The 144179-nt window shown below is 44.4% G+C and overlaps 1 protein-coding gene across 3 annotated transcripts; it reads right to left on the bottom strand.

Annotated features, from left to right (window-relative positions):
- Positions 1-27806: 27806 nt before the first annotated feature.
- On the bottom strand, positions 27807-127400 carry ACVR1C (activin A receptor type 1C). 3 transcript variants are annotated; one of them, XM_044303407.1, is made up of 9 exons: positions 127191-127400; positions 81829-82059; positions 40185-40427; positions 38412-38642; positions 37907-38074; positions 37546-37702; positions 32778-32902; positions 32210-32340; positions 27807-29514 (listed from the first exon to the last, which is right to left on the bottom strand). In XM_044303407.1, exons 1-9 carry the CDS (start codon positions 127267-127269, stop codon positions 29389-29391), a joined length of 1491 nt encoding a protein of 496 aa, XP_044159342.1. In that variant the 5' UTR covers positions 127270-127400; the 3' UTR covers positions 27807-29388. The 3 variants fall into 3 exon arrangements, with proteins under 3 accessions (XP_044159342.1, XP_044159343.1, XP_044159344.1); XM_044303408.1 differs by having other exon boundaries at positions 40185-40424; XM_044303409.1 differs by lacking the exon at positions 127191-127400 and adding an exon at positions 114847-115019.
- Between the last annotated feature and the right edge of the window lie 16779 nt (positions 127401-144179).

The raw sequence follows: 144179 nt of genomic DNA, 5'->3' as shown, positions 1-144179 counted from the left end.
GGTTTCTGCTATATCAGAGCTATTTGAAATCTATCCCTAAAAGGGTATATAATATTCAAGGTGCACATTGGGTCATTCAGAATAACTTCACACACACCCGCTACTGTGTATTTCCAAGTCTAATTCTGGCACTAAACCCATACCTGTCACCCAGCGCCTAAATACTAGGCCTCAAATTTATATCCCGCTAAATCTGTCCCTAGTGCTGTAGCTGGGCGAGTTATTTAGTGTCCGTTCAAGCACATTTCTTGTTCTGGGTTGAAATACAATTCCCAATTTAGCAATTTCATAATTTAGTGGTTTCTGCTATATCAGAGCTATTTGAAATCTATCCCTAAAAGGGTATATAATATTCAAGGTGCACATAGGGTCATTCAGAATAACTTCACACACCCGCTACTGTGCATTTCCAAATCTAATTCTGTCACTAAACCCATACCTGTCACCCAGCGCCTAAATACTAGGCCTCAAATTTATATCCCGCTAAATCTCTCGTTACCGCTGTCCTGTTGTGGCTGGGAAAGTTATTTAGTGTCCGTCAAAGCACATTTTTTGTTCTGGGTTGAAATACAATTCCCAATTTAGCAATTTCATAATTTAGTCGTTTCTGCTATATCAGAGCTATTTGAAATCTATCCCTAAAAGGGTAGATCATATTGAAGGTGCACATAGGGTCATTCAGAATAACTTCACACACACGCTTCTGTGCATTTCCAAGTCTAATTCTGTCACTAAATCCATACCGGTCACCCAGCGCCTAAATACTAGGCCTCAAATTTATATCCCGCTGAATTTGAATACAATACATTGGGCCAAATAATATATTTGTTGTTGTGGTGAACCATAACAATGAGAAAAACATCTAGTAAGGGACGCGGACGTGGACATGGTCGTGGTGGTGTTAGTGGACCCTCTGGTGCTGGGAGAGGACGTGGCCGTTCTGCCACATCCACACGTCCTAGTGTACCAACTACCTCAGGTCCCAGTAGCCGCCAGAATTTACAGCGATATATGGTGGGGCCCAATGCCGTTCTAAGGATGGTAAGGCCTGAGCAGGTACAGGCATTAGTCAATTGGGTGGCCGACAGTGGATCCAGCACGTTCACATTATCTCCCACCCAGTCTTCTGCAGAAAGCGCACAGATGGCGCCTGAAAACCAACCCCATCAGTCTGTCACATCACCCCCATGCATACCAGGGAAACTGTCTCAGCCTCAAGTTATGCAGCAGTCTCTTATGCTGTTTGAAGACTCCGCTGGCAGGGTTTCCCAAGGGCATCCACCTAGCCCTTCCCCAGCGGTGAAAGACATAGAATGCACTGACGCACAACCACTTATGTTTCCTGATGATGAGGACATGGGAATACCACCTCAGCATGTCTCTGATGATGACGAAACACAGGTGCCAACTGCTGCGTCTTTCTGCAGTGTGCAGACTGAACAGGAGGTCAGGGATCAAGACTGGGTGGAAGACGATGCAGGGGACGATGAGGTCCTAGACCCCACATGGAATGAAGGTCGTGCCACTGACTTTCACAGTTCGGAGGAAGAGGCAGTGGTGAGACCGAGCCAACAGCGTAGCAAAAGAGGGAGCAGTGGGCAAAAGCAGAACACCCGCCGCCAAGAGACTCCGCCTGCTACTGACCGCCGCCATCTGGGACCGAGCACCCCAAAGGCAGCTTCAAGGAGTTCCCTGGCATGGCACTTCTTCAAACAATGTGCTGACGACAAGACCCGAGTGGTTTGCACGCTGTGCCATCAGAGCCTGAAGCGAGGCATTAACGTTCTGAACCTGAGCACAACCTGCATGACCAGGCACCTGCATGCAAAGCATGAACTGCAGTGGAGTAAACACCTTAAAACCAAGGAAGTCACTCAGGCTCCCCCTGCTACCTCTTCTGCTGCTGCCGCCTCGGCCTATTCTGCTGCTGCCGCCTCGGCCTCTTCCTCCGCCTCTGGAGGAACGTTGGCACCTGCCGCCCAGCAAACAGGGGATGTACCACCAACACCACCACCACCACCTCCGTCACCAAGCGTCTCAACCATGTCACACGCCAGCGTTCAGCTCTCCATCTCACAAACATTTGATAGAAAGCGTAAATTCCCACCTAGCCACCCTCGATCCCTGGCCCTGAATGCCAGCATTTCTAAACTACTGGCCTATGAAATGCTGTCATTTAGGCTGGTGGACACAGACAGCTTCAAACAGCTCATGTCGCTTGCTGTCCCACAGTATGTTGTTCCCAGCCGGCACTACTTCTCCAAGAGAGCCGTGCCTTCCCTGCACAACCAAGTATCCGATAAAATCAAGTGTGCACTGCGCAACGCCATCTGTGGCAAGGTCCACCTAACCACAGATACGTGGACCAGTAAGCACGGCCAGGGACGCTATATCTCCCTAACTGCACACTGGGTAAATGTAGTGGCAGCTGGGCCCCAGGCGGAGAGCTGTTTGGCGCACGTCCTTCCGCCGCCAAGGATCGCAGGGCAACATTCTTTGCCTCCTGTTGCCACCTCCTCCTTCTCGGCTTCCTCCTCCTCTTCTTCCACCTGCTCATCCAGTCAGCCACACACCTTCACCACCAACTTCAGCACAGCCCGGGGTAAACGTCAGCAGGCCATTCTGAAACTCATATGTTTGGGGGACAGGCCCCACACCGCACAGGAGTTGTGGCGGGGTATAGAACAACAGACCGACGAGTGGTTGCTGCCGGTGAGCCTCAAGCCCGGCCTGGTGGTGTGTGATAATGGGCGAAATCTCGTTGCAGCTCTGGGACTAGCCAATTTGACGCACATCCCTTGCTTGGCGCATGTGCTGAATTTGGTGGTGCAGAAGTTCATTCACAACTACCCCGACATGTCAGAGCTGCTGCATAAAGTGCGGGCCGTCTGTTCGCGCTTCCGGCGTTCACATCCTGCTGCTGCTCGCCTGTCTGCGCTACAGCGTAACTTCGGCCTTCCCGCTCACCGCCTCATATGCGACGTGCCCACCAGGTGGATCTCCACCTTGCACATGCTGGACAGACTGTGCGAGCAGCAGCAGGCCATAGTGGAGTTTCAGCTGCAGCACGCACGGGTCAGTCGCACTACAGAACAGCACCACTTCACCACCAATGACTGGGCCTCCATGCGAGACCTGTGTGCCCTGTTGCGCTGTTTCGAGTACTCCACCAACATGGCCAGTGGCGATGACACCGTTATCAGCGTTACAATACCACTTCTATGTCTCCTTGAGAAAACACTTAGGGCGATGATGGAAGAGGAGGTGGCCCAGGAGGAGGAGGAGGAGGAGGAGGAAGAGGGGTCATTTTTAGCACTTTCAGGCCAGTCTCTTCGAAGTGACTCAGAGGGAGGTTTTTGGCAACAGCAGAGGCCAGGTACAAATGTGGCCAGCCAGGGCCCACTACTGGAGGACGAGGAGGACGAGGATGAGGAGGAGGTGGAGGAGGATGAGGATGAAGCATGGTCACAGCGGGGTGGCACCCAACGCAGCTCGGGTCCATCACTGGTGCGTGGCTGGGGGGAAAGGCAGGACGATGACGATACGCCTCCCACAGAGGACAGCTTGTCCTTACCCCTGGGCAGCCTGGCACACATGAGCGACTACATGCTGCAGTGCCTGCGCAACGACAGCAGAGTTGCCCACATTTTAACCTGTGCGGACTACTGGGTTGCCACCCTGCTGGATCCACGCTACAAAGACAATGTGCCCACCTTACTTCCTGCACTGGAGCGTGATAGGAAGATGCGCGAGTACAAGCGCACGTTGGTAGACGCGCTACTGAGAGCATTCCCAAATGTCACAGGGGAACAAGTGGAAGCCCAAGGCCAAGGCAGAGGAGGAGCAAGAGGTCGCCAAGGCAGCTGTGTCACGGCCAGCTCCTCTGAGGGCAGGGTTAGCATGGCAGAGATGTGGAAAAGTTTTGTCAACACGCCACAGCTAACTGCACCACCACCTGATACGCAACGTGTTAGCAGGAGGCAACATTTCACTAACATGGTGGAACAGTACGTGTGCACACCCCTCCACGTACTGACTGATGGTTCGGCCCCATTCAACTTCTGGGTCTCTAAATTGTCCACGTGGCCAGAGCTAGCCTTTTATGCCTTGGAGGTGCTGGCCTGCCCGGCAGCCAGCGTTTTGTCTGAACGTGTATTCAGCACGGCAGGGGGCGTCATTACAGACAAACGCAGCCGCCTGTCTACAGCCAATGTGGACAAGCTGACGTTCATAAAAATGAACCAGGCATGGATCCCACAGGACCTGTCCGTCCCTTGTCCAGATTAGACATTAACTACCTCCCCATAACCATATATTATTGGACTCCAGGGCACTTCCTCATTCAATCCTATTTTTATTTTCATTTTACCATTATATTGCGAGGCTACCCAAAGTTGAATGAACCTCTCCTCTGCCTGTGTGCTAGGCCTAAATATATGCCAATGGACTGTTGCAGTGGTGGCTGACGTGAAGCCTCATTCTCTGCTATGACATGCAGACTGATTCTCTGCTGACATGAAGACAGATTCTCTGTTACGGGACCTCTCTGCTCTGCCTGTGTGCTAGGCCTAAATATATGCCAATGGACTGTTGCAGTGGTGGCTGACGTGAAGCCTCATTCTCTGCTATGACATGCAGACTGATTCTCTGCTGACATGAAGCCAGATTGTCTGTTACGGGACCTCTCTGCTCTGCCTGTGTGCTAGGCCTAAATATATGCCAATGGACTGTTGCAGTGGTGGCTGACGTGAAGCCTGATTCTCTGCTATGACATGCAGACTGATTCTCTGCTGACATGAAGCCAGATTGTCTGTTACGGGACCTCTCTGCTCTGCCTGTGTGCTAGGCCTAAATGTATGCCAATGGACTGTTGCAGTGGTGGGTGACGTGAAGCCTCATTCTCTGCTATGACATGCAGACTGATTCTCTGCTGACATGAAGACAGATTCTCTGTTACGGGACCTCCCTCCTCTGCCTGGGTGCTGGGCCTAAATATATGCCAATGGACTGTTGCAGTGGTGGCTGACATGAAGCCTGATTCTCTGCTATGACATGCAGACTAATTCTCTGCTGACATGAAGCCAGATTGTCTGTTACGGGACCTCTCTCCTCTGCCTGGGTGCTGGGCCTAAATTTATGACAATGGACTGTTGCAGTGGTGGCTGACGTGAAGCCTGATTCTCTGCTATGACATGCAGACTGATTCTCTGCTGACATGAAGCCAGATTGTCTGTTACGGGACCTCTCTGCTCTGCCTGTGTGCTAGGCCTAAATATATGCCAATGGACTGTTGCAGTGGTGGCTGACGTGAAGCCTCATTCTCTGCTATGACATGCAGACTGATTCTCTGCTGACATGAAGCCAGATTGTCTGTTACGGGACCTCTCTGCTCTGCCTGTGTGCTAGGCCTAAATATATGCCAATGGACTGTTGCAGTGGTGGGTGACGTGAAGCCTCATTCTCTGCTATGACATGCAGACTGATTCTCTGCTGACATGAAGCCAGATTCTCTGTTACGGGACCTCTCTCCTCTGCCTGTGTGTGTGCTGGGCCTAAATATATGCCAATGGACTGTTGCAGTGGTGGCTGACGTGAAGCCTGATTCTCTGCTATGACATGCAGACTGATTCTCTGCTGACATGAAGCCAGATTGTCTGTTACGGGACCTCTCTCCTCTGCCTGTGTGTGTGCTGGGCCTAAATATATGCCAATGGACTGTTGCAGTGGTGGCTGACGTGAAGCCTCATTCTCTGCTATGACATGCAGACTAATTCTCTGCTGACATGAAGACAGATTCTCTGTTACGGGACCTCTCTCCTCTGCCTGGGTGCCGGGGCCTAAATATCTGAGAATGGACTGTTCCAGTGGTGGGTGACGTGAAGCCAGATTCTCTGCTATGGAACCTCTCTCCAATTGATTTTGGTTAATTTTTATTTATTTAATTTTTATTTTAATTCATTTCCCTATCCACATTTGTTTGCAGGGGATTTACCTACATGTTGCTGCCTTTTGCAGCCCTCTAGCTCTTTCCTGGGCTGTTTTACAGCCTTTTTAGTGCCGAAAAGTTCGGGTCCCCATTGACTTCAATGGGGTTCGGGTTCGGGACGAAGTTCGGATCGGGTTCGGATCCCGAACCCGAACATTTCCGGGATGTTCGGCCGAACTTCTCGAACCCGAACATCCAGGTGTTCGCTCAACTCTAGACAGCACCAATGATCTATTACCCGATGAACAGGCATTTTGCACTGTAAAAGGGCCTTAAATCTGCTCCAATATGTCTGCAAGAGGTAAATACAATATATGCTGCTTCATTGCATACAGTGTGCTGTCTTGTAACCTCATTTGGTCACCCGTAGCTTTGATGACTCCTAAAAACAGTGTGAAGTTCTAATTTTCTATAAATAAATTTAGACTTGGTTCACACTAATGTTTTTATTTACAATGCATTTGATGTACATATTTTTTAAAGGACATGAGTTGGTGCTTAAAGGGATTGTCTCACATCAGCAAATGTCATTTATCATGTAGAGAAAGTGAATACAAGGCACTTACTAATGTATTGTGATTGTCCATATTGCCTCCTTTGCTGGCTGGATTCATTTTTCCATTGCATTATTGTCACGCCCTGCCCTGTGAGAGGCCTGAGAACATCTGACAGACTTGCTGCACGTGAGTCTATCTGACAGATTGTTCTGTTTCTCTTTGTTGTGGTTTTGGGCAGGATCCCACCTCCCCACAGGTTCTGCTCATTAGCTATTTAGTGGTGCTATTTATACCCGCCTCTCCCTATAGCCTTTGCGGTTTATATTTGCTTCTGGAGTTCTCAGCTGGTGTTTAGTGGATCTCCTGCTCCCTGTCCGTCTTAAGCTAAGTCCTATTCCTTCCCTTTTGTTGTGTGTTCTGGCTAGGCCTCAGGAAGACGCTTGTTCCTGCACCAAGCACTAGGAACTGGTTGTCTTATCTCCAGCTCCCTAGCTGAGGGTTTGTTACAGTTTCAGCTAGGCTTAGGTTCCAGCGCATGAGCCTTTCCACCTTTAGGATTTGCTCATGTTGTCAACAGTCAGGGAAAGACTCAGGGATTGTCAGGTGGTGACCTTTCCCTGTTCCCTAGCTTTGGGGCCTAGCCTGGTGTTTTGTTGCTTTTGTTGTATTTGGTTTGCTTCTCTTCCCTCACCTACCGTGACTATTATACACTGCTCGCTTCCAGGAGTTACAACCACCCTGCATTCCAGCAGCAGTGGTCGTGCTTGCCGACTATAAGAAAAAGTGCCAGTCTTAGGTGGCCAGGACCGCTGGAGTGCGCATAAGCTGACACTTTTTCCTATAGTGTGCAAGCACAGGCACTGCTGCTGGATTGTTGAGTTTTTGACATTTTTTCTGCATTTTGACTTCTCCTTCCCTAAAGGAAAAATAATGTCATTTAGAAAAAAAAGTCATAAAAACGCATGTGATATGGAAAAAATGCCAACAGTTTCTATAGCTTTTTTTAGTGGTAAAAATAAAAGCCAGTGCTAATTCATGTGTGTTGGAAACCACACAGTTTGGAAGCTGTACTATCTGAACATTTTAGGCATTCACACATTATGAAAGGGTCACTGTGTTTTCAAAAAAGTTTTGATATCTCATAGCAACACTTCAAAAGTTTTGATCTGGGGGGAGGGGTTTGGGTGCTGAGACTCCCTCCAATCGCTAGAATCACATGCTAAGCTCTCTCTCTCTCTCCTCACTGCAGGAGATGGGCCCAATAGAAAGTCTCTACGCCCAACCCGATTGGGTCCTCTGCAGTGAGGAGATAGAGTGTAATATGCAAGCACTTCTCTCTCCTTCTAGCAATCATGGGGTCTCAGCGTTCAGACCCCCCAGATCAAAACTGTGTTTACACATATCAAGAGTTTTTTTAAAACTATCACTGACATTCTGATCATCTTTGCTTTTGCATGAGTGAATCTATATATATACTGTGTATTGCAAATTCTTCTGAAAAATACATAACTGTCATCATCTTCTCTGTGAACACAGGAAATCTTTTGTTGGCGCGCCCTCAGCTTCACAGAGGTGCGAAGACATTGAGCCTATTCTTCAAGATGCCCTGCGAACAAGTTGTGGGTAAAACCGCATAGAAATATTACAATGCCATTTTCACTTTTAACAGAAAATCTGCTTTGTATAAAAAAAAAGAGTGCAAAGAAGTGCATTTCATTTGCCTTTAGTACCGCTGAACTAGATCAAATGTCCAAATTAGGCTTTACTGCCAAATAAAAAAAAAAAAAGATTTTCAGGCACAGGGAGGCTTTTGCACACAAATTCTGATGAGAAAAAAAAACGTAATCCCATATAATGGAGGTATTCTAATGGCATGGCTTGTAGGAAAGATTACGGTTCCTTATAGAGGTGCTATATGGCAGCACATAGAGTACATACCAACCTGCACAGATCCATGTACAATTGTCCAGTTCAACTGCAGGAAAATATTACCTTTGGGGTTACTCATAGCACCAATGACCTAATGCTTTTGTAACATGTCATCATTAGTGATGAGTAGGGATGAGCGAACCCGAACTGTATAGTTCGGGTTCGTACCGAATTTTGGGGTGTCCGTGACACGGACCCGAACCCGGACATTTTCGTAAAAGTCCGGGTTCGGGTTCGGTGTTCGTCGCTTTCTTGGCGCTTTTTGAAAGGCTGCAAAGCAGCCAATCAACAAGCGTCATACTACTTGCCCCAAGAGGCCGTCACAGCCATGCCTACTATTGGCATGGCTGTGATTGGCCAGAGCACCATGTGACCCAGCCTCTATTTAAGCTGGAGTCACATAGCGCCGCCTGTCACTCTGCTCTGATTAGCGTAGGGAGAGGTTGCAGCTGCGACAGTAGGGCGAGATTAGGCTGATTAACTCCTCCAAAAGACTCCATCCAGTGATCGATCTGCAGCTGTGGATGATTGAACTGCTGCTATTGAATTGCTCACTGTTTTTAGGCTGCCCAGAGTGTTTTTCAGTCACTTTTTTCTGGGGTGATCGGCGGCCATTTTGTGTCTTGTGTTGCGCCAGCACAAGCTGCCACCAAGTGCATTTAACCCTCAATGGTGTGGTTGTTTTTTGGCTAAAGCCTACATCAGGGTCAAGCTGTCACACCAAGTGCATTTAACCAGCAATAGTCTGTTTATTTTTTGGCCATATACTACATCAGGGGCAAGCTGTCACCAAGTGCATTTAACCCTCAATGGTGTGGTTGTTTTTTGGCTAAATCCTACATCAGGGTGAAGCTGTCACACCAAGTGCATTTAACCAGCAATAGTCTGTTTATTTTTTGGCCATATACTACATCAGGGGCAAGCTGTCACCAAGTGCATTTAACCCTAAATGGTGTGGTTGTTTTTTGGCTAAATCCTACATCAGGGGCAAGCTGGGCCTGTCACCAAGTGTATTTAACCCTCAGTAGTGTGGTTGGTCAAGCTGTCACACCAAGTGCATTTAACCAGCAATAGTCTGTTTATTTTTTGGCCATATACTACATCAGGGGCAAGCTGCGCCTGTCACCAAGTGCATTTAACCCTCAGTAGTGTGGTTGGTCAAGCTGTCACACCAAGTGCATTTAACCATCAATAGTGTGGTTATTTTTTGGCCATATCCCAGTCTAATTCTGTCAGTAAACGTATACCTGTCACCCAGCGCCTAAATACTAGGCCTCAAGTTTATATCCAGCTAAATCTGTCGTTACTGGTGTGGCTGGTCAAGTTATTTAGTGTCCGTCAAAGCACAGTTTTTGTTCTGGGTTGAAATACAATTCCCAATTTAGCAATTTCCTAATTTAGTGGTTTCTGCTGTATCAGAGCTATTTTAAATCTATCCCTAAAAGGGTATATAATATTCAAGGTGCACATAGGGTCATTCTGAATAACTTCACACACACGCTACTGTGCATTTCCAAGTCTAATTCTGTCAGTAAACCTATACCTGTCACCCAGCGCCTAAGTACTAGGCCTCAAATTTATATCCAGCTAAATCTGTCGTTACTGCTGTACTGTTGTGGCTGGGCAAGTTATTTAGTGTCCGTCAAAGCACATTTTTTGTTCTGGGTTGAAATACAATTCCCAATTTAGCAATTTCCTAATTTAGTGGTTTCTGCTGTATCAGGCCTACTTTAAATTTATCCCTAAAAGGGTATATCAGATTCAAGGTGCACATAGGGTCATTCTGAATAACTTCACACACACGCTACTGTGCATTTCCAAGTCTAATTCTGTCAGTAAACCTATACCTGTCACCCAGCGCCTAAATACTAGGCCTCAAATTTATATCCAGCTAAATCTGTCGTTACTGCTGTACTGTTGTGGCTGGGCAAGTTATTTAGTGTCCGTCAAAGCACATTTTTTGTTCTGAGTTGAAATACAATTCCTAATTTAGCAATTTCCTAATTTAGTGGTTTCTGCTGTATCAGGCCTACTTTAAATTTATCCCTAAAAGGGTATATCAGATTCAAGGTGCACATAGGGTCATTCTGAATAACTTCACACACACGCTACTGTGCATTTCCAAGTCTAATTCTGTCAGTAAACCTATACCTGTCACCCAGCGCCTAAATACTAGGCCTCAAATTTATATCCAGCTAAATCTGTCGTTACTGCTGTACTGTTGTGGCTGGGCAAGTTATTTAGTGTCCGTCAAAGCACATTTTTTGTTCTGGGTTGAAATACAATTCCCAATTTAGCAATTTCCTAATTTAGTGGTTTCTGCTGTATCAGGCCTACTTTAAATTTATCCCTAAAAGGGTATATCAGATTCAAGGTGCACATAGGGTCATTCTGAATAACTTCACACACACGCTACTGTGCATTTCCAAGTCTAATTCTGTCAGTAAACCTATACCTGTCACCCAGCGCCTAAATAATAGGCCTCAAATTTATATCCAGCTAAATCTGTCGTTACTGCTGTACTGCTGTGGCTGGTCAAGTTATTTAGTGTCCGTCAAAGCACATTTTTTGTTCTGGGTTGAAATACAATTCCCAATTTAGCAATTTCCTAATTTAGTGGTTTCTGCTGTATCAGAGCTATTTTAAATCTATCCCTAAAAGGGTATATAATATTCAAGGTGCACATAGGGTCATTCTGAATAACTTCACACACACGCTACTGTGCATTTCCAAGTCTAATTCTGTCAGTAAACCTATACCTGTCACCCAGCGCCTAAATACTAGGCCTCAAATTTATATCCAGCTAAATCTGTCGTTACTGGTGTGGCTGGTCAAGTTATTTAGTGTCCGTCAAAGCACATTTTTTGTTCTGGGTTGAAATACAATTCCCAATTTAGCAATTTCCTAATTTAGTGGTTTCTGCTGTATTAGAGCTATTTTAAATCTATCCCTAAAAGGGTATATCAGATTCAAGGTGCACATAGGGTCATTCTGAATAACTTCACACACACGCTACTGTGCATTTCCAAGTCTAATTCTGTCAGTAAACCTAAACCTGTCACCCAGCGCCTAAATACTAGGCCTCAAATTTATAGTCAGCTAAATCTGTGGTTACTGCTGTGCCTGTATTAGTGTAATACGGTACCTAAATAGATAGCCAGATAGTGTTAGTTGTCTTTAAAAAAAGGCCTGAATTTGAATTCAATACATTGGGTCAAATAATATTTTTGTTGTTGTGGTGAACGATAACAATGAGGAAAACATCTAGTAAAGGACGCGGACATGGTCGTGGTGGTGTTAGTGGACCCTCTGGTGCTGGGAGAGGACGTGGCCGTTCTGCCACAGCCACACGTCCTAGTGTACCAACTACCTCAGGTCCCAGTAGCCGCCATAATTTACAGCGATATTTGGTGGGGCCCAATGCCGTTCTAAGGATGGTAAGGCCTGAGCAGGTACAGGCATTAGTCAATTGGGTGGCCGACAGTGGATCCAGCACGTTCACATTATCTCCCACCCAGTCTTCTGCAGAAAGCGCACAGATGGCGCCTGAAAACCAAGCCCATCAGTCTGTCACATCACCCCCATGCATACCAGGGAAACTGTCTGAGCCTCAAGTTATGCAGCAGTCTCTTATGGGGTTGTACCACCAACACCACCACCTCCGTCACCAAGCATCTCAACCATGTCACACGGCAGCGTTCAGCTCTCCATCTCACAAACATTTGAGAGAAAGCGTAAATTCCCAACTAGCCACCCTCGATCCCTGGCCCTGAATGCCAGCATTTCTAAACTACTGGCCTATGAAATGCTGTCATTTAGGCTGGTGGACACAGACAGCTTCAAACAGCTCATGTCGCTTGCTGTCCCACAGTATGTTGTTCCCAGCCGCCACTACTTCTCCAAGAGAGCCGTGCCTTCCCTGCACAACCAAGTATCCGATAAAATCAAGTGTGCACTGCGCAACGCCATCTGTAGCAAGGTCCACCTAACCACAGATACGTGGACCAGTAAGCACAGCCAGGGACGCTATATCTCCCTAACTGCACACTGGGTAAATGTAGTGGCAGCTGGGCCCCAGGCGGAGAGCTGTTTGGCGCACGTCCTTCCGCCGCCAAGGATCGCAGGGCAACATTCTTTGCCTCCTGTTGCCACCTCCTCCTTCTCGGCTTCCTCCTCCTCTTCTTCCACCTGCTCATCCAGTCAGCCACACACCTTCACCACCAACTTCAGCACAGCCCGGGGTAAACGTCAGCAGGCCATTCTGAAACTCATATGTTTGGGGGACAGGCCCCACACCGCACAGGAGTTGTGGCGGGGTATAGAACAGCAGACCGACGAGTGGTTGCTGCCGGTGAGCCTCAAGCCCGGCCTGGTGGTGTGCGATAATGGGCGAAATCTCGTTGCAGCTCTGGGACTAGCCAGTTTGACGCACATCCCTTGCCTGACGCATGTGCTGAATTTGGTGGTGCAGAAGTTCATTCACAACTACCCCGACATGTCAGAGCTGCTGCATAAAGTGCGGGCCATCTGTTCGCGCTTCCGGCGTTCACATCCTGCCGCTGCTCGCCTGTCTGCGCTACAGCGTAACTTCGGCCTTCCCGCTCACCGCCTCATATGCGACGTGCCCACCAGGTGGAACTCCACCTTGCACATGCTGGACAGACTGTGCGAGCAGCAGCAGGCCATAGTGGAGTTTCAGCTGCAGAACGCACGGGTCAGTCGCACTGCGGAACAGCACCACTTCACCACCAATGACTGGGCCTCCATGCGAGACCTGTGTGCCCTGTTGCGCTGTATCGAGTACTCCACCAACATGGCCAGTGGCGATGACGCCGTTATCAGCATTACAATACCACTTCTATGTCTCCTTGAGAAAACACTTAGGGCGATGATGGAAGAGGAGGTGGCCCAGGAGGAGGAGGAGGAGGAGGAAGAGGGGTCATTTTTAGCACTTTCAGGCCAGTCTCTTCGAAGTGACTCAGAGGGAGGTTTTTTGCAACAGCAGAGGCCAGGTACAAATGTGGCCAGCCAGGGCCCACTACTGGAGGACGAGGAGGACGAGGATGAGGTGGAGGAGGATGAGGATGAAGCATGGTCACAGCGGGGTGGCACCCAACGCAGCTCGGGCCCATCACTGGTGCGTGGCTGGGGGGAAAGGCAGGACGATGACGATACGCCTCCCACAGAGGACAGCTTGTCCTTACCCCTGGGCAGCCTGGCACACATGAGCGACTACATGCTGCAGTGCCTGCGCAACGACAGCAGAGTTGCCCACATTTTAACGTGTGCGGACTACTGGGTTGCCACCCTGCTGGATCCACGGTACAAAGACAATGTGCCCACCTTACTTCCTGCACTGGAGCGTGATAGGAAGATGCGCGAGTACAAGCGCACGTTGGTAGACGCGCTACTGAGAGAATTCCCAAATGTCACAGGGGAACAAGTGGAAGCCCAAGGCCAAGGCAGAGGAGGAGCAAGAGGTCGCCAAGGCAGCTGTGTCACGGCCAGCTCCTCTGAGGGTAGGGTTAGCATGGCAGAGATGTGGAAAAGTTTTGTCAACACGCCACAGCTAACTGCACCACCACCTGATACGCAACGTGTTAGCAGGAGGCAACATTTCACTAACATGGTGGAACAGTACGTGTGCACACCCCTCCACGTACTGACTGATGGTTCGGCCCCATTCAACTTCTGGGTCTCTAAATTGTCCACGTGGCCAGAGCTAGCCTTTTATGCCTTGGAGGTGCTGGCCTGCCCGGCGGCCAGCGTTTTGTCTGAACGTGTATTCACCACGGCAGGGGGCGTCATTACAGACAAACGCAGCCGCCTGTCTACAGCCAATGTGGACAAGCTGACGTTCATAAAAATTAACCAGGCATGGATCCCACAGGCCCTGTCCATCCCTTGTGCAGATTAGACATTAACTACCTCCCCTTAACCATATATTATTGTACTCCAGGGCACTTCCTCATTCAATCCTATTTTTATTTTCATTTTACCATTATATTGCGAGGCTACCCAAAGTTGAATGAACCTCTCCTCTGTCTGGGTGCTGGGCCTAAATATATGCCAATGGACTGTTCCAATGTTGGCTGACGTGAAGCCTGATTCTCTGCTATGATATGAAGACTGATTCTCTGCTGACATGAAGCCAGAGTCTCTGTTACGGGACCTCTCTCCTCTGCCTGGGTGCTGGGCCTAAATATATGACAATGGACTGTTGCACTGGTGGCTGACGTGAAGCCTGATTCTTTGCTATGACATGCAGACTGATTCTCTGCTGACATGAAGACAGATTCTCTGTTACGGGACCTCTCTCCTCTGCCTGTGTGCTGGGCCTAAATATATGCCAATGGACTGTTGCAGTGGTGGCTGACGTGAAGCCTGATTCTCTGCTATGACATGCAGACTGATTCTCTGCTGACATGAAGCCAGATCCTCTGTTACGGGACCTCTCTCCTTTGCCTGGGTGCTGGGCCTAAATATATGACAATGGACTGTTGCACTGGTGGCTGACGTGAAGCCTGATTCTCTGCTATGACATGCAGACTGATTCTCTGCTGACATGAAGCCAGATCCTCTGTTACGGGACCTCTCTCCTCTGCCTGGGTGCTGGGCCTAAATATATGCCAATGGACTGTTGCAGTGGTGGCTGACGTGAAGCCTGATTCTCTGCTATGACATGCAAACTGATTCTCTGCTGACATGAAGACAGATTCTCTGTTACGGGACCTCTCTCCTCTGCCTGGGTGCCTGGGCCTAAATATATGCCAATGGACTGTTCCAATGTTGGGTGACGTGAAGCCTGATTTTCTGCTATGACATGCAGACTGATTCTCTGCTGACATGAAGACAGATTCTCTGTTACGGGACCTTTCTCCTCTGCCTGGGTGCCTGGGCCTAAATATATGCCAATGGACTGTTCCAATGTTGGGTGACGTGAAGCCTGATTCTCTGCTATGACATGCAGAATGATTCTCTGCTGACATGAAGACAGATTCTCTGTTACGGGACCTCTCTCCTCTGCCTGGGTGCTGGGCCTAAATATCTGACAATGGACTGTTGCAGTGGTGGCTGACGTGAAGCCTGATTCTCTGCTATGACATGCAGACTGATTCTCTGCTGACATGAAGACAGATTCTCTGTTACGGGACCTCTCTCCTCTGCCTGGGTGCTTGGCCTAAATATATGACAATGGACTGTTGCAGTGGTGGCTGACGTGAAGCCTGATTCTCTGCTATGACATGCAGACTGATTCTCTGCTGACATGAAGCCAGATTCTCTGTTACGGGACCTCTCTCCTCTGCCTGGGTGCTGGACCTAAATATATGCCAATGGACTGTTGCAGTGGTGGCTGACGTGAAGCCTGATTCTCTGCTATGACATGAAGACTGATTCTCTGCTGACATGAAGCCAGAGTCTCTGTTACGGGACCTCTCTCCTCTGCCTGGGTGCTGGGCCTAAATATATGCCAATGGACTGTTGCAGTGGTGGCTGACGTGAAGCCTGATTCTCTGCTATGACATGCAGACTGATTCTCTGCTGACATGAAGCCAGATTCTCTGTTACGGGACCTCTCTCCTCTGCCTGGGTGTCGGGGCCTAAATATCTGAGAATGGACTGTTCCAGTGGTGGGTGACGTGAAGCCAGATTCTCTGCTATGGGACCTCTCTCCAATTGATATTGGTTAATTTTTATTTATTTTTATTTTTATTCATTTCCCTATCCACATTTGTTTGCATGGGATTTACCTACATGTTGCTGCCTTTTGCAGCCCTCTAGCCCTTTCCTGGGCTGTTTTACAGCCTTTTTAGTGCCGGAAAGTTCGGGTCCCCATTGACTTCAATGGGGTTCGGGTTCGGGACGAAGTTCGGATCGGGTTCGGATCCCGAACCCGAACATTTCCGGGAAGTTCGGCCGAACTTCTCGAACCCGAACATCCAGGTGTCCGCTCAACTCTAGTGATGAGCAAAGTATTTAAAAATTCAATTCGGCTGCTTCACCAAATAAAAAATAAAAAACGCTGTGTGACGAATTACTCTATCACAAAGCACATTTCTTTGTAAGTAGTAGGTGCAATGACAGGGAGCGGCGATTGCACTGCTCTCCGTCAATGTACCCCTCGGATACCGCATTCATACACGATTGCGCAACCTACACAAAAGACTATTAGCCTCCATTCAGAATAATACTGCTCCTCCTATACTGCGCATTTCTCCTGGTATCATGACCCCGGCTTCCACCTAACGATTCTTTGCGGACTCCTGTTGTACCTCATTTCTCTCCTGGTATTTGACCTCGGCTTTTCCTGTCTATTCTCTGCTCATTCCTTAGTACTGTGTAGCTCTCTAGGTATTGACCCGGTCTGTTCACGTTCCGTTATTTGTCTTGTCTGTCTTCCCAGCACGTATGCTAAGTTAGGGGCTGCCGTCTAGTTGTCCCCTGTCATCAGGAATCGTGAGGCAAGTAGGCAGGGTCAGGGGTGAGGGTGGAGCGCAGTGGTCACTATCCTCCCCTCTGTGTTTGTGTGTACGTGACCGTCACAAGAAGGAAACATTTGGCGATATTTTTGAGACCCCCCAAGAAAGAGAAGCAGCCACTGTACTTATGGAACTACTAGAAGAGCAGGAAACTGGGGATACCATGAACGGATGTAGGTCTCCAAAGTCACTCCTACCTAAATCTGTTTTCCAGCCCTTAGTATGTATCCTAATATCCATGCTTTTGTACAGTTGGTGACACGGGAATTCCCAAAAATTGAAGCCATTAATAACAGAGAAACTAATTTGACACATACCCAGAGAGTGGCAATTCGGGAATTGAAAAATATGAAAGACGTCATTTTTACATCTGCGTCTCACATATAATCCTGGGGAACAATTTAAAAGGGATTTGATTGAGATTGTGCAGAAAGCCAGAGAGAATGGGATTATTACTGACAAGGAGGCCAAATGTTTGATTCCGGATCATCCAAGAGTGGCATGTTTGTACATGCTTCCGAAAATTCATAAGCATGCAACATGCCTGCTGGGACGCCCAATTGTTTCTGGCATGGGAAATCTATGTGAGCCAGCTTACAAGTTGATTGATTTCATATTAAAACCTTTAGTTGCGCAATTACCATCTTTTTTAAACTGCATAACTAACATATTGCGCCGTTTGAATGGTTTCCAACTGGAACCGGATATGTGGATAGCCACCTGTGATGTAGAATCATTATATACGAGCATTCGACACAAGGATGGGATTGAAGCGGTGAGATTCTTCCTGATGATGTCGAGGAACAAATGGGTGAGTTCATCTTGGAATTGTTAGAGTTTGTACTCACCCACAATTTTTTTTATTTAAGGATGTCTTCTACTTGCAGCTCCAGGGGACAACAATGGGGGAAGCCTGTGCGCCGTCCTTTGCTAATCTGTTCACTTCTATTTTATTCCCCCCCCCTTTTTTTTTTTACTAATTATTGGTGCACAATTATTATTTATTGATCAGGATTAGCTTTTTTACACAGTCACTTACAATCATGTTAATCATCCTCGTAATATGTATTTGGCACAATCATGAGGCAAATTTGCGGCAAATTTTGGCATAGAGAGAAAGAGAGAGAGAGAGAGGAGGGAGAGACCAGAATGTGATCAACACTTTTTTAGGCAACTGCAGAATTTTTCTTTTGGGTCTGATCAATTTGGGTTCGAATTGGATCAGACAGGTAATTCAGTCAAATCAGACCCAAATCAAATTTGCATTCATCTCTAGTTATTTTACAGCTATAAAAATTTTCATACTCGGTTTTGTAGGTAGTATGATCGTTTAGTTTGGTAGATTATTTTGGACCCAAATTGAATTTCCAGAAATTCTATCCTCAAGATTTTAAATGCATCTTATTACAGGATAAATACCTCTTTCTCCACTCAGGCTCCTTTTCTCCTCCCTCAGCTTCCTAGACTATTCACTCACTCTAAATCCTATGATAAAAATCCAGGCGATGGCTCTTCACTGACAGATCAGGTTAAATGCTTCCCATAGAAGTCTGTGGAAAGGAGAGGGGGAGGAGGGGGCAGAAATAGGAGACTAGCTGCTGTCTCCCATACAAAGCACACAGACATAAGAGGAGATCCTGCTCCTCTGTCTCTTTGTAGAAGACATCACTGAGCTGTGTAGCTATGAATCAAGCTCCCAGGTGAGGTAGATCACTTACTAGAACCAGCAGCAATGTAAAAGTAGCCTTAAAATAGTACACTAACTCTTCCATTAAAAAGCATATCTCTTATGTTTTAAATTCTGTTGCTTTTGGTTACGGTTGACCCTGTCACAGTGGCAATACCACCCACGTTGAATCATTGGACTATTAAGTGACTGATTACTGAGAAATACACCAGTAGTTCATCTGTAATGTAATATTTATGTAATATGCTCAATTGTATGTGTCACACTTAAGTTATGTGTTATATACTGTAAACTGAGGATATAAAAGCACTGTAAAGTGTTAGTAATGAAGGTGATCTTATAGTTTTCCCTGTACTCAGCTCCATAAATGGTGGAGACTAGCTGCTATGATGTTTCCCATACACAGCACACAGAGAAGAGAAGATTGTGTTCCCTTATCTCTCTGTAGCAGCATAGATGACATTATAAATGATTACAGAGCAGTGTAGCTGTGAATTCAGCACTGGGGGTGAGCTAAAACTGAAGCTAAAGCTGCCTTTGTGTGTCTCTCTGCTTCTGTCTCCCTCCAGCAGTTTCCTCTTCTTCCCCCTTTTCCCCACTCCATAAACTTCTTTGGGCTGCAGCTTGAATCCGATCTCACAGTGAGCTGCTAACCTGTTCTCACTGAAGACAGATTTTAGCAGTGAACAGAGAGTAAGTGAGGGGAGCCTGATAAGTAGAGAAAGAGGCATTTTTTCTTTAATATTTATAGATGAATCTTATATTCGCTAATACAATTAATTAATGAAAATTGTTAAAACAAAGTACATTTTTTCAATTTTTTTTATTTAAAATATATATTTTAATTTCACTGAAACACTGATAGAATTGACTATAGTTACCACTTTACAAAACAATACAAGTTCATAAAAATGATGCATGGAAAAAATACATTAAAAAGTCCATATATAACTTATAAGCCAATGTTTGACATTGTATTCTTTTTATACACAATGTGCTTGTGATCTTGATTTTGGTTATGCTGTGTACATCCTAGATAGCATTCCATTGTATAGCATATACATACAATATACAGTACATCTCAACAAACACAAATATAACTATATAGATAGTATTGTTTATAGTCAAAGGAATGTATTAAAAAATCTTAACTATTTATGTGATAATTTCTTTACCTTAAAAGGGATTCAAAGTAGTTTTTTTTTATAGTAGCAACCACTTTCCTTTCACCTCAGATGAGGTTTATTGTTTTGGAGACAATAGGACTAACCATAATAATCACTGATGAACCAGTTGTCCATATAAGTGGATGCCCAAGTACTGTATACCAGGTAGAACCACATACAGACAATGGACCCTGATGAACATAGTAAGAACCAAGGATGGGTATCTAATTTTCATGGATAGCATTGCTCATAAGGGATATATATGTTTCATATTGGTCAAGGTACATTATGAGTTGAGCTCTATACAGTCTATAGAAAGAGTTTTTCTGGTGCAATTGCAAACTGGAATTCTGAGTTAATTTAGGGGTACCTCATCATATATTAGCCAAACTGAAGAGGATCTACAAAGAACATCTCTCACTCTAGAGGGCTCAGCGTGTCATGTATAGCATGGACAGTACATTGTTTTTACTATCAACTGTGTAATGCTTTGTTTCTCTTGTGGTGGCGCTGCATGGAAATTAAACACTTGTTAAATTTCCAGATGGTAGAATTGCCCAAAGTGGACAATGCCATTGAGGACTTAAGGTGGGTTTACACCACATGAGCTAAAGCCAATTGTCGGGAAGGAAGTGCTTCTTTTTGACAGTCGGCTGCTCGATCAATGGGGGTGAAGCAGTGCATTTACATGCAGTGATCTCCTCCACCATATGAGGACAAGGGATCGCTATTGCCATCGCTCATCCTCATACAGCTGCATTGTTTCTGGGCAGAAGATCGCTGTTTAGAACGCACAAGCTGCTGCCCAGAAGCAATAATTTAAGTGCCTGTACGAACGACAGGACCCCCCGATAAACGAGCATTTCTTTCATTCATCTGGTGATCGGCTGCACATTTCGATGGGCAGATTGTTGGATAATCTCCCCGAACATCGGGCCGTGTAAATCCAACTTAGGTCAGCTATTTAGAATTTTCCAAAGTATTGTCGGCAGCCTCAACCAATAACTAATAGCAATACCATGAGTTTCTGAGAAGCTAAATCAGAAGTGACAACCAATTAAGTTATACTTCCTGTGGTCACTGTTAGAAAAATCGGTGCCAGAATTGAATAGAAAAATGTCAATATATCTGTAAGTGAATCAATCAAAATGACCCTAAGTTCTTCTCTAATTTCAGATTTTGTAATTTACAGAAAGCTGATAGTTTTGGTTGGAGATCCACCTTAAAATTAATCAATATTATTTAGCTTGTTTTTTAGGCTCACAGTTCGGTGCTTATATCTTTTTAGCAGTCAGGGCTTGATTTCTGATATAGAGTGCACTAAAACTCAGACAAAATTTTGGTACAAACTAAAGTAAATCAACACAGTGAGAGCCAGTGTGAATTTTTATACTGCCCGGTCTAAGTTTCAGATGTCTAAATATTAGCTATGATGGGTAAATCTAGTCTGTCTGCAGCCACCACTAGAGGGAGCTCAAGCGCTGACTGAATACTATCTTATTGATATAAAAGTATGCAGTAAGCTCATTGCTCCCTCTAGTGGTGACTGCACTTTTAAATCTTTAGAACCCTGTTCCAGACAAATATAGCTCCGACCAGTACAAAGAGTTATAACGATTGTGTGGCCAGGACATACACGCACATATCACAATGTACGGGTAGGTTTTCATACTTGATCCTTGACTTACATATCAATATTTAAATTCAGGAAAATCAATGGTTCAATAATTCAATGCAATGAGTTTGTATTACATGAAATTATAAAGCATAATTAATACGTTCTCTACTTGCGCCTGTGCACGGCTTGTTTGCCTGCTTTGAAGGAGATCATTTCATTTGTTTCATATTAACCCGGCATCTGAGGCATTAATTAAGCAGATTGTGATGGCAAATAACTAGCGCGCCTGACATGTTTCATTGCGCTGATATAACAATGATAATTCAATCCTTGACTATTAACGAGGGAGACACAGTAAACACAGCAAACAAACTAAATAGGAATAGTAATAAAAATGGTAAATTGGAATCAAAAGCATAAATATCCAACTGCTGCTCGTAAGCGGACTGAAGATTTCACAATATACACTGAATTTTAATCATAGCGTTTTGCGCAAGAAAAATAGAACTCACGTAAGGATCTGAAGAGTCCCGATCTACAGCGCCTTCAAGAACACAGCACTACAAAAGTAATCCTTAGCAATAAATGCAGCACTGGTAGCCATTTGTATGCACTGGCATGGAAGTGCTGGTGGCACTACCAACCTGACTTCATAGGTTAGTCTTAAACCAAAGCACATGTGCATGCTTGTTAATAACCTTGGCGCACCTTTGCCCATCCATGCAACAGACATTGAAATCTATGCTTGCTTGTATAATTTCCCCCCATTGCTTCTTTTTAGAAGTTTTCCCTATTTTGGTGCTGTACAGACAGGGCCAGAATATGATTTGTGGGGGATCCATCCTAACTGGGACCCAGTCCATACCTGATCTCCTGTTTCAGTCACATAGAGGATACTTAATGATGCATTGCCATGGCCCCACTTATGGCTGGCTCCTTCCACAACTCTCTGGGCTCAATGAACTGCCTTCAGTGAGTGTGGGCAGCAGAGGCCACCTAGGTCCCTTGCCCTAAGTGCCGTCCCTATAATCTAGTTCTGTGTATAGCGGCATCAGAGGGCAGCCCATGGAGTGCCTGGCTGTAGGGACTCCATGTGCGGCCATACAACCTCAAGCATGTATAAGACTGTGTGTGGAGACAGATACATATGGTATAAATACTTTGCACAAAAATAGTTATAGAAAGCAAAAATAATTGTAAAGTTATAAACAAGAGCGAGGCAAACCAAAAAATGCTAATCGTTCCCTTTATAGTTCTTGGGTTGCCAAAAAAAAAAAAAATATATATATATATATATATATATATTGACAAAGCAGAATAGAAAGCGATCCCTTCATCTTAACATATACCAGCATCTGGGAATCTGGTTCTAGCAAAATCTTGATGTATCTTGACATATTAGTGATGTAAACCAGAGAACACCGGAAGAGTTGGCAAATCTTCCAGTGGCCATTTGATACCGCCTAGAAATTAGCCCTGTGTGTGGCGCCAGGACGCTGCATCAGACACCACCCCAGCATACAAACAGACATTGAGGATGTGGGGCAGCGGCCCATAAAATTGGCAATGCTTATCTTAAAGGGGCATGGTTTATAAAAAGGGGAGCATCTAACCTTGAGGACTCCTGTAAAAAGTTGGCATACCTGTATACCATGTATGGAAATAGAGCATTACCAAGACAATGTCAAATCGGAACATGTGTCTTATTGTAAACTCTAAAGGCCTCCATGTACAGATATGGCATTAGGAGCAGATGTCAAAAAGTCCCCAGCATCCCTTTTATGGTGCTGAAATGTGGGACCCTTATGACCAAAGGACCAAAATGTAAGCCTTTTCAACGCCATGATATTCCCTTCATTGCTGGATAGAGGAACAGAAAAAATATTTTCAGTGGGCACCAAAAAAACAGGGAATGGCAAGTGCTACAATTTTTTCTGCTGTTAGGCAGTACTCACACGGCACCATAAAAACCACTGCATGGCACAGGAAAGAGTTCATCCTTCCCAGGTGGTAAAAAGTTATTTTACTGATGACACTGAAAAGGAAAATCAATGTTCCCTATTGTGTTGGGCCCTTAGAAAGGAAAAAAAAAGTTGTATTTTGTATTTTTCTCTTGTGCTTTTCTCTTGTTCACAGGCTGTGTGTCTGGAATTGTGGCTCCGCTCAATGTAAAAGTTATTTCTACATCTGATCTAAAAGATCGTGTAAAGAAAAAAGTCAGCTGGATAGAAATTAATTATGCAAAATTTGATTCCCTCATACTCTCATCCATGTGCCGTCCCTTGTACATAAGTCGGTTTAAAGCTCTTCAAAGTAGACACCTTCATTGCTTTTAGGAGAGTCTTCTGCTTCTGAAAACCTCCTAAACTATAGTTATCAGAAAATAGCTTAAAAAACACTGATTTAGAATGATTAATTATTATCTTTGCATTCCCAGGCTGTAAGTCCACAAATGGGTCATGCACTGCATGCTGATGAAGGAGTCTGAGGACTTCTCTACTATACCACCGAGCTAAGGAGTCCGGGGGATACATCCGCATGCAGCCCATGGACCATGTGTGGGCATACTGTGGGACAACTGAGTAGAAAGATAAAAATTCTAAGTTTGGAATCCGCGCCTTTGTGATTATTGTAGGGGGGCGGGATTCAGAGGTGAAAAATGTGGATCATATCTTGGTAGAAGAGACAATCTCTCTTAATGCATAAAGGGTTTTTTATGCTCATAATAGGGGAATCTGAGATGGAGGCCATGAATGGAGCCTCCAACACAGATGTTAACATGCCCTTAGATGGTTGTCCGATCATACCGAAAACAGTGGGTTTGGCTGCCATACATGAAACATGTATGGCCAAGTTAAGATTTAAGACAATCATGCATCTTTATTTTTTCTTGGCTAGATAGAATTGACTAATGAATTATTCATTAGAGCAGGCATGGTCAACCTGCGGCCCTCCAGCTGTTGCAAAACTACAACTCCCATAATTCCCTGACAGCCTACAGCTATCATCCTACAGAAGGTCATTGTGGGATTTGTAGTTTTACAACAGCTAGGGGGCCGCAGGTTGAGCATCCCTGCATTAGAGGATCTCCATGTTCCTGAAAGTTGGGGGACCCAGAAACAAAAAGTATATATGCTACCATGTGACCACCAGGGTTGTAACCAGAAAAAAAACTTTGCCCCATGGCAAACTTGTGAAAGGGTCCATCCCTCTTGCAAATGTTGGGACACCTCAGGGAGGGTGGGTGGTGGAAGCCACAGTTCCTGTGATCCAGCCCTAAATTTATACAATGTGTTGTTACAATAAGTTATTTTTATTAGGAACAAGGAAGTACTGATGTTCACATTGTAATGGTCCATTAAAATTTCCGAAAACACAGTGGTAGGTATAATGCACGTCCACTTCCAAAGCAGGACGTATATATGACATATATGCGATATGCAAGAGGAATCAAGCTGTACTCAAGCTACCAGAGGCACAATGTGACACAACGAATACTACAAAAAATACTGAAGACAAAATCAACATCCCTTACTGTGAACAAATGGAAAGCAAAGCCGGCCATACCCAATGTTTGGTGAGATGTCTCCTATTCTAAGGCTTCAAGCACATGCTATGTGCAAAGTTCCTATGGCTCCATGTGCCACCATATTCTGCTATGGTTATTCTTCCTATGTTTTTGTCTGCTGAATTTATACACATTCTGATGGGAAAAAAAAAAAAAATCTGCATGCCTCTGTGTGATATTGGAGCCGTGGAGGTACTGTGCAGCTCCATAGAAATGTTAGGGTGTTGTATTATGGCTCTTTCTATGAGAAATCAAATAATACTGTCTGAGGCACAATGGTCAAATGTCTTAGCCTGACCGATGCGTTGGGCCAAACAATAATCCATTTACATTCTAGATGCTTGGCTAGCCTTCCTTCAGACAGGCCCTAATATCCATGACTTTGTAAGTGTATCTTTGGCAAGCAGAGGCATATACAAATATGTCACACGATGGGGGTCACTGTGTGTATGGTGTAATATATGACACCATGAAAATGAACAGCTTGAATAGACCCACTACGATAAGGCTCTTCGCATGAACATAAATATGGTGGTCTTTTCTAATAGGAATAGTGGGTGCCCCATTTCCCTACTGTTAAGAACCCTCAAAATATTCCCACCTGGGGAATCAAGAAGTATAAAATGTCTTGCCAGCACTAGTAATCAAAATAAACATACCATTACATCCATAAGAAAAAGCTTAAACTGAATCTATACTTCCTGACACTATGATGTCCAATAATCTGTTCCTTACAGCAGTTAAAACTCTTTTTTTCTGATACAGTGCTCCAGATTTCCTGCACACGTCCAGAGATTAAATCTGACTGTCAATGGCCACCACAAGGGGGAGCTTAGGAGCTTAACGCCTACTGTTTGTATAATTTGTGTGCAGGAAGCTCCCTCTAGTGGTGGCTGCAGGATGAGCTAATTGTATCATTTAATTCAACCTCTGTGCAAGGATTTGGAGCATTGTATAAGAAAGCATTGACCACTGTAAAGATATATTAAAGGAAATCAGTCACCAGGATAATCGCTTTTTAAGTAAAGCCATAGCCTAATAGCACTTTGTACCTTATTTCTAGATGTGCCTTTGTTTCAGCATAAGATTTTTTTCTATCTTCTGAAAATCCAGTTTATTTGGTATGCAAATGAGCCAGTAAGGTGCCCAGAGGGGCGTCACTCTTGCAGGAAGGAGCCCAGGCACGCCCTCATGCTGGGAGCAGGGAAAAGGGGGGCAGAGTATTGGTTTGAATGTGATGTAGGAGGGGTGGGTGGGCACATTGTGGCAGGAGGCGGGCCTGGGCTCCTTCCTGCAAAAGTGATGCCCCTCTGGGCACCTTACTGGCTCATTTGCATACCAAATAAAGTGAATTTTCAGAAGATAAAAAACATCTGGAAATAAGGTACTAAGTTCTATTAGGCCGTGGCTTTACTTCAAAAGCGATTATCCTGGTGACTGATTTCCTTTAAGGAAAATAGTGCAGAATATTGGACCTATTTAAAGAATGCTCAAAGGTAGGTTTTGATTTAAAAAAACTGTAAATTATAACAAGTCACATCCTTCTGAAGACACATTAAAGAGGACCTCTCACCATTCCTAACATATATGTTTTAGTAAATATTTGTATATATATATTTATATGAAATAACCATTCTGAAACATTTATTTTGAGGGTTCCTATTTCCAGTTTATAAATAAATGTACAACTGGGCGTTGCCTATTGGGGACGTGTCCCTGCATACGCTGACACTGTCTAAACTGTGCTACCAGAGTTAGGCCTCATGCACACGACCATTCGGTCAGTGATTTCTATCAGTGATTGTGAGCCAAAACCAGGACTGGAGCCTCCACAGTCATCAGGTATAAGGGAAAGATCTGCACCTGTTCTGTGTTTAGATCCGCACCTGGTTTTGGCTAGAAATCACTGACCGAACACTGATGTGTGAAGGAGGCATTAGACTGTGAAGGGGCACACCCTCAACTGGTAACACCCAAGTATACCTTTATTCATACATTTTGAGCAGGAATATAGAGGAATGGCACAATGCAGAGCTGTATGAAAAGGTACTCCAGAACTGAAATAGACATGTCAGGACTGGAGCGGTGATAGGTCCTCTTCAAAGGGATTCTGTCATGACATTTTAGCCCTATAACCTAAACATATGGCCAGATCCGTACAAATAACATGAATCCGAAACTGTACTTATTAAATCTGCCTGTGGCTCTATTAGCACATAAAACAGAATTTTTTTTTTTTCTGTCATTCACCTACCTAAGGTGCCCAAGAGGACGTCTCTTCATACAGTGTGCCCGGCCGCACCATCTCCACAGGCAGATTTAAAAAGTACAGTTTTGGATTTATGTTATTTGTACGGACCTGGCCGGATGTTTAGGTTATAGGGCTAAAATGTCATGACAGAATCCCTTTAAGAATTACGTATCACAACTATTCGATATTCCAGTGCAGGACCAACAATATAGATTCATTTCTGATTGGTTGGCCATCGACAAATCCGCATTTTCTTACGTACCCATAAGCATAGTGCAATTATCAGAAAAGTAAAAGCATCAAATATTTGAAAGGTCCCGAACCTAATAAAACAATAAAATAAATGTGTGCCGTTTGCAAAAATTGCAGAAATCATGTTCAGTCTTTGGCTAGAAGCAATCTGTTTACAGACAGCCGTTTATGGTCCCTAGACGTTTCTTCTGCTAAGGCTACATGCACACGACCGTATGTGTTCTGTGGTCTACAAATAAAAACAGATGACATCCGTACGCCATCCGTTTTTTTTTTTTGTTTTGCGAATCCGTTGTAACAATGCCTAAAACGGACAAGAATAGGACATGTTCTATTTTTTTTTTGTGGGGCTACGGAACGGACATACTGATGCGGACCCATTGAAATAAATGGGTGCGCATCCTATCCGCAAAAAATAAAAACGGAACGGACACGGAAACAAACAACGTTCGTGTGCACGTAGCCTAACACCCACCATTTCTCCATGTTCCCCATCAGGCTGGAATCACACCTGCAGGTTCTGATGCGGTTTTTCAGCCCATGTCAGGAGTGGATTCAAAAGACATGGGAACTATAAAGGCAGAGCTTATACTTCTTCCACCTGTGGCTTTGGCTACATTTACAAAAAAAAATATAAAAAAATGCCACAAAAACTGTATATGTGATTCTAGCCTTAGGGAAAGACGCTTGTCTCAAGCTGGGAAGTGGTGAATGGTTGTATAAGATTAAAAAGGAAAAAAAAAGTCTTATACTTTTTTTTCTCCAGAAACAGCCCCACTGCTGTCCATAGGATGTGTCTTGCATTGGATCTCATCCCCATTAAGGGCTCATGCACACAATGTCTGCATTTTTGGGTGGGAATGGGTGTGGACCCATTCATTCAATGGGGCCGCAAAAGATGTGGACAGCGCACCGTGTGCTTTCTGCATGCGTATGTCCATTCCGCGGCCCCCCTTACAAATAGAACATGTTCTATCTATTCTTGGCCATTTTACCGACAAGGATAGGACAGTTCTACAGAGGGCAGGACGTTCTGTTCTGAAAAATGCAGAACAAACATGGCCGGTGTCTGTGATTTGCAGGCCGTGAAAAAGGCTGCCTCCATGTGCATGAGCCCTTAAATGAATAAAACTGAGCTGCACCCAAGCGCACCCCGTGGTTCTTGAAAGTAAATCAAACTCTTTTTCTCTAATCTGAGACCTCCCCTTTAAGAACTGTGGTGGTGGCCTTTCTCATGGTTAGTTTAATAGCGGTCTGCAACCAGCGCTATTATGGAATGTCTGGATTTATCCTGCATATAAATGTATATATATTGTTTGATACCTCCATTTGCAATATAACACGAAAAAAAACTAACGTGAGCAAAAGCTCTTCCCTTAGACAAAATACAGTCAAAAACAAATATTGACTCAACATCATATCTTCTTAAATATCTCCGCGTCTCACTATCTACACACCGCGCACGTCTGACCTGGACATTTAAAATCTTCACTAAAAAAAATATATGTATATTTTACCTGTTTATAAGCTTATGCTGTTGCTATTTCTCATTGTATATGTACATATATCTCAGCAAGCATGCGCTGACTTCTGTATGGCCTTTAAGTCTGGGCCGGCACCAGGTGCAGATGAGCCATGGGCCGCCAAGTCATGGTGGGACCCTTGGCTACTCTTACCCTGGGCTGGACAAAGGATAAAGCATGAGTTTGCCACAGACCTTGTGGGCATCTTCCCAGGTGCTAACGCAGGCCCTGCTTTTAATGGTTATGTTTCTCAGTTTTTAGACAACGGACCTCATCAGAAAGACCAGTAAGTCAGCTCCGAACCACTACGAACCAGTCCACGTGTCCTTGGTTCTGCAGTCTGGCACTTGTTACTTTTGAGGTAGAGCAAACACAACTACAAACGCACCCCCCCCCCCCCCCCATGACTCGTGATTGTCGGGGTCTCCATGTTACATCTTGAAATCTTCCTCCACGCACAACTGAGAGAGCGTCTTCTTGATCCTCAGCGCAGTTAGGCGAGCCTTGCCGTTGGCATACCAACACTCTCTCATGATCCTGCCCATGACTCGGAGAGCCTAGAAGAAAGTCAGAATTCGGTCAACCTGCTTGTATTTCATGACGGGAATTTGGAGGCATTATATTTGCATAGACGGATATGTTCACCGGTAGGAATTATTCTACATTATCATGTGGGGTATTGGAAAAAGTTTTAACTGGGAGTTATGTTGAGACACAATGCAGGGCTGTCAAAAAGGGCTGTCACCCTCTTGGTACAATAATACAATAAAACAGTCTGGTGGAAACATGGTTGGGGGGTGTAGTACCTGTCGCTACTAAAGGGGGCGCCATCAGCCATGATGGCTTGTGTACTGTCAGTCCTATGCTTGGTGCCTGACTCTATGGAGATGCAGTTGAGCAAGAACGGGCTACTTTCCCTATTGTATGCATTGCAGTGTTACGTGGATACTACATGGTGGCAGCTATCAGACACTGCATGGTATAGTTATATGTATTATTAGGGTAACCTATGGTGGGGGGGGGCATGTTAATATAACTTAGGATCTTTTCACAATGAAATAGTAGCTTCCACTAAATGTTTACATTGGAAAAGCTCCCAACGTATCCTTTAAACGGAGGATGTGGCATATGATAGTGGCGTCCATCACCCATTAAAAAATTATTACCGTGACATTTACCAGCTGACAGGAGCCCAACAAGGGCCTGAAGGTCCATTTACTGTAACATATTTACAGTGTGAAAAGACCCATAATGCACAGTTAATCACTAAACTTAAAGAGAATGTGTCATCAGAAAACGAGCTATTGTTTAAATCACATTTATGTATATATATATATATATATATATATTTATTTTTTTAAAGAATTTTTGATGATATTATTTTTCATTTTCCACATAACTATCTATATTTAATTTAAAAACAAAACCTTCAGATCCTGCAGTTTCCCCACTGGCCACTAAGCCTAATAATAGGTGGCACTTCTCAGTCTGTACAGATCACTTTACTGCAGTTATCTGCTTATCTGTTGTTCTAATCCTGCCTGTAATGATATCACCTCTGTGTATAGATAAGACAGGATCCACCATTCACAATAGCTGATTGTCAAATCTTATCTATTCTTCCCCTGTACAATTACCTCTGCACGGGTCACAGAGCATGCCCAGAAAACTCTCCCATAGAAGTCAATGAGGTCCTCTCCTGACCATTGTGTCTATGGCCCATGTGGCTGCCGTAAAGCTATTCTCTTAATGCTTCCTCAATGCTATTAAAAACAACTCATGCAAGATGGCCGCCCCATAATCATGTTCAGGAAATAGAATAAAAAATCGGCTATGAGAAAATAAAAACAGATTAAAAAAAAGGAGATGTGTCACTATCTGGTTTTAACTGGCAGATAAAAGTTTTGGTGACACATTTACTTTAAAGGGAACCTGTCACCTGGATTTTGGGTATAGAGCTAAGGACATGGGCGACTAGCACATCCGCAATATCCATTCCCCATAGCTCTCTGCGCTTTTATTGTGTCAAAAAAATGATTTTATATATATGTAAATGAGGCAAGAAGCCCAAGGAGCTGTTACTAACGTTTCCGGAGACCAGCCACGTCCACTGTGAAGGAGCCCAGCACCGCCCTGCATATTCCGAATCTCCTCCTTGCTCCCCGAAGTCACAAAGCTAGAGCGCCGTAATCTCACGATATGCGCAGTGTCGGCATAGTGTTCCTTCCCTGTGCTGGCATCAGCCTCAGGGAATGAACTGCGTATGCACTAGCTCTAGCTTTGTGACGTCGGGGAGCAAGGAGGACATTCGGAGGATGCGCGGCGGTGCTGGGCTCCTTCACAGTGGGTGTGGCTGGACTCATCTCTGCAGCATGGAGGAGACAGGACTCATCTCAGGTTCATTTACATATATATATATAAAGTCGTTTTTTTGACACAATAAAAGCACACAGAGCTATGGGGACTGGATATTGCGGATGTGCTAGCCGCGATCTAGCAGCCCATGTCCTCAGCTCTATACCCAAAATCCAGGTGACAGGTTCCCTTTATGGCTACCATACTTTCAGCAAATTTTTAAAAAATCATTAGTACAGGTCAACATACAAACTTTGTAATATATCTTTTGTCCCTTCATCCCCCCTCTCCTAAACTAGCATTCTCTGTTCGTCTTGAGAGACCAAGGCAACTTTTCACTCACTGAATGATCAGCTTAAATGATGTCCATAGAAAACTATTATTGTTATTCACTTGTACTATTAATTTATGCAAAGCTTGTTGAAAGTATAGTGACCATTTAAAGGTTTTGTACCATGAAAAAGTCTAAAATTTTCAAAACAGCACCTGAATGTGAATTGTTTTTTAATCATACATACTCAAAAATTTCAATAGAGCTATGTTTTTTTTTCTTTTCTTTTTTTTCTCTGTCCACCTCAGTAACATCGCTGAGGTGGTCGCACATGCTCAGTTCCATCCTTCAACTGCCACCAGCTGTATCTACTGTTATAAGTTGTGATAGTTAGAAGGGGAGAGCTGCAGCAGAAAGGACAAGCCATTTGACAAAAGTCAAAAGAACAACTGGAGCAATGAATGAGGAGATTTCTGGATCCATGTGAGGTACAGGGCTGGTTCTTGCTTTGTTAGAAACCGATTGACATGTGCTATATGATGTCTGATTTTCATGTTTAATATAAACCATGAGATGGCCCCTGTAAGGATGGCTGTCATAGTATTTTATGCCACTTTTTTATATACCTCAAAGCTTTGCCATTGGTTAGGTACGTTGGGTCGTAATTTTTGGTCACAAACAACTTTTCTCATATCTTCCAATGAAGGATCAGAAGGCACCATATCGTAGTAAGGCAACTGGTATTCATCCACAACACCTATAGCAAAACAAGAACATGGAGGGTCAATGATGTTTTATGGTGTGAGACCAATATCTATCTCCTCACCTAAGGGTCTGTAATCCCATTAGAAGCATGCAGACCACCATGTTGAGGTCCCAGACATCAGCTTAAAAAAACACTATTCAAAAATATACAACCATAGCACAACCAATATAAAAAAATACTATGTAAGAGAGGGGAGGATATTACAGTCAGTAGTTTTCTGTCTGGTATAACATGGGTACAATTCTCATTACGGCCTTATCAACAGAGGACTTGTAGACAATAACAGCATGCCGTAGTAAGGTTTTAGGGTACAAATGTTTTTGTGCCTGTCGATCTATATTAGGCATAGTTTTCATGACATCAAATAACAGGAACAACCTAATGAATATGATACAAATATAATGAATCAAATCAAGAGAGATACCAACCTCCCACAGAACATCTCCGGGCTATTTCCCAGTATACTAAGCCCAGAGAGTAGATGTCTGCGCATTTGAATGACTCAAAGTGGTGCATGTTTATTGAATCATCAAGTAATTCCGGAGCCATGTACCTTCAGATAAAAGACAAACACAATATTATGGAAGAAGAAGGAATAATTGGGTTTGGAGTAGGAAGGTGGAACATTGGATGAAAGCATTACAAGCTCTTCAGACTCATATCAGGGCAAATTTGGGCACTTTGAGGTAATTTCTTCCTGCGTAAACATATTTTTTTTTAAATATGAACTTCTGAAAAATATTATAAATAATAATACAGAGAATCTTAATATATGCGGTGACTAGGATAGACTGTGTAGCTTTTCCCAACCAGCAAGACATTTTAGACCCAACCCCGGATTCACCCACAAAACATTCCAGAGGCTACCATAAGCCCTTCCCCATTATAAAGATTGTCTACCTTCATAATGCAATTTTTTTTTTCTGCCCAGTACCCCTAACACTGCATATTTTAGCCCAATACACCCATTTTTTATGTCAGCACTTTTCTTCTCCTTTTCTCAGCATCACTGCATCCTGGCAGGAAGTTTGCATGGTTTACTCTGCATTTTCATCAGCTTCCTGTCACACTGTTCTCTCTGCAGTAGTCCTGCCCCTTACACCTCCCCTCTTCATGTTAGCTAGGTAGAGTAAATCTTGCTAGGTTTAGTTACAAAATCCAGCAGGAAGCTGATGAAAACAGGAAGATCTGCATGTAAACATCCTGCCAGGATGCAGTGATGCTGAGAACAAGGAAAGAAAAGCAAAAGTGTGGAAAAATAGGTAGATGGGGCAAAAATATCCAGTATTTGAGGTACTCTGGGAGATAAAAAAAACAATATGAAACCGGAGGATCCCTTTAAAGAACCATCTTGTGTGACAACTGATATGAAGCCTGGGATAGAGATGTGGTTCTTCCTGGACAACAAAAGATTTGACTTGGGGCTATACTGAGAAATTAGACTACAGGGGAATATAAATGGAAAAAGACTAGAACCGGTGAGGAAGATTGATATTAGGGATCGACCGTTTATCAGAGTTGTCATTGGTGATGCAGTGCGCCCTACCCAGTATTAAAAACATTGGTGGCGCAGTGTGCCCTCTCCCCACCCCCCAGTATTAAAATCATAGGTGGCGCAGTGCACCCCCCCACCCCCCAGTATTAAAATCATTGGTGGTGCAGTGTGCCCCCCTCAACCCCCCCCAGTATTAAAGTCATTGGTGGCAGTGGCCACAGGGTCCCCTCCTCTTCATTGGTGGTGCAGTGGCAGCTTCTGATCGGCGCCCAGCAGTGTAATCCTGGGGCTCTAATCGGTTACCATGGCAGCCAGGACGCTGCTGAAGCCCTGGATGCCATGGTAATCTCCCTGCTTCTGTGTCTACTATGGACAGGGCAGCAGGAAGAGTGTGAGGTCCTATTCACCCTAATAGAGCTCTATTAGGGTGAATAGGACAAAGGATTAAAAGATCCCAGGTTCTAGCCCCTAAGGGGGAAATAATTATTAAATAAAAAGTAAAAAATATATATATATTAAGTATAAATCACCCCTTTTCCCAATTGTACATATAAAATATATAAACAGGAGGGGGGCATCCAGGAGTAACTTACTATTTCAAAATGGCATCAATGTTCACAGACCTTGACTAAGACCTCGTGGCAAATTACTTTGGCGGAAACTTCAATCAAGGTTCTTCATAGGACATATTTAGTTCCTTATAGGCTACACCGCATCTACCCAGAGGTCTCTCCTTTGTGTTTCAGGGGGTGTGGAGTGGATGGCACGGTCTACCACATTTGGTGGTCATGCCCAATGGTACAGAGTTTTTGGAGTAAGATACGCGACCTGATCTCCTCTGTGCTGGACTGTGCCTTCCCTCTGAAGCCCACTTTGTGTCTCCTTGGAGACAAACTCTTACGGATGCCATACTCCAAATTTAAGCTGTCTCAGCATATGTTATTGGCAGCCAGGATCCATATTGCGTATAAATGGCGGTCTGCAGATCTTAGCTTTCAAGCAGTAGTTGATAGAATTAACAAAATTTTGCTTTATGACTAAACGCCATTCGCCAAGATACATATGAGGCCTTTGAGAAACTGTGGGAACCCTGGATGTCCTCCTCGTATTCAGTGACACCACAGCACAGTCTGACCCGTTATTGATTGCATGCCTCAAGGCATATGTCTTGATTGTACCTGTCTGCAAGACAGTGTGTATGTCGCTATATGTTTCGGCACTAAATTGGTCTATTTTGACCCCCAGGTATGATCTCCGTCTGTTCATGTTATATTATTTTATGGGGTTTTTTTTACGTTTTTTTAATTCTTTTTTCTATTTTTTGCTTTTCATATAATATGTACTTTATCATATTCTGTATGGATGTACTGGTACCTATTCATCTCATTTGATTCATGGTACATTTTATTTCAGTACCATTTCATGTATGCTATATGGTATCCGTGATGATAGTATTAATAAAATACTTTGAAACTAAAATATATAAACAATAAATAAATAAACATATCACATATTGCCACAGCCGAAAAGTCCAAACTATTAAAATATTTTTTGGGTAAATCTCCTATGTGGTGAACGTTGTAACAGAAAAAATATTTTTTTTACAAAAATTAAAATGCACAGAATATCGGTATAAGTTATCGGCCTGAAAGTTCACAGGTTATCGGTACCGGCTCTCTAAAAAATATCAATATTGGTCGATCCCTAATTAATATGCATTTGGGGGGAGAGAGTGGAAGAAAGGAAATGTTAAGTGAATCGATTGCTACAAATCAATTGATTTATCATAAAGAGTTCTTTAGCTGTGAGGGCTTGTCCCCACTGCTGAAGAAGCTCTCCCTTACTGTTGATTGAAAGGGCCAGACATCTTGGGACACACATGAGCATGGACCTCTCCACTGCGGTCTATGGGAGTAATGGAAACAACTAAGCCAGCAGCCTGAAAATGGACAGCCACGTGTACACATGGCCATCTCTCTCAGCTGGATAAGATCCCAGTGGGTAAGTGGCAAAAACACTATCTTCAAAATCCACACAGAAATAGAGAATGCACGTTTCCTGGTGGTGATCATTGCTGCTCTTGTCAGAGTATGAATCTGACCAAGTCTGCATGATGTCTGAATATCTTCTGTGCTTCACATGGGTTTCCTTTGGGTTACTCTGATTTCCTGCCGCACTAAACCAAGTAGATGCTGGATGCAACGTACATGTCTGCGGTGCAGAATTTAGACTGACGGTTCCACGGCAGCAGGAGCTGATCTCTATGTAAACTGCAGATGTGTAGGCTAGTCTTTGTAGAATGAAAATTTATATTAACTTCATTAAGGTTGTCAATATCTCTGCTTGCTGCCATTCAGTAAGAAACTTACTTCCAGTGCATAATCACTTATACGACATTGTAGCGTAATGAACCATGATCCTGTGTGTCCATCTCTTGACCATGGATAGATTTTCATACACTAAACAATGAAGGTTTCTGCCGTATTACTACAAGCGGAGATTTAAACCGTGACAGACTGAAGGGTACTTGAGTTTATACCATTTTACTCCAGAATACATTATATCAAGTGTTTTTAGAGTTGTAACAATGAGCAAGAGAGATTGCATCTTGTCTAAAACTAGTGATGTCATCACGTCCTAGAGATGACATCATGTTATGTGCTAAATGAAATCAGCTGAGGGGACAATCATTTCCTCCACTGACAGCTTCAGGCGGAGTCCGCCACTAGTATCTGTTGCGTATCATATGAGGGGCATTATGGACCTCCTCAACCCATGGTCCACCCAACATGGGGTATAGAGAAGCAAATTTATCTTTGCAAGGTAAATATGTTCACCTTAAAATTGGGGCTAGAAATAAAGATTGATGTATCAGCAGTATGCTAGTCTGGAAAAGGGTTGTATTCACCAGGTGAAACAATGTAGCGGGTCCAGCACTCGGGTCTTGGATAAAACCAGAGATTTTTCTTTAAAAAAAAGTCTAAACTGTTTCTACAATATGGATTGGCTTCTCTTAAGGATCCATGCACCGATGACTGGCAAAGGCGGGGAGCTATTTGCATTTATTTTTTTGTGCATTCACCAGGTGGGTTCCGATTTCTGGGAGCCCCACCCATCCTGAGAATAAAGGGGCCACAGCTGTGATTTAGCACCATGTTCACATCTCTTTTTGCCCCTGCACAACTGCTCCACGACCATCTACTGTGGAGGAAGACTGCACCGCTGCTATATTCACGTGAATGGGGCCAGTTGCAGTTCCCTGCACAGCTGAATGGGCAAGAGAGACGCAGAGCTTTTTGGACGCTCAAGGAGAGACCCTTATAGGTCCTGGTGTGAAAGATCCATTTTCTCCTGCATATTCATATACCTCAATCGTTTTCTTTAAAACAATCATGCAAAAAGTTTCTGAATACAGAAATCTCTAAAATCCAAATTTCATCAAATAATTAAGCAATATATAAAACGGGCTGCAATATACAGATAGGAACCAAACACTTTCTGGATCAAACTTGTAAGTGTAATAATGCAAATCTATAATTCAGATTAAAAAAACGGACATTTAAGGGACAGAGTGACACTTGGGAGGTCGGCCCTCATCCCCTGAGGTCACATAGGTCATGGCCTATACTAGAGATTTTCTACCATTTATCAGATGGGGAGACTCCTTTTATACAATAAGACAAATCACTATCCTTTCATACCTTTTGGTCCCCACTCTTGGATTTTGGGGGATGTCTATCGTGTTTGTAATTGAATCATGTTTTACCGCCAGTCCTAAGTCAGCGATGGCGCACGTCTCATTCTTTTTCACCAGAATATTTTTGGATTTGAGATCCCTGTGTGCAATAGCGGGTTTACCTGGAAATACAGAATTAAAAAATGCATTAGGATCCCAAAATTATAACTGCATCCTGGATGATGTTATACTATGAGTCTAGTTCTCTGGGAGGGGGAACTGTCAGTCCAGAAGTTTCTGATACTCAAAGGGAAAGCCAGTGTAAAAACCCTATATAATCCATGCCATGATAGACATTTTCTACAAAAAATGTAATTTGTACATACCTCGAGTCCCTACTATTTCCATATGAAGATGAGCAAGACCGCTGACTGCAGAAAATGCTAATTTCATCATTCCCCCAATAGTTACTGTGTTTCGATTCAGGTAATCATATAGTGAGCCCTGTTCATGATATTCAGACACAAGCCAGAGCTGGGTCCATGTGCCATTATCTGCAAAGAGAGCAGCAAAGGAGATTTTGGCTATTGTCTTGAAAGAAAAAGAAAGAAAGATTGAGAGAGAGATATGAGAAAGAATGAAAGATGGATAGATATGGATAGATACTGTAGATAGATAGATTAGATAGATATGAGATAGATAGATTAGATAGATAGATATGGATAGAAAGATAGATAGATAGATAGATAGATAGATATAGAGATCGATAGATAGATAGATATTAGATAGATAGATAGATATGAGATCGATAGATAGATATTAGATAGATAGATATGAGATAGATAGATAGATATTAGATAGATAGATAGATGGATAGATAGCTATTCTTACCTTTGTTGTCAGCAGCTATAAATCCAAGGATATTTTCATGTCTCAGCATCACGGTTTGATAAATTTCTGCTTCACGGAACCATGATCTTTCATCTCGTGAAGAGAAAATCTTTACAGCGACATCTTCTCCGCACCATTTTCCCCTCCAAACCTCTCCAAACCGTCCTTTGCCAACCACTTCCTGAATAATAACTGTCCTTGCGATGGTTCTCTGGACAAGCAAAGGTAAACCTATCCAGAAATGAATGTGTGATATAGTTAAAATGTACCGGACCAGAGGATGGATGCTGTACTGGACCTTAGGGTAGGTCATCATTATCACATCAGCTTGGGGTCCAAGTCCCGCCACCCCTGCCGATCAGCTGTTTCAGGGAGCCGCAGCGCTAACCGAATTTATGGTAAGCGATGAAGGCTCCTGGCAGCTTTCCATAGACAGCACCATACATCATACGGTGAGGTCACAGGCCTAGGAAGAGGCTGCGGTGCTCAAGGCCTCTTCTAACAACTGATCGGTGGGGGTCCCAAATGTAGCAACCCGCAGATCTGAAAATGATGATCTATCCTGAGGATGTCATAAATATATTTTCCTGGATCGCTCCCTTTGAAAGCGAATATGCAGGGTACCTACAGAAGCCACTAGAGGGAGCTTAGGAGCTTATGGCATACTGTTAGGCTGGGGTTGCCCATTTTGACCTCTGGATCTGATGAGGATTTTTTTCTGTTTGCTTTTCTGGTTATATTTTCAAAGACAGTAGCGCATTTTCCTGTTTACTTCCAGAGGTTCAGGTACCCTATCAGTATAATGTAGAGAGAAAGAAGTCTCTCATATGTTGGAGGTTGCTAAGGTAGGAGATTGTTTCTTATTGAGTGTAGGACCACCTTGAGTCTCCACAAGAAGATGGCACATAAGGTTATAGTTGGGTCATTATATATAGAAATGCCCACAATTTACAGATGGTGGTTTTAACTTATCTCGATTATGCTTGGAAGAGGTGATAAGACCATCAAATATGGGAACGAATGCAAGTTCTAGCATGTGATATGTCATTAAGGGAACACACTGACAAAGCAGATACAATGTGTCATGCATAGTGCAGGGTCTGAGGAGATAATCCTGGTGTCACTGTCCTTCTCAGGCCCTTGATATTGACAGATTATTAAGATAACATAATTGACATCATTACCAGAATACTAAATACAACCTAGTAGAGGCTAAAATAAAAAAGTGTAGAGTACAATAGAGTGGAGTGGAGTAGAGTACAGGAGATTAATGTGGAGAAAAGTGGAGTTAAGTAAAGTACAGCAGAGTACAGTAAAATGAAGTAGAATAAAGTAGAGCAGAGTAAAGCGAAGCAGAGTGGAGCAGAGTAGAATAGTAAAGTAGAGTAAAGTAGAACAGAGTAAAGTTAAGTAAAGTAGAGTAGGGTAAACTAAAGTAGAGAAGAGTAAAGTAGAGTAGGGTAAAGTAGAGAAGAGTAAAGTAGGATAATGTGGCGTGCAGTATAGTAAAGTAGAGTAGAGTAAAGTAGAATAACATGGAGTACAGTATAGAAGAGTAAAGTGGGAGTAAAGTGGAGTAGAGTAAAGTGGAGTACAGTACAGTAAAGTGGAGTAGAGTATAAGTAGAGTAAAGTGGATTGGATGAGAGTAGAGTAGAGTAAACAAGAGTGGCATAAAGTACAGTAAAGTAATAGAGTACAGTAAAGTGGAGTAGAGTAGAATAGAGTACAATTAATATTTAGAAAGTAGAATAAAGTAGAATATTGAAAGTACCAGATCCAGATCCTGATGTTGACATGTCGTGTATGAGATCTTTCAAGAATTTCCCATCTGTGTCTAAGTTACAATCTGTTAAGGGCTCTTCAATGCATTGCCGCCGGGTTCTCTTGTAGGCACCGTATCGCCTCTGACAGGTGTAGACTGTTAGCATAATGGCTATAGCCAGGACGCATACCGGAATGGTGACCAATATCCACAGTTCCACGTGGCTGAAATGGGATGGGCTTGTAGAGACTGCTAATTTAAAAAATACAGATGATTAATAGAAGTATACCAATGTTTAAAGAAGATGTTCTCTATAGACATCCATGGCATATAATTCCTGATGAACTGTGGGCTGCATGTTTAATTTAATGTAGTAAATGCCTGACAGCCTCCAGAAATAGCTTTAGTTTATGGCATATGTCTTTTGTGATATAACTACTGGGAAAAGTTGGTAATAAAAATGATGATATCGACCTCCCCTCCTTTCCATGGCCAGGAGCAGGCCAGATAGGAGTGGAAAGCAGCGGCACAGCCAGCTATGTAGAGGAGCTGCACAGACTCTACAGAAACAATTTAGGAAATGTTTAATGACGACTATTTAGAAAGTTGATTGATTTTGCAATTGGGAAGTAAATGAGTTATAAAAAAAAAATAGCAAAAAACACAATATAGTTTTTAATGTCACAACCAGAAGTCACTTGAAGGACTCAGGCACATGGCTCTATTACTGCTCCATACAGTACCCATAAAAAATCAGTACAATAAATTCTGTGTTACTCTTACAGATTTTGCACTGAGGCTCAGGGGAAGTCTTGCCATGCTGTGCATCCATAGGTGCCTGTGGTAGTGTGCTGTATAGAGGCTACACAGCGCAGCACATGGAGTGTCTTCATAGGAAGAAGCCACAATGGTTTTGTGAGTGCCATCTGACTTGGGCATGAGCCCTAAGCTCTTTCTACGCCAAAAAAAAATGCAATCCTTGCTACAAAATTCTATGAAAAATGCCTATGTAGTGATTTTAATACATGAAATTGTTTTATTTGTTGATACTAATTGCTTATTTTTATAAGTAATATATTTTTTATTTGTGAATACTAATTACTTTTTTTCCAGCCCAGTAACAGTTATAAACGGCAATGTTCTTATAATGATACATTGTAGCTATGGATCTCTCTTCCTGTAGTAATCATTGATACAAGGGGCACTTTTGATCTGGCAGTATATACAGTATGTCATAGACAGAGGTTCAGAAAACACATCATTGTGAATTACATAGTGTAGCATGTGAGTAACGGCATCAGACCTCAGCGACTGTACACATCATGTCATTCTCACTCATCTATACATACAGTATGTTAACATTACAAGCCATGACAATGTAGTGCAGCAGGATACACTCTCCGCATTCTTGAACAAGAGCATCCCCTGCTGGACACTGAAGGTTATTGCTCATAGATTGGCAGTCATGTAACATAACCGTCTAAGTTTCTCATCCTCTCGGGTGAAGGCTTTGGACACCTTTGCTTCACTTTTATTGACTTGTATCTTTTATGTGATAAAATATTTTTACAACCAAGTAAAATAAACAAATAAAAAAATGTCCGTTTAAAAGAGCATTCAGGACAAAGGGGATAGAAAAAGTCAGCTGTCAGGAGTTGCTTTGACAGATTTCACTCTGAAGGGCACTGAGCAGCCTGAAATGTATGGGAACACATGCAGCCTGCAGAAGACAAGCGGTTGAGGATTTGTAATTAAAACCAATGACAAAAATAATTCCCCCCACATAAGAGATGTGATGCAATAAGCAAATGGATGCAAAGGTGCCTATGGTCTTTAAAAAAATCATTTTGCTACACTAGTTCTGTATTTAAATAACCTAATCAAGGCAGGGGGAGTTATTGGAGCCTTTCTTGACACCCAGAAACCAACACATGTTCCTAGCTGTGCCCCTGATCAATATATCCAGGAGGATAACGGAAAAAGATTCAGATGTTAGTTCCTGTCCACACTGGAGTTTTTCTGTTCCGTTTTATTTACAGAAGAAAGGATTATAGCTGCAGGAAAGAACTGGCCGTGAAATAATGCCGGCCGCATTATCCCTATAATAGTGTTAGACACAACAAGGCACATTTATTATCCTATTTACTCAATTTATTAAATCACACATTTTTTGTCTTTTGTCACATAATCACATTGATCATTGATTTGCGCCAGTTATTGTTTCATCTGCACCTTCTATGTCAATCTTGACGTCATCTAGTCTAGGCAAGGCCTTGGAGGCACGCACTGCGGCTTCTTAAAAGCTGCACATTTTTTGTCTTTTGTCACATAATCACATTGATCATTGATTTGCGCCAGTTATTGTTTCATCTGCACCTTCTATGTCAATCTTGACGTCATCTAGTCTAGGCAAGGCCTTGGAGGCACACACTGCGGCTTCTTAAAAGCTGCACATTTTTGGTCAAAGTCACTCCACTCGATGACTTTTTCAATCTCTATTTTGGCCAAATTTTACAAAGCGTGTGGGACATTTTGGTAAATTTGGCAAAACAGCTATTAGACAGAATGAAAATACTCCATGTATTGGCCGATGTCCTGTCAGCTCCAGCAGCATTGCCAAGTGGCTATAAATTGCTGGACAGTTCCTACAAATAGGGGACTTTTTCATTGTCTGTAACAAAAATGTGATGTCTTTACGATTTCCATTGAAGCTGGAGAAGCTTGTACGGATTCTAATTTTGATTTAAAAAAAAAGTCTTCATATTAGTATATGAACCTAGACTGACCACTTATTTTTATTATTTATTTGGGGGTTTTTAAGTGTTTATAAAAATGTTTGCTTTTTGTGATAAGTTGCTCAAGAAATATAAAAAATGGTTGGTAACTCTTCACCCCTGTGATAAAAGCCGATAACATTTACTGTGTCCTTATAATAGCACAAGCCATGTACATTCTGATAGCACCATCACAAGGGCCAGCCATAGCCCCCGTGATGCATCTATGCTGCACTCTCCTTCACTACCATGCACTGGAAATACAGGCGGCCTAGCAGCTGTCACTTTCATGTCACTACCTCTTCTTGTGCAGGTCTCTGCCATGTTGGAGAAATAAGTCACGCAAAAGTGACCAAATCTTTTTGTATGTTGTATAGCAAAAGTGGGGAAAAGAGTCAAAGTTGTAAAAAGTGCAGCCATGAACGTATAGCATCATTCTGCCAGTAGGTGTCACTGTTCCATTATGTGGAATACGGAGAGATAAAACTACTGATATCTAAGGCTACTTTCACACTTGCGTTCAGAGCGGATCCGTCTGGGGTCTGCCCAGACGGATCCGCTCATATAATGCAGACGATGGCTCCATTCAGAACGGATCCGTCTGCATTATATTGTAAAAAAAATCCTAAGTGTGAAAGTAGCTTCAGACGGATCCGTCCAGACTTTACATTGTAAGTCAATGGGAGACGGATCCGTTTGAAAATTGAGCCATATAGTGTCAACTTCAAACAGATCCGTCCCCATTGACTTACATTGTAAGTCTGGATGGATCCGTTTGCCTCCGCACGGCCAGGCGGACATCCGAACGCTGCAAGCTGTGGTCGGGTGTCTGCCTGCTGAGCGGAGCCCAAACGCTGCCAGACTGATGCATTCTGAGCGGATCCGCATCCACTCAGAATGCATTAGGGCTGGACGGATCCGTTCGGGGCCGCTTGTGAGAGCCTTCAAACGGAACTCACAAGCGGAGCCCCGAACGCTAGTGTGAAAGTAGCCTTACACAGGGTGCAAGGAGGCCTGTGTTGGATTCTCATTGAGGACCTGTCACCTCTCTTGACTGTACAGGGACACACTTCCAAATGCTAACACCATGCTGAACCTGCCAGCAATTCAGTCATAAACTTCTAGAAGGAATAACAGAGGAATGGCACAACACTGAGTTAGATGAAACGATGCTCCAGAATTGGTATTGCATGTTGTGACAGGTCTCCTTCAGCTTGTACCCATCACCTCTCCTGACATGTCTGTTTTAGTAAATATTAGCATTCCACATGAAATGACAATCCTGGAGCGTCTATTCATATGACTCTATGTTGTGCCATTCCTCTATTATTCCTGCTAGAAGTTTATAAATATAGGTACAGCTAGGTTTTACCAGTTGGGGGGGGGGGGGGGTGTCCCTGTACAATCTGACACTGGCAGCTCTGATTGTAAAGTGTCATACTGTGCAGCAGGGGTCCCCCCCCCCCAACTAGAGACCGTTATTTATACACTTCTAGCAGGAATATAAGGAATACAATAGAAGCTCCAGAATTGTTATTACACAGGGAATGCAAGCACAGTAGTTACTCAAAGGCTTTAAGAATATTTGTCTTCTTATTTTTAACCTGCGATTCTATTCTACCGATCATGAGAATGGAGTGGTGGTCAAACCTGTGCACTAGCACTCCATTTACAGTCTATGGGACGGCTGGAGACCGCCGGGCACAGCACTGAATAGAGCTAGCAGTGCACACTGGGGAGGGGGGCAGTGCCCAATTCTCATGATCATAGGGGGTCCGACATCCACCGATCAGACAATTTGCACCTGTCCTGTGGATAAGCGACCACTTTAACTGTTTGATGATCATGCAAAAAGCCATTAGTGGAAAACTCAGTAACCTAGCAGAGCAGGAGGTGTCGGCCATAGGAACCAATGAGACTCTTGTACGGTTCATAAGATAAAAGCAAATGTGATCTTTAAACCTGTAAAGTGTACACCTGATCCCTCCATCTCTGTACTCGCCACCGCTACATACTATCCTGATCTAACATAGGACAATGTCCGCGCTGATAAGAGCCACCCTGCTGGGTACACAGGTAAAGAACGGACCCTGGGGAGCAATACTAAAGCCTAATTTCCCTTATAACGTTGCTTCGCAAGTTTACATCCATCTTAAAAGTTGATTAGCTTTATAAAAATTATTCATTTTGAGTTTTGTTTGCCATTCAAATAAATCATATGGCCAAAAGTATGTGAACCCCGGACATTACGCCTATGGGAGCTTGCTGGACATCCCTTTAAAAAACCATTGGCGTTAGTTTAGGGACTTGGGCCCCTTTCATGGCTAAAACTAGAGATGAGCAAAGTATTGTGCAAAATTCCATTCGCCGAATTTTTCAAAAATATTCGCTTTGTGATTAATTACTTCTTCACGAAGCGCATTTCTTTGTAAGTAGTCGGTGCAATGACGGGGAACTGCGATTGTGCTGCTCCCTGTCATTGTACCCCTCATCGCTGAACGTGGCATCTGACATTAATATTCAAGTGTAAAAAAAAAAATTTTTAAAAAATACTTAGAGCCAGCCACCGCCATCTTAATTGAAGATCCAGCGCAAAATCTCGTGAGGCCCGTCGTGATGACGTCATATACGTCACCGCGCACAGGATTTAGTGCGGGATCTTCAATCAAGATGACGGCAGCCGCCTCTTCACACTTAAACGGATGAGGTAAGTATGATTTATTTTAATTTTTTTCCAGCCATTTCAGGGAAATTGATTTGTTACCACGAAAACGTGAGGAAATTTGGCTTCGCGGCTAATTGAATTTTCCCTGGACACTCAGCACCAGCTATAACAGTCTCCACTCCTCTGGGAAGGTTTCCATAAGATCTTGGAGAGTGTCTTTGGGAATTTCTGTCCATTCAGCCAAAAGAGCATTTGTGAGGTCAGACACTGATGCTCGGGGGGGAAGGTCGGGGCTGCAATTAGTATTCCAATTGATCCCAATGCTGTTGGATGGGGGGTCAAGGTTCTGTGCTCAGAATCATTTGCCCCCTTGCTTTGTGCACTGGGGCAAAGTCATGCTGGACCGGGAGAGGGCCTTCCCACAAAGTTGGAAGCTTACCATTGTCCAAAATGTCTTGATATGCAGAAGCATTACCAGTGCCCTTCACTGGAAACAAGAGGCCAAAAAGAGCCCCGGGCCATTATTTAGGTCTTTTACAGTCATTAAAGGGGTTGGTCCACAAAAATATTCTACATTTTACAAACCAGCATCTGGATCTGAATACTTTTGTAATTGCAAGTGATTAGAAATGTATTATAGCTGCTGAGTTATTCAATAAAACATATCTGTATAGCGCCACCTGCTGTTTGCTCTTAGGCCTCTTTCACACGGGCGTTGCGGGAAAATGTGCGGGTGCGTTGCGGGAACACGTGCAAAATATTGTAATGCGTTTTGCACGCGCGTGAGAAAAATCGCGCATGTTTGGTACCCAAACCGGCACTTCTTCACAGAAGTTCGGGCTTGGGATCGGTGTTCTGTAGATTGTATTATTTTCCCTTATAACATGGTTATAAGGGAAAATAATAGCATTCTGGATACAGAATGCATAGTAAAATAGCGCTGGAGGGGTTAAAAAAATAAAATAAAAATTTAACTCACCTTAATCCACTTGATCGCGAAGCCGGCATCTCCTTCTGTCTTCATCTTAGCTGTGTGCAGTAACAGGACCTGTGGTGACGTCACTCCGGTCATCACATGGTCCATCACATGATCTTTTACCATGGTGATGGATCATGTGATGACCGGAGTGACGTCACCACAGGTCCTGTTCCTCCACAGAGCACAGAAGACAGACAGAAGAGATGCCGGGCAGCGCGATCAAGTGGATTAAGGTGAGTTAAATTATATATTTATTTTTTTTAACCCCTCCAGCGCTATTTTACTATGTATTCTGTATTCAGAATGCTATTATTTTCCCTTAAACCATGTTATAAGGGAAAATAATAATAATCGGGTCTCCATCCCGATCGTCTCCTAGCAACCGTGCGTGAAAATCGCACCGCATCCGCACTTGCTTGCGATTTTCACGCAACCCCATTCATTTCTGTGGGGCCTGCGTTACGTGAAAAACGCACAAAATAGAGCATGCTGCGATTTTCACGCAACGCACAAGTGACGCATGAAAATCACCGCTCATGTGAACAGCCCCATAGAAATGAATGGGTCAGGATTCAGTGCGGGTGCAATGCGTTCAACTCACGCATCGCATCCGCGCGGAATACTCGCCCATGTGAAAGGGGCCTTATTCTGATTTTTCTGTCCACCTCACTGAGATGGAAACACATGCTCAGATCGGTCCTCCAACTGCAGTAGAAAGGACACGCACCCAGCTTGAAATAAATCTAACAGAATACATGGATTTTCATGTTTTACATTGATCATAGGATAACCCCTTTAATTATAAATTTGGCCCAAGCCACCTACTGCTTTAAAATAAAAAAATGATTATACACCCACTGCTTTCTCCTCCTCCGGTCTACCCCCTACTGTTGCTATACAATGCTGCAGTTGGGATGGGCAGGTATATGGCCCCTGCTGCCAATCCTTGACTGAATTCTTGTCCAGAGTTATATTTCTCTCTTTTCTTAATGCGTGGATTGTGTGTCAGTCTTTACTGTCATTCTGGTGTTCACTTTATAAACCAGGAACATGAAGATGAACAGGGCTATAGGTCCTAGCCAAAAGCTAGCCTAAACTATCTACCTGCACCTCTTATTCAAGACACAACAGGGAAGAGGGTTGTCTCTATAAAGCCTCATTCACGCGTCCGTGTCCATGCTTAAATCCGTGAGAAAGTGGTCAGTGATGCATCCGTGACACTGCGCAGGAAGGATCCGTGTGTGGTCCGTTTTTGCTGTCTGTGTGTCATCTGTGTTTCACTGACACTGCACAGCTGAAAAATAGTTTTCAAATCATGTCTTCCTAATGATCCGTGAAACACTGATGGCATCCGTGTTGCATCCATGGTCTTCACGGACCCGCAGACTATAATGGGTGTGATGGATCTGTGAACAAAATAAAGCATACATCCGTGCTAAAAGCACAGACTCACGGACTGCGGTTAAAAAAACTGATGTGTGAATGCGCACATTAAAATGAATGCGTACATGTGCTGTCTGTGGAGACCGTGGACAGCACACGTACGTGGAACACTGACGTGTGAATGAGGCTTAAGACAAAGCTTGGTGACAGGGAGAGGGTGACAGCTCTTTAATAAAAGAGTTTTGCAGTTTTGGGGGGTTGAATGGAACTTTATGCAGCGTGTTTTACGATCAAAAGTAATCTCCAGCTGTTGCATGGAAGTCTATGGAAAATATTAAAGGCAGCACAAACAGGTGTAGTTTTTTTTTTGTTTTGTTTTTTTGGTAGTGGCGTTTTTTCAAACCTTTTGGTCAAATCTTTGGGTTCATGACGTTTTTTTTCTTAAATTACACCATGCTCTGTGTCTGGAGTAGTTTCCCTCATTTACTGGTGTTTTTATTCCATAGACATCTATTGTTTTTGTTTTTTATTCCTTTGTTCTGCTTGAAAAAGCACAAGAGCCAGTGTGTTTTATGCTTTTTGCATGGCATTTTTGGTCCCAATGTACTTCCCCTATACTGCTCTATAGAGGACATGACATTATGGGGGGTACATACTTTCTTATTTAAAAAAACAAAGCAAAACAAAAGTCAGATAAAAAGTGTTAAGAAAAAAACACCATGTGATAAAACCAATATACAGGTAAAAAAGTGTAAAAAAAATAAAAAAACAAACGCTGCACAAGTCAGACCTCAAAAATGCATAACTTAAAATGTGCGGCAGCACCCTTAGTCCTCATGCACACGGCCGTTGTGTGGCTGTTCCGTGCACTGGGGACCGCAACTTGAGGTCCCCAATGCACTGGCAACATCATTTCGGTGGCCGAGACAGATCGAGACCCATTCAACTTGAATGGCTCCGTGATCCGTAACATGTTCTATTTTTTTGTGGTGTGGAGGCATAGACAGAAACACCACGGAAGCACTTCATAGTGCTTCCATGGGGTTCCGTGCCTCCGTTCCCCATGCCGTGGTTTGCTTTTCATCCTGGAATGTGGAGCAAGACGGATCCGGCATGACCCCCAATGCAAGTCAATGGGGACTGATCCGTTTTCTCTGACACAATAGAAAACGGATCCGTCCCACATTGACTTTCAATGGAGTTCATGACAGATCCGTCTTGGATATGTTAAAGATAATACAACCGGATCCGTTCATAACTGATGCAGGTGGTTGTATTATCAGTAACGGAAGCATTTTTGCTGAACCCTGCCGGCAAAAACGCTAGTGTAAAAGTAGCCTAAGGGCTCATGCACACGGCCGTTGTTGTTTTTCGGTCCATTGTTAACTGATCCGTTGTTCCGTATCTGAGTTTTTTTTTTTCTCTGATTTAAGTCCTCTTCCGTTCCACTATTGCACAAAACATATCCGTATGGTGTCCGTATTTGATCAGTTTTTCGTATACAGAAGCAGTAACTTACTAATCACCAAACACGTGAGCAACATGGGCTGGGCATAGCATTTCTACAGTATGGATCCGCAAAATACAGATGAAATACAGATGTGTTCCGCGTGCATTCCATATTTTTTGCGGATCCATTGACTTGATTGGGGCCTCAGACCGTGATTTGCGGAAAATAATAGGACATGCACTACTTTTTTGCGGAACAGCCATGCAGACAAACGGAATGCACACGGAGTAACTTCTGGAATTTTCTACAGCCCCATTGAAGTGAATGGTTCCTCATACGGTCCGCAAAAAATACGGAATGGAAGTGGAAAGAAAATACGTTTATGTGCTTGAGCCCTTATACTGTATCCCCTCATCCTACAAGAAGTGCAGCCTCAGGGAAATATCTGGGGATCACACCCACCTGTAATAAAATGAGACATTCCTGAACTAGTACAGCTAATCTCGAAATCCTACGGCCGGTTAATTACTTTGGTGATGTGCACAGTATAAGTGCTGGGAGGCTTGTCTATCCCACCCAGATACCTCAGCTGGGTGAGGTTACTGAAATCCAGAAAGCTGCAGTGGTTTCAGCAAAGTGTAGTTTGCTGAGACAGTTCTGTCTAGATGTTGTTCTGGGCTGGATTTCATGTGGACTGGTGGATAGGTTTGGTAGTGGGATCTGCCCATCCACACCCTTCCACTACATGTATTGTCTTTAGCCGGAGGTGATCGTAGGTGATGGCTGCTGCTTTCATCAAGGAGGGACCGCGAGGCTTTGTAAAGCCTGAAGTTTGGGGGCCCAGCGATGCCTACGGAAAGAGGGTCGCACGGTCAGAATCTGGAGGACTTCTGGACCATTTTCCCCCAAGGGTGCTTGTATGATCACAGTCTGGAGGCTGCTGGACCGTATATGGCTGAGGAAGCCGGATCTAATCCCGTGTGTGAACGGCGCTCTATAGGTGAGGTAGAGACAACACGTGTATTAGGTAGAGCCCAGACGGGCAGGTGTTTATTTTCGATGTTTGTGTGTGATGGTGCTGAAGTGCCAAAATAAAGCACCTTTTGGACTTGAACCCCATTGTCAGAGATTCAGTCAAGTCCGAAGTCAGTGATTGCAACCCCCTGAGAGAGAGCGATCCCTTACACTACATTGTCTCTTTCTGCAACTTTCTATGTAGAGAGGAAATCAAATTAGGCCTTGTTCACACACAAGTTCAGGAATCTCAATTTTTTTGTATTTGGTAAAAAGTACAAGGTTTATTCCAACAATAACTTTATATTACTGGGGTTTTAGGCCTCTTTTACACGGGCGATTATTCCGCGCGGGTGCAATGCGTGAGGTGAACGCATCGGACCCGCACTAAATCCTGACCCATTCATTTCAATGGGGCTGTGTACATGAGCAATGTTTTTTACGCATCACTTGTGCGTTGTGTGGAAATCGCAGCATGTTCTATATTCTGCTTTTTTCCCGCAACGGAGGCCCCATAGAAATTAATGGGGCTGCGTAAAAATCGCATCACATCCGCAAGCAAGTTTTCACGCATGGTCGCTAAGGAGACGAGGGATGTATGACCCCATTTACTTTATTATTTTCTATTATAACATGGTTATAATGGAAAATAATAGCATTCTTTAATACAGAATGCTAAGTAGAATGTCAATTGAGGGTTAAAAATTAATAAAAACATAACTCACCTCATCCACTTGATCGCGCAGCCAGGATCCTCTTCTTTGTTCTTCTTGAAGGACCTTTCAAAAGGACCTTTGCTGATGTCATCGCGCTCACCACATGGTGAGCACGGTGACATCAGCGCAGATCCTGCTAAATGAAGATAGAAGGTCCTTCTATCTTCATTCAGCAGGACCTACGCTGACGTAGCTGCAGGAAGACAACATTTTACCATTCAACACTGGGGAATTTATTAAGTGGATGATCTTGGAAATCGTTAAAAATAACAATTGCATATACAGATATTATAATAACCTCTAATGGAATGAGTTTGTAACATTTTAATTTGCATTTAATAAATCTGGTCTACAGCTGCCAACCTAGCTAACCATGCACACTTTTCGAAAATGACAAGATCAACATAAATCACAAAAAGTTGAACACTTTTGCCTCAAAGAGGGTGTCACCAAAATCTGCAACATTAACGCCAATTTTCTGGCACAAAGGGCATAATAAATTCCAACTGTGTTCAATGCATTGGGAATATGTCACGGCGCGGTGTGGGTAGTAAACTCCACACCGAACACCAGAGGGAAGGGAAAAGGTACTAGGCCTGGAAACTAGGGAAAGGGGAAAGGTCACCGCCTAGAGAATCCCTAAACCGAGCCCTGACTACTATCAGTGTGAACACATCTCGATGGTAGGAATGTTTATACGCAGGAACCTAGAGCCCTATCTGACCCTAAAGGGCTCTGGAAATAGTGTCAGGACAAGAGATGACCTGTTCCTTCCCAGCTGAAGAAACAGGAGACTCTCTCAGGCCTAATATCAAAAGATAGGGAAATACAACAAACAAGAATAAGCGAAAAGACACTTAACTCCAAAGTATGCGGATGAGCAGGAACTCAGAGGAGAACCAACACCAGCACTTCCAACCAGAAAGGAGCTATCAACCGCATAGCATGATGGGTGAGACCAGACTAAATAGAGGAGTTGGAATGACCACTTAAGCTGCACCTGAGACAAGAGGTGTGGTAACACCCAGCAACAACACAGAAACAAATGAAACCAAAGAGGCTGCCAAATCACCTCACGTGCAGCCAGTCTCTTAGATCTTCTGACCTCTGTCCCAGGAGATACCGTGACAGAAAGTCTTCAGACCCTTTTACTTTTCTCACATTTTGTTGTTTTCAAAAAAATCGTTTTTCCCCACCATTCTGCACTCAAAACCCCATAATGAGAAAGTGAGAACAGAATGTTAGAAATCTTTGCTAATTTATTGAAAAGGAAAAACTAAAATATTGCATTGAAACACCCTGGACGTTCTTGGGGGGCTCCCATCTGGTGTTAGGTAGGGTGCCCTTGATGTTAGGGTGCAAGGGAGGTTAGGAGCAGGGCCTGATAAAGGTGGTGGTGCAATAGCTAAACTTCCCATTTTAGGTCTTGGATGACAAACACCACATAGAAAAAATACATTAACAATCAGGGGCGGACTGGCCATAGAACCTACAGGGAATTTTTCCTGGTTGGCCGATGCCCAGAGGGCTGCCCGACCCCTGTTCATGTCTGCTGGCCAGATACATAACAATCTGAAGCTCTCAGCATTAATTTAGGAGCATAAGATACTTATGCACCTGACCAGTGGCACTGTGTTATTTGGTTCTGCTGGAGCAGTATTTTTGCTGCACTATGGTATTGTAGGCCCTGCCTACTTCTGTTGGCCATATCTACTTGTGTTGGCCTGCCTTCTGTCACTTTGGACCCAACTACAACATGGGGCCACTGTTAGTTTTTTTCCAGTGCCGTTTTAAGTTCCCAGTCTGCCTCTATTAACAATGGACATTAAAGGGGTTATCTAAGACTATAACAAACCTCCCAGAGTGGCTGACTCATGGTGGTGATCATGCTGGTCCCCACTGCTGGGTCCGGTCTCCATCGCTGCACATCCAGCTCTTCAGTGGAGGGGTCCAGTTAAGTATGATCACCACCATCGGTCAGCCACTCAGCAAGGTCTGTTATAGCCTTGGATGACCCTTTTAAACTATTTAGTAGCAAATGAACTCATTTGCAGTAGTCCTCTGGGCTAGTAACGGGTCTGAATACGTATGTCCATGCGAAATTTTAGTTTTTCCTTTTTAAAAAAATTTGCAAAAAAGTTCTGTTTTCACTGCACCCTTATGGGGCATTGAGAACAAAGTGATAGGGAGAAAACTTGATTTTTTTTTTATTTTAGAAGCACGAAGCTGCAACATAACACAAAGTGAAAAATGTGAAAGGGTCTGAAGACTTTTCAAATGCATTGTAGATGCAGAGGGTTTGGAATCAAGAAAAAAGCTCCCACCACTGTAAAGATATTAAAGGGAAACTGTCAGCTCCAAAACACTCCCAAAACGAAAGTAAAAAGTGCATAAGGTAAGTAGTGCTGAGTCCGGTTATGTAATTTTTATCTTCATACTCACTTGCATTCTGACGCTGTGCTCCGACAAACCAGCAGTAAAATGCATTTAGAGGACTCCTCCTTGAGTCCTCTCTATTATGTATGTGAGCTCAGGAGTCCTCTCAATGCATTTTACTGCTGGTTTGGGGGAGTACAGCATCGAAACGCAAGTGAGTACGAAGATAAATATTACATAACCGGACTCGGGGTCACTTACACTATACACCGCTTACTCTAGTTTGGGGGGCGTTTCGGAACTGAAAGATTACCTTTAAATTAATAAGCACAACATTTTGGACTGAATACATGGTCGACATTCATTTGTCAATAATAATTCTCTTATAGATTCTGGGGGAAGAAATGGACGTAACATCCATTTCTTGTCTGAAGAAGAAGTCAGTCAATCCCCAAAATACTTCACAATTTTGGAATAAAGAATCAAGCTTAGGGCTCATTCACACGACTGTATGAATGGGTCCGCATCCATACCGCAATTTTGTGGAATGGGTGCGGACCCATTCATTTCAATGGGGCCTAAAAAAGATGTGGACAGCACACCTGTGCTGTCCGCGTCCGTTGTTCCGTTCCGCGGCCCTGCAAAAAGGATAGAGCATGTCCTATTCTTGTCCGCAATTGCAGACAAGAATAGGCATTTCTATCATAGTGCCTGCCATGTGCGGTCCGCAAAACACTACGGTTATGTGAATGTAGCCTTAGGCCTCCTGCACACGAATGTGTGCGCCCTGTGGTCGTGCTGCGGCCCGCAAATTGCAGCGGATCGCGGACCCATTCACTTCAATGGGTCCGCCATTCGGCCGTTCTGCAAAAAGATAGGACACGTTCAATCTTTTTGCGGAACGGAAGTACGGGACGAAACCCCATGGAAGCACTACGTAGTGGTTCCGCAGGGTTCCGTGCCTCCGTTCCGCACCATTCCGCATCTCCGGATTTGAGGACCCATTGAAGTGAATGGATCCACATCCGTGATGCGGAATGCACACGGAACGGTGCCGTTGTATTGCGGATCCTTGCTGTCTGGCGCCCGTGTATTCAGCTTTTCCTCTTTTGGAGTTATACTGGAAACTATTCTCTGACGTCTGGAAGATATCGATGAGGTGGAATAACGCTCAGATGCAATGATGGAGGTTGTCACTGTTTACAAGCGCAAAAGGGGAGAGCAATACCTGCAGCTCTGTTACTCCCATATTTCTTTGGATCTTACTGTATTACTCCATGTAGCGCTCGCCGCTGTTTATTTGTACCTTTTCAGCCTATCTGAAAAAGGGATGCAGTGTGAAGTTTGTGCTTCCGAGGGTGTATGTAGCAGACGCTTGTATTATCTTAACGGATCCGTCTGTGCAGATCCATGACAGATCCGCACCAAACGCAAGTGTGAAAGTAGCCTTTCATGTATAACTGACATCTAATAAAGCTACACTGCAGTATAGAAATCTGCTCTATTACCTTCACCCGGTATTTCCCAAGGACTCTCTGGATGTCTTTTCTCTTATCAGTAGAAAACATCTAGAGCGAGGTAAACGGGTAAAATGTCAACTAAGCTCTTTCTAGCAGTCTGGCCTTTTATGCAGGTTGGGATAGAAAAAAGACATGCATGATATGCACAATATAGTAGAGATATACATACAGCCATTTGCTGCACCTCCTCATGTCTGAGGAGCAGAGAGGTTCACATGAATCACCAAGTGCTTTCTGGTTTGCCTTTGATGGGATCATCGACAAAGATGTCAGCAGAAAATATGTCTGATTAAAAGGTGCTGCAAAAATAGGAAATTAGACAGGAAATTCCTCTGATATATAATGGGATATATAGATAGATAGATAGATAGATAGATAGATAGATAGATAGATAGATAGATAGATAGATAGATAGATAGAGAGATAGATATAGAGATAGATAGATAGATAGATAGATAGATAGATAGATAGATAGATAGATAGATAGATAGATAGATAGATATGAGATAGATAGATATGAGATAGATAGATATGAGATAGATAGATATGAGATAGATAGATAGATAGATAGATAGATAGATAGATAGATAGATAGATATGAGATAGATAGATAGATAGATAGATAGATAGATAGATAGATAGATATAGAGATAGTCCCTGCACAGTTCCTACTGTCATCTTCATTGTGTTGTATTCAGCAATACTATGAGGAAGGCCCTCTCCTATTACAGCATTGAAATGCACAAAGCAAGGAAAAGTTGTGTTGGCTGAATTTGATCTCAGCCACAAACCTATGAGTGTCACGTTCTAGTGTCTATGTGGCCATGTATGACAGTGCAAGTAGTATGCCTTCATCTGATCAGAGAAGTGAAAGGCAACCCCTGTGTATGATGGCCATGGTGTAGACATACCTCCCAACAGTCCCGGATTTCAGTGGCTGTCCCGTGGTCCTGGCACGGGGGAGGAATGTCCCACTTTCTGGCAGCTATCACTGTATCCTGCTGCTGAGGAAAAGGTGAGTAAGCGGAGTTGTTGTTTTTTTTACTGCCTGTGAATGGGGCACTTTACTGGGCATATTACTGTCAGGGGGCACTTTATTGGGCATCTTACTGTCAGGGGGCACATAACGGCATAACTACTGTGAGGGGGCACATATCTGGGCATAACTACTGTGAAAGGGGGCACATATCTGGGCATAGGTACTGTGAGGGGGCACATAACTGGGCATAACTACTGAGAGAGGGCACATATCTGAGAATCGCTACTGTGAGGGAGCATATATCTGGGCATAGCTATTGTGAAAGGGGCACATATCCGGGCATAGGTACTGTGAGGGGCACATATCTGGACATGACTAATGTGAGGGGGCACATATCTGGGCATAGGTACTGTGAGGGGCACATATCTTGCCATAACTAATGTGAGGGGGCAAATATCTGGGCATAGGTACTGTGAGGGGCACATATCTGGGCATAGGTACTGTGAGGGGCACATATCTGACCATGACTAATGTGAGGGGGCACATATCTGGGCATAGGTACTGTGAGGGGCACATATCTTGCCATAACTAATGTGAGGGGGCAAATATCTTGGCATAGGTACTGTGAGGAGAACATATCTGGGAATAGGTACTGTGAGGGGCACATATTTGGGCATAGGTACTGTAAGGGGTGCACCTATCTGGCCATTACTACTGAGAGGGGGCACATATCTGGGCATATTATTGTGAGGGTGTCACATAACTGGGCATAACTACTGTGAGGGGGCACATATCTTACCATAACTACTTTGAGGGGGACACATATCTGGGCATCGCTACTGTGAGGGGCAAATATGTGGGTGTAACTACTGTGAATGAGGCACACTGCTGGCATAACTACTGAGTGGTGGCATAAAAGAGGAATAATTACTATGTGGGGGCATTTAGAGGACTGGGTGGGATTAGGTGTTTAGTTATGTTTTGGACAGAGTTAGAGGCATGGCCTAGTGCGGAAAAAATTTGCCGCGGCCCGCTGTGCACTGTCCCTCTACCTTCTTTTCAAAAGTTGGGAGGTATGTGTAGAGTAAAGGGGGTCTGGACCATTCAGTGCGAGGAAGGGTATAGAGCACATGACACAGAGCATGCCCACAACACCCTTTCAGTTCCAGAAATTCTATGAGAGACATTGTTAATAACAGCTGCCGCCCTGGATTTCACTGTTTCTGGACATTTAGCTGGATTCACAGTCTATGTATTTGGATGTGGAGTCAGACAGTGATCTTACAGAAATCACCCACAATACCAGATCTGAAGTACGCTCACTTACTTTGTTGATAAAATTTTACGCTGGAATGAGATTTACAAGAGCCTAAAGTAACAAAATAACACATTTCTTTAGAATATCAATAGATTGTCTGACAAAACTTAAGGAGTCTTCCTATTACTTCAACAGTGATGCCAATACAGTACAGCTGCACCTCTTGTCACTTTTCAAATATGGCCGCCTCCAAAAAACAGAAAAAAAATTCAGTGTGCAACATTTACTAAAGTTGTACACCGGTTTTCGGGCAAACAGTCACATATGTGTGTACATGTGTATTTACATGTATATCTACTAAATATCTTATAGGTATGTATGTGTACATGTACTATATGTGTGTTGATATGAATGCATGTATATCTTTACTATATGTGTGTTATATGTATGTATGTGTACATGTACTATGTGTGTTTATGTATATCTGTACTATACATGTGTTTATATGTAAATGTATCTATATTATATGTGTTATATGTATGTATGCAGTATACATGTACTATATGTTATAGCCATACATGTATACATGTACTGTTTGTGAATATATACACCCCTGTACTATACAGTATGTGTGATTATATGTACGCATGTATATTTGTAGTGTATGTGTGTTATATGCATATATACATGTACTATATGTGTATGTTCATATGCATGTAGGTATAACTTTACTATATGCGTGTTATAGGTATGAATGGTTACATGCACTTTGTGTATTTACATATATGTACAGTATGTGTATGTACTAGTACTATATGTGTACTAGGACTATATGTGTGTTATATGTGTACTAGTACTATATGTGTGTTATATGTGTACATGCACTATATTTCTGTTATATGTGTACATGTACTATATGTGTGTTATATGTGTACTAGTACTATATGTGTGTTATATATGTACATGTACTATATGTGTGTTATAGGTATGAATGGTTACATGCACTTTGTGTACTTACATATATGTACAGTATGTGTATGTACTAGTACTATATGTGTTTTATGTGTACATGTACTATATGTGTGTTATATGTGTACTAGTACTATATGTGTGTTATATGTGTACTAGTACTATATGTGTGTTATATGTGTACATGTACTATATGTGTGTTAGAGCTATTTATGTGTACTAGTATTATATGTGTGTTATAGGTATGAATGCATGTGTATTTACATATATGTACAGTATGTGTATGTACTATATGTGTGTTATATGTGTACTAGTACTATATGTGTGTTATATATGTACATGTACTATATGTGTGTTATAGGTATGAATGGTTACATGCACTTTGTGTACTTACATATATGTACAGTATGTGTATGTACTAGTACTATATGTGTTATATGTGTACATGTACTATATGTGTGTTATATGTGTACTAGTACTATATGTGTGTTATATGTGTACTAGTACTATATGTGTGTTATATGTGTACATGTACTATATGTGTGTTAGAGCTATTTATGTGTACTAGTATTATATGTGTGTTATAGGTATGAATGCATGTGTATTTACATATATGTACAGTATGTGTATGTACTATATGTGTGTTATAAGTGTAGATGTGTACTAGTATCATATGTGTGTTATAGGTATGTAGGTGTACATGTACTTTGTGTGTACATCTATAATAACCCTCCTCAGCCCTCTGGATAAAATCCTGCACACGGAGCTAAGTTCATGTGATAACTTTGGTTTGGCTCTTCTCCATATTGTTCTTTCACCACTAAACAATTAACTCTTGTCACATCTGGAGGACTTTCCGTCCATGAGGCCTGAGGACAGATAACTTTTCAGGACTTCTGGTAACTGTATCCTTTTTCACTTTTACCCAAATATTGCTCCTTGTGCAATAAAAACAAACAAAAAAACAAGTCGTCTGTGTGACCGCCATGGGAATTAGCGAGCATTTCATCAAATGACTGGGGCAAAAGGCCTTTGTGCAATCCCACCCAGGACAGTAGAAAGGATTATAAAGAAGGTGGAAGATTGCTTTTCTTTGTTTAAGTTTTGTGCTTTCCTCTTATACTTTTATATCTGCCATGGATTTCATTTTAATTTTCATGTTATGTAAAAAAAATGTATCTACAAATCTGCTGTTCTTTGCAATGAATACAGTTATGTCCAACCACTACATAGGGGTCAATGATTATTATTATTATACTCACTTATATAGCGCTGACATATTCTGCAGCGCCTTACAGAAATTAGCATCAAGCTGTCCCCAATGGGGCTCACAATCTAAGGTCTAAGGTCTCTATCAGTATGTCTTTGGAGTGTGGGAGGAAACTGGAGAACCCAGAGGAAACCCACAGAAACACAGGGAGAACATACAAACTCCACGCAGATGTTAACTTTGGTGAGACTCAAACCTAGGACCCCAGCTCAGCTCAGCAAGGCACCAGTACTAACCACTGAGCCACCATGCTGCCCAATTGTCTAGTTTAGAAAACCCACTTTCATATACCCCACTAGGGAATTGTGAGTTAATAGAAGAGAGTCCCCTATCAGTTGGTCAGAGTGGAGAGTGGTAGTTTCGCTCTCTCCGGAGGACCTGTCCTGTCCTACATTGCACAGCTTATTGATTTGATGGGTCACTGTGCAGTGCTTCATTTTCCCTATGGGGGCACTGCAGGGAAATTGAGCACTTACTGGCAGGTTTCCCCACAGCTGATTTCTGAGGTCACAGCAGGGGAACACTTGTCTGCTTACTGTAAACCAACCTTTGTATCAAGAGTGGATTGTCCAAAATGAGAACCGCTTTTAACCCTTAAAACTAGAAAGCAAGGAAGGAATACAAGTGTAACACAAACCATCAAGTAACAGACTATAACAGTTTTATCACAAGATTGAACCCAAAGACTGTACTAAATTTACAAAAATAAAAAATAAATAGCCTGTTTTGGCACTGCAATCCATTCATTCCCTTCTTTGTCCTTATACACAGGTGCTCAAAATTGTATATTCCATGTGTGGTCTGATTTGTATAGAGACAAAATATTGCAGCAGAATATTTGATATTGGCTTAAATAAAAACAATGAATCCTCAGTAGGCTGAAGAGGCGTCAAATATATCGCTGTTGCTTGATAGATTTGGTTCATCTTTTCCCCTCTTTGCGCACGCTTTGCCATTGGCAGGACTGGGGGGTCCCACTCACAGGGGCGAATTAAGTGCATGCTAGGCTCAGGGCTGTCTACCCAACTTGAGCCCCTTCCTCCATTTTAGTATAGTTTTTTTTTTGTATGAAGAGGCTGCGGTGCTTCGTCAGCACCACAGTCTCTTCCTAGGCCGTATGACATCTTTAGACAAAAAAAAAATACCCCAAATTACCCCAAATTGGGTCCTAAACTCAATAAATTTGGTCGCCAAATTTAAAATACATATCATTATAATAAAAAAGACATGGAGGGGAATACAGCACTACATATATCTTACATCCTGTGACATCTCCTGTCATGTAGACCTTCTCTTTCCTCTTCTCCTCCATTTGACCCAGACCGCCATGGCAAACTCTTTCAGCCACATCTCGTCTCTACAGTGTTTGTTACACAGACACGTTAGATTTCTAAATTTTTGTGTATAGATTTCTCAACACAGTAGTTTCCCCCCACACTGCCCCACATAGTAATTTGCCCCCACAAAGTAGTCCCTCACATAATAATTTGGCCACACACAGCCCCCACATAGTAATCCTTCCAGAACAATAATCCCCCTACATAGTATATTCCCCCCGATGTACTCATTGTCTCTTAATATGTCTTCCTGTGTGTCCCCACCCCACATGTCCCCACCCCACATGTCTCCCAAAGTAGGCACATTAAATAAAAAAATAAAAAATGAAAAAAAAATTAAAAGCTAAATACTCACCTATGTCCAGGGCCAGGCGCTTGCTCGCAGAGGAAAACGGGATGAGGCAGGCGCACACGTCACAGTGCTGCATCCCGACACAGGCGCGAAATTACGTCATCATGCCCGCCTGTGCTGGGATTTCACTACTGCATAGGACTCAGGCCTACTAGGCCTGAAGCCTATGGTGGTGATCGGCAACGGGGCAGGGAACTATGCCACTGCCCACTCATCACGCCTGTGTTCGCAAATGCAGAAGCCGATACTTCTGCATTTGGGCTGTTGCTAGGGAAGATGCGATCTGCGTCTTCACTGTATGGTCTAGTGGACTGTTACCATTAGATCACTGTTATGATGATCTGTATATGGAAACAGCAGGCAACACATAGATAATGGGGCAGATTTTGGCACATTTTGCTACAAAAATTGGAGCGCATGCTAATTTACCAACAGTTTTACACACTTTTCTAAGCTTTTAACTCCTTAAGGACCCTGCCATTTTTCACCTTAAGGACCAGGCCATTTTTTGCTAATCTGACATGTGTCACTTTATGTGGTGATAACTTTAAAACGCTTTTACTTATACAGGCCATTCTGAGATAGTTTTTTCATCACATATCGTACCTAATGACAGCAGTAAATCTGAGTCAAAATATTTCGTTTTTAATTATAAAAAAAAAACAAATTTACCAAAAATTTTGAAAAATTTGCAATTTTCAAAATTTCAATCTCTCTGCTTTTAAAACAGATAGTGATACCTCCTTAAATAGTTATTATGGTACTTTACATTTCCAATATGTCTACTTCATGTTTGGATCATTTTGTAAATGACATTTTCTGTTTTTTATGACTTTAGAAGGCTTACAAGTTTAAATTTCCAAAACCTACGTTTTAAGGACCAGTTCAGGTCTGATGTCAATTTGTGAGGTTTACATAATAGAAAAATGCGCAGGTGCACGCTGCCATGGCTAGAAACACAAAGAAAAAAATACAATGCAACAGCACTCTGCAAACCAAATAAAGTACAATAATGCCATAGTAATAGAAAATATTCTGGTGCTAATACTACGCTTATTTAGTAAATTTGAGATTCTTGGCAAATACATTTTGTACAGAATTATTTGGGCCCATATGCCACACATAATTTTGTACAAAATGTATTTGCCAAGAATGTAAAATTTACAAAATAAGCGAAGCATTAGCACCAGAATATTTTCTATTACTATGGCATTATTGTACTTTATTTGGTGAGTGCTGTTACATTGTATTTTTTTCTTTTTACATAATAGAAACCATCCATAAATGGCCCCATTTTGGAACTACACCCCTGAAGGTATTAAAAAATAATTTTACAAACTTTGTTAACCCTTTAGGTGTTCCACAAGAATTAAAGGAAAATGTAGATGACATTTCAGAATTTTACTTTTTTAGATTTTCGACATTTTTGCCGCTAACAAAGCAAGGGTTAACAGCAAAACAAAACTCAATATTTATTTCCCAGATTCTGTAGTTTACAGAAACACCCCATAGGTGGTCGTAAACTGCTGTACGGGCACACGGCAGGGTGCTGTCACGGCCATGGCTATGACCGTGACTCCTTTACCGCATGCGGTTGCCTGCGGTTTATTTTGGGTTTCAACCACAGGTGTGGGTCGCTGGTTGTGGCCTCACTTGTGGTTGCCGCGTCAACTAATTGTATAAGTGTGTGTGCAGCAGAGCAGCCTGAGCATTGCTAGGCAGCTTGCTGCCCTGGCATGCGGTCTCACCTGACTTCCTTTATGTTAGGTGTGTGTGTATTGTGTTCATTGTGTTTGTATGTCTGGTGTGCACTTTGTGTTGTCTGGTGTGCACTTTGACATCTTCCTTTCTCTGTGGCTGCCCGTGGCAACGTTTGGTATGTTGTACATGTGGTGGCAGGGTCCCGGCCTTTCGGGCTGTCTCCCAGGACGGCTGCCACCCATGTCGTTGTCTGCGGCAACAGCCACAGTGTGATCTCTGATTGGTCACTTCCCCTTTATGTGTGTTTCCCTTCTGTGTTGCTGGAAGGGTTAACTTCCTTCCCAGTGTGTGTGTGATGTCACTGGGTGTGTCTGACTGTGGGGTGTGGCTTCTTGGCCTATATAGCCTTGGTGTTTGGCATGGCTCAGTAGGTTGCTTCAGTCATGCTTGGCTGGAGCAGCCTCCTGTGCATATTACCTGCCAGTGAGAGCCACCCCTGTGGTCATAAAGAATTGTCGTTATGTTTATGTCTTGCTGTGTGTTGATGTTGCATGTTATGTTCTGTTGGGACCTTTCTATGTGATTGGTGCAGCTTACGGTTCTGGTTTCCTGTTTGCGCAGGGATCCAGTCAGCAAGGCTGTGACAGGTTGGTGGAACTAATAGTTCGCCTGTCATTCCCGTAAGGCTGTATGAGTTCCCCTTTTCCCAACAGCTTGGCCATGGAGACTCCTGCTCCTCCGTGCCTAGGAGGAGTAGGTCGTCTTACCCAGCTCCTAGCTCAGGGATCTGCGGAGGGTAAGACAGGGCTCCGAGGTTCCTGCGCATGGGTCCTCCTACCTTAAAGGTCGGCCCATGCAGGTAGGAGTTAGGGTCAGGTTAGGGATGCTTGAGGAGGTGACCTGCTCCCTATCCTGTTCTCCTGGCCGAGTCGCCACAACATCATCTGGCATCACACGGCTGAGGGTTTCCCCCATCCTCCGCCGTGACAGTATGACCACAGAGGCTTCTCACGTGGCGCTCCCTCGAAAGAGGGTAAAGCATGCACCGCCGTCTGCGGATGGGGTGCATGCGCGCTCTTCGGAGGGAGAGCGTTATGGGGGTTTCGCCGCTGACGGCGCGGTGAGTGGCTTTTCCCCGCCACTTCCTCACCGTGTTCGTTTGGCGTCCCCCTGATTTTATTGCACGTGGTGTTTGTTGGTGTGCGGTTTTGCACACCTTCGGAAGAGGGTGCAGCATGCAGTGCCATCCCCTTGTGGCCTGCATGCGCGTTCTCCGGAAGGAGAACGTCCCAAGGGGATCACCGTTAACGGCACGGATGGTGGCCTATTCCCCGCCACCGTTACTTCCGTGTCCGTGTTGGTGATCCCTCGTCCCTCTCCATGTTCCCATCTCTGGTCGTTTGCTGGCAGCACTCTGTAAGTGGTCCGGCTGCGTGCTGGTTAGGAGTGTCTGCTGGCAGCGACTGGAGTGGGGACGTGAGTGGAGAGTCCCCTCGTCCACTCTCTGTGGTTCCATTCCCGTGTCGCTGGTGCGGGCTGCAGGCCTCGTCGGACTGGCTAGTGTGAGCTGGGAGAGGATGCAGCTGACAGCGACTTTCTGGGAACCATGTCTGAGAGTGGACGTCCCCTTCTCCTATCCCCTTGTGCGAGTCTCTCACCAGTTTCCTTTTTTTTTGGTGGGGGGGCTTTGAGGGGTGGGAGTGTCACGGCCATGGCTATGACCGTGACTCCTTTACCGCATGCGGTTGCCTGCGGTTTATTTTGGGTTTCAACCACAGGTGTGGGTCGCTGGTTGTGGCCTCACTTGTGGTTGCCGCGGGCAACTAGTTGTGTAAGTGTGTGTGCAGCAGAGCAGCCTGAGCGTTGCTAGGCAGCTTGCTGCCCTGGCATGCGGTCTCACCTGACTTCCTTTATGTTAGGTGTGTGTGTATTGTGTTTGTATGTCTGGTGTGCACTTTGTGTTGTCTGGTGTGCACTTTGACATCTTCCTTTCTCTGTGGCTGCCCGTGGCAACGTTTGGTATGTTGTACATGTGGTGGCAGGGTCCCGGCCTTCGGGCTGTCTCCCAGGACGGCTGCCACCCATGTCGTTGTCTGCGGCAACAGCCACAGTGTGATCTCTGATTGGTCACTTCCCCTTTATGTGTGTTTCCCTTCTGTGTTGCTGGAAGGGTTAACTTCCTTCCCAGTGTGTGTGTGATGTCACTGGGTGTGTCATTCCCGTAAGGCAGTATGAGTTCCCCTTTTCCCAACAGCTTGGCCATGGAGACTCCTGCTCCTCCGTGCCTAGGAGGAGTAGGTCGTCTTACCCAGCTCCTAGCTCAGGGATCTGCGGAGGGTAAGACAGGGCTCCGAGGCTCCTGCGCATGGGTCCTCCTACCTTAAAGGTCGGCCCATGCAGGTAGGAGTTAGGGTCAGGTTAGGGATTTTTGAGGAGGTGACCTGCTCCCTATCCTGTTCTCCTGGCCGAGTCGCCACAACATCATCTGGCATCACACGGCTGAGGGTTTCCCCCATCCTCAGCCGTGACAGGTGCAGAAGGAAAGGAACGCCATATGGTTTTTGGAGGGCAGATTTCACTGGCATAATTTTAAGTTGCCATGTCACATTTGAAGACCCCCTGATGCACCGCTAGAGTAGAAACTCCCAAAAAAAAAACATTTTGGAAACTACGGGATAAGGTGGAAATTTTGTTGGCACTATTTTAGGGTACATATGATTTTTGGTTGCTCTATATTACACATTTTGTGAGGCAAAGTAATAAAAAATAGCTGTTTTGGCAGTTTTTATTTTTTGTTATTTACAACGTTCATCTGACAGGTTAGATCATGTGGTATTTTTACAGAGCAGGTTGTTATGGATGCGACAATAACAAATATTTTTTTGTGTCTCCATATTCTGAAAGCCATATTTTATTTTATTTTTTTGGGCGACTGTCTTATGTAGGGGCTCATTTTTTGCGGTATGAGATGACGGTTTAATTGGTACTATTTTAGGGTGGATATGACTTTTGGATCGCTTGGTATTACACTTTTTGTGATGTAAGGTGACAAAAAATTGCTTTTTTGACACCCTTTTTTTTTTTCTACGTGTTCATCTGAGGGGTTAGTTCATGTGATTTTTACATACAGCAGGTTCTTATGGACACGGCGATACCTAATATGTCTACTTATTTATTTATTTAAGTTGTACACAATAACAACATTTTAGAAACAAAAAAAATATCATGTTTTATTGTCTCCATATTCTGAGAGCCATAGTTTTTATATTTTTTGGGTGATTGTTTTAGGTAGGGTATCATTTTTTGCGGGATGAGATGACGGTTTGATTGGTATAATTTTGGGGTGCATATGATTTTTGGACGCTTGGTATTACACTTTTTGTGATGTAAGGTGACAAAAAAATTGCTTTTTTGACACAATTTTTATTTTATTTTTTATAATGTTCACCTGAGGGGTTAGGTCATGTGTTATTTTTATATAGCAGGTTGTAACGGAAGTGGCAATACCTAATATGTCTACTTTTTTTTATTTATTCAAGTTTTACACAATAATATCATTTTTGTTACAAAAAAATCATGTTTTAGAAACTTTTAGTGTCTCCATAGTCTGAGAGCCATATTTTTTTTTATTTTTTTAGGCGATTATCTTAGGTAAGGTATCAGTTTTGCGGAATGAGATGACGGTTTGATTGGCATTATTTTGGGGTGCATACGACGTTTTGATCGCTTCCTATTACACTTTTTGTGATGTAAGGTGACAAAAAATGGCTTTTTTGACAGTTTTTATATATTTTTTTTAAAGTGTTCACCCAAGGGGTTAGATCATGTGATATTTTTATACAGCAGGTTGTTGCGGACGTGGCAATACCTAATTTTCTTATTTGTTACATTTTTACACAATAATATCATTTTTGAAAAAAAAAACATCATGTTTATGTGTCTCCATAGTCTGAGAGCCATAGATTATCTTAAAGGGAGTCTGTCACCTCCATATAGCCATATACAGTGCTTACATGGCTCTGTAGCACACCTATACAGGATTGTAACGGTACCTTTGTTCTTTTCTTTAGACTTGCACCAGCAGGAAAAACGAAGTTTATATGCAAATGAGCACTCGCAAGTGCCCAGGGGCGGAGTTCAGTGTGTAAGTGCCCAGGCTGCTCTGCCTTCTTTTCACTTTACTCCTCCCCAGCCTTTGCCCGCCCTCCAAGTCTCTTACCTCATCGATAAGTCCTGACTTGGAGGGCGGGCAAAGGAAGAGGCTGGGGAGGAGTAAAGTGAAAAGAAGGCAGAGCAGCCTGGGCACCTACACACTGAACGCCGCCCTGGGCACTTGCGAGTGCTCATTTGCATATGAATTTAACTACATTTTTCCTGCTGGTGCAAGTCTAAGGCCTCTTTCACACGGGCGTCAGTTTTTTTGCCCGGATAGGAGGCGGGTGCGTTGCGGGAAAATGCGCAATTTTTCAGCGCGAGTGCAAAACATTGTCGCGCATGTTTGGTACCCAAACACGAACTTCTTCACAGAAGTTCGGGCTTGGGATTGATGTTCTGAAGATTGTATTATTTTCCCTCATAACATGGTTATAAGGGAAAATAATAGCATTCTGAATACAGAATGCATAGTAAAACAGCGCTAGAGGGGTTAAAAAAAATATAAAAAAAATTTAACTCACCTTAGTCCACTTGATTGCGAAGCCCGGCATCTCCTTGTGTCTCCTCTGCTGAACAGGACCTGGGGTGAGCATTAAATAGAGGTTAAGGACCTTTGATGACATCACTCCGGTCATCACATGGTACGTCACATGATCTTTTACCATGGTGATTCACCATGGTAAAAGACCATGTGATGACCGGAGTGACGTCATCAAAGGTCCTTAACCTCTTTTTAATGCTCACCACAGGTCCTGTTCAGCAGAGGAGACACAAGGAGATGCCGGGCTTCGCGATCAAGTGGACTAAGGTGAGTTAAATTATTATTATTATTTTTTTAACCCCTCTAGCGCTGTTTTACTATGCATTCTGTATTCAGAATGCTATTATTTTTCCCTTATAACCATGTTATAAGGGAAAATAATAATGATCGGGTCTCCATCCCGATCGTCTCCTAGCAACCGTGCGTGAAAATCGCACACCAACTGTACTTGCTTGCGGATGCTATGCGATTTTCAAGCTTCCCATTCACTTCTATGGGGCCTGCGTTGCGTGAAAATCGGACAATATAGAGCATGCTGCGATTTTCACTCAACGCACAAGTGATGCGTGAAAATCACCGCTCATGTGCACAGCCCCATAGAAATGAATGGGTCAGGATTCAGTGCGGGTGCAATACGTTCACCGCACGCATCGCACCCGCACGGAAAACTCGCCCGTGTGAAAGGGGCCTAAAGAAAAGAACAAAGGTACCGTTACAATCCTGTATAGGTGTGCTACTCCCTTTAAGTAGGGTATCATTGGCAGCTTGGTGTTGCACTTTCAGTGATGTAAGGTTTTTTTACCACAGTTTTTTTCTTAGTTTACGGTGTTCACCTTAGGGGTTAGGTCATGTGATATTTTTATAGAGCCGGTCAATACAGACGTAGCGATACCTAATATGTCTACTTTTCTTTTTTTTACTATTTTTTACAATTTTGTTTTACTTTACTTCGGGAAAAGGGTGCTTTTTTTTTTTTTACTTGAAACGTTTCATTTTTTTGAAAAACCTTATTTTATTAACTTTTTTTTCACTTTGTTTTTTGTCTTACTCTGGGACTTCAACTTTTAGGGGTCTGATCCCTATTGTGATGCATTGTCTATAAGTTTATTACACACTGTAATACACTTCAGCCTGCTTCCTGGATCTCACAGGCTGTCACGGAAGGCAGCCACTGCTGTCACAGCAGCACGGGGACCCTATGGCCACCCCGGACTCGGCAGGGTCCCGCACGTGCCGCGGTCAGTGCTAACCGCGGCAGTGCGAGGGTTAATGCGACAGGCATCTGTGTTTTCATCAATGCCGGCACATACAGCAGGGCTCCGGCTATCAGTGACTGACGGGGCCTTGCCGCTGATTGGGCATGCTACATGTACGGCGCTGGTCCTTAAGTCACATCCACTAGCGCCGTACATGTACAGCACGGGTCCTTAAGGGGTTAACTAATGTTGCGCGATCTAAATTTCAGGATAAATTAGATTCACTGCAAAGCCGAATTTCCTCCTGCTTCATGGTAGCAAATCGATTTAACCTGAAATAGTGCAAAAAACAAAAAAAAACATACTTATCTGATCCATTTGCTCACGACAGGCCGGCCACCTCCATCTTTCTCGGTTGAAATCCCTTGCACAGTGACGGCCAGTGCAAGATTTCACACCAGATCATCAAGCAAGATGGCGGCAGCCGGCCCATCGCAAGCAAATGGATCAGGTAAGTATGTTTTTTTTTTTTCATTTTACACCATGTTATCTACATCTGAGGGGTACAATAACGGGTGGCGGCACGATCATTGCTCCCTTTCATTGCAAGAAATGTGCTTTGTGATGGATAAATGGAGCAAATTTCTTTGTAAAATTTGGCCAAGCAGCCGAATCAAATTTTCCAGTACTTCGATCATCTTTACTTTTAACGCCTTGACCAACAAGGCGGCAAGGCTTCATAGGAAAAGGGCATGGCTTCACTGGAGACGGGGCGTGTGACCTGAATGCACCCCCATGCACCAAAAAAGGCTCCAAAATTTTGGTGCATTGTTGGAGTAAAAGTATTCCACTTAGAAGTGGCATAGACTAAAAAAAAATTTGGCCAAATAGGCACATTTTTGATGCATAGACAGAATTTCATCGTAAATCTGGTGCAGGATTTATCAAACTCCAAATTTACAAAGGTCCATACACCCAAACAGTAGTTCCCTCCTTCTCCCGGTCCAGCTTGTGAGGCCAGGCCACATTCACAAGCAGTCATGTGTCTTTCACATTGTCATCATCCCTTTCCGCTTCTCCTGCTCAGACTCCTCCTCCTCTGCTCCATTGTCAGAATGCATGCCCAGAAAACAACTGCATGTGCCCAGCAATCTGAAGTTGCGCGAAGCTTAATTCATGGCCCTGCAATTCTCGCTTTGTTTCACACCACGGTGGACACCTGGAGCAGCTCTTACAGGTAGGGACAGTACATGTCTTTCATGGCCCAATGGGTCAATGTTTTTTCCGGCAGCGGCGAGACAGCACCCCAGCAACGAGGCCAGGTCCTTTTGACACCCCCCCCCCCCCCCCCCCCACCACAATTTTGTCAGTCTGGATCCTACACCAGGCACTTATCCACCTCATCCTCTTTTATGGACACGTTCCCATCCCCAACAGCAGCTGGACATAGGGTCGCCCGCACTTCCCCTCCTTCCTATCACATGTGTCAGGTCAAGCGTTGGAGCTGATCGGCCTGGGAGAGAGTAGCCATACCGGCGAACAGTTGCTCAAGTACATCAAGCAACAAACCTCCCACTGGCTGTCACCTAGTCGACTCCAACTGGGCACAATGGTCAGCAACAATTGGCGCAACATCCTGGCCGTCCTGAACTTAGGTAAAATAACACATGCTCCCTGCATGGTGCACGCCATCCAGGGCCGGCGCTACCATAAGGCAGACCAAGCGGTCGCCTTAGGGCGCGCCCTGCGCAGGGCGGAAGAGTGGATGAATGTTTATTTTATTTTTTTAATGACTTGACTGACTTGTTACTTGAACCTGCCGCGTCCACCCTGCGGGTGCCGGCCGGCGGCCGCGGCGCTCATTTAGTCTAGAGACAGTAGTCAGGGACAGGGACTCACTCAGGGCAACAGATATCACTTGCCCCGCCCCCCTCCCCCTGTGTGGACAGTGTGCGAGTGCGGCTGTGTGCTGGCTGGGCCGCCCGGCCGGACTCGTAGTGCTAGTCAGGGCAACATAGCATTAGCTAGGCACTGGCAGGCAGAGATAGATGAGCACAGATGAATGATAGATATTCATTCATTGGCTCAGCAGCGCGCCGCTCTGGCTGCCACTACTAGTGACTGACAACTCAAGTCACCTGACCTGCAGTGCACAGGGGGGCGTGAGTAGACACATGCAGCTGCGGAAATTGAAAGATGTTACAGGCTTAGAGATGAACAGTGAGTACAGCATTAGCCAAGTGAAAGGAACTATGTATGTGCTGTTAATACACAAGGCGCATAGATATGTACTGTATTATACTGAAAGGCTGCTCTGTACCATACAGTATATTGAAATGAGCAAAATTCTTCTAGGTCAGATAATAGTAGCTACAATGAAAGTGTTGTATTTCATAATCTGATTAGATCATCTAATCAGATTAATCTGATAATTCTGATTCAATTTCTTGGCGGGCGTCTGACTCTGCTGAATATATTATGTCTGAGTGACCGAATTCTGATCTAATTCAGTCACTCAGACATAATATATTCAGCAGAGTCAGACGGCAGCCGTGGCCTGCGCCCGCCAAGAAATTGAATCAGAATCAGAATTATCATCAGATTAGGGTACTTTCACACTTGCGTTTTTCTTTTCCGGCATAGAGTTCCGTCACAGGGGCTCTATACCGGAAAATAACTGATCAGGCATATCCCCATGCATTCTGAATGGAGAGTAATCCGTTCAGGATGCATCAGGATGTCTTCAGTTCAGTCGTTTTGACTAATCGGGCAAAAGAGAAAAACGCAGCATGCTACGGTTTTATCTCCGGCGAAAAAAACTGAAGACTTGCCTGAATGCATTTTTTTCCATAGGAATGTATTAGTGCCGGATCCGTCCTTCCGATCTGCGCATGCGCAGACCTTTAAAAATGAAAAAAAAAAACGGATCCGTTTTGCCTGATGACTAGGGATGAGCGAACTCGAACTGTATAGTTCGGGTTCGTACCGAATTTTGGGGTGTCCGTGACACGGACCCGAACCCGGACATTTTCGTAAAAGTCCGGGTTCGGGTTCGGTGTTCGTCGCTTTCTTGGCGCTTTTGTGACGCTTTCTTGGCGCTTTTTGAAAGGCTGCAAAGCAGCCAATCAACAAGCGTCATACTACTTGCCCCAAGAGGCCATCACAGCCATGCCTACTATTGGCATGGCTGTGATTGGCCAGAGCACCATGTGACCCAGCCTCTATTTAAGCTGGAGTCACATAGCGCCGCCCGTCACTCTGCTCTGATTAGCGTAGGGAGAGGTTGCGGCTGCGACAGTAGGGCGAGATTAGGCAGATTAACTCCTCCAAAGGACTTGATTAACTGATCGATCTGCAGCTGTGGATCATTGAGCTGCTGATCCTCAATTGCTCACTGTTTTTAGGCTGCACAGACCGTTTGTCAGTCTCATTTTTCTGGGGTGATCGGCGGCCATTTTGTGTCTTGTGGTGCGCCAGCACAAGCTGCGACCAAGTGCATTTAACCCTCAATGGTGTGGTTGTTTTTTGGCTAAAGCCTACATCAGGGTGAAGCTGTCACACCAAGTGCATTTAACCAGCAATAGTCTGTTCATTTTTTGGCCATATCCCAGTCTAATTCTGTCACTAAATCCATACCGGTCACCCAGCGCCTAAATACTAGGCCTCAAATTTATATCCAGCTAAATCTGTCCCTAGTGCTGTAGCTGGGCGAGTTATTTAGTGTCCGTTCAAGCACATTTCTTGTTCTGGGTTGAAATACAATTCTCAATTTAGCAATTTCATAATTTAGTGGTTCCTGCTATATCAGAGCTCTTTGAAATCTATCCCAAAAAGGGTATATAATATTGAAGGTGCACATAGGGTCATTCAGAGTAACTTCACACACACCCGCTACTGTGTATTTCCAAGTCTAATTCTGTCACTAAATCCATACCGGTGACCCAGCGCCTAAATACTAGGCCTCAAATTTAATTCCCTCTAAATCTCTCGTTACCCACCGCTGTACTGTTGTTGCTGGGCAAGATATTTAGTGTCCGTCAAAGCACATTTTTTGTTCTGGGTTGAAGTACAATTCCCAATTTAGCAATTTCATAATTTAGTGGTTTCTGCTATATCAGAGCTATTTGAAATCTATCCCAAAAAGGGTATATAATATTGAAGGTGCACATAGGGTCATTCAGAATAACTTCACACACACCCGCTACTGTGTATTTCCAAGTCTAATTCTGTCACTAAACCCATACCTGTCACCCAGCGCCTAAATACTAGGCCTCAAATTTAAATCCCTCTAAATCTCTCGTTACCGTTGTCCTGTTGTAGCTGGGAAAGTTATTTAGTGCCCGTCAAAGCACATTTTTTGTTCTGGGTTGAAGTACAATTCCCAATTTAGCAATTTCATAATTTAGTGGTTCCTGCTATATCAGAGCTATTTGAAATCTATCCCAAAAAGGGTATATAATATTGAAGGTGCACATAGGGTCATTCAGAATAACTTCACACACACCCGCTACTGTGTATTTCCAAGTCTAATTCTGTCACTAAATCCATACCGGTGACCCAGCGCCTAAATACTAGGCCTCAAATTTAATTCCCTCTAAATCTCTCGTTACCCACCGCTGTACTGTTGTTGCTGGGCAAGATATTTAGTGTCCGTCAAAGCACATTTTTTGTTCTGGGTTGAAGTACAATTCCCAATTTAGCAATTTCATAATTTAGTGGTTTCTGCTATATCAGAGCTATTTGAAATCTATCCCTAAAAGGGTATATAATATTGAAGGTGCACATTGGGTCATTCAGAATAACTTCACACACACCCGCTACTGTGTATTTCCAAGTCTAATTCTGTCACTAAATCCATACCGGTGACCCAGCGCCTAAATACTAGGCCTCAAATTTAATTCCCTCTAAATCTCTCGTTACCCACCGGTGTACTGTTGTTGCTGGGCAAGATATTTAGTGTCCGTCAAAGCACATTTTTTGTTCTGGGTTGAAGTACAATTCCCAATTTAGCAATTTCATAATTTAGTGGTTTCTGCTATATCAGAGCTATTTGAAATCTATCCCTAAAAGGGTATATAATATTGAAGGTGCACATAGGGTCATTCAGAATAACTTCACACACACGCTTCTGTGCATTTCCAAGTCTAATTCTGTCACTAAATCCATACCGGTCACCCAGCGCCTAAATACTAGGCCTCAAACGCAGCCGCCTGTCTACAGCCAATGTGGACAAGCTGACGTTCATAAAAATGAACCAGGCATGGATCCCACAGGATCTGTCCGTCCCTTGTCCAGATTAGACATTAACTACCTCCCCTTAACCATATATTATTGGACTCCAGGGCACTTCCTCATTCAATCCTATTTTTATTTTCATTTTACCATTATATTGCGAGGCTACCCAAAGTTGAATGAACCTCTCCTCTGTCTGGGTGCCGGGGCCTAAATATATGCCAATGGACTGTTCCAATGTTGGGTGATGTGAAGCCTGATTCTCTGCTATGACATGCAGACTGATTCTCTGCTGACATGAAGCCAGATCCTCTGTTACGGGACCTCTCTCCTCTGCCTGTGTGCTGGGCCTAAATTTATGAAAATGGACTCTTACAGTGGTGGGTGACGTGAAGCCTGATTCTCTGCTATGATATGAAGACTGATTCTCTGCTGACATGAAGCCAGATTGTCTGTTACGGGACCTCTCTCCTCTGCCTGGGTGCTGGGCCTAAATATATGCCAATGGACTGTTGCAGTGGTGGCTGACGTGAAGCCTCATTCTCTGCTATGACATGCAGACTGATTCTCTGCTGACATGAAGCCAGATTGTCTGTTACGGGACCTCTCTCCTCTGCCTGGGTGCTGGGTAGTGTTGAGCGCGAATATTCGAAAAGCAAATTTTTTTCGCGAATATCGCAACTTCGCGATTTCGCGAATATTTCGAATATAGTGCTATATATTCGTAAAAACGAATATTCGTTTTTTGTTTTTTCCCCCCCCCACAAAATTACAGTACACATATAATTGATTGTTTCCCAAAGGTCCAACAGCTCAGATCTTACTCACATTGCCTAGAAAGTGATTGAGGCGCGAATCTTCGTAAGGCGATTTTATTAGCGCACATGCGAATATCGGCACGTCCCAGAACAGAGGCAAAGGGCTTTGCATTCATACATTAGTGAATTGAGTTGCGAATCTTCGTAAGGCGATTTTATTAGCGCACATGCGAATATCTACACTTGTCCCAGAACAGAGGCAAAGGGCTTTGCATTCATACATTAGTGATTGAATTGAGCTGCGAATCTTCGTAAGGCGATTTTATTAACGCAAATGCAAATATCTACACTTGTCCCCAGAACAGAGAGGCAAAGGCCTGTGCATTCATATAGTATAGCACCATATTCGCGAATACGTAGAACTTCGTAAAATTCGATTTACGAATATTCGTATTTTTTATTTTACTTTCCACCTTACAGATTACATTGATCTGTACTCTGTCAACTACTGTCATCACCCCCCACTGTATCTCGATTGATTCCCAAAAGTCTCACATTCCCTAGAAAGTGATTGAGTTGCGAATCTTCGTAAGGCGATTTTATTAGCGCACATGCGAATATCTACACTTGTCCCAGAACAGAGGCAAAGGGCTTTGCATTCATACATTAGTGATTGAATTGAGCTGCGAATCTTCGTAAGGCGATTTTATTAACGCAAATGCAAATATCTACACTTGTCCCCAGAACAGAGAGGCAAAGGCCTGTGCATTCATATAGTATAGCACCATATTCGCGAATACGTAGAACTTCGTAAAATTTGATTAACGAAAATTCGTATTTTTTATTTTACTTTCCACCTTACAGATTACATTGATCTGTACTCTGTCAACTACTGTCATCACCCCCCACTGTATCTCGATTGATTCCCAAAAGTCTCACATTCCCTAGAAAGTGATTGAGGTGCGAATCTTCGTAAGGCGATTTTATTAGCGCACATGCGAATATCTACACTTGTCCCAGAACAGAGGCAAAGGGCATTGCATTCATACATTAGTGATTGAATTGAGTTGCGAATCTTCGTAAGGCGATTTCATTAGCGCACATGTGAATTTTGCATAGCATATGTATTATGCGATGCGAAAATTCGAATTATCGCATATGCGAAATAATAACGAATTTGAATAATCGCGAATATTTTACGAATATTCTTTCGAATATTCACAAAATTTCGCGAATTCGAATATGGGACATGCCGCTCAACACTAGTGCTGGGCCTAAATTTATGACAATGGACTGTTGCAGTGGTGGGTGACGTGAAGCCTGATTCTCTGCTATGACATGCAGACTGATTCTCTGCTGACATGAAGCCAGATTGTCTGTTACGGGACCTCTCTCCTCTGCCTGGGTGCTGGGCCTAAATATATGCCAATGGACTGTTGCAGTGGTGGCTGACGTGAAGCCTCATTCTCTGCTATGACATGCAGACTAATTCTCTGCTGACATGAAGACAGATTCTCTGTTACGGGACCTCTCTCCTCTGCCTGGGTGCCGGGGCCTAAATATCTGAGAATGGACTGTTCCAGTGGTGGGTGACGGGAAGCCAGATTCTCTGCTATGGAACCTCTCTCCAATTGATTTTGGTTAATTTTTATTTATTTAATTTTTATTTTTATTCATTTCCCTATCCACATTTGTTTGCAGGGGATTTACCTACATGTTGCTGCCTTTTGCAGCCCTCTAGCTCTTTCCTGGGCTGTTTTACAGCCTTTTTAGTGCCGAAAAGTTCGGGTCCCCATTGACTTCAATGGGGTTCGGGTTCGGGACGAAGTTCGGATCGGGTTCGGATCCCGAACCCGAACATTTCCGGGATGTTCGGCCGAACTTCTCGAACCCGAACATCCAGGTGTTCGCTCAACTCTACTGATGACACCGGAAAAACGGATCCGGTATTGCAATGCATTTTTCTGACTGATCAGGCATTTTTCTGACTGATCAGGATCCTGATCAGTCTGAAAAATGCCTGATCAGTCAGAAAAAAATTACATCTGTTTGCATACAGTTTGCCTGATCAGGCAGGCAGTTCAGGCAACGGAACTGCCTGCCGGAATCAAACAACGCAAGTGTGAAAGTACCCTTAGATCAGATCATGATTCTTCAGTCAGTCATATATATTCAGGCTTCAGCAGAGTCAGTCAGACCTTCAGACAGAAGACGCACACTGGCACTCGGCAGGCTTTCAGGACTAAACAGGGGTCAGGACTTGTTAGGGTAGGTCCCAATTGAATTTTGAATGTTATTTTATAATAATTAATATGATCATTTGATTTAAAATTAATTCAAAATGATGAGATGAGCGCAAAGCGCTAGGCTATCTAGCGCACACACAAACTAGCGCCAGAGCAGAGGCGCTCAGGCTTAGCACGACATCAATGACGTGTTTAAAAAATTAATAACAAAACAACAATCATTAATATTGGGGGGGAAGGGGGGTGTCACACACCCCAACCGCCCCCCCCCCTCCCCCAATATTAATTGTTGTTTTGTAATAAAAAAAATTTAAACACATCATGCCCTGCTAAGCCTGAGCGCCTCTGCTCTGGCGCTAGTTTGTGTGACGGTGACATGATGGAGCCTGGAGGGAGGGCCGGGGGGACAATGTAAATGTCTGTACTCTGAGTATGTCACTGTATGTGACATGGGAATGGGGCCAGGCCGCCAGGAAGGGTCGGCCGGGGGCCGTGGGGGAATGATGTGCCATGGGGGGGGGTAAAATGTGACACATTAGGGGGTAATGATGTGATCATGGATGGGTCCAGGGCCGTCCGGGCGGGGGGGGGGGGGGGGGGGGGCGCCAAAATGTAGCTTCGCTTGTGTTGGCAAAAATCCTTGCACCGGCCCTGACGCCATCAACCTAGTGGTGCAGCGATTTCTAAATAAGTACACTGGCTTGCGCAAGGTGCTGGCAAAGTCCAGGAGACTGTCCAAGCACTTCAGCCTGTATTACATGGCGTGGAATGCTCTCCTGGACCTGCAGCAACAGAATGGCCTGCCTCTACACCTCTTAATGCGCAACGTGACAACTTGCTGGAATTGGACATTGCACATGCTTGAGTGTCTGTAGAGCAGCGGAAAGCCGTGGACGATTTTGCCATGCACCAGACAGCCTTAGCAGCAGGGAGCATGTGTTGCTTCGAGGTCAGGCAAAAGCAACTCATCCGAGACTAGTGTTGAGCGCGAATATTTGAATAGCGAATATTTATCACGAATATCGCAACTTCGCTAATTCGCGAATATTTTGAATATAGTGCTAAATATTCGCTATATCGAATATTCGTCATTTTTTAACATATGAAAACATGATTCCTCCCTGCTTCTTTCTTGTGGGTCAATGAGTCATTGGCCCACAAGCAACTTAAGCAGGAAGGAATCATGTTTTCATATGGAAAAAAAATTATGAATATTCTAAAATACGAATATATAGCAATATAGCAAATATATTCGTTATTTAGAATATTCATTTTTATTTTATTTTCAATGTGTACTGTTATTCCACTTCGGCATACTGCTCCCCGACAAGCGTCCCCGTCACCATGGGAATGCCTGTGGGTTAGAAAATACCATCGGATCTGAGCTTTCCCTGAGATCGTGAAAACTCAGATCCGATGGTATATTCTAACCCACAGGCGTTCCCATGGTGACGGGGACGCTTGTCGGGGAGGAGTATGCCAAAGTGGAATAACAGTACACATTGAAAAAAGAAAAGACTAATATTCTAAATAACGACTATATTGGCTACATTGCTATAAACTTCGTTTTTTGGAATATTCGTCATATCCTAAAACAAGAATATATAGCAATATAGCGAATATTCGTAAACAATACACATATAGACAGCAATTTAGGTAATATAGTGCTATAAACGTTTTATCATAGTCGTAATTTTTTTTCTCTTATGAACTTCAGATTTGAATAAAAATTACAACTTTGAAAAAAAAAGGTTATAGCATTATATTAGCTAAATTGTAGTCTATATGTGTATGTTACGAATATTCGCTATATTGCTACAGTCGTGGCCAAAAGTTTTGAGAATGACACAAATATTAGTTTTCACAAAGGTTGCTGCTAAACTTCTTTTAGATCTTTGTTTCAGTTGTTTCTGTGATGTAGTGAAATATAATTACACGCACTTCATACGTTTCAAAGGCTTTTATCGACAATTACATGACATTTATGCAAAGAGTCAGTATTTGCAGTGTTGGCCCTTCTTTTTCAGGACCTCTGCAATCCGACTGGGCATGCTCTCAATCAACTTCTGGGCCAATTCCTGACTGATAGCAACCCATTCTTTCATAATCACTTCTTGGAGTTTGTCAGAATTAATGGGTTTTTGTTTGTCCACCCGCCTCTTGAGGATTGACCACAAGTTCTCAATGGGATTAAGATCTGGGGAGTTTCCAGGCCATGGACCCAAAATGTCAACGTTTTGGTCCCCGAGCCACTTAGCTATCACTTTTGCCTTATGGCACAGTGCTCCATCGTGCTGGAAAATGCATTGTTCTTCACCAAACTGTTGTTGGATTGTTGGAAGAAGTTGCTGTTGGAGGGTGTTTTGGTGCCATTCTTTATTCATGGCTGTGTTTTTGGGCAAAATTGTGAGTGAGCCCACTCCCTTGGATGAGAAGCAACCCCACACATGAATGGTCTCAGGATGCTTTACTGTTGGCATGACACAGGACTGATGGTAGCGCTCACCTTTTCTTCTCCGGACAAGCCTTTTTCCTGATGCGCCAAACAATCGGAAAGACGCTTTATCGGAGAATATGACTTTGCCCCAGTCCTCAGCAGTCCATTCACCATATTTTCTGCAGCAGAAGATTTTTTTGGAGAGAAGTGGCTTCTTTGCTGCCCTTCTTGACACCAGGCCATCTTCCAAAAGTCTTCGCCTCACTGTGCGTGCAGATGCGCTCACACCTGCCTGCTGCCATTCCTGAGCAAGCTCTGCACTGGTGGCACTCTGATCCCGCAACTGAAGCCTCTTTAGGAGACGATCCTGGCGCTTGCTGGACTTTCTCGGACTCTCTGAAGCCTTCTTAACAAGAATAGAACCTCTTTCCTTGAAGTTCTTGATGATCCTATAAATTGTTGATTGAGGTGCAATCTTAGTAGCCACAATATCCTTGCCTGTGAAGCCATTTTTATGCAACGCAATGATGGCTGCACTCGTTTCTTTGCAGGTCACCATGGTTAACAATGGAAGAACAATGATTTCAAGCATCACCCTCCTTTTAACAGGTCAAGTCTGCCATTTTAACCCAATCAGCCTGACAGAATGATCTCCAGCCTTGTGCTCGTCAACATTCTCACCTGAGTTAACAAGACGATTACTGAATTGATCTCAGCAGGTCCTTTAATGACAGCAATGAAATACAGTGGAATTTGGGATTAAGTTAATTTTCATTGCAAAGAAGGATTATGCAATTCATCTGTTCACTCTTCATAACATTCTGGAGTATATGCAAATTGCTATTATAAAAACTTAAGCAGCAACTTTTCCAATTTTCAATATTTATGTAATTCTCTAAAATTTTGGCCACGACTGTATATATTAGTTTTTTAGAATATTCGTCATATTCTAAAACAAGAATATATAGCAATATAGCGAATATTCGCTAAATACAAATATAGAGCAATTTAGCTAATATAGTGCTAGAATCTTTTTTTTTATAGTCTTATTTTTTTTTTTTCTCTTCTGAACTTCAGATTTGGAAAAAATTTACACTATTAAAAAAAAACATTATAGCACTATATTAGCTTAGCTAAATCGCTCTGTTTGTATTTTCTCGAATGTTCGCTATATTCAGAACAAAAAATATATAAATAAATACATTTTGGGGGTGGGAGGTGGTTACATTTTTTTAAGGCGCAGCATAAGGCCTCATGCACACGGCCGTTGTTTTGGTCCGCATCCGAGCCGCCGTAAAAAAAATATAACATGTCCGCTCTGTGGACAAGAATAGGCAGTTATATGTAAAGGCTGTCCGTGCCGTTCTGCAAATTGCGGAACGCGCACGGACGCCATTCGTGTTTTGCGGACAGCAAAATTACTGACTCAATACCGACATTTTCTCACAGTCCAGGCAAAGCTGGGGCCTGCAACATGCCACTAATGCCTGAGGCTCAGTTTCCATGTACTCACTTTCCACACGGTTGAAATTTTTTTTTTTTTGTTTTGCGGGGAGAGTAAACACGGTTGATATTTTTTGGGGGGTGGTTAACATGGTTGAATTTTTTTTTTTTTTTTAGGGGGTGTGTGTAAATTTCATGAGGCGACATATGTACTTGATTACTGTATTAATACACAAATTTTCTCACAGTCCAGGCAGGCTGAATGCGATCAATAGATCTCTCCTTGCTGCCGGTACCCCATCTTGCCACTCTTGTGTGTTTTTTAATATCATCTACCTCCAATTTTTGAAAGCTTTGGAGACATTTGCTAGCGTGGTGTCATTTTAAACACGCTGTATGTTAACACCGTCAAACATGGGTTTACACATATTTATGTATGTCATTTACTATTGCTGTGATTGCATTCCAGAGCTCGCGGCGGAGAGGAAAAAAATTCATAAAAAATAAACTAAAAGAGATGACAATTTTTCCTAAAAACAATGAGTCCTAGTAGGCTAGAGGGGTTATATACCAACTTTCAGAGCAATTGGAGCAACTTTGGTTCGTCCTGAATCGATTTGGGTCAGAACCAAATTTTTTAACAGAACCCGAAATAAATTTCGACAAGTTTGCTCATCTCTAATTAAAATTACATTTTCTCCAGAATGAAGCAACAGATCATTACATTTAGCTGATCTAGCTCTACAAGGCATTGTGCCTCGCTTAACAGTGATTTTCCCAGTGACGGATTTCCTTTGTAAAATAAAAAGTTAAGGGAGAAACGACAACTATTTGTTGACCTTTTATATTCTACAATTAGCAAACCTGCGATTTGTTATTTAATTACATAAATTTTTACTAACCAGCAGGTAAATGGAGTGTTTTATTGTTACAGAAATCGGACAGGCAGCACTCTGTCCTGGTGACGTTGTTCGAGCTGTGACAGTAAACCTGAGCTTTCAACTCAAGGAGAGAAATGCAGGACTTGATGAATTCTTCTTTGCCATGTGTAAGCATGACCGACGTCAAGCAGGCTCCTTCTGTGTGGCAGGTGTAGTTGGTTCTATCACACATCAGGCATACGCACTGGAGACCTTGAAAATGGAGAAAAAATACTCTGTTAGGAATTTTAGTGATTCATTTACAACCACAATAAAATGATAGGACATGTATCAAAGTTTGACGTGTTCTGCTAGAAATACCTTTAATAAATGGGTAGTAGGCTAAAGTTGCCCTTGTGAGACTTATTTACACAGACTAATACCGTGTCAATTCACAGAAAAAAAAACAAAAACAAAAAATAAAGAGATTTTTTCTTCTTTATCACAGGTCGGATTACAAGGGAAAAGGTATAGGTAACACTGGTACAAGTATGTGGGTTACTGATGTAAAAGGGATCAATATGTCCCTAGTTACAACCCTATAGCTAACTCAGCCCAGGGACACCTCCTTATGGTGGGGGTGCCCTGTCCTCGTGCCTAGACCTATTATATGTACTAATCCCGTAGGACAGAGGGATAAAACTTAGCATTTATTTTCGGTCAATCTAAAATTATGGACAACAGAGGAGGAGCCTCTATACACAACAAATATAACAAGACAGCCCAGCGGGCAAAGTAATACATACAAAAACAGTGTGACCAGAGGTTTGAATAAAAGCAGGAACGTTCTCACCCGGTTGTTGATCAGGATGTCTCATGGAGAAGACTGGGGGTGAAGAACGGTCCTTGGATGCTTCTCGTTCACACACAGAAAGATAGATGAGCCCCTTCAAGGATGGTTGGAGGCGAGATGGTTAGCCCTAGGCAACCCTAAGAAGGGGGGGCAGGGGCTAGTAAGCCCTACCTATCTACACGGGGACTTACCCCGCAAGGAGTGTCCCCGTCCGGATACCTGTCCCTGTGGGGACAGAAACCCTAGTAGTCCCTAAGAGATGCTCCCTACGTGTCACGTTTCAGTTCGTTCACAGAATATCATCAGGGGAGATAGATGGTACACACAGGGCTATGGATTGGGCCTGTGCGACCAAAGAGACAAAATAATACTAAAAAGGGTATTTTTAGGACATGGGTCAGAGGCCTAAAAAAGTGTGGGGCCAGTCGGGCTAAGACACACGGGGCATGACCGCATTGGACGTGTTAATCGATATAGATGCACCAATGGGTGCCAGCTATGCAGTAACACTTGGGCCACAGGGACGATCAATCCAGGGGCAGGCTGTCGGCAGAGTGTACTCACCGCTCTGTGTCTTAAGTACGCTCCGATGCCGCCGGATTCCCTTGCCGCTTTCTACTTCCGGGCACGTGACTAGGTGAACAGGGTGTCACGTGCCCGGTGGAACGCAGGAAGTGAGCGTGCGTTCCACCCCGACGCGGCCCGTGGAGCGCGTCGCCAGATGATGACGCCGCACAGCATGTGTTGAACCACATGACCAGAATCTGGTCACGGGGCGCGCCGGGCCGAAAGGAAACGCCCACTATCCCTGTGCCAGGCAGGAAGCAACGGATGTATTGGCAAGTGGCGGAGCGGAGTGTGGGCAAAGTAATTGGGCACAATAATAAATTGTCACAATTAAATGCCAGGTGGATCCCAGGTTCTAAGGATCCATGGTAACGATTCATACATATGAAAAAGATGAACTAGACTATTAGAGGCAAATTCAATTGTACATGGGCAAAAGGAGCAGTAGAACTGACCCGACGTAAAAAGAGAGAGAATACATGTTGGAAAAATCAAATAAAGCAGCTAAAATTAAGCTGTTCATTTAATCCCATAGGGGCCATTGTCTTTAAATAGTAAATCCAGCGCAATTCGCGCTGCAATATGGCACGGTCCCAGTCTCCTCCACGTTTGGGGGGTGGAACATGATCAATGCCCATCACAGTGATGCGGGCTTTCCCGTTGTGTTGACGGTGAACATGATTGGCGACCGGAGTGTCTTTAGCTTTGATTATGTCGCCAAGATGTTCACCGACACGTCTGCGCAGTTCCCGGATAGTTTTTCCTACATATCCCTTGCCGCATTCACACGACAAGAGATAAATGACACCGCGGCTCCTGCAATTAATGAAATGGTGTATATGGTATGTCTTCCCTGTAACCGTGCTACTGAAATCTTTACCGGTTTTTAGATAGGGACAGGCAATACACCCGCTGCATCTGAAGCATCCCTTAATATCAGATTTGAGCCAAGCTGAACCTGATACAGAGGGTGGGGGTGTGAATTCGCTCGACACTAATGTGTCGCGAAGACTCCGTCCTCGGCGATAGGTGACGTGAGGATAATCCCCCACCACTTCTTTTAGATCGGGGTCTAGTTGAAGAATACCCCAGTTTTTTTGGAAGATGCGTCTGACTTCCCCAGCAGCCCTATCATAGGTCATGATGGGGCGAATGATGTTCCAAATGTTGCCAAACGTGGATGAGTGGGCAACATGAATTTATACTCGTCCTCAGAAATAATAGATGCAGTCTTAGCTTCGTCGAGAATGCTTTTCAATTCCAGTCTGTATCTATTTGTTGGATTTGTAGAAAGAACCTCGTACGTGGATGAATCCCTCAGCAGGGCCTCGCACATATCCGTATATTGACCGTGGTCCATGACAACCGTGTTGCCCCCTTTATCGGAGGGCTTGATCACTATAGAGTGGTCAGTCTCCAGACTAGCTACAGCGGTGGCATGGGCCCGGTCAATATTGGAATGGAAGGTGGGACGTAGATTCGACAAATTAGAGGGCCAGGGACCATTTACTAACCTTAAACTTAAAAGCAATAGGATGCCTCCCAACCTGGGTGAGTTATCGTGCGTGGATGTCTTCTTCAGCACGGTCTCGCAAGAGATTGAGAATCTACGTCCCACCTTCCATTCCAATATTGACCGGGCCCATGCCACCGCTGTAGCTAGTCTGGAGACTGACCACTCTATAGTGATCAAGCCCTCCGATAAAGGGGGCAACACGGTTGTCATGGACCACGGTCAATATACGGATATGTGCGAGGCCCTGCTGAGGGATTCATCCACGTACGAGGTTCTTTCTACAAATCCAACAAATAGATACAGACTGGAATTGAAAAGCATTCTCGACGAAGCTAAGACTGCATCTATTATTTCTGAGGACGAGTATAAATTCATGTTGCCCACTCATCCACGTTTGGCAACATTTTACTGTCTGCCTAAACTCCACAAGGGAACACGTCCCCTGAAAGGGCGCCCCATAGTATCTGGGGTAGGGAACCTATCCCAAAATGTAGGGATCTATGTGGATCGTGTATTGGCACCTTTTGTGACCTCGCTGCCGTCCTATACTCGAGACACCACACATCTGCTCAAGCAACTAGAGGGCATTCACGTTGACAACACGAGCCTACTAACTAGCATCGACGTGGAGGCCCTCTACTCCAACATTCCTCACAATTTAGGAGTGAAGGCAGTTGAGCATTTTCTCAGTACTCGTGGCTGTCAGTACCGCGCCCACAGCCATTTTGTCCTCTCCCTTCTTGAGTTTACCTTGACCACCAATGTCTTCTCCTTTAATGGGAGACTCTACCACCAGCTCAGGGGCACCGCGATGGGGTGTTCTTGTGCCCCGTCGTATGCCAACCTGTTCCTGGGCTGGTGGGAAGAGACTCTGGTCTTTAGGGACGAGTGTTCCACCCTCTTGGACCAGATTGGCTTGTGGGCGCGGTACATTGACGACATCTTCATCATCTGGAACGGGAACGGTGCCTCGTTCCGTTCGCTGGTGAAGATGTTCAATGACAACCAGATCGGCATGCACTTCACCTGTGAGGTTGGGGGCACCACGTTACCATTTCTTGATGTCCTCATCTCTCATACACCTGCTGGCGCTCTGGAGACGTCGATTTACCGTAAACCGACGTCCACCAATACCCTGCTTAGGTGGGAGAGTAGTCATCCCCTCCCACTTAAGCGAGGTATTCCCAAAGGGCAATATCTCAGAATTAGGCGCAATTGCTCCACAAAAAGAGAATTTGTCAGACAGGCTGCCGACTTACGTACCAGGTTCCTTCAACGTGGCTATCCCGACAAGGTCCTAAGGAGAGCATTTGAGTTCGCATTACACTCAGATAGAACATCCCTCCTTGTTCCCAAACCCTGCACCACGCCATCTTCCAACATCATTCGCCCCATCATGACCTATGATAGGGCTGCTGGGGAAGTCAGACGCATCTTCCAAAAAAACTGGGGTATTCTTCAACTAGACCCCGATCTAAAAGAAGTGGTGGGGGATTATCCTCACGTCACCTATCGCCGAGGACGGAGTCTTCGCGACACATTAGTGTCGAGCGAATTCACACCCCCACCCTCTGTATCAGGTTCAGCTTGGCTCAAATCTGATATTAAGGGATGCTTCAGATGCAGCGGGTGTATTGCCTGTCCCTATCTAAAAACCGGTAAAGATTTCAGTAGCACGGTTACAGGGAAGACATACCATATACACCATTTCATTAATTGCAGGAGCCGCGGTGTCATTTATCTCTTGTCGTGTGAATGCGGCAAGGGATATGTAGGAAAAACTATCCGGGAACTGCGCAGACGTGTCGGTGAACATCTTGGCGACATAATCAAAGCTAAAGACACTCCGGTCGCCAATCATGTTCACCGTCAACACAACGGGAAAGCCCGCATCACTGTGATGGGCATTGATCATGTTCCACCCCCCAAACGTGGAGGAGACTGGGACCGTGCCATATTGCAGCGCGAATTGCGCTGGATTTACTATTTAAAGACAATGGCCCCTATGGGATTAAATGAACAGCTTAATTTTAGCTGCTTTATTTGATTTTTCCAACATGTATTCTCTCTCTTTTTACGTCGGGTCAGTTCTACTGCTCCTTTTGCCCATGTACAATTGAATTTGCCTCTAATAGTCTAGTTCATCTTTTTCATATGTATGAATCGTTACCATGGATCCTTAGAACCTGGGATCCACCTGGCATTTAATTGTGACAATTTATTATTGTGCCCAATTACTTTGCCCACACTCCGCTCCGCCACTTGCCAATACATCCGTTGCTTCCTGCCTGGCACAGGGATAGTGGGCGTTTCCTTTCGGCCCGGCGCGCCCCGTGACCAGATTCTGGTCATGTGGTTCAACACATGCTGTGCGGCGTCATCATCTGGCGACGCGCTCCACGGGCCGCGTCGGGGTGGAACGCACGCTCACTTCCTGCGTTCCACCGGGCACGTGACACCCTGTTCACCTAGTCACGTGCCCGGAAGTAGAAAGCGGCAAGGGAATCCGGCGGCATCGGAGCGTACTTAAGACACAGAGCGGTGAGTACACTCTGCCGACAGCCTGCCCCTGGATTGATCGTCCCTGTGGCCCAAGTGTTACTGCATAGCTGGCACCCATTGGTGCATCTATATCGATTAACACGTCCAATGCGGTCATGCCCCGTGTGTCTTAGCCCGACTGGCCCCACACTTTTTTAGGCCTCTGACCCATGTCCTAAAAATACCCTTTTTAGTATTATTTTGTCTCTTTGGTCGCACAGGCCCAATCCATAGCCCTGTGTGTACCATCTATCTCCCCTGATGATATTCTGTGAACGAACTGAAACGTGACACGTAGGGAGCATCTCTTAGGGACTACTAGGGTTTCTGTCCCCACAGGGACAGGTATCCGGACGGGGACGCTCCTTGCGGGGTAAGTCCCCGTGTAGATAGGTAGGGCTTACTAGCCCCTGCCCCCCCTTCTTAGGGTTGCCTAGGGCTAACCATCTCGCCTCCAACCATCCTTGAAGGGGCTCATCTATCTTTCTGTGTGTGAACGAGAAGCATCCAAGGACCGTTCTTCACCCCCAGTCTTCTCCATGAGACATCCTGATCAACAACCGGGTGAGAACGTTCCTGCTTTTATTCAAACCTCTGGTCACACTGTTTTTGTATGTATTACTTTGCCCGCTGGGCTGTCTTGTTATATTTGTTGTGTATAGAGGCTCCTCCTCTGTTGTCCATAATTTTAGATTGACCGAAAATAAATGCTAAGTTTTATCCCTCTGTCCTACGGGATTAGTACTTATTGCTACCTAATTTTGGGATTTAGTTGGCCTGATTGACATACCTGGCCCTTTAGTTGATTCCTATTAGACCTATTATATCCCTAGAGTGACCCTATATCCCATATTGTGGGCTGGACTATTTGTTGTTAGTCTCTAAATATACCTATACAGGATACTAAATACATATATAAAAATATACACACCCCGACACGGCCGTGTTAGCTCCTCCATCGGACGGTGTAAGCTCGGTCAGAGTCCCCATCAGCATACATCACTCTGATGTGGACACTTGCAACTGACCATAACCTCATGGGAGCTAAGATCTTGGGAGCTCTTTGATCTTCATCTATGATCTATGCTACACATCTTGATCATTACCCCCTGATGAGCCGTTGTTGCGGCAGAAACGCGTCGGGTGTGTATATTTTTATATATGTATTTAGTATCCTGTATAGGTATATTTAGAGACTAACAAAAAATAGTCCAGTCCACAATATGGGATATAGGGTCGCTCTAGGGGTATAATAGGTCTAGGCACGAGGACAGGGCACCCCCACCATAAGAAGGTGTCCCTGGGCTGAGTTAGCTATAGGGTTGTAACTAGGGACATATTGATCCCTTTTACATCAGTAACCCACATACTTGTACCAGTGTTACCTATACCTTTTCCCTTGTAATCCGACCTGTGATAAAGAAGAAAAAAATATCTTTATTTTTTGTTTTTGTTTTTTTCTGTGAATTGCCACGGTATTAGTCTGTGTAAATAAGTCTCATCAGGGCAACTTTAGCCTACTACCCATTCATTAAAGGTATTTTTAGCAGAACACGTCAAACTTTGATACTTAATTACTTACGTGTATACTATTTGACTATCATACGATATAATTTTTGATACTTTTTTTCAAAATGATAGGACATTCTTATAATAAATATATATATATCAGTGAAAGAAAACATGAAAGGGGTATTCCCATTTGGGACATTTATGACATATTTATAGGATATGTGTAATTTCCACCTGCACGTGCGAGGCCTCCTTCCATTTACTAATGTGGGACTTCCAAAAGGAGCAGAGTGCTAGCTAGGCTTTTTTTCTACTTTCCAGAGTGGTGAATGGAGGGATGCGCTCTCTTGCATTGATTGCTCTTCATTCATTGCTATGGGACTACTGAAAATAGCAGCCCAGGCTAGTTTTGGAATTTCCATAGCAGCGAGTGACGAATATGCCGCGCAAGAGCAGTGTGCTGTCCGTTCACTTTGGGGCCATGTTCTGGAGATAGGAGTGGAAACCTCACATATCTGAAATTTGTATCGTAACCTATAGATATAGATATACCATAAATGTTCCAGATGGGAATACCCCTTTAACATTACACAAAGAACATAGGACAAAAAAGAACACTCATACCAAACACAATCATTGGACAGTTATGGGGCAGTTTCAGGAATGTTTTTCTAATCCTGGACAACCGCTTTTAAAAGCCTTGGTAATTAATCAGATGAACTCCATTGTAGATGGCTTATCTTCATCCTGTGCAATGGTCTACTCCAGATTTCCTCAAGGGATGCTCAAGGACATTTGCACCTACGTTACACAAATACACATGTGGCCATAAAAATGCAACACAGCAATACAGACACAATGTGATTCCATACACACATTCGAGTCACATTATTATGACCATTTCCTACTTTTGATGTCGGCGGTATGTAGGTCATGAAGGAAGTCATGTGTCGTGAGCTGGTAGTTGTGTGATCGGCTGTCTGCACACATATCGCTCATTGCTGTCATGGGTAAAAGGGACGATTTATCAGAGTTGCAAAAAGCCACCCTTGGCTTTTGGGCCAAGGGTGGCAATATTTCTGAAACTGCACAGTTTGTGAACTGTTCGCTTGCCGTTGTGGTGACAGTGTATGGTAAGTGGACAAATGCACTTTTGTAAATAATCGGCATGGCAGCTGCTGAGCACCACGTACCATTGATGTAAGAGGTGAACATCGGGCCATGGAGGTGCCTGAGGGTAGACCGACACAATACAGTGGAGCAGCTCACCACCAAAAGGAATTGGGAGGCTACCAGACATGTGTCTAATACAACAGTTCAACAAACCCTACTGTGTATGGGGCTCCGAAGCAGATCACTGGACCACTGCCAACAAAGCTGCATTGGCAGAAAACGGTTCAAGTATCGGTATGGGACCTCCGCTGATAGGCAAAGGGTTGCCTTCTCCAATTAGTCACAATTTTCTGCTTCATGAAACAGATGGATGTGGAGTGTCAGGCAAGAAACATAAAAAAACAAACATCCTGCCACCATAGCTGGAAGAACACAAGCTGGTGGTGGCAGCGTTATGGTTTGTTCACTCTATCGATCCTCCCCCATGCACCCTCCAGCAGTTATGGGATGCACTGCAGTCAGCATGGCTCCAGATACCTGTGACAACCAGAACCTTGAGTCACTCCCAGTCCGTCTATCTGTGGTCCGTGCTGCAAACGGCGGTTCCCCTGCAGCAAAGTCTAGATCCATGTATAAAGTTAAAGGGTTAAGATAGGTTTCTGCCAGTATAACTCTCTTAGGAGTAGCCCAAAGCCAAATCTGTTGGTTGACACATGGGTTTCACACACACTGACGAACTACCATAATGGTAATATATTTTCTGTATGAATTTCAAGTTTTCTCCTTGCTGTCATTTAATAAGAATCATCACTATTTACTTTGAAATCGAAATCCTTCACTATTTACTTCAAAATCCTCTTGACATCCAAAAAAGTCAGTATAAGGCCTCATGCACACGACCGTTGTGTGCATCCGTGTCCGTCGTTCCGTTTTCGGTGATTTTCTGCGGACCCATTGACTTTCAATGGGTCCGTTGAAAACTCGGAAAATGCACCGTTTGTCATCCGCATCCGTGATCCGTGTTTCCTGTCCATCAAAAAAATATGACCTGTCCTATTTTTTTGACGGACAACGGTTCAAGGACCCATTCAAGTCAATGGGTCCGTGAAAAAACACGGAGGGACACAAGATTGCCATCCGCGTCCGTAGGCTACTTTAGCACAGACGGATCCGCAGATCCGTCTGCATACAGCTTTTTCAGAGCAGAGTTTTCACATCGTGAAAACTCAGATCCGACAGTATATTCTAACACAGAGGCGTTCCCATGGTGATTTGGACGCTTCAAGTTAGAATATACTAAGAACTGTGTACACGACTGCCCCCTGCTGCCTGGCAGCACCCGATCTCTTACAGGGGGCTGTGATCCGCACAATTAACCCCTCAGGTGCCGCACCTGAGGGGTTAATTGTGCGTATCATAGCCCCCTGTAAGAGATCAGGTGCTGCCAGCGAGGATGGCACTATTTTGTGCTGCACTGTGGTATTTGGTTCTTCTGGGGCAGTATTTTGTGCTGCACTGTGGTATTTTCTACAGCACTGTGGTATTTGGTTCTGCAGGGGCGGTATTTTATGCTGTACTACAGTATTGCCGGCTCTGCCTACATGTGTTGTCTCTGCTTACCTGTGTTGCCCCCCCCCCCCTCTGGCAATTTGCCTACAACTACATGGGGCCACTTTTACTTTGACAGGGACACTTTAAGTTCCCAGTCCGCCCCTGTTCTCTCTCTCGTTGTTCTCTTATGGAGTTTTATGAAAACTCAGTGGCCTTTTAAGGTTATGTTCAAACAGAGAATTTTGGGACCCGGGTTTCAGCACGGATTTCTAGCTGAAAACAGGGTCAAATCTGATCTGAAACCGCCTTCCATTGTTTCCAAAGTGAGGTCGCGCCTCAGTTCACGCCACCAAGGATGCGCTGTTTTCAAAACCACGGCAAGAATGCACAGGTCCGCGTGGATCCCTCACAAACCCACAGCAGGAGTTGACTCACAGTTTAGCTCCATTCAACGTGCTAAACCTAGAGCAGGTCCAAATAACCCCCCCCCCCCCCCCCCCAAAAAAAAAAAAAAAATAAGCAAGAAACTGCGGCACAGCGCAGGACAATATTCTCTGTCTGAACATACCCTAAGAAGTATTTCATGTCTGCATACTTCAGATTTTATTGCTAAACTTCCTGTGTTGTCCCAGAGTAACTTCAGCAGTGACCGTATCGTTGCCGCCGCGCCTGCAGCAACTGACCTGTAGACAATGTTCAGATAATGAAAAGTCATTAACACATGGAGTCAGTTAATCTTTAACTTTCAGACAGGTCTTACAATAATTATAGCCTCCTACCACTTTCATAAATCTATCATAAATTACTGGTGCACAAATTACCCGTAACAAAATAACCAGTAAACACCGGGCACCTTCCAGTAATGCCATATGGCCAAGTAAATGACTCAGTTCACTTCTGCCGCTCACAACCTTATCAACACTAATTAATTACAGGCTCCAGACTAGTTATATGGCATCTTTTGGAAATATAGAGATAAATTAACAGCTGTCTGACGGTATAAATATTCACATCTAGTGAGTGGGGGTCACACCCATTATCACTTCTTAAAGGGAAACTCCAGTTCCTGAATATAATGTTAGTACTGGAATTCTAATGATTTTTTCTGAAGGACAGGGGCGGATTGGGAACTTAAAGTGGCCTTGGAAAACAATACTAAGGCCCCTTTCACACGGGCGAGAATTCCGAGCGGGTGCAATGCGTGAGGTAAACGCATTGCACCCGCACTGAATCCGGACCCATTCACTTCAATGGGGCTGTGTACACGAGCGGTGATTTTCACGCATCACTTGTGCGTTGCGTGAAAATCGCAGCAAGCTCTATAGTGTGCGTTTTTCACGCAACACAGGCCCCATGGAAGTGAATGGGGCTGCGTGAAAATCGCAAGCATCCGCAAGTAAGTGCGGATGTGGTGCGATTTTCACACATGGTTGCTAGGAGACGATCGGAATGGGGACCTGATCTTTATTATTTTCCCTTATAACATGGTTATAAGGGAAAATAATAGCATTCTTAATACAGAATGCATAGTACAATAGGGCTGGAGGGGTTAAAAAAAACAACAATTAATAAACTCACCTTAAACCATTTGAACGCTCAGCCTGGCATGTCTTCTTTCTATTTTGATGAAAAGGACCTGTGGTGACGTCACTGCGTTCATCACATGGTACATCACCACTATGTGATGGACCATGTGATAAGCGCAGTGACGTCATCAAAGGTCTTTTAGCCAGGTCCTGAAGAAAGTAGAAAGAAGAGAAGATCCGCTACGCAATCAAGTGGATGGGGTTAAATTAGTTTTTTATTCTTAACCCCTAAGGCTAGGTCTACACGCCGACATTTGTCGAGCGACATTTTGTTGCACCAATGTCGCGCGACAATTTTTATAATGGCAGTCTATGGTGTCGCACTGCAACATGCGACATGCTGCGACTGCGACACCGACAGTCGCAGAAAATCCATTCAAGATGGATTTTTCTGCGACTGTTACGTCGCAGTCGCAGCATGTCGCATGTTGCAGTGTGACACCATAGACTGCCATTATAAAAATTGTCGCGCGACATTAGTGCAACAAAATGTCGCGCGACAACTGTTAAGCCCTATCTGTCGCGCGACTTTTTGTCGCGCGACAAATGTCGTTGTGTAGACCTAGCCTAAAGCCACATTTTAGTAAGCATTCTGTATTAAGAATGCTATTATTTTCCCTTATAACCATGTTATAAGGGAAAATAATAAAATCTACAGAACACCGATCCCAAGCCCGAACTTCAGTGAAGAAGTCCGGGTTCGGGTCTGGGTACCAAACATGCGGATTTTTCTCACGTGCTTGCAAAACGCATTAAAACGCTTTGCACTCACGCTGAAAAATCACATTTTCCCGCAAAGCACCCGCATCTTGTCCAGCCCTCACACGCAACGCCCGTGTGAATGAGGCCTAAAAGTGGTTGTTTTGTAGTCAGGTCCAAACTGATGCAGGATGGGCCAACAACAGTAGGCGGGGCCAGCTATACCATTTTGTGGCACATTTTACCACCCCCAACAGAGCCAAATACCACAGTCCATCACTAAATACTGGCAAAGTCCACAGTGAGAATCTGCAATAAAAATTTGGCTGAGATATGTAAAAATGGGCTGAAATCAACTACAGATTTTACTTAAAAGTGCACCAATGTGGACATACCCCAACATGGCATATGATGGAACATGCCAAGAATTGTTCTCACTGAATCCAGGAGAAATAACCTCTATGTACCTGGTGGGTATGAAATTAGAGGACCAAATTGGGGGCACAATGTAGGGGCACACCAAGCTATGGGCACTATATTATGGGTGCATACAAAACAGAACCATAATACGGTACAGTGCATGGGTCCTGACATGAATTGCCTTATCAGAGGGTCCATGGTTGATCTTTAGGGGCTCATGACGATCATGGTAATGAATATACCAGCTGGCACCAATAAACACATGCTAGGACGCAAAGCACCAACATGTTAGGGCATGGATTGGGGACTTCACCAACATGCTGGTGCTGGAGTGCTGGTGCATGCACATTAAAGCCAGTTCGTGTTGAAGACTTCATTGTGAGTTTCAGGAACCACCAAGGAGCACATAAGTACATGTACGTCCATACGTGTCAAGGTTACTTGCACGCGTCAAAGATTATGTGCTGCTCCCACTGGATGGTTATTGTGACTTCTGTTCTCAGGACTGGTGGGGGTCCCAGTAGTCTGACTCCTACTGATTTGGTAAATGTCCCTTGTCCTCTGGATAGGGGATAACTTTCAAACTTGGCAAAAACTCTTGAAATGAGAAATCCAAAAATGATCTTTCAAATAGCTGCAACATTGCCAATTTCTATTGGATAATTGGATAATTACTGGGGCCAAAAAGTGCAGAGTCTGACAAGTGTGGGTCATTTCAGGACATTTCTTAGGAAAATGATGGCTTATCTGAGCAACACAAAGGTCTGTCAGTAGCCAAGGTGACTGCCTAATAAATAGAGAAACAAATGCACAGAATACAGCAGCACACTGCAATACAGCATTTTGTGGAAAGTGTGATTTACAATTAACAAACTTTTTCTGTGCCAGCTTAAAGAGGATGGCCAATCTGGGACATTGATGGCATATCACTAGGATATTCTGTCAATGTCAGATCTCACATCTGCTCTCCAGAACGGGACCCCTGAAGTGAATAACTATTGAATTTCCGAAAATAGCCAAGTGATGGTTTGGCTGTTTCCTGCAGTCCCATAGTGGTGAATAGAGGAATGATCGCGCCTGCATGGTGCGCTCTCCATTCACTGCCTATTTTCGGAACTCTCACTGCAATGAATGGAGAGAGTGCTGCGTACGCGCTGTGTGCTCTTCTTCACTTCTGGAGCCCTGTTCTCTAGATAAGAGCAGGTCCCAGAAGTGAAACCTGCACCTATCTCACATTGATGGCATATCCTAGTGATAGGCCATCAGGTCCCAAGATGGGCCAACCCTCTTTAAAGGGAGCTTTCCAAAACTTATTGATGTCCTCTCCTAAAGATAGGTTAATAATATCAGATCAGTGGCAACCCGACACCCGCATCAATTAGCTGTTTTGGGCAACTGCTGCTGCCAGGAACTATACAGTGGATGGAGCTGGAAGTAGAAGGATCCATGTAGTGGCTGTTCCGGGGTACTGCAGCTCAGCTCCGATTCAAGTCAATTGTTGTTGGTTGTTACACACATGGCTGTATTATTATTTACTATTAAAGCACCATTTACAACGGCCCTCCTCCCCCAAAGGCCCCCCTATCGAGAACCAGGTTTAGTAGGAATGCTGAGTGGTGTAGTGCGGCCTAAATGTCTCTTTATGTGTGTCACGGTGCTCCTACCTGGATAATGCTGGACCCCAGGCTTTGGCTCCGAAGTAATAAAAAGGGGAATAATTAAGGGATTTGAAAGAATAACTCGAGTCCAGACCTTGAGATCAAGTTCAATGGCAGCTTTACTTGAATAAACGTTTCTCTAAAACAGTTTTCAGGCTTTGTCTTGGTTCCAGCAGGCTTTAGCATATACTGGCAGGCAAACTCAACTCTGCTCTCTCTCTTTCTCTCTGCTCAACTGATAAGCTGACTGAATAACTTGGCTTCTGCTTGATTGTGCACTCCACTCTGTAGTCGGACTTATGTTCAGCCAAGGAACTACGGTAATCTCGTGGCTCCTGAGGCTTCCAAGCTTCTGCCTCCATGGCCAGCAGAGCTTAGGGTGCTCTGGCTGGCATGGGCACGTCCAGCAGAGACATGCCCCTGCACACCCTTCCCCTTGCTGGGGGTAAACTAGACTGACTCTAACTGGTCCCCACCCTTCCTGAAGAAAGTAGTACTAGCCCACTTCTCTCCAGAGGGGGGGGTTAGAATGGAATGGAAAGCTCAATTCTACCTAAGTACAGCTCTGCTGTGTTTGCTGCCACCTGCTGGTGAACCAGGCACACTACATATGAACAATTGCATAACAAGATTAGGAATGCACATTGTGGAGGACCTGGACCAAAATACATAAGATGACATTGTGTTAGCCCATTAAAGACAGTAGCAGGGTGCAGAAGTGGTAACACCACTCAGGGGTGTTATACATTTATTCCATGGCGCTGTACATGATAAGCGGTGCACATACATAATACAGACAATTGCACTAAGCATGAACAAGACGAGTTACAGACTGGTACAGAAGGAGAGAGGGCTTTCAATCTTTTGAATGCAAAGTTGAAAACAGTGGAAGACTTGTTGGAATCCCTCTTTGGCCTCATGCACACGACCGTTGTGTGCATCCGTGGCCATTGTGCCGTTTTCCTTTTTTTTTCACAGACCCATTGACTTTCAATGGGTCCGTGGAAAAATCGGAAAATGCACCGTTTTGCAGCCGAGGCCGTGATCCGTGTATCCTGTCCGTCAAAAAAATATGACCTGTCCTATTTTTTTGATGGACAACGGTTCACGGACCCATTCAAGTCAATGGGTCTGTGAAAGAACACGAATGCACACAAGATTGGCATCCGTGTCCGTGATCCGTGGCCGTAGGTTGCTTTCATACAGACGGTTCCGAAGATCCGTCTGCATAAAAGCTTTTTCAGATCTAAGTTTTCACTTCGTGAAAACTCATATCCGACAGTATATTCTAACACAGAGGCGTTCCCATGGTGATGGGGACGCTTATAGTTAGAATACACTACAAACTGTGTACAAGACTGCCCCCTGCTGCCTGGCAGCACCCGATCTCTTGCAGGGGGATGTGATCAGCACAATTAACCCCTTCAGGTGCGGCACCTGAAGGGGTTAATTGTACTATCATATCCCCCTGTAAGAGATCAGGGCTGCCAGGCAGCAGGGGGCAGACCCCCCCTCCCCAGTTTGAATATCATTGGTGGCCAGTGCGGCCCCCCCCTCCCTCCCTCTATTGTAATAATAGCTTGGTAGCCAGTGTGCGCCCCCCATCGGGCCCCCTCCTTCCTCCCTCTATTGTAATAAATCGTTGGTGGCACAGTGTGCGCCCCCCATCGGCCCCCCCTCCCTCTATAGCAGTAACAACATTGGTGGCCAGTGTGCGGCCTCCCATCTCCCCCCCCCCCCGATCATTGGTGGCAGCGGAGTTCCAATCGGAGTCCCAGTTTAATCGCTGGGGCTCCGATCGGTAACCATGGCAACCAGGACGCTACTGCAGTCCTGGTTGCCATGGTTACTTAGCAATAGTACAATAGTAGAAGATTCATAGTTACCTGCTTGCTGCTGCGATGTTCGTGTCCGGCCGGGAGCTCCACCTACTGGTAAGTGACAGGTCTGTGCGGCGCATTGCTAAATGAACTGTCACTTACCAGTAGGAGGAGCTCCCGGCCGGTCACAGACATCGCAGCAGCAAGCAGGTAAGTATGAATCTTCTACTATTGTACTATTGCTAAGTAACCATGGCAACCAGGGCTGCAGTAGCTTCCTGGTTGCCATGGTTACCGATCGGAGCCCCAGCAATTAAACTGGGACTCCGATCGGAACTACGCTGCCACCAATGATCGGGGGGGGGGGAGATGGGAGGCCGCACACTGGCCACCAATGTTGTTACTGCTATAGAGGGAGGGGGGCCGATGGGGGGCGCACACTGTACCACCAACGATTTATTACAATAGGGGGAGGGAGGGGGGGCGATGGGGGGCGCACACTGTGCCACCAACGATTTATTACAATAGAGGGAGGGAGGGGGGGGCCGCACTGGCCACCAATAATATTCAAGCTGGGGAGGGGGGGGTCTGCCCCCTGCTGCCTGGCAGCCCTGATCTCTTACAGGGGGATATGATAGTACAATTAACCCCTTCAGGTGCGGCACCTGAGGAGTTAATTGTGCTGATCACGGCCCCCTGTAAGAGATCGGGTGCTGCCAGGCAGCAGGGGGCAGTCATGTACACAGTTTGTAGTATATTCTAACCTGAAGCGTCCCCATCACCATGGGAACGCCTCTGTGTTAGAATATACTGTCGGATCTGAGTTTCACGATGTAGCTCATATCCGACAGTATATTCTAACATAGAGGCGTTCCCATGGTGATGGGGAAGCTTCAAGTTAAAATATACCATCGGATTGAGAAAACTCCAATCCGATGGTATAAAAGAACTCCAGACTTTACATTGAAAGTCAATGGGGACGGATCCGTTTGAAATGGCACCATATTGTGTCAACGTCAAACGGATCCGTCCCCATTGACTTGCATTGTAATTCAGGACGGATCCGTTTGGCTCCGCACGGCCAGGCGGACACCAAAACGACTTTTTTTTTCATGTCCGTGGATCCTCCAAAAATCAAGGAAGATCCACGGACGAAAAAACGGTCACGGATCACGGACCTACGGACCCCGTTTTTGTGGACCGTGAAAATAAACTGTCGTGTGCATGAGGCCTTTGGGGCGTTTTTTTTTGCAGCATTGGTTTTCAGCCGCATCTACGGATTTGCTGCTGCAGTACCTTTATGCCACAGGACCTATTAATACATGAACCTAATTTTGACTTCAGAGGTGTGATTTTGATATATTTGTGAAGTGACACTTTTCACACTGGACTGGAGACCATTGGGGGTCTTCTATGGGCTTTAACTTCCTAAATGTGCAATTGTGAAAATATGTTTAAAAAAACGGGCATATATGGAAAGGCAACAGCTGCGGCGAGCTGATAAGTAACTTCAGTTTATTAGCTCTTGTCGAGTGCAAGGCTAAAGGTCAGAGGTTTACATAGTACAGAACGTGCCAGTCGCAGCGTCAGTGACTCTCTCAGGATACAATACAGACGTAAGCTGGCCGCAAATGGCAGATCTGCCTGCTCGGCCTCATCACCCAGTGACCCATTGTCCAGTTTATATGACCATACAGAACATACAGATCTGGCAGCCGGACAAGTCATACAGACACTGAAGAGACATCTGATCACATTTTCACCATCATGTTAGGAAGGTCTGACCTCTTACATGGAGCAATGTCCTGGTGGTTTGTCCAAAAACACCCCAATTCCCACCCCGATTGCTTCATGCCTACTCAGCATTATAATCTAAGGATACGGTCACAAGGTCATATTTCCTGATGCAATTTTGGAAGCCAAAATCAAGAGTGGTTCAAAAAAAGGATAGAAAGTATAAAGGACAGATATGACTTCTAATCTTTTTTTAATTCACTCTTGGTTTTGGCTACCAAAACTGCATCAGGAAACCTGACTGTGTGGCCGGACCCTTAGGCCTCTTTCACACGGGCGTCAGTTTTTTTGCCCGGATAAGAGCCGGGTGCGTTGCGGGAAAATGCACGATTTTCCCGCGCGAGTGCAAAACATTGTCATGCGTTGCACTCGCGTGAGAAAAATCGCGCATGTTTGGTACCCAAACCCGAACTTCTTCATAGGATTGAAGTTCTGAAGATTGTATTATTTTCCCTTATAACATGGTTATAAGGGAAAATAATAGCATTCTGAATACAGAATGCATAGTAAACCAGCGCTAGAGGGGTTAAAAAATAAAAATTTAACTCACCTTAGTCCACTTGATCGCGAAGCCGGCATCTCCTTGTGTCTCCTCTGCGCTGAACAGGACCTGGGGTGAGCTGCTCCATTAAATACAGGTTAAGGACCTTCGATGACGTCACTCCGGTCATCACATGGTACGTCACATGATCTTTTACCATGGTGATTCACCATGGTAAAAGACCTCGTGATGACCGGAGTGACGTCATCGAAGGTCCTTAACCTGTATTTAATGGAGCAGCTCACCCCAGGTCCTGTTCAGCGCAGAGGAGACATAAGGAGATGCCAGCTTCGCGATCAAGTGGACTAAGGTGAGTTAAATTATTTTTTATTTTTTTTAACCCCTCTAGCGCTGTTTTACTATGCATTCTGTATTCAGAATGCTATTATTTTCCCTTATAACCATGTTATAAGGGAAAATAATAATGATCGGGTCTCCATCCCGATCGTCTCATAGCAACCGTGCGTGCAAATCGCACGGCATCCGTACTTGCTTGCGGATGCCATCCGATTTTCACACACCCCATTCACTTCTATGGAGCCTGCGTCACGTCAAAATCGGACAATATAGAGCATGCTGCGATTTCAACTGAACGCACAAGTGATGCGTTAAAAACAACGCTCATGTGCACAGCCCCATAGAAATGAATGGGTCAGGATTTAGTGCGGGTGCCATACGTTCGCCGCACGGATCGCACCCGCGCGGAAAACTCGCCCGTGTGAAAGGGGCCTTAAGAAGAATCACTGGGAAATATGAACCCTTAATTTGGTTCCTCAAAGGTCCATTCAACCGTTTTCTAACAACTTACAGTAGTTTGTAGGGTAGCAGGATGACATTTAAATGTATTGATCAGACTTTTTGGTAGTGTTTTTGCCCATTACAGTGTGTTACTGTACCACCTGGAGTTTTTGATGGCTTTTTTTGAAGCCCACCCTTTTTTTTATAGGAAACTATGTGCCCCCTGTTACATCACTGCCTCTTTAGAGCTGTATAGCAAAAGGTATTGGCAAAAATGCATCATGCCAAAACACCATTAAAAACACATACACACATTACAGAGACGTTTTTGAAGTTGCAAAAAAAAATTGAGATCTACAGGAGAAAACCAAGGGAAATAAAGAAGCCTAAAGGGGCTGTCCAGGTTCGGAGCTGAACCGAGACATATCCCCTTCTTTCCCCACTCAGCCCCTCTGACATGAGCATCATAGCATTTCATGCTCCAATGCTCTCCCTTGCCCTGCGCTCTATTGTGCAGGGCAAGGGCTTTTTTGTTTACATTTTTACACTGCTATGTGGAGGTTTTCGCCTAGAAGTGTTCCCGTTGATGTCACCGGCACTGATGGCCAGTCTTTAGTGCTGCCCTAGCCTTTTTACAGGCTAGGGCAGCTCTAAAGCCCGCCCATTAGTGCCGGTGACGTCACCAGGCTCACTGCTGGGCAGAAGCCTCCGCCTAGCTTACCCATGGAGAGCCTAGTACATCACCCTAAGGCCTCCTGCACATGTCCGGTTTTGCGGTCAGTTTTAAACCAACAGTTTTTTTTTTGTTTTTTGTTTCAGTAGTGTTTCTGTTTCTATTCCGCTTCCGTTCCAGCGTTCTGGTTTTCCGTTTGTGATCCTTTTTTTGCGGATCACAAACGGAAACGGAAGCATACAATAATGTTTGAACAGTAAGTACATAAAAAAATTGGGCTGGGCATAACATTTTCAATAGATGGTTCGGCAAAAACGGAACGGATATGGAAGACATAGGCCTCTTGCCGTTTATGGCATTTTTTTCCGTTTATGTTCCATTTTTTGCATTTCATATACGGACCGTATACGTAACCATTCATTTCAATGGATCAGCAAAAAAAATGGAAGGTACTCTGTATGCCTTCCGTTTCCGTATTTCCGTTTTTCTGTTCCGTTCAAAGATAGAACATGTCCTATTAGGGTACTTTCACACTTGCGGCAGAGGATTCCGACAGGCAGTTCCGTCGCCGGAACTGCCTGCCGGATCCGGCAATCCGGACACAAATGCATTGCAATACTGGATCCGTCTTTCCGGTTGTCATCCGGAAAAACGGATCTGGTATTTATTTCTCATTTTTAAAGGTCTGTGCATGCGCAGACCGCAAAACCGGATCGTTTTTTCCAGAGCACTTGGGGCCGGATCCAGCATTAATGCATTTCAATAGAAATGAATGCCGGATCTGGCATTCCGGCAAGTGTTCAGGATTTTTGGCCGGAGAGAAAACTGTAGCATGCCAAAAAACGTAAGAGGGACTCAATACCGGAAAACTTTAACGCAATTGTGAAAGTACCCTTATTGTCCACATAACAGACAAGGATAGTACTGTTCTATCAGGGCTCAGCTGTTCCGTAAAAAATGGAATGCACAGGTACGTCATCCGTATTTTTTGTGGATCCATATTTTTCGGACCGCAAAATACTGAAAAAGCCATATGGTCGTGTGCAAGTGGCCTTACGGATGCATTCCGTTTTTGTTTTTTTTGAGGAACCATTGACTTGAATGGAGCGATGGAACGTGATTTGAGGGCATGTTCTATCTTTGAACAGAACGTAAATATGGAAATGGAAGGCATACGGAGTACCTTCCGTTTTTTTTGCAGATCCATTGAAATGAATGGTTACGTATATGGTCCGTATACGGAATGCAAAAAAAACTAACGTAAACGGGAAAAAAATAACTTTTGTGTGCAGGAGGCCTAAGGCTACCTGCACTTGGGTGCGGGCTGTTTTGCAAAAATTCTTCACGGTTTAGGGCTTGTTCACACGACCGTTGCCCCTCCATTGCCGCATTGCGGCCCGCATACAGCAGGCCCGCAATACACGGGTCACCAGCCATGTGCATTCCGCATCACAGATGCGGACCCATTCACTTGATGGGGTCCGCAAATCCGGAGATGCGGTGCGGAACGGAACCACGGAACCTTAAGGAAGCACTACGGAGTGCTTCCATGGGTTCCGTGCCTCCGCACTGCAAAAAAAAGATAGAGCAAGGTCTATCTTTTTGCAGAACGGACAGAAAGGCTACCTGTGAACAAGCCCTAAGGCTACCTGCACTTGGGTGCGGGCTGTTTTGCAAAAATTCTTCACAGTTTACTGTGCATTTCTGCTTTAATCACCCTTACATTTCAAAGGGTGAAATCCACATGAAAGAACTGCACAAAGAACTGACATTCTGCAGATTTCAAAATCCGCACAGAAGGTCAATTCCTGCACGGAATGAAAAAGCAAATTGTACATCAGATTTGTCTAATTTCATACACTTTCCTGATACTGTAAAATTTTACAGTTTTACCGCATGAGAATCTGCACTGAAAAAAATGTGTATAATCTGCAAGGTGTGCAGGTAGCCTAAGGGCTCCTGCACACGACCGTATGTATTTTGCAGTCCGCAAAAAATACAGATGACGTCCGTGTGTATTCCGTATTTTGCAGAACGGAACAGCTGGCCCCTAATAGAACAGTCCTATCCTTGTTCGTAATGCGGACAATAAAAGGACATGCTCTATTTTTTTGCGGAACGGACATTTGAAAACGGAATGCACACAGAGTACCTTCCACAAAAAAAACGGAATGGACACGGAAAGAAAATACGTTTGTGTGCAAGAGGCCTAAAGGGGTTTTCTGATTTGACATAAATGAAGTGTAATCAATGTATGAATACAAAGTATTTACTAATATATGGTGTAAAAGAAAAAAAGTCATAAGACCCTGTGACAGATCTCCTGGCACCCCGACCGGGCATCTCCGTCGATGGATGCTCCTAGTGCTTCCCGAGGACTCCAAGCACTCCACTCGACACCATAACCGCCACAGACCCCACGAACCGCCGAAGCTTGGTTGAGGTCTCACCGTCTCCTACCCACCCTGGACCTACGACAAGGCTCCAGGCTCCAGTGGGTGAACCTCTCTTAAATCCAGAGAGCAGGAACAGCTCTTACAAGAGCTGTAGTTATAGCCAGGGGAGTATAGCAAATCTTCAGCGTATAGCAATCCCCAGTGTTGATCAGTTACCCAAACAGCAGCCTCAACATGATGAAGGGTAAAACAGGAACTCCCTTTATTGAAGATCAACTCAGTATATATACAGTTCAAGAAGTCTAAAAACATAACGCAATCAACCATTAACAACATGCAAACAGACATCTTCACCCCCTCCATAATGAATGAATAGGAAGAGAGGAGACACATGTGATGGGATTACCTCCTGAGTGTATCATAGGGTGATCTACTCATCTAGGAGTTGGCTGCTATTATAATCAACTATCTTAATCCCATCACTAACACAATCAGTGGGAGTCTCAGTGCAGAGTTAACCCTTTTTGTGTTGCTGAATCCACACCATGCCTTTTTAACGGGCAATAGGAAATATGTGGCATATAAATTACACACATAAATCAGGGTTCATAGTTCCTTGTAACCCCAAAAGGTCTAAGGGGGTTTCCATAGTTCTCGGTCCATTATCTGTAGGAAGGAGGCTGTCCCTCAGGCTTCTCCAGCAGCCCCAGTGACAGTTCAGTCCGTCACATTTCTCCCCTCCCAACAGTAGACTAACCAGGTAGTCGAGTAGCCCACCCATAAACATACACTGGTCCTGTTGAACTCTGGGGCCTGGCTCTGTTCTGTATGTCCCTAGCTGTTGAGTGGGCATCCGCTACTCCTTGCTTCATTGTTGTTCTCTAGCTTGGAGCTGTGGCTACTTGGTGGGCAGAGGCCAACTGCCCTCTGCCCAGATGCCAGCTCTTCTGCTGGGGTAGCCTGTGGGGAATCAGCTTCTGGAGAAGAGGATAGGGGAGGGCAGAGGCCAACTGCGCTCTGCCCAGATGTCAGCTGTTCCGCTGGAATGGGGTCAGGGAATCCTGCCCCCAGGACCTTGTTGCAGATCAGCTGTGGAGAGGAGGGATCGTTTACCTCCCCCTCCTAGCATTCCTGCGGGGTTGGTGGGGGATCCGAAGTTGCCGTCCAGCATCCCGGTAGGCCTGGTGCAGAGACTGCGGTCCCATCTGCACCATCGGAGTTAGGGCTGCTGTCCCCCTGTGGTTGGGGAGAGAGACCGATTGTCTCCTCTCCCTTCAAGGTACACTGCCGCTGGGGAATAGAGATGATGCTCTCCTCTCCCTGCAAAACATACTGCAGTTGGGGAGCAGGACCGACTGTCCCTACTCCCTGAAACTCCAGCTGCCGTGAGGGATCTGGGCCGACCGCCCAGCATCCCTGTAGGGCCAGTGGAGAGATCTCGGTCCCATCTCAACCTGCCATATGGGGTTCCCCCCAGGACCAGTCTATTAGGTCCCCTACCTCTGTAGCTGGTACTGAAGCAGGGGATGCTTCAGTGGGGTCTTCCCAGCTGTAGGGTTGTAGGTCTGGGACTGCCACCCAGCTCTCTGGAAGTGTATATTGGGGCTGAATTGAGCTGAAGAAGTATTAGTAATCCTGCTCTAGCTCCCACTCCTTTGTCACTAGAGATGGCAAGTCTTGTCTCACCTCTCTCACTGTAGCCCAATCATGCATAGCCTCCCTGTAGTCATAGATATCCCATAACCGGGACTCTCCAGCATCTCCGAACTCCGGTTCTGTGAAGGTCTCAAACAACAGGCCAGGGCCTTCATAATCCTGACCCTCGGGTCTGTCGTGCTCAGTCATCCAGGGGAAGTGCCGAATCACATACCACCAGAGTGCCTGGTAGGAGTCGTCTAGCCAAAGGTCCTTCCATACCAGGCTCTTTAGTTCTGTCACCCACTCATCCAGAGGCTGCTTTCCCAGAAGGGGAATTCGCAGGGCCACTCGCATCCGCAACTGCTGCTCCTCACTGGGGAGACTCTCGCTCTGCCGACTCTGTACATCTTTCAGGGTCTCGTACCAGACGCCTTTGCGGACTGCATCCCTCCAGTCCGGGTCATCCTCCTCCTTGTAGTGGAACGCTGTCCGAAGACTAGCCGATTCTATCCTGCTGTAGACAGGGGTGCTGTACAGATACTAGCGTTGCCCTCAATATATTCCACCAACGGTGTCTCCGAGCTGCTCCTCCACGCACTAGGGCGCCATCCCACTCCTTGCCACCAATGTAACGGATCTCCTGGCACCCTGACCGGGTACCTCAGTCGATGGGTGCTCCTAGTGCTTCCCGAGGACTCCAAGCACTCCACTCGACACCATAACCGCCACAGACCCCACAAACCGCAGAAGCTTGGTTGAGGTATCGCCGCCTCCTACCCACCCTGGACCTACGACAAGGCTCCAGGCTCCAGTGGGTGAACCTCTCCTACATCCAGAGAGCAGGAACAGCTCTTACAAGAGCTGTAGTTATAGCCAGGGGAGTATAGCAAATCTTCAGCGTATAGCAATCCCCAGTGTTGATCAGTTACCCAAACAGCAGCCTTAACATGATGAAGGGTAAAACAGGAACTCCCTTTATTGAAGATCAACTCAGTATATATACAGTTCAAGAAGTCTAAAAACATAACGCAATCAACCATTAACAACATGCAAACAGACATCTTCACCCCCTCCATAATGAATGAATAGGAAGAGAGGAGACACATGTAATGGGATTAGCTCCTGAGTGTATCATAGGGTGATCTACTCATCTAGGAGTCGGCTGCTATTATAATCAACTATCTTAATCCCATTACTAACACAATCAGTGGGAGTCTCAGTGCAGAGTTAACCCTTTTTGTGTTGCTGAATCCACACCATGCCTTTTTAATGGGCAATAGGAAATATGTGGCATATAAATTACACACATAAATCAGGGTTCATAGTTCCTTGTAACCCCAAAAGGTCTTAGGGGGTCTCCATAGTTCTCGGTCCATAGTCTGTAGGAAGGAGGCTGTCCCTCAGGCTTCTCCAGCAGCCCCAGTGACGGTTCAGTCCGTCACAGACCCCTTTTTGTGACTTTTTAAATGCCTTTGTGACAATATTTTGTTGCATATGTGCTTCCGTAGGACAGCCTCAGAGGATCGGGGACCCATTCACTTTAATGGGTCCACGATCCGGCCGTTCTTTAAAAAGATAGGACATGTTCTATCTTTTTTGCGGAACGGAAGTACGGGACGAAACCCCACAGAAGCACTCCGTAGTGCTTCCGTAGGGTTTAATTCTGTGCTTCCATTCCCCACCAGTCCGCATCTCCAGATTTGCAGACCCATTGAAGTGAATGGGTCTCCATCCGTGATGCGGAATGCACACGGAATGGTGGCCGTGTATTGCGGATCCGCAAATGCGGTCCTCAATACGGCCACGGAGCGCAAACGTTCGTGTGCAATGAGCCTAACTGGTGCTGGTCTAGGGGGCCTGGCACAATGGTCTGCAGTCTAGGCACTAAGCAACCCTCTGATATAATACACCAGCAGCAGCTGCACTGATCGCTACTATAGTTTGCTATAATGTATCAGCGTACATAGTCCAAGGTAATTAGCTCACAGAGAAATGTCTGGGCCGGATACAATTGTTTCCACTTCTCATGTGAAAGAGTAAAAACAAGACGTTCACATTCACTGACAGCAGACAAAGATCCTGAAAATGGTGACAAATTTTTGAAATTAGCTAAATCTTCTGGGAAACAAAGACCCGGCATAAAATGCTGGTCTTTGTAAAATGACCCCCACTGCTAATCAACTGATCACCACTAGGGATGAGCCAACTAGTGTTTTCAAGTTCAGCATACAAGGTTCGGGTTCGGGTTATATGTAAGAATTCTGTTATGGATTCCACCACCACGGACCCCGGAATCCATAACGGAATTCTTAGATAACCCAAACCTTGTACGCTGAACTTGAAAACAGAAGTTCGCTTATCCCTAATCACTACAGATCTGACAGCTGAACCCTCCACTACCTCCACCATCATAGCATGGGGAGATTGTGGGCAAGGAAAATGTAGTACTAGGGCACGACCACACTTAGGCCTCCTGCCCGTGACGTATCCGTTTTGCCTTCCTCAAATCACGGATCTGCAAAATATCGATGCGATCCATGTGCATCCCACACTTTTTATGAGCCCCCTTTGTATAAATGGCTATTCTGCAAAATAGACAACATTGGAAACACTCTATAATTTGCAACTCAGCCGCACGAATGTGGATGTCATCCGTGTGCTGGCCGCTTTTTTGTGGGGCCCCATAGAAATAAATAGGTCCACAATTCAATCTGCAAAAAATGCAAATTAGATGCAGACTGAAAATACATTTGCATGCATGAGGCCTTAGGGCCGCTTCACACGAGCGGATGCCGTGCGTGGCATCCGCTCCGTGAAAGAGTGCCAAGACCCGCTGCAGACTGCAGAGGCACGGAGCGGTAACATGACTGTTAATGCTCCGTGCCTCTCTGTGATCTCTTTACTACGAAATCACAGTGACAACTGTGTGAAGCGGCCCTTAGAATCATGAAGATCACATTGTTTAGTCGGTCTGCATTGTTAACGGCTGAGCAGTTTTGAAGGTGCTGACAATGCGGACCGACTACATAGTGCAGGCTTCATTACTTAAATTAGAGCCCGCCGTGCAGTATTCATCCGCAGCACGGCTGCGTTGCAAATGTCACACAATCATACCTTGTGGTTGTACACTTAAGCTGGGTTCAAATGTGGCGGAAAATCCTGCAAAAAAATCCGCTGCAGTTTTTAGTGCATTTGTGCAACAAAAAAACGCATAAAAAATGGCAACGAAACCGTATGTATTACCTGCATTTTTTAAAAGACAGCAGATTTTACTCTCTCCATTGCAAAGAGTGAAATCTGCAAAAGAAATTGTATGAATTTCTGCTGCAGTTTTTTTTTTTTTACGTGTGGATGAGAATTCAAACAGTCTCATCCATTTTACTGGTGCTGTATAACGCTGCGGATTCGTTGCACGAAAATCCATGATGGCAAATCCACAGCTATCACATGATAAGTATCTGATTGCTGGGTCCCCACCAATCACAAGAACGAGGGTCTCTCAGTCCGCCCAGGGAGTGCAGTGGCGGTCACACACTCGTGCTGTCACTCCATTCATCTCTAGGGGTCTTCTGGACATAGGCTTGTATAGTCCTGGTCTATTTCCAGCCGTCCCCTAGAGATGACTGCAGCGGCACCAGGTCTCTTCATCGGACCGTCAGGCGCCAGGTGAATACTTTACTTATTGCACCATATTTTCCCTTTTTCAAATGCAATTTTATGGTGGAAATTATCACGTTGCAAATTCAGAACAAGGTAAACAGAACTTCCTAAGTGTAGACGGTGTAATGTGCACAGGTACATACGCTGAGGTTAATAAGTGACTGAACTCCTCTCGCCTCTATACATGTGCAGTGAACTCGCTGCCTCATTGAAGAGGTTTGCTGGAGAGATTGTGGGACAAGCTGCAACTCAAAGGCAAAGCCGTCTTAGCCATTTAATACTATTAGGATGTAACTGCGAAGCCGCTTTCACACAGTCAGTGTTTGGTCAGTGTTTAATCAGTGATTTCCATCAGTGAGGGGTCATTCACATAACTGAATTTCTGGTCTGCATCTGATCCGCATGCATTAGCATGCCATGTCCGTTCCTGCAAAAATATAACATGTTTTATGCTTGTCAGATTTGTGGACAAGAATGGGCATTTCTAACAAAGCGCGGGACGTGCTGATCAGCATAATGCAGAAGGTACATGGACGGTATCCGTGTTTTGCGGATCTGTAATTTGCGGACTGCGAATTGGATACGGTCGTGTGAATACCCCCTGATTGTGACCCAAAGCCAGGTGCGGGTCAAAAATACAGAACAGGCGCAAATCCTTTTATTATACCTTATCTCTTTGGAGGCTCGATTCCTGGTTTTGGCTCAAAATTAGGGATGATTGAACTTCTGTTTTCAAGTTCAGTGTACAAGGTTCGGGTTATCTAAGAATTCTGCTATGGATTCCGCTACCACGGACCATAAATAATGGTCCGTGGTAACGGAATCCATAACGGAATTCTTATATAACCCGAACCTTGGACGCCGAACTTAAAACATAAGTTCGCTCAACACTACTCAAAATTACTGATGATAATCACTGATCAAACACTGACCAAAGCACTGATGGTTGAAAGCCTCCTAAGGCTTCTTTCACACCTCAGTGAATCGTGAATGTGTGCTAGTCGTGGTCTCCATGGACCGCACGTACCCATTGATTTTAATGTGTTTATTCACACATCCACTGACCGTGGGAAAAACACGGCGACATGCACCAACTTGATCCGTGAGACTGACCAAACATGCCCATTAAAGTCTATGGGTCCTTGAAAACTACTGACACAATACAGATGGCATCCATGTTTTGTCAGTGATTTTCATGGACTATTTATAGGAGATGCTCTTGAAACTAATTTTCGGGCTAGAAGGGTACGTAGAAGACGGATGACACATCGAGGGCAAATAAAAAAAAAAACAGACCAAACACGGATCCTTTCTAGTCATCTTCAGGGATGAGCCACTGACCATCTTGTGTCAGATGTGACTACAGACATGTGAAAGAGTACATATTTTTTTCCATGTCTGTTCCGTTTTTTTGCAACCCATGCACAGAATTATTCCTTTTAACGGGGCTGCAAAAAATAAATCGTAAATGACTCTATGTGCATTCCGTGTCCGTATGGCCGTTCCGCCAAAAAATCAAACATGTCCTAATATTGTCCACATTACGGACAAGAATAGGACTGTTCTATTAGGGGCCGGCCCTTCCGTTCTGCAAAATGTGGAAGGCACATGGCCGGTATATCCGTGTTTTGTGGATCTGCACTTTGCAGACCGCAAAACACCCAACGATTGTGTGCATGAGCCCTTAGTTTGATTTTATAGGGGGGCAATAAACCTGGTAGAAATTCATGTAGGCGCAGGGAGACCATACAAATGCTACGCGGATGTACAAGGTGACAGTGCTGTCTGCTGAGAAGTACCTGTGGTGTATTACTATTACGGCCACATGGGCAGGTTTATAGATGCCATTTGTGTGCATGAGCCCTTAGTGTATTTATCTGCATTATGTCTGAGCCGGGGAGGTTTGTCAGTGACACAAAATATAATTTGGAAGAAGCGCATCCTCCTGTGTAAACAGGGCCATGCTGCCAATAATCTACGAAACTGTATGGGGATGAACAATCGTATTAACGATTATTCGTCCCCAAACAAAAGTGATGATTGCTGCATGTAAAGGCAGCTAAACGAGCGGACAATGAACAAATCTTCCTATGAATGAACCCTCTAACCATTTTCTGCTCTATCAGCCTTTATACACATCAGTATAGTGTCAGCCAATCCTGCCGGGTACCGTCAACAGTCCAAGGCCTCATGCACACGGCCGCGCCGTTTTTTTTCGGGCCGTAAAACGCAATTTGCGGAACGGAACAGGCGCCGGCAATAAAAATGCCTATTCTTGTCCGCAAAGCGTGTGCTGTCCGCATCTTTTGCAGCCGCATTGAAAAGAATGGGTCCGCATCCGAGCCGCCAAAACAGCGGCTCAGATGCGGACCCAAACAACGGCCGTGTGCATGAGGCCTAATGTAAATGGGGAGCTCCTGAGTCTCGCCCAACAGATTATATTAGGGGACGGCAGGATCAGGTGAAGTGGGGGCAGTCAGGAGATAGTCGGGAGAAATATGTATGGCCGACCTTCTACATCCAGCTCTAGCTGTGCTAATCCCTACAGGTTGTTTGTAAGGACAGCTACACTTTAGGGCAGTGTTCCCCAACTCCAGCCTTCAGGACCCACCATCCGGTCATGTTTACAGGATTTCCTTAGTATTGAGCAGGTTATACAATTAGTGTTGATGCATCAGGACTTACCTCAGGCATTCATTCTGTGGGATATTCTCAAATCATGACCGGTAGGTGGGCCCTGAGGACTGGAGTTGGGGAACACTGCTTTAGGGTATGTTCAAATAGTGACACATCTGCACATGTGGCCGTCCCTGGTACTGCATCTCATCCCTGTTCACCGGTTCAGCTGCAGGACTGGCTTGTGCACGGCCATTTCAGGTCAGGTGCAAGAAAGTTAAACTGGAGACGCCTTAAGCTGGCAGATGAACTGAAGGTACAGGAGAAGCCATGCCCCATGCCCTACATCTGCCACATAGTGCTGTTATATACCGGAGAACACTAGAGATAGGAATTTATTGGGAAAGGTGCAAGACGCACTGGAGTCATTGTCACAATTCTGTATGTGCTATTCAAACAATATAAAATTGCACAGGTCAAGGATCAGGGCAATTATCAGGAATGAATGTTCCTATAAACCCTAATTGGCCCAAGTAAAGGTGTCGCCCATCACCTGAGCAAGCAAATGCTCGTTTGTCAGGTGAGTGCATCTCTAGATTCCCCTTTCATTGGCCTCACATCACTCTATGTAAACAGGATTGTGCTGCCCACAAATAGGGATGCTGTATGGGCATGAATGATCGCAGTAGCGATCAATCATTCCTAGTCATCCTCGATCATTGCTGCATGTAAGTGAATCTAACGAGCAGGCAATGATTGGGAACAATATGAACATAAGTTCTTGATCATTGCCAGCCCGTGACAAAGAGCCCTTAGGAGGCTCCAACTCATGTCTATGTTGGAGGTCATACGATAGTTCAGACCTGTTGTAGATATCGAAAGTGTAATTGCCTTAAAAGATAACTTTTAATGGTCAATGGTTAAAATAGTAGGCCCAATAGTTTAATTAGAGACTACATACATTATGGCAGTGATGGCAGTGAGTGCCCGTGCTGGCGTTCTTTTAAACCAGCACGGGCCTAGATAGATCCGCCCCCAAGATCACATGCTCCGATCACACGGGTCGTGACGTCACTGGTCACGAGTGCACCGCGTCACGGAGAGGAGTCACATGATCGGGACCCAGACTAGAGGATAAAATTGGTTTCCTTTACAAAAAATATCCGACTATACCGACCTTCTATGGCCTCCCTAAAATTCATAAGGGGGTTACACCCCTTAAAGGAAGACCCATAGTCTCCGTGGTTAATAGCCTGGGGCAAAATGTAGGGGTATACATCGACCATATTTTAGCCCCCTTTGTCAAAACACTACCCTCCTACATCAGGGACACAGGGGACCTCTTGTGTCGCCTAGGAAGAATTTTTGTTGAAAGTGACACCTGGCTGGCCTCCATTGATGTGGAGGCGCTCTACTCCTCCATCCCACACCACTTTGGGATGAGGGCAGTGGAGACAATCCTGATAACCAGAGGATGCCAGTTTCGTGCACGCAATTGTCTGATTTTGAGACTCCTTGAATTTACACTCACCTGCAACTATTTCCTCTTTGGAGGGGTCTTCTACCACCAGCTCAGGGGCACAGCGATGGGGAGCCCATGTGCCCCATTGTATGCAAATCTGTTCCTGGGCTGGTGGGAGAGGACCATGGTCTTTGGTGACCCTCTGGCCCATGTGACTGAGAATGTTGTCACATGGGTTAGATTCATCGATGATATTTTCCTATTATGGAAAGGGGAGGTTGAAGATTTGCATCATTTCGTGGGTATCCTTAATATCAATGAGGTTGGCCTGCGATTCACTTCAGAGAGGAAAAAAGATGCCCTCCCATTCTTGGATATTGTCATTATGAGAGGGAATCGGGGAGAACTGGTGACTAAAACTTATAGAAAACCCACATCCACCAATTCCTTGTTGAATTGGGATAGCCACCATCCCCTCCCCCTTAAAAGGCGAATCCCCACCGGACAATATTTGAGGATGAGGAGAAACTGCTCCACTGTGAACGATTACAAGCAACAAGCAGGAGACCTACGAGTTAGGTTTGAGGAAAAGGGTTATCCTGACTCTGTCCTAAAGCAAGCTTATCAAAGAGCCGACTTAAAAGTCGAACTGAACTTCTTCACTCCAAAAAAGCAAAGACTGCGGAGAACACTATACGATTGATTGGTACCTATGATGGTGCCGCAGGGGAAGTGAGAAGTGTTATTTCAAAACATTGGGGTATCCTTCTCCTGGATCCCGACATCAAACAAATTGTTGCACCAAATGCACAAATTACGTATTGCAAGGGTCGCAGCCTCGGGGATCGCTTGGTGCATAGTGACTTTAGCGAAACCGGTGCAAATACAGCTATGTGGCTTAAACCACTAGCTGGCTGCTTTCATTGCAAGTGGTTGCGTTGCCTGCCCCTTCATCATGAGGGGTAGGGATTTCTGCAGTAATGTAACAGGCAAAATGTATTCAATCAAGTGCTTTCTGAATTGTAGACCAAGGGGAGTCATCTACAAGGTAACATGTCACTGAGGCCTAGAATATATAAGCAAAACCACCTGGGAATTTCGAAGACAGGTGGGAGAACACCTAGGTGACATTAGAAATGGTAGGGACACCCCACTGGCTAAATATGTAGAAGCTAGCCATAATGGCAAAATCGAGGGCATGACAATCATGGCCATTGAACTCGTTCCTTTAAAAAGAGGAGGCAACTGGGACAGGAAAATACTGCAAAGGGAGACCTGGTGGATATTTGAATTGAAGACCTCACAACCAAATGGCTTAAATGAGCAACTTTCCTTTGGGTGCTACATCGAGGAGACCAGGTTGACTAGTGGCAGCTGTCCAGTTGCCTCCTCCAAGAGGGTCGATAAAGATGAGTTCATTAGATGAGTGATCATTAATTGGGGTATTTTTGATACCCAGAATGACCCTCACCGCACGATATGTTCATACTTCACATTACATATAGGGACCCATCTACTTGTCTAGCTTCTTGTAATGGGGCTTTATTAGGTCCCCCTATTCTAATTTTCTGCTAATATGCTTATTCTGCTGTACCAGATACCATTGGGAAATGTATCTGTCTATTTCTTTAAATCTAACCTGTCCAGTGAGCATTCTACTTAAATACCTTGGTAGCGCCTTCTATGATTCTATAGGAATGACTCACCTTACTTGGCTATTTATGCCACTATGTATGGTTGATTGGGGGTGGCTGAGCTAGCCCATCTCTCATACCCCTCATCTCCATATCTCCGCCCCTCAATGCTGTCTGAATCACCGCCACCAAATTGTTGGGGATGGACATTGGGCCACACGGACACACCTCTAGTCTGTGTCCCGATCATGTGCCTCCTCTCCGTGACGCGGTGCACTCGTGACCAGTGACGTCACGACCCGCGTGATCGGAGCATGTGATCTTGGGGCGGATCTATCTAGGACCGCGCTGGTTTAAAAGAACGCCAGCACGGGCACTCACTGCCATCACTGCCATACGCAGGAGGAGTGGACCCTGAATCGCTGCACATAGAGAAGCTAAGTATCAGTTTTTTCACAATACTGTTTCTTCCCTGGCTGGCCCCAACACACTTGGAAGCGCCATGGGTTGGATACTTCTCTAATACTGTGTATGTGTGTGTACTTTGTTTTGTTTTGCATATAGGTCCCCTGATGACCTGGCTGACTGCCAGTGAAACGCGTCGGGTCTATGCTTATGTTTAGTACTATATGATTTGTATGTCCTTGAATGTGTGATACCTTTGCATTTCTGAGGAAGCTGGGCAGTCACTGTTATTGCCTGCAAGGGACACTAAGGGACATATAGTGAGGGTACCATCCTGAGTTAGAACCTAGGGATATACCAGGGGAAGAGACCCAGCATCTGTCTCCCTCTTTATCTGTATCCCTATGTTTCGTAAACTCACCCTCCTAGCAAGTGTTTACACCTCACACCTGCCTCTCTTCTCTACCTTTTTCATTTGGTGGTGCATGACTACTAATGTATGTAGTCTCTAATGAAACTATTGGGCCTACTATTCTAACCATTGACTATTAAAAGTTATCTTTTAAGGCAATCCCACTTTTCAATTACACTTTCAATATTTATGGGTGCCATATACATTACTTTTGGTTTGACTGGTTACAACTCCAGTTAGGTGACCATTCTGTTGTAGATATCACTGCAGTCCTACATATGTGTTTTTTTGGCTTCCCTGACCAAATTGGGGGTAAAGCTGTTATAATGTTCTGCTCGATCTCAAAATTATGCTATTCAAATGATGGCCGCATATTTCTCTCTTCTCTTGTCTATCAGAGTGGGCGCTCCTTACAGCGTTGAGCAGAAGTTGCGCCATTAGCCAGGCTGGGCCCCTCAATCTGGCAGGCCACATAGCAATCATGTAGTGTGCCTTGATTGATCGTATACCACCGTCTTTGTACCAAATTGCTAAACAACTTGTCAGCCTGGAAAGTATTAAAATCTTACAGCTCGCTGAAATGTTTTCAGTTGCTATGTAATAGATTGAAATATCGACAAAAGAGACAAAAGATTGACTGAAAATAAGTAAAGAAACAGTAATAAATGTGAAAACATATATAAAGGGTTCCCGTGATCAGAAAGCTTGTTTACAATCTGTAATACCACCAGCAATTCCCTGATATCATGGTATTATCAGGCCGGCATGCTTGGCAAGTGATCCAGTAATAATATTGGAGGGCGGTAAGGAAATCCACATTCCCTGCAGCAGAACTGTCAACAGAATATATTCTCTGTTTACACCAGCCTGTGTTCTGTCAATGCGATAGTAGACACGGGCTGCCGCGTTGTTAACAGCCATTAATATAGCCTCTGTGAATAAGGCCTCATGCACACGGCTGTGCCCGTAATGCGACACGCAAATAGCAGATCCGCAATAGGCGGGCACCGGCCATTTGCTCACCTCATCACGGATGCAGACCCATCTGAAAGGTGCAGTGTGGAACGGAGGCACGGAATCCCACAGAAGCACTACTGTGAGGTTTCTCTCCGTGCCTCCGCACCACAAAAAAATGGAATATGTTCTGCAGACAGATCATGGACCCATTCAAGTTGAATGGGTTTGGATTCGTCACAGCAGCCGCAAGGATAGTGCCCGTGCATGGGGACCGCAGATTGCGGTCCCCTCCCTAATGCACGGAACGGCCGAGCAACGGCCATAAGCATGAGGCCCGAGGAAGAGTCCATTACCAAGAATACAGTCTGCAGTAAACGGCACCAGTAGGCAAAAGTGAAATTTGTATTCTGTATGCGTCTGACAGAAGCTTCCTCCTCTCTCCCAAAACATAAAACCTCAGCCAAACCATGTATATAAGTGTATGAGGGAGTCCGGCGAAATAGCCGCCAGCCAAGCGAACATTTGGCCAACAGCTATTGCAGAAGGAAGCACCAGTTGCAGAAATGATGTGCCACCCGTGCTCACAACATTCAGGTATGTGGCCTGAGCACATTGCTCTGTTTCAGGAAAGCAATCACTTCTTCTACAGAGACCTTGGTTCTTCTATGGAAATTAGTTAAAATTCGCTAACAGGTCCTGTTCAGGCATCTTTTTTTATTCGTCAACTTCGCTGCTTCTAGCAATCAAATAGGAAAGTTGACTATAGAGACAGCTAAGTTTTTAATTCACTATGCGATTACATTACTTTGCTTTTTTTAAAAAAATACCGTAAATAGAATAATTATAATAATTATCAAATATTATAATTATTTTATTTATTTAAAAAAAAAGCAAAGTAATATCGCATAGCGAATTAAAAACGTAGCTGTCTCTATGGTCAACTTTCCTATTTGATTGCTAGAAGTAGCGAAGTTGACGAATATGGAGCTAAAACGAAGATGGCGAATACTTTGTTATCTTCGTTTTGAGGAATATGACGAATACATTCGTCATATTCGTCAAGCGTCATCTTCGCTAATTCTACCAAGCCAACCATAGAAAACCAGCTCTAAGTTGAAATCGCAATTCGATTAATATAACTGAATATAACGAATTTATAGTGCTATATTCGAAATATTCGCGAATTAGCGAAGTGCCGATATTCGATGAAAAAATTTGCTATTCGAATATTCACGCTCAACACTAGAAATTACTACATGGGTTAGTGTGGGGGGAAATTACTATGTGGGACAGTGTGGGGGGAAATTACTATATGGGACAGTGGGGGGGGAAATTACTATATGGGGCAGTGTGGGGGAAATTACTATATGGGGCAGTGTGGGGGAAATTACTATATGGGACAGTGTGGGGGAAATTATTATATGGGGCAGTGTGGGGGAAATTACTATATGGGGCAGTGTGGGGGAAATTACTATATGGGACAGTGTGGGGGGAAATTACTATATGGGGCAGTGTGGGGGAAATTACTATATGGGGCAGTGTGGGGGAAATTACTATATGGGGCAGTGTGGGGGGAAATTACTATATGGGGCAGTGTGGGGGGAAATTACTATATGGGGCAGTGTGGGGGAAATTGCTATATGGGGCAGTGTGGGGGAAATTACTCTATGGGGCAGTGTGGGGGAAATTACTATATGGGGACAATGTTGGGGAAATTACTATATGGGGGCAGTGTGGGGGGAAATTACTATATGGGGGCAGTGTGGGGGGAAATTACTATATGAGGGAAGTGTGGGGGAAATTACTATATGGGGGCAGTGTGGGGGGAAATTACTATATGGGGCAATGTGGGGGAAATTACTATATGGAGCAGTGTGGGGGAAATTACTATATGGGGAAGTGTTGGGGAAATTACTATATGGGGCAGTGTTGGGGAAATTACTATATAGGGAAGTGGGGGGGATTACTATATGGGGCAGTGTGGGGGGAAATTACTATATGGGGCAGTGTGGGGGGAAATTACTATATGGGGGCAGTGTGGGGGGAAATTACTATATGGGGCAGTGTGGGGGAAATTACTATATGGGGAAGTGTTGGGGAAATTACTATATGGGGAAGTGGGGGGGAATTACTATATGGGGCAGTGTGGGGGAAATTACTATATGGGGGCAGTGTGGGGGGAAATTACTATATGGGGGCAGTGTGGGGGGAAATTACTATATGGGGCAGTGTGGGGGGAAATTACTATATGGAGCAATGTGGAGGAAATTACTATATGGAGCAGTGTGGGGGAAATTACTATATGGGGAAGTGTTGGAGAAATTACTATGTGGGGGGGGGGGGGGAATTACTATATGGGGCAGTGTTAGGGAAATTACTATATGGGGCAGTGTGGGGGAAATTACTATATGGGGCAGTGTGGGGGGAAATTACTATATGGGGGCAGTGTGGGGGGAAATTACTATATGGGGACAGTGTGGTGGGAAATTACTATATGGGGACAGTGTGGGGGGAAATTACTATATGGGGCAGTGTTGGGGAAATTACTATATGGGGGCAGTGTTGGGGAAATTACTATATGGGGGCAGTGTGGGGGGAAATTACTATATGGGGCAGTGTTGGGGAAATTACTATATGGGGCAGTGTGGGGGGAAATTACTATATGGGGCAGTGTGGGGGGAAATTACTATATGGGGCAATGTGGGGGAAATTACTATATGGGGAAGTGTTGGAGAAATTACTATATGGGGAAGTGGGGGGGGGGAATTACTATATGGGGCAGTGTTGGGGAAATTACTATATGGGGCAGTGTGGGGGAAATTACTACATGGGTTAGTGTGGGGGGAAATTACTATGTGGGACAGTGTGGGGGGAAATTACTATATGGGACAGTGTGGGGGGAAATTACTATATGGGGCAGTGTGGGGGAAATTACTATATGGGGCAGTGTGGGGGAAATTACTATATGGGACAGTGTGGGGGGAAATTACTATATGGGGCAGTGTGGGGGAAATTACTATATGGGGCAGTGTGGGGGAAATTACTATATGGGACAGTGTGGGGGGAAATTACTATATGGGGCAGTGTGGGGGAAATTACTATATGGGGACAGTGTTGGGGAAATTACTATATGGGGCAGTGTGGGGGGAAATTACTATATGGGGCAGTGTGGGGGGAAATTAATAGAAGGGGCAGTGTGGGGGAAATTGCTATATGGGGCAGTGTGGGGGAAATTACTGTATGGGGCAGTATTGGGGAAATTACTATATGGGGACAATGTTGGGGAAATTACTATATGGGGGCAGTGTGGGGGGAAATTACTATATGGGGGCAGTGTGGGGGGAAATTACTATATGGGGGCAGTGTGGGGGGAAATTACTATATGAGGGAAGTGTGGGGGAAATTACTATATGGGGGCAGTGTGGGGGGAAATTACTATATGGGGCAATGTGGGGGAAATTACTATATGGAGCAGTGTGGGGGAAATTACTATATGGGGAAGTGTTGGGGAAATTACTATATGGGGCAGTGTTGGGGAAATTACTATATAGGGAAGTGGGGGGGATTACTATATGGGGCAGTGTTGGGGAAATTACTATATGGGGCAGTGTGGGGGGAAATTACTATATGGGGGCAGTGTGGGGGGAAATTACTATATGGGGCAGTGTGGGGGAAATTACTATATGGGGAAGTGTTGGGGAAATTACTATATGGGGAAGTGGGGGGGAATTACTATATGGGGCAGTGTGGGGGAAATTACTATATGGGGGCAGTGTGGGGGGAAATTACTATATGGGGGCAGTGTGGGGGGAAATTACTATATGGGGCAGTGTGGGGGGAAATTACTATATGGAGCAATGTGGAGGAAATTACTATATGGAGCAGTGTGGGGGAAATTACTATATGGGGAAGTGTTGGAGAAATTACTATATGGGGAAGTGGGGGGGGGGGAATTACTATATGGGGCAGTGTTAGGGAAATTACTATATGGGGCAGTGTGGGGGGAAATTACTATATGGGGCAGTGTTGGGGAAATTACTATATGGGGGCAGTGTTGGGGAAATTACTATATGGGGGCAGTGTGGGGGGAAATTACTATATGGGGCAGTGTTGGGGAAATTACTATATGGGGCAGTGTTGGGGAAATTACTATATGGGGCAGTGTGGGGGGAAATTACTATATGGGGCAGTGTGGGGGGAAATTACTATATGGGGCAATGTGGGGGAAATTACTATATGGGGAAGTGTTGGAGAAATTACTATATGGGGAAGTGGGGGGGGGGAATTACTATATGGGGCAGTGTTGGGGAAATTACTATATGGGGCAGTGTGGGGGAAATTACTATATGGGGCAGTGTGGGGGAAATTACTATATGGGGAAGTGGGGGGGATTACTATATGGGGCAGTGTTGGGGAAATTACTATATGGGGAAGTGTTGGGGAAATTACTATATGGGGAAGTGGGGGGGGGGAATTACTATATGGGGCAGTGTTGGGAAAATTACTATATGGGACAGTGGGGGGAAATTACTATATGGGGCAGTGTGGGGTGAAATTACTATATGGGGACAGTGTTGAGGAAATTATTATTGCAGTCCTATGTCACATCCCACATAACACAATAGTTCACTGTGTTATGTGGGGTGTTACATAGGACTGCAGGTAACATCTATGACATCTGTACTCAGAGAGTTATGAGATGGTGGGGGTCCGACTCCTGGCCCCCCGCCAATCAGCTCTTTGAGGAGACCGCGATGTCCCAGTGAGCCCCGCAGCCTCTTTGCTCCTTACCAAGCACAGCGCTGTCCATTTGATAGCACTGTGCTGGGTATTGCAGCTCAGTCCCAATTACGTGGATGCCACTGAGCTGCACCTAGACCACGTGAACGATGAATGTGATGTCATATGGCCTAGGAGGAGACTGTTGCGCTCATGAAGCACCACAGCCTCTTCATACTAAATTTTTTTTAAACTAAAATGGAGTCAGGGGCCCGAGTTGGGTGGACAGCCCCGGGCCTATCATGCACTTCATCTGCCCCGATCATCACACCTGGCCCTGCCCATCTAAGTGGAGAGGCTGTGGCAAGTGCAGAGAGAGCAGAGCCTCTAGGTGTAATGGTAACGCCCCCGTTGCTCCTAGAGGTTCATTTGCATATAATAAAACATGTTTCTCAGTAATGCGGGCACATAAGAACATGGGACCAACACAGATGTCTTCAGCTGCCAAGTGCACATGTAACAGGTCAGCCGGTGTCATAGGTACAAAACTGCTGACAGATGGTCTTCAAGATACAAAAAGTCTTGTTTTAATATTATCATGTATTTTCTAGTTACAGTGACAGAACCTGTGACATATAAGACTTTAATACTTATGAACTATCCTTATCAATATCAGATTGGTGGGGGTACGACACCCAGACCCCCACTCATCCGCTGCTAGCTCCATACACTGTGACAGTGGTCGTGGCCCCTTCTAGCAGCTGATGGGTGGAGGTTCAGGGTAGGGACCCCCACCAACCTGATACAGGTCATCCATATCAAAGTCTCATCCTGCACTTTATACATCTAGCATAGGCAGGAGGTTTGGACAGAACTGGAGTGTTCTGCAGGTACGCTGAGCAAATATCTTGAGGTGAAACATTTATTGCAACTTCCTATCCTCAAAATCTGATACATGAGCCCAGTGTGATTATCTAAGCACTCCTCTATGGACGGCATACCCTTGCACATGTAGTTCTGACCTTTTTTTAGCTCTCTCCCTTAAGAAGATTACACTAGGGCTCAGAGTTCACCCCACAGCAACAGATTTAATCATGGATCGCTCCTGCACACAAGCCTCAAATACAATGTTCATGTAAAAACAAATATTCCGTAATGACGACAACGACATTGACTGAGAGGTTTCCTCAAATGACTGGAAATGCCAAAAAATGGTGCTGACTATTGCAATCCATAGTCCCCACCCCCACCAGGCACCAGGCTTAGTGCTGATGAACTGAGTCATGCCAGCTGGATTATGCCAGTCCACGTAATGCAATCTGTGGCTTCAGTTTATTCGTGTGGTATATAAAGGAATATCTATACTGGATAGATAGATAGATAGATAGATAGATAGATAGATAGATAGATAGATAGATAATAGATAGATAATTTCCATGTGTGTATAGTTATGTACATCTGGGTATGTATTTATACATGTGCTTGTATAATCACTACTGTATGAATGTTTGTGTATTTCTATATTTGTATGTATAGTATATATATGTTCTGATATAATAACTTTTAAAGTCTACTTCCCCTAAAAATCCTTGACATGTCCTCTTATATCAGGAATTCTATATAGCCACGTTTTACATTATATCTGTTTGTGGGAAAGCTGGATGACAGTTATCATGGCAGCCAGTTATAGCTCGTACAGTTGTTCTCACCCGGCTTTCCAGGTGTCCTGAATAGCAAATCTAAGAATGTAACAATCCGACCCCATCTCTTGTATTTTTGCAGATGTAAGGGCTCTTTCACACTTGGGTTCTTGTCTTCCGGCATAGATTTCCGTCCTCGGGGCTCTATGCCGGAAGAATCCTGATCAGTTTTATCCTAATGCATTCTGAATGGAGAGAAATCCGTTCAGGATGCATCAGGATGTCTTCAGTGCCGGAACGGAACGTTTTTTGGCCGGAGAAAATACCGCAGCATGCTGCGCTTTTTGCGCCGGCCAAAAATCCTGAACACTTGCCGCAAGGCCGGATCCGGAATGAATGCCCATTGAAAGGCATTGATCCAGATCCGGCCTTAAGCTAAACGTCGTTTCGGCGCATTGCCGGATACGACGTTTAGCTTTTTCTCAATGGTTACCATGGCTGCTGGGACGCTAAAGTCCTGGCAGCCATGGTAAAGTGTAGCAGGGAGCGGAGGAGCAGCATACTTACCGTCCGTGCGGCTCCCGGGGCGCTTCAGAGTGACGTCAGGGCGCCCCAAGAGCATGGATGACGTGATCGCATGGACACGTCATCCATGCGCATGGGGCGCTCTGACGTCACTCTGGAGCGCCCCGGGAGCCGCGCGGACTGTAAGTATGCTGCTCCCCCGCTCCCCACTACTACTATGGCAACCAGGACTTTAATAGCGTCCTGGGTGCCATAGTAACACTGAACGCATTTTGAAGACGGATCCGTCTTCAAATGCTTTCAGTACACTTGCGTTTTTCCGGATCCGGCGTGTACTTCTGGCAAGTGGAGTACACGCCGGATCCGGACAACGCAAGTGTGAAAGAGGCCTTATTCGGCAAGTTTGCCGTTCAGGGCCCTGCAAAACCTGGATACTCACGGCTATTGCTGTTTTATGGTGTGCATGAGGCCTTAATAGTATATTAGCACACACTGATTACTTTAATATCTGGGGTAAGTAAATATCACGTGCAATATTCCCTCATAGATCAGACCATAGAGGGATAGAAAAGAGATTCTGAACTCCGCTACATGACCAAGAGAAAGGAGAGAAGAAGAGGAGGATATCCATGGTCCGATACGCCAGGGTCTGACACTATTCATGTATATACTACACATATGTAAATAGAATGTACAGTATGTCACGTGTATATATACCATGCAGATATATAACGTGTACTCACATATGCATACGTACAGATGAATGAATAGATTGCAATCTAGTGTGCATATTATTTTTATGAGTTTATGTTTATAAAGTAACAGTGTGTATAGTTAATGTATGACACTGCATAGTATAATAGATATAATGCAGGAATATATACTAAATTATATACAGCTACATTCAATACACATGTACATATATTGTATCCTTATATACTACATGTATATACAGTGTATCCATGTATAGTGTATGTATAAATACTGCATCCGTGTATAGTGCATCCATGTAAATGTATACTGCATACATAGTATATTCAAATGTAGTACATGAATGTGTGAATTTATATGTAGTTCATGCATGTATAGTGTACTGTATACTAGTACAATATATAAAAATGTGTGTATCCCTGTATATCACATGTATATAATGTGTAATCCTGTGCAGTACATGTATATATAGTGTATAGTGCATCCATGTATATGTATAGTGTATTCATAAATAGTATGTGCATGCATAGTACATTCAAATGCAGTGTGTATGTATGTATGTGTATATATATATATATATATATATATACATATATATATATATATATATATATAGTACAATATATGAAAATACTTGCATCCCTGTACAATACATGTACTGTATATACAGTGTGTCCTTGTATATTACATGTATCTAACGTGTAATACTGTACATGTATGTATAGTGTATATTTGTACAATACATGTATATATAGTGTACACCTGGATAGTATATTTATATACAGCGTATACCTGCACAGTAAATGTGTATATATATAGTGCAGTGATGGCTAACCTTGGCACTCCAGCTGTGGTGAAACTACGACTCCCAGCATGCTTCATTTATTTCTATAGAGTTCTGAGAGCAGCCAGGCAAGGGGGCATCTTGGGAGTTGGGAGTTTTACCACAGCTGGAGTGCCAAGGTTAGCCATCACTGCTATAGTGTATCCCTGTACAATACATGTATATATAGTGCATCTCTTTAAAATACATGTGCATATATAGTGTATCCCTGTACAATACATGTGTATATATAGTGTATCCCTGTACAGTACATGTATATATAGTGTATCTATGTACAGTACATGTGTATATATAGTGTATCTATGTACTATATATATATAGTGTATCCCTGAACAATACATGTGTATATATAGTGTATCTCTGTACAATACATTTATATATAGTGTATCTCTGTACAATACATGTATATATAGTGTATCCCTGAACAATACATGTGTATATATAGTGTATCTATGTAATATATATATATATATATATATATATATATATATATAGTGTTTCCCTGTACAGTATATGTATATGCAGTGTATACCTGCACAGTAAATGTATATATAGTGTATCTCTGTACAATACATGTGTATATAGTACATCCCTGTACAATACATGTATATATAGTGTATCTCTGTACAATACACACATATATATATATATATATATATATATAGTGTATATCTGTACAATACATGTGTATATACTGTATCCCTTCACAATACATGTATATATAGTGTATCCCTGTACAATACATTTATATATAGTGTATCTATGTACAATGCATATATATATAGTATATCCCTGTACAATACATGTACATATAGTGTATCTATGTGCAATACACGTATATATAAGGTATCTCTGTACAATACATTTATATATATAGTGTATCTCTGTACAATTACATGTGTGTGTGTATATATATATATATATATATATAGTGTTTCCCTGTACAATACAGGTATATATAGTGTATCTCTGTACAATACATGTATATATAGTGTATACCTGTATGTTATATGTATATACAGTGTATACCTGCACAGTAAATGTATATATAGTGCATCCCTGTACAATACATGTATATATAGTGTATTTCTGTACAGTGCATGTGTATATATAGGGTATCCCTGTACAGTACATGTACGTATAGTGTATCCCTGTACAGTACACATATATATATATAATGTATCCCTGTACCATACATGTATATATATTTTATACCTGTACAATACATGTATATATATTGTATCTCTGTATGGTATATGTATATACAGTGTATACCTGCACAGTAAATGTATATATAGTGTATCCCTGTTCAATACATGTGTGTATATATAGTGTATCTCTGCACAATACATGTATATATAGAGTATACCTGTATGGTATATGTATATACAGTGTATACCTGCACAGTAAATGTATATATAGTGTATCCCTGTTCAATACATGTGTGTGTATATATAGTGTATCCCTGTTCAATACATGTGTGTATATATAGTGTATCTCTGTACAATACATGTATATATAGAGTATACCTGTATGGTATATGTATATACAGTGTATACCTGCACAGTAAATGTATATATAGTGTATCCCTGTACAGTACATGTGTACATATAGTGTATCTGTACAATACATGTATACTGTATATAGTGTATCTGTACAATACATGTATATATAGTGTATACCTGGACAGTGAATGTATATACAGTGTATCTCAGTATATCACATGTGTATATATAGTGTATCCCTGCACAGTATATGTATATACAGTGTATCCCTGTACAATACATGTGTGTATATATATAGTATATACCTGGACATTAAATGTATATATAGTGTATCTCTGCACAATACATGTGTGTGTGTATATATATATATATAGTATATACCTGGACATTAAATGTATATATAGTGTATCTCTGCACAGTAAATGTATATACAGTGTATCTCTGTATATCACATGTATATAATGTGTAATCCTGTGCAGTACGTGTATACATAGTATATTCCTGTATGGTGCATGCATATATAATGTCTCTATGTACAGTTAATGTATACATAGTGTATCTGTGCAAGTATATATAGTGTATTCCTGTACAATAATTGTATATATAGTGTGTGTATATATATTGAACAGCTCTGTCTGCTCCACGCACCGCCTGTAACCTTTTCATTCAGTCCCTGGTGCTGGTGATAGGTTCGATACCTGTGCACAAGGTGGCTGCTCCCAGCAGCAGGAGTACCGTCATGGTCCGGGGCAAGGGAGGGAGCCCGGAGGTCAGCATGGTGCCCACTCATCTGCAGGCAGTTGCCTTCCCCGGCTGGGTCAGATGAGATATCCGAGCTGAGGAGCAGGACGCTGGGGCAGCAGCAGGACTGGAGCTCCCGGGCACTTTCCAAGCTCTGATCACATCCAGCAACTCCTCCTCCTCCAGCCTGAACTGTCACATGAGGCCGGCTGTCACTTGTCACCCCCTGCCTGTCATCAGCTCACTACAGGCACACACTCACGCTGAAGTTGGCGTCTTATTCAGGAGAAATGTATTTTCCTATTTTACTGCTTCGGTAGCTATGGAGAACATATCAAGCACAGGACTGAGGGGAACGTGAAAGCAGCTTGGGAAAAAAAAACTGGCATCAAATAGTACCATTCTGTGCCCACATACAGATAGTCATGTCCTGCACCAAATTCAGTCAAGTCCAGTCTGTCTCAAAGCAGTTCTGGGCATAAAAGCTGGCATCAAAGTGGGTAGACAGCTAGTTTTTACTGATATCAATACGTTACAGGTGTTTCCAAAGGGTTAAATACTTTTGGACCACTGAACTCACACTGCTGGCACAAAGAGAGGGATGCCTCTCACTAAATTCACTCAAGTCCAGGCTGGCATACAGTGGTTTTGAGCGTAAAAGCTGGCATCAAAGTGGGCAGATGGACAGTTTTTACTGATTTAAATAAGGGATAGATGTTTTTAAAGGGTTAAATGACTTTGGACCGCTGAACTCACACTGGAATAGAGGAAAGAGGAGTACCCGTCGTCAAATTAAATCAAATCCATGGTAGCCCGAATTTTTCTTGGGCACTAAACTTGTCACCAAAGTGGGCAGATGCACTTTTTACTTATTTGAGTGACAAGTGTTAAATGATTTGGGGCAACAGGTATCCCACCACCCACACACGCTGGGGACGCTCAACATCAAATTTAGCCAAGTCCAGCCTGGCGCAAAGTAGTGCTGTGCATAAAAAGTGGCATCAATATGGGCAGGCGGCCACTTTTACTGATGTGAATAAGTAATATGGGCTGGACGTTCAATTCTGCAAAAAGCGGAGCGCACATGGCCCATGTCCGTGTTTTGCAGATCCACAATTTGTGGACAGCAAAAACGGCTACGCCCGTGTGCAAGTGCCCTAAATTCGAGTCCAGTCCTAAAGTGCTTGTGGCTATAAAAGCTGGCATCAAAGTGGGCAGAGGGCTGCTTTTTACTGATTTGAATAAGTGCTGGATGTTTTCAAAGGGTTAAATGCATTTAGGCTACGGATCTCATACTGCTGGCACACGGCGATGTCCCATCGTAAATTCAGTAGAGACCAGGGAGGCCCAAAGTGGTTATGGGTATACTGGCATCAAAGGGGGCATATGACCACTTTTAACTGATTTGAGTAAGTGACTGGTGTCTTTAAAGGGTTAAATGATATGTCACTGCACACACACAAAGAGTGATGTCCCTCATCAAATTCATTCGAGTCCAGGCTGGACCAAAGTGGTTCTTGGCATGAAAGCTGGCATTATAGTGGGGAGATGGCAACTTTTTACCAGCCCAAAGATTTTAACCCTTTGAAAACGCCCATTCCATTTTCAAATCAGTAGAAATCTGCCCATTTTGATACCAGTTTTTATGCCAAAAAAAAAAAACTTTGGGCCACTGTTGATAGTTGGGTGGTATGTGTGTGTAGTGTATCTCTGGTGCATTTATGTATGTGTACCATGTATATGGTGTATTCATGTGTGTTGCATATATATGGTATATGTATATAACGTGTCGTGACGCTGCGTGTCCGCCGTTGAGTAGGGAACCTGTTGTTAAAAATTGTAATTCCACCCCTGCTTAAAACAACCCATTGCTTATTTAAATCAGCAAAAAAGTTGCCATCTCCTTACTTTGATGCCATTTTTTTATGCCCAGAACCACTTCGGGCCAAACTGGTCTTGACAGAATTTGATGTGGGATATTGTTACCTACAGTATATGGCGGCAGCGTGATATGAAATTCCCAAAGGCATTTAACCCATTAAGGACCAGCCTATTTTGGGCCTTAATCATCGTATTCCAAAAGCCAGAACGTTTATACTGTTCCATCAGTGTAGCTGTATGAAGGCTTGTTTGGTGCAGGACGGGTTGTGTTTTTCAATGGCACCATTTTCAAGTTCAAGCTTTTATAAAAAATACATTTTTGAGTAATAATAATAAAAGATATATATATATATATATATATATATATATATATAATTTTTATTCTATTCTGCAACTCCCCCCAACCTGCTATTTAGTTTACAGAAAAAAAAAAAAAAAGACAACTTACCTTTATGTTACAGGTTGATACAAATATCTCAATGCTACCTATGTATGGTGTGACATTTAACTACTCTTGCACCATAAAAACATTCATTAGGAAAAGAAATATAAATATATATATATATATATATATATATATATATATATATATATATACAGTCTGTGTGTGTATGTGTATATATATATATATATATATATATAAAAATTTAAAAAAATGGGCAGCACTCCAAGAAGTAAAAAAGTACAAAAAATCTATATTTACCCAAGCAGGACATGCAACGTTTCGGCTCTATGCTGGAGCCTTTCTGGAGCCTTTCTCAAGCCAATAAATCACTTATTGGCTTGAGAAAGACTCCAGCATAGAGCCGAAACGTCGCATGTCCTGCTTGAGTAAATATAGATTTTTTGTACTTTTTTTACTTCTTGGAGTGCTGCCCATTTTTGGGATTTTTATACATTGGGATTGCCAACATCCATATTGGGCCAGCTGCACCCTTTTGTTTGCATCAGGGACGGTGCTGCCACTTTTATATTTTTCATATATATATATAGTGTTGTCGCATTCCAAGAGACATAACTTCTGTATTCTTCTATTGATATAATCGTGTGAGGCTTGTTTTTTTGCAGGGTAGGATGACGTTTTTATTGGTATCCTTTTTGGGATATAATATAATAGACGTTTATCATTTTTCTTTTTTGGAGGAGATGTGAAAAAACTCTTGAGTTATTGCAGACCTCCTTTTTACCAACAGTTCCAAATTGACAGGGACTGTCACTTATTTTTAAGATACAGTCCCAGAAAATTCTGGCTCCCCCATGCTGAAAATCGGAAAGGTCTTAGGCCCCTTGCAGACAAGCGTGTCCGGATTAGGTCCGGATGCAATGCGGATGCGTTCAGTGAAAAATGCGCGATTTCGCAAGCAAGTTCATTCAGTTTTGTCTGCGATCGCATTCAGTTGTACAGTTTTTATTGCGCGGGTGCAATGCGATTTAATGCGTTTTGTACGCGCGTGATAAAAAAACTGAATGTTTACAAACAACATCTCTTAGCAACCATCAGTGAAAAACACATTGCATCTGCACTTGCTTGCGAATGCGATTTTCACGCAGCCCCATTCACTTCTATGGGGCCAGCGTTGCGTGAAAATTGCAGAATATAGAACATGCTGCGATTTTCATGCAACACACAAGTGATGCATGAAAACCATCTCTCATGTACACAGACCCATTGAAATGAATGGGTCCGGATTCCGTGTGGGCGCTATGCGTTCGCATCACGCATTGCCCCCGCGCGAAAAACTTGCTCGTGTGAAAGGAGCCTTAAGTTAGCTCTTCCCATTACTAGGCACTACCAAGAAGGAATGTTGGTAAGTATGCCAATGCCAAGAAGAGGGATGCTAGAAATGAAATATGTCCTCTTACAGCAGAAATCAGCTATCTCCGGCGTTCCAGCTATTCTGCAACTACGACTCCCAGAATGCTCCTATTACTATGCTGGGAGTTGTAGTTTCACAGCAGCTGGAGTGCCAAAGGTTTCTGACCCCTGTCGTAGAGCTCATTAATTATTATGAACACTAAGCAAAAATACGACACCCATAGAAGTTCATGTGGCTACCGTACATCTGAATGCCTCCGATTTCATACTTTTTAATCCAACCAAGAAAGTTTTGTGTGCCTAAGATTGTGGCATGCTCCAGTGGAGGCTGTATACCTGAAAAGCTTCAAAAGGGAAGACTACCAACACGTGTTATGGGGGCCCCATATGGCAGCTCATGCAATGCCTATAGTTCCATAATGTGGAGCAGAGCCCCTTTTCGCACCGTTTTACTATCATTGTGCGCACATCTCTGCCATGTGCTTTAGCCCTTACATTTTCTACCATAATTTGAAAACAAACATTAGTCCATTTACTGGAAAAAGCTCTAGCTCCACTATGGCCTGTGACAGCGGTGGTCTGTGCACACCAGCATCCCTCTGCTGAGAGGCTCGCCTGGTGCTTGATCCCTCTCTGACAGTCTGTGCCCACCTTACATCTTCCCAGTTGGCACAGCCACCAGCCCAGTGATGCAGATTCCTCTTCTTCTACGCCTGTAGGGCCTGATCTTACTTCTACCTAGAGTGCCAGCAATTACTCTCACCAGCTCTTAAAGGGCTAGCAGTGGCAGCCATCCTAATCTTTCACAGCCTGCTGATGACTTTTTGTGGGGAGGTGCCTGAGCAACAGGTTTGTCTAGATTGGTATTTTTCCTGTAAGGTGCACAACGGTTCTGCTGGTTGCCCATATCTGACCTCTGGTTCTGCTGTTTGCCCATATCTGACCTTTTCAGCCTGCCCTGACCTTTGGACTGATTTTCAGATTGATTTTATGCTGCCTGCCTTGACCCCGGCTTGTCCCTGACTATAGCTTGCCTGATCCCTTGGTGCTACGCACCTGTGTCTCTTGAACCCCATGGAACAGCCATCACTGAACAGAAATTACTGCAAGGAGTAGCAACCTGGTGGTTCCCTGCAGTGAAGGGTGAAAGGGTAAAGACCAGGGAGGGCACTTAGATTATGCCCCTAGGAGTAGCCTCAAGTCAAATCTTTTCTGTGACACAGCGAATCCACATCCTAGTCGGTAACATGACTACTTTCAACAGCAACCAATTATGATTATACTGGTTTCCCTGTGATCTGCATTCAATTTTCCACAGCCACCTTTCCCTCTGTTCTATCTTTTATAATGATAACTAATACCTCAACTTTAACAGGAAGCCATAACTGCTGAGCCCCATAGCAACTGTCACACCAAAATTACACCCATGTTTTGAGTCCAATGGTTATTCTTTTCAAACTTGTTCATTTGGGAAAAAGATTCTCCAAGTCAGTGATTACCAACCTGAAATTCTGAGATTCCTCGGTTCCTGGTCTGGGATTCCCAGAACAATTATACAGTTCACTGCCATAACTCTGTATTTAAATACCCTTGACAAGGCAGTGTGGATTGATGGCACACCATGGCACAAACACCTGGGTCATATGCGTCCTCCAGCCACCCTGCTATGTACCTGGTCCTCAGAAGACAGCAGGAGAATGTGCTATCATTTTTACAGTAGGAATAGAAAACTGATTTCAGCCATGGCATGAGGACCAAGAACTCAGAATATCGCTTATCCAATATCCCCAAATCTATAGCAGATGTCCTGTGCCACCACTGCCGTAAGAAATGCTCTAAAACTTTTTTTAGTTGGTCTTTCACCTTGAAATTTTTCACATGCATGCAAACTAGGTTTCTGGGAGCCCAACTGTAGCTTGTGGCATGGTACTTTGGGTTACTTACAGTATTTGTCTTGTCATTTTCTAAAAATGTTTGACAGGACATGTGGAACTTCCTACTTATCAGTTACATTTTTCTATTTTCTAAGTTGATCTCTTGGGACCTAGGCATTTTTCACACCTGAGGAAGAAAGGATTAGGGATGTGTTAATATGTCTGGTGATCTGGCATAGTCTTCTGTGTGGTTGCACTGAATGATGCTAACGTCTGTAACGCGTTGCGGAATATGTCAGCGCTACATAAGTGCGTAAGGTAAATAAATAAATAAAATCATTGTCTGCAGCGTTCGATCTGGCTAGTCAACAGTTCTGGTGCAGCAGCCTAAGGAGCACTGGAAGGGATGTAGAGGGTGAACACATCCACCTTCAGGGACTCTCCAAGAAACCATCTGGAACTGTCTGCAGTGCTTCCAGGGACACCTCCGCTTAAAGGTTTTCCTCAGGGGCAGCAGTCCCAAACAAGGTCGGAGCCCGATGCAGGTTGCAATAACATGGTGGCAGTTTACCAATCAACAGGACATAAGACTCAAATGTGGTTTGCTGACTGGACTCAACCCCAAGTCTTACATACTAATCTGATGTGCTGCTGCTGCTTTTCATCAGTACCATGCAGCCTGTCACAGCCACACCTGACACCCACCATTGCTGAATACCCGCAACCAGTCCAGTAAATAATGTTTAGTTCAGGCACATACCGGTATTTGGTAAGGGGGTGCATTTATAAGACTGATCTGGGTATCTACGTAGGGCAGCTGTAGATCATCTAAGTTTTAACTTTATAATGAACAATATCTTCTAAGCTCTCAGCATGCACTAAAACCAAAATGTACAAAAAAGTTTCTCACTTTAACTAGCATATAAAAAACACTGGTTTCAGGGAGCAATATCATCGACCATTGATATTACCATATGGTTGCCACAACACCCAAACCTCCTGCAGTTCTCCTAAACCAAACACCATAAAAATCGGATGGCAGAAATTATCACCCATCTTTTTCAGACTGCTGAAGTGCACAATAACAAATTACTGATCTCCAGGGAGTAAACTGCATATAGTTCTTGAAGTAATGATGACAAACGCAACAAAAAATAAATCAGGGATGGAGGTCTCTAGAGTAGGTGGTTCCAGCTAGTGGATAAAACATACAGACACCACAAGACAGTCATCAATGTCCAAATGGGAGCACTCCATAAATATAGTCCTGTGATCACAGCAGCATGGGCAATGAATTTAAACAAGCAGTTACTGTAATGTGACATGGCTGGAGAAAGTGACAACTGAAATGTGAGATAGCAGGCTTGTAGACAGAGTCACTGACTAGGTGGTCCCGGCTAGTGAATAAACATACAGAAGCCCCACTAGTCAGTCATCAAACCAAATACATTTAATATACTTTTAATATATAAATCCCAATTAGTGCAAGTAATATATTGATTGGGTGGGTACTGTGGGGACTCGCTCTAGTAGACAGGATTAGAGGACCCAGTATAGAGGCAACAACAAGTTATTTGGATCAAACAGTTCAGTGTTTTATTCACACTTTAGGCAAGTGACAAAACAAACAGTCATATTCAAACAAAATGTCACCTTGTAGTGTTAGTGGTAATTCACACCATGCGGCAGTTCTGCCTCAAAGAATACTTGCTGATAGCAGCACCAACCTGTTTTTATGTCAAACAGGTAGCAAGCCTCATCCACTTGAGAGGGAAGTGGTTAGTCACCAGGAGGAATTTTCTCCCCAATAAATAATAGCGGAGAGACTCGAGTGCCCAATTGATAGCCAGGCACTCTCTTTCCACTATACTATACCGGGTCACGACAGGGGTGAGCTTATGGCTGAGGAAGACAATGGGATGCTCCTCCCCGTTGACTTCCTGAGACAGTACAGCACCGAGACCTACTTCGGAGGCATCAGTCTGTACTACGAACTCCCTATTGAAATCGGGCATCACCAAAACCAGTGACCCGCACAGGGCCGACTTCGAAGTGGAAAAGGCCTCTTCCGCCCGCTCATTCCAGCGAACCATCACTGACTTGTGTCCCTTCAAGAGTCCTGTCAAGGGCACAGCTAGAGTAGCAAAGTGGGGAACAAACCCAGGGGCGTACCTAGAGCATTACACCCCCCCACCTTAATTACACCCCCTCCCTTAATTACACCCCCCCTTTTAATTACACACTCCCCCCCTTAATTACACCCCCTCCCTCCCCACCTTAATTACACCCCCTTAATTACACCCCCTCTCTTCTCCCCTTAATTACACCCCCTCCCTTAATTACACCCCCCCTTAATTACACCCCCTCCCTCCCCACCTTAATTACACCCCCTCCCTTAATTACACCCCCCCTTAATTACACACTCCCCCCCTTAATTACACCCCCTCCCTCCCCACCTTAATTACACCCCCTCCCTTAATTACACCCCCCCTTAATTACACACTCCCCCCCCTTAATTACACCCCTCCCTCCCCACCTTAATTACAACCCCCTCCCTTAATTACACCCCCCCTTAATTACACACTCCCCCCCTTAATTACACCCCCTCCCTCCCCACCTTAATTACACCCCCCTTAATTACACACACACCCCCTTAATTACACCCCCTCTCTTCTCCCCTTAATTACACCCCCTCCCTTAATTACACCCCCCCTTAATTACACCCCCTCCCTCCCCACCTTAATTACACCCCCTCCCTTAATTACACCCCCCTTAATTACACACTCCCCCCCTTAATTACACCCCCTCCCTCCCCACCTTAATTACACCCCCTCCCTTAATTACACCCCCCCTTAATTACACACTCCCCCCCTTAATTACACCCCCTCCCTCCCCACCTTAATTACACCCCCCTTAATTACACACACCCCCCCTTAATTACACCCCCTCTCTTCTCCCCTTAATTACAACCCCCTCCCTTAATTACACCCCCCCTTAATTACACCCCCTCCCTCCCCACCTTAATTACACCCCCTCCCTTAATTACACCCCCCCTTAATTACACACTCCCCCCTTAATTACACCCCCTCCCTCCCCACCTTAATTACACCCCCTCCCTTAATTACACCCCCTCCCTTAATTACACCCCCCCTTAATTACACACTCCCCCCCTTAATTACACCCCCTCCCTCCCCACCTTAATTACACCCCCTTAATTACACCCCCTCTCTTCTCCCCTTAATTACACCCCCTCCCTTAATTACAACCCCCCCCTTAATTACACCCCCTCCCTCCCCACCTTAATTACACCCCCTCCCTTAATTACACCCCCCCTTAATTACACACTCCCCCCCTTAATTACACCCCCTCCCTCCCCACCTTAATTACACCCCCTCCCTTAATTACACCCCCCCTTAATTACACACTCCCCCCCTTAATTACACCCCCTCCCTCCCCACCTTAATTACAAACCCCCTCCCTTAATTACACCCCCCCCTTAATTACACACTCCCCCCCTTAATTACACCCCCTCCCTCCCCACCTTAATTACACCCCCCTTAATTACACACACACACCCTTAATTACACCCCCTCTCTTCTCCCCTTAATTACACCCCCTCCCTTAATTACACCCCCCCTTAATTACACCCCCTCCCTCCCCACCTTAATTACACCCCCTCCCTTAATTACACCCCCCTTAATTACACACTCCCCCCCTTAATTACACCCCCTCCCTCCCCACCTTAATTACACCCCCTCCCTTAATTACACCCCCCTTAATTACACACTCCCCCCCTTAATTACACCCCCTCCCTCCCCACCTTAATTACACCCCCCTTAATTACACACACCCCCCCTTAATTACACCCCCTCTCTTCTCCCCTTAATTACACCCCCTCCCTTAATTACACCCCCCCTTAATTACACCCCCTCCCTCCCCACCTTAATTACACCCCCTCCCTTAATTACACCCCCCCTTAATTACACACTCCCCCCTTAATTACACCCCCTCCCTCCCCACCTTAATTACACCCCCTCCCTTAATTACACCCCCTCCCTTAATTACAACCCCCCCTTAATTACACACTCCCCCCCTTAATTACACCCCCTCCCTCCCCACCTTAATTACACCCCCTTAATTACACCCCCTCTCTTCTCCCCTTAATTACACCCCCTCCCTTAATTACACCCCCCCCTTAATTACACCCCCTCCCTCCCCACCTTAATTACACCCCCTCCCTTAATTACACCCCCCCTTAATTACACACTCCCCCCACTTAATTACACCCCCTCCCTTAATTACACCCCCCCCCCTTAATTACACACACACCCCCTTAATTACACCCCCTCCCTCCCCACTTTAATTACACCCCCCTTAATTACACCCCCTCTCTTCTCCCCTTAATTACATCCCCTCCCTTAATTACACCCCCCCTTAATTACACTCCCTCCCTCCCCACCTTAATTACACCCCCTCCCTTAATTACACCCCCCCTTAATTACACACTCCCCCCTTAATTACACCCCCTCCCTCCCCACCTTACCCCTCCCTTAATTACACACACACATCCCTTAATTACACCCCCCCCCCTTAATTACAAAACCCCACTTAATTACGCACACACACACCCCTTAATTACACAATTATTTACTCACATTTTGATGATGCCTCAGGCTCCGTCCGACCGCTGGTAATGGATCCTTCCGCTTCGGTGAAGGCGGCGCGGCGTCAGCGTCGTGACGTCATGTTGCGCGCCGCCGCAATAATCCTTCCACAGAAGCCGGCGCCTGGCGGAGTTGCGTCACGGTGCAGCAGTGGATGGAGGGGTGACTCCGTCATGGCACCCCCCTTGTGAGTGGCACCCGGGGCGGGCCGCCCCCCCCCCGCCCCCCCCTTGGTACGCCACTGAACAAACCTTATGTAATAGCCCACCATTCCCAGGAATGACTTTATTTGCCTAGTGGTGACAGGTTGGGGACAATTCCGTATCGACTCTATTTTGTTCACTTGGGATTTGATGACTCCTCGCCCAATGACATACCCCAGGTACTTAGTCTCTTCTAACCCTATCGCAAATTTTTTGGGGTTAGCGGTTAGGCCACCTTTCCGAAGGGATCCACTACTGCCTTTACTTTGGGCAGGTGACTTTCCCGATGTGGACGAAGCACATTGTCCGTTACTCACTGAAAATTGGCGGGGGTGCCATGCAGACTAAAGGGTAAGACCTTATATTGATACAGCCCCTCAGGCGTGATGAAGGCAGTACCCTTTCGTGAGGTCCAAAACAGAAAAATACCGGGCTTGTCCTAACCTCTCGATGAGCTTATCTACCCGGGGCATGGGATACGCATCGAATTTGGAAACCTTGTTAAGTTTTCAAAAGTCGTTACAAAACCGCAACGTCCCTTTCGGCTTGGGTATCAATACTATAGGACTGGCCCGCTCACTTTTTGACTCCTCAATGACGTCTAGCTGCAACATTAGCTGCACCTCCTCCGATATGGCTTGTCGCCAAGCCTCGGGCACCCGGTATTGTTTTAATCAGACTTTTGCCTGAGGCTCAGTGACAATGTCATGCTGGATTATGGAAGTGCGTCCAGGAAGATCCGAGAACACATCCGTGTTTCGACTAACAAACTCACTGGCCTCCTGAGTCTGTTTAGAGGAGAGGCTGTCAGCAATTTTTACTGTGGCAGCCGCCTCTCTTGCATCAGACAGAGGGGCTGTCTTCTGTACAGGTTTCCCTATCTTTCCACGGTTTGAGTAAATTCACATGGTAAACCTGCTCTGGCTTTCGCCGCCCTGGCTGGTGTACCTTGTAGTTTACATCTCCAATTTTCTCGAGTACCTCATTGGGCCCCTGCCACCTAGCCAGGAATTTACTGTCTACGGTCGGTACCAGAACCAAAACCTGATCACCCGGGTTAAAGTTCCGGACCCGAGCCTGCCGATTATAGACCCGACTCTGGGCTCGCTGAGCTGCCTCCATATGCTCCCTAACAAGAGGCAAAACTTTCTCTATTCGATCTTGCATCTGGGTAACGTACTCAATGACACTTTTATGTGGAGTGGGTTGTTGTTCCCACGCCTCTTTGGCCACGTCCAAGAGACCACGAGGGTGTCTGCCATATAGCCGTTCGAAGAGCAAGAACCCAGTAGAGGCCTGGGGTACCTCTCGCACTGCGAACATGATAGGGCAGAAGGAGGTCCGAGTTCTTCCCATCTTTAGACACTACTTTTTTTAGCATATTTTTTAATGTTTGGTTAAACCTTTCTACCAGAGCGTCCCTTTGCGGATTGCAAACGGACGTCCGTAGTTGTTTTATGTTCAGCAACTTACGGAGTTCCCTCATCACCTTGGACATAAAATGGGTCCCTTGGTCGGTCAGAACCTCTTTAGGTAGTCCTACTCGGGAAAACATCTCCATTAACTCCTTAGCTATGAGTTTGGCCGAGGTATGTCGCAGTGGCACCACCTCCGGGTACCGAGTGGCATAGTCTAGAATGACTAAGATGTGTTGATGCCCTCTGGCGGACTTCGGTACTGGGCCTATGAGGTCCATAGCTATTCGGTCAAACGGTACTTTGATAATCGGGAGAGGTACGAGGGGACTACGGAAATGTGGCTGGGGGCTAGTTATCTGGCAGGTCTGGCAAGACTTACAAAACTCTCCCACTTGTTTGAATATGCTGGGCCAGTAAAACCGTTGTTGAATATGATCCTGAGTTTTCTGCAGCCCCAGGTGACCCCCGAGAACATGTTGGTGGGATAGATCTAACACAAGCTTGCGATAAGCCTTGGGGACTACCAATTGTTCAATAGGTTCAATGTAGTTGGTTTACCTGATACAACATATCTTGATGACTCACAAAACGGGGAAACGCTGATTCTGCCCCAGGTTGTTGGGGTTTACCATCTACTATTAACACATTTTCCATGGCGCGGGATAGGGTTGGGTCCCGACGTTGGGCGGTACCAAAATTATCCCCGGAGACATTAAAGTCTGCGAACTCAGGACCCGGTAGCAAGTCCTCCACGTCTCCCACTATCACACTTAGCGGGGTTGTCTCCCCCTCTTCCACCAAAGTGGCAGTCACCCCTACCCCTGGCCCTTCAGTCTCAGTTTCCCAGGGTTCCGGTCTCCCCCCTGAGCCAGGCCACTCTACTAGGGTTACCCCTGTCTCATGGGTATCAGTCACTCTCATAGCAGGCCACAGTGCCGGGAAGTCTCTCCCTATTATGAGTTCATAATGTAAATTGGTGGCGACGACCACTTCATGGGTCCATCTGCTGGCCACCGTGGACAGAGACACCAGGATGGTGGGATAGTCCTTTAAGTCTATATAGATGCAGATGACCCCGACTTTTTGGCCTGTATACTGCGCGGGCTGCACCAGGGAAGCTCTCACCAGGGACACCAGACTTCCTGAGTCCAGCAGAGCTACCGCCTGAGTGTCTCCCACTTCCACCTGGCACAGGTGGCTATTTTTTATAGTCTCTGTTGCACACAGCTACCTGGCATACAAGGAGTGGCGATAGCCATAGTTAGTATCCATGGGTTCGCCCCGATGTGGCCAGGCTCCTGACACCGCCAGCAGACCAGGTCTGTAGGGGGTATATCCTGGGCAGGTTTTGCTGGCACCAGTCGCGGGGTCTAGGGTGGAGATTTCTGGGGTTTGACTGCCCCCTCCCAAAAGAACCCCCCTGTAGGGTCCTGGTAGCCTCATAGCGCTTCACCAGGTCGACCATCTCAAGGGCATTACCAGGAGAGACCTGGCTGATCCAGTGCTGGAGAGGGTACGGCAAAGCCCTCTAGAATACATCAGCCAACAGACAGTTCAGCATAGCAGTGGAACTCCACTGCAGCCATTTTTGCACCTGGTGTAACAGATCATAATGAGGTCTCGCGGGTTCAGCCGGGTTAAACGCCCACTGATGCACCTGCTGGGCCCGGACCAACACATTCACCCCCAATCTTGCCAGAATCTCACCCTTTACTGTCGTGTAATTGGCCGCTTGATCAGCTGGTAAGTCGATAAACACCTGCTGGGGTCCGGATGTCAGGAACGGAGCGACGACCTCAGAACACTGATCTCGGGGTAGTCTCTTCCTCACGGCCACCTTCTCGAAGACCGCCAGATAGGCCTCGACGTCGTCCGAGGGGGTCATCTTAGGGATCGCCGCGCGGACCGCTTTTCGGGCATCGTGGACGTTCTAGGATGCTGCTGTCACTTGTAAAGCTGTTGCAAGTTAGCCTCCCATAGGGCTTTCATGACAGCTTCCATTTTATCGATAGACACAGGTTTTAATCCCGCTGGTTTGATGTAAGACATACAACCGTGCCCGGAAAAACAAAAATATTTTGGCATTCATGCCAGCCTTACTACACAGTATAGAGGCAACAACAAGTTATTTGGATCAAACAGTTGAGTGTTTTATTCACACTTTAGGCAAGTGACAAAACAAACAGTCATATTCAAACAAAAAGTCACCTTGTGGTGTTGGTGGTAATTCACACCATGCGGAAATTCTGCCTCAAAGAGTCCGTGCCGATAGCAGCACCAACCTGTTTTTACAACAAACAGGTAGCAAGCCTTCATCCAGGCACAAGGCTCCCAGATCCCAACACCGACACCTCTCTTCTGAGCCCAGCTGCCTATTTAAGGACAGCCAGGGGCTGCCAAAACCTCGACCGGCATTCAAAATCCGGTCCGGTATTTGACCTCACCAGGCTGTAAATCAGCCCAGCAGCACATGCTGGGAGGAAAATACCTGTTTTCCCAGACCAAACCTCTCACTTTGTCATAGTACTTACAGTAAATCTGAAGTATTTTTGAGTACACTACTCTAAAGTGCATCACCTGCATCTACCAGACATTTATAGCATATCCTATGGATATGCCACAATGTTCAAATGGGAGCACTCCTTAAATATAGTCCTGTGATCACAGCAGCATGGCCAATGAATTTAAACAAGCAGTCAGTGTAGTGTGAAGTGGCTGGTGGAAGTGACAAGTGAAATATGAGATAGCAGGCTTGTAGACAGAGTGACTGACCAGGCTGCAGGCTGTTAAGCTCTGTTCACATCTACATGGTTTTCAGGTTATAGTACCTCTCATTTGAGGCCGTCATATGACTGAGAGTTAATATTGTATTTTATTATTGGTTTTCTGCGCTGACGTCTCCATATTATCTTTCTTACATCATACTTTCATAGTTCGTGCCTCAGAAACGTGTTTTCTACTTTCAGCCTAATAAGAAAATTTGAAAACTTCCAAAACCTTATTAAAAAGTTTCAAGTGAATAAAAATATTTTTTTGTCAGGAGTTGGAGGCTGGAAGGGAAATAGGTTGAAATTGCCTGAAATAGCATACCTTTTTATCTTGGGTATGAAAATATATTGATCTATTCTTGGTGTACCTTCTCGCGCACATCTTTGGCTAATTTGGACCTGTATTTTACATGCGTTGTATATTGCTCTTTTATGTCATAGGTTCTTTTAGAGAGAAAAACAGGCTTCTTAGTTTGTTTTTTTGCAATTTACACGTATTAGGAGAAGGTTGTTTCCCTGGTAACTATTAGCTTCATGGAAAAGCTTTTACTTCATTTGTTAAGATGAATTATCTGTGTTATTCCAAAACACCAAAAGTTCCCGGAGTACACTTGTACTTTAATAGTGTGGTTAAGGAGATATATTTGTTTTGCAAAGCTTAGACTGCTGGGAAGATATACATTTATCGACAAAAAACATGTATCAGACAGAAATGTCGGATTGCAGCAAAGCTTGGCATGCAGTTATGTCTCAGGCAGATATGTAAATGATTACAGGTGTGGTCTTATTAGTGGCTAGGTCTTGCCAAAAAGTACTTCCACTGCTGCCCTGTAAAAAGGCTCCCAGAGGCTACTTTTGGCTAGTGTACCTCTTGGTGAGAGATCGTGGACTGCCACTACCTCTGCAACACACTCCAACACATTTTGCACATTTGACAGACTTTGAGAGACATTCGACCGACAGAAGCAGGATGGTCATCAAGGCCATTAGCTGTTAGGAAGTGATGAGAGCAGTGGTTATGTGAGGGCACACACACATGGCAAACAGGTTCCAGTCGGGCCAGATAGACCAGCAGTAGAGAGGATGATTTTATCCACTGACACGGCTTCCAAATGGCAGATAATGCTCGCCAACAAAGTGCAAGGGTTCCCCAAGAGACCCACCAGATTGAAACACTTCCTTTTCTTGGCCAGTCACCAGAATTATCACCAATCGAGCATTTATGGGACCAGATGAGATGCCAGCTTCAGCAACCTACGAGTGTGCAGGATCTACAGGCCCAGCTGTAACATCTGTGACCAATTGTGCTGCAGTATACCATGAACCTGTATGCCTACATTCCTAACTGTATCTCATTTTGTATCCAGGTTAGAAGCTGTATCTCATTTTGTATCCAGGTTAGAAGCGGTACAACAAGGTCCCAGAGCCCACATTCAATTGTACAGTTTTCCCCAATAAACTTCCCCTTTCGCTGTAATAATGTAATCACATACATATATCATCATGAAATTCACACATTCACAAAAAATATACATATATATATCTATATCTGTATATATATATAATCTTGATTCAAAATACAATTGTGGTATATACTAAGCAGTGAATAGCTAAATCAAAATTACTGTATTTTTCGCCCTATAACACTCACCTGCCCATAAGACGCAACTAGGTTTTAGAGGACGAAAATAAGAAGAAAAAGTATTTGAGGTTTGTTAAAATTTATGAGGGTATTTGCTGCTGATACAATGTTTTGGGGGGGGATCTGCTGCTGATACAATGTTTTGGGGGGATCTGCTGCTGATACAATGTTTTGGGGGGATCTGCTGCTGATACAATGTTTTTTGGGGGATCTGCTGCTGACATAATATTATGAAGGGGATCTGCTGCTGACAATGTTATGGGGGATCAGCTGTGACACACTTATGGGGTGGCTGAGACTTATTGGGGGGGTGTTCAGTGACACACTTATGGAGGGGCACTTTAATAACACTATTGGTACCTGTTTCACAGGAAAGCCTCTTGTGACAGTACAGTGTAAACAGCACTGTAGATACTGCAGATTACAGCACTGACAAACTGCGGACTGGCCTTCTACTGTACAGGGCTGCACATGCAATGGACCAGTCACATGGGACGGCATAGAGGCAGAGCAGGCAAGTATGAAAGGAAAGCCTCCTCCCATCCATCGTCTTCCTGCTTCAGCGCACTGCCCATATTCTAAGTACATAGGCAGGAGCGCTACTGGTAAGGCTCTCCCCTGCACACAGAAGTTCCGTCTCTCCCCTGCACAGAGAAGTTCCGGCTCTCCCCTGCACACAG

The sequence above is a fragment of the Bufo gargarizans genome, chromosome 8 (genome assembly GCF_014858855.1).
Source record: "Bufo gargarizans isolate SCDJY-AF-19 chromosome 8, ASM1485885v1, whole genome shotgun sequence".
Lineage (NCBI taxonomy): Eukaryota > Metazoa > Chordata > Amphibia > Anura > Bufonidae > Bufo > Bufo gargarizans.
Note: the sequence above shows the minus strand (reverse complement) of the source record. Positions and strands in the feature narration are given on the sequence as shown.

What these genes read in the sequence shown, in the direction of transcription:
- ACVR1C (XM_044303407.1), bottom strand. Translation starts at nt 127,269, where the DNA reads ATGCTGACCTCCGGGCTCCCTCCCTTGCCCCGGACCATGACGGTACTC. An exon ending in TATAGCTGCTGACAACAAAG is followed by an intron (nt 38,075 to 38,411) that starts GTAAGAATAGCT and finishes CTCTCTTTGCAG; the next exon opens with ATAATGGCACATGGACCCAG. An exon ending in GGAAATAGTAGGGACTCGAG is followed by an intron (nt 37,703 to 37,906) that starts GTATGTACAAAT and finishes CTGTATTTCCAG; the next exon opens with GTAAACCCGCTATTGCACAC.